Source organism: Vulpes lagopus, chromosome 10, assembly GCF_018345385.1.
Source record: "Vulpes lagopus strain Blue_001 chromosome 10, ASM1834538v1, whole genome shotgun sequence".
Taxonomy (NCBI): Eukaryota; Metazoa; Chordata; class Mammalia; order Carnivora; family Canidae; genus Vulpes; species Vulpes lagopus.
The window spans coordinates 82057368-82184228 of record NC_054833.1 but is presented as its reverse complement, the minus strand read 5'-3'; the positions used below and the strand labels follow the sequence as shown (position 1 = coordinate 82184228).

Below are 126861 nucleotides of genomic sequence, written 5' to 3'. Positions count from 1 at the left end.
GGTGCCCCCAGTAATTACATCTTAAACTAGCTGGCCTCCCAACTCAGGAGAACAGACTTTGCTAAATGAATCCATGCTGCTCCTGACCCTAAAGCAGCTCCCATATGGAGACTCCCATGTGAGGAGTGGGCTTTGGGAAGTCGGCAAGTTTTGTCCAGGTGGCTTTCTCTGTCCATAACCCCAGAACGAGTGTAGCACATCTCCAGATTCACAGCCATACCAGCCTCTCTGGAAATCATTTGCTTCTCATTGAGGTGCCCCCAGGACCCCCAAAGTGAGTTTTATGGATACCATGTAGCTTATGGTTTTTTTTAAAAGCTTTATTGAGCTATACTTCATATATTATACATTCCACTTATGTAAAATGTATCATTCAATCATTTTAGCGTATCCACAGTTGTGCAAGCATCATTACAATGAATTTTAGAACATTTTCATACACCAAATGAACTTTATACCCATTAGAGGTCACTCTCCATTTCCCTCAGCTCCTCCCCCACCCCCAAACACTAAAAACACCAGTCTACTTTTTGTTTCTATAGTAATTTTCCTACTCTGGACATTTCATATAAATGGAATTATATTACTGATGTAAGCCCTTTTGTAGTGGACTTGTTTCACTTAGCACAATGTTTGCAAGGTTTATCCATGTTCTAGTATATGTATCAGTACTTATTTTTTTTAATAGTGTTTCAGCATATGGATATATACCACATTTTATTTACTCATTCACCAGTTGATGGTCATTTGGGTTGCTCTACTTTTTGACTATTAATAATCCATTTGTGTATAAGTTTTTTTTTTTAAGATTTTTTAATTATTAGAGACAGAGAGAGAGGGGGAGACGCAGGCTCCACGCAGGGAGCCCGTCGCAGGACTCGATCCCAGGTCTCTAGGATCTCGCCCTTGGCTGAAGGTGGCGCTAAACTGCTACGCCACCGGGGCTGCCCTGTGTATAAGGTTTGTTTGTTTTTTTTAATCTTTTTTTTGGTTTGTTTTAAAGAATTTATTCATAGAGACACACAGAGAGAGGGGGGCAGAGGCACAGGCAGAGGGAGAATCAGGCTCCATGCAGGGAGCCCGACGCAGGACTCAATCCCAGGTCTCCAGGATCATACCCCGGGCTGCAGGCGGCGCTAAACCGCTGCGCCACTGGGGCTGCCCTGTGTATAAGTTTTCATGTGAAGATGCTTTCATGTCTTTTGTGTATAGACCGAGGAGTGGAATTGCTGAACCATGTCATTGCTCTGTTTAGTCACTTGAGGAACTGCTAGGGTGTTTTCGACAGTAGCTGCACGATTTTACATTTCCACCAGAAGAATATGAGGGTTCCAGTTTCTCCACATGCTCACCAACACTTCTCATCCATCTATCTTTTTTGCCATATAGCCATTCTGGTGAGTGTGAAGTGGTATCTCGTCGTGGTTTCTAATAGTTTATGTTTTAAGTTAGACCACATCAGACATGCTTTCCAAATCTAGTGATACCTCTCCAGTTATCTTCCTGTGACACAATGACAAAGAATGGGAGCCAGGACTTGAGGAGGTAGACATGAGACAGGTGGTGGATGGAGAAAGTGAGGGAGGTTTGGTGTTGCAGGGTCATCCCGTCCTCCATCCTTTTATTCCTAGCTTTGACTTGTGTTTTAGCCATTAAGAGGCGGGACACAGTGGGTTATTGCTGGAGATCACTGACTTGTTCCCTCCTGGCACCCATAGCTAGGGATAGCTACGAAGTTACCTTCCTATCAGGAGGTGGAGTCTATTCATTCCTGTCTTTCTGCCTCTAGCTGCCACTCGTTCTTTCCAGTTCATTCTCTCTCCTCACTGTAACCAGTAATTTTTCTCAAGTTTAAGCCTGATCATATCCCTGCTCAAAATTCTAAAATGGTTTTTCATTAGCTTGGGAAGAAGTCCATACCTCTCATTGTGACAGTTGAGTCCCTGATGGAGCTGACCCAGCTGATCTTTTCTTACAAGGCTTATACTTCCTCAGGGATCCCATGCTATGCTGTTGCCTCTGCTTGGGACACAATTCCCTCCCCGCCCTTTTGGCCATCTGCTGCTCAACTTTGAGGTTTCAACTAGATATCACTTCCTCCAGAAAGCCTTCCCTCAGCCCATCCTCTGAGACTGAGTGCCCCTCCTGAATAAGCCCAAAGTGTCCCGGCAGGCTAACCTTTCCCACAGCACTTTTCAGGGTCTGCAACTTTCTCCATTGTTAGACTGTGGGCAACAAGAGGGGGCCCCAGGGCTTGTTAAATATTTGGGAACTGATTATTCCTCTGAAGCCCTGTACTGTGATTGTTTATCTGGCCCAGCAAGCGTCTTGAGGGCTGAAGGCTACTGCATCCCCATGTTCAACACAGTGCCTGGCACATGAGCCATGTAATCCATGGAACAGCAAGATGATGACTGTTGCTGTAGTTAGAGGTTCTGGAGCTGAACAGAGAGAAGGAATAGTGCTTAAATAGAATGTAGTGAAGTGCCTTCCATATACTACAGTGCTAGGTGAGTAGGAAGAGTGGTAGCAACCTGGCAAGAGCCCAGGTCTTCCAGAGGAGCTAGCTCATTGAATTGATTGCAAATTCATGTTCCTCTCTAGTTATTGTTAAAACATTGTTATTAGGATATTTCAAAAGAAAAGTTTTTAGGGGCAGCCCGGGTGGCTCAGCAGTTTAGCGCCGCCTTCCACCCAGGGCCTGATCCTGGGGACCCGGGATCAAGTCCCACGTCAGGCTCGCTGCATGGAGCCTGCTTCTCCCTCTGCCTGTGTCTCAGCCTCTCTCTCTCTCTCTCTCTCTCTCTCTCTCTAATAAATAAAATCTTAAAAAGTTTTTAGTTTTCTCACTGATTATTAGCCTTTGACAGTTCAACCACTATGTTTGTCTGTAGTAGCAATTCTTAACTGAAGATCATAAAATTCCTTGGATTATCTAGCCCAGTAATTCCTGCCTGGATGCATCAAAACCGGAATTCTAATGTGATAAATCTGGTCTTGTGTGAGTCACATGTGAGGCCCAAGTCCTTATAATCTTTTCTTCTTGAATACTTTTAGGGATTGGGAGCTCATGATCTATGATGTATCACATTCTACTTCTGGATCAATATTAGGAAAGTCTCTCTTATATTGAGCTAAAAATCCATCTCCCTGAAACTCTACACTTGGTGCTAGTTTGCCCCTATGGAGTATAATGGTCTTTGCCCTTTCCCATGCAGGAATCCTTTGGCTCTGTAAATGCAGATCATATTGTGCCCCCCAACCACCACCCCAACACATCTTTCCTAGTGTTTTCTCCTGCATAAACCTCTCCTGTTCTCAGACTATACCGCACAGGAATGATCTCCAGGTTTAGTGAGTTTTGTTTGTAATTGCGTTAAAGTGCAGAGGACCAAATGGGGACAGTTCACCACAGCCCGGATTGACCAATCAGGGAGAGGAGAGGGCCTGCTCTCACCCTACCTCTTGCCACTATTTCTTTTGATCTAGCCTGTGATCACTTTTAATTCAGTCAGTTTGCAGTTGGCATAGGGTGATATTTTGTATTAATCCAAATTCTACAGGTCTTTCCTCCATGCAACTCAATCCCTATCTGCTATAAATCTAATAGGGTTTTTATAATCAATACCTGGCATTTGTGCTATCTTGTTAGATTGTATCTTTTGGTTCCAAACTGATTCTTTCTAAATAGGAAGCAGGCTCAGAACAGCCATACTTGTGAAATTAGGGCAGTTATTCACTGCTGCTTCCCAGTTTAGGGAGCAGCAACATGTAGGTAGTTGGTCATTAGAGAACAGCGGGACTGTATTTCTAACCAAGTCAGACCTGCTTCCCTTCCCTGCTGTACAGCACCCCCAACATTGTGCTGAACACGTTGCCTTCATTATCTTTAGTCCCTGCAGCAGCTCAGCTGTGAAATCAGGGTGTGGTCTGGATATATCCAGTTCATTTGAGAATGATTTTAAGTAAAAGAAAATCTCAGGTCTTATCCCAGAGATTCTAATTCAGTAGGAATGAATAACATATCTTTTTCAGAAGCTTTCCCAGGGATCCAATGCACCTGTTTGTTTGGGAGTGACTGTTTCAGTTAGCAGGTTATAGTTGCTTGACTCTTGAACAAGACAGCTTGGGTTTGATTGTCTTCCTCCCTCTAGAGCTTGCTGCAGCGGAAGCCTTCAGGGAAGATGGCTGAATGAAAGTTAAGATGCACATTAAGTGTCAGGAGAGTAAAGATGTCTGGTGTTGGGAGTCCTGAGCTTTCTGAAGGCTAGGCATGCAGCCTTTTCTGGAACTCTGATGACTAACCAGGGTGAGGGCTCAGCCCAGTGTGACATGACATACAGAGGAAGGAGGGCAGCATTGTGAGATGATCAGGCTTCCTGGACAGGCAAAGATCCTGGGCACCTCTGCCCTTCTGGGAAACAACAGAAATGACCATTGTACCTGAGGACACAGCTTTGTGTTCCCCAACCTTCATCTCATTATTCATCAAAAGTCAAGTGTTACAAACATGCCTGACTTAAAAAAAAAATGCTATTGGATAAAGATGGTACCTTTTAAACCATCTGTTCAGGAATAACGTAAGAGGATACTGAGGACCTCTGTGGAATGTCCAAACAAGACAGTAGGGAATTTAGGACTCAGGTGATTTCATCTTCCACTTGTGCCCATCTCCATCAGCTTTAATATACATCCACTGGCAGGAGACCAGTTCTGGAGTGTGGGGCAGGGAGCTAACTCTCCTGGTGAAAAGGGGCAGGCCTCAAACATGTTACCACCGTTTTGACTAATTTTTATCTAGTAACAATGTCAGAACTGAAAGTGCTCTTTAAGAGGGACAAAATGAGGTGCCACAGGGACAGACGGTACCTGCCCAGTGTTTATAGTGAGCCAGACACTGAGCCCTGGGTTCTTGTACTCCAACATGCTGCTGCACCAAAGCACTCAAGGTAACTAACCTTGGAATGGACTTTTGTATGCAGAATGAAACAGGGTTCCAATATCATTTAATGCATACATTTAAACAATTGCCCCAGCACCATTATTGGTGGGTTAAAAATATCCCTACTGTTCTGCAACAGCACCTGTCATAAACCAGTTTTCATACATATAGGGGTCTGTCTACTGTTCCTCTGGTCTGTTTGTCACAGTGCCAGTATGATGCTGGCTTAATTGCCATTGCTCTTTAATTACATCATGGCTTCTGGCAGAGGGAGTCTCCCACCTGTGTTGCATCACAGGTTTCAGAATCAACTTATGTTCTGTTAAAAAAAAAGTTGAGATTTTGACAAGAACTTTATAAATACATTTTTTAAAATTTTTATTTATTTATGATAGACTGAGAGAGAGAGAGAGAGAGAGAGGCAGAGACACAGGCAGAGGGAGAAGCAGGCTTATGCACTGGGAGCCCGATGTGGGATTCGATCCCGGGTCTCCAGGATCGCGCCCTGGGCCAAAGGCAGGCGCCAAACCGCTGCGCCACCCAGGGATCCCTATAAATACATTTGTTGAGGATCTTTATAATATCAAGTCTTCCTATCCACTGATAGGTAGTATAGGTCTCCATTTATTTAGGCTTTAACAACTTTCAGCAGTTTAATAATTTTGTCCACTAAGGTCATGAACATTTTTGATAGATTTAACTCCTGCTTACTTTTGGAGGTACTTTTTGTTGTTATAAATGGTACTTTTTCCTTGAATCACATTTTGCGTGTTGTCAGTGTACTGAAGTGCATTTGATTTCTGTATATTGATCTTAAATCCAACAGCTATTAATAATGCTTTTGTATTTTGTAAGTGGAAAATCATAATCTGTGAAAATGAGTTGTTTCTTCAATACTTTCCCCTTAACTTTTTGTTGTTGTCTTAGCACACTGGACAAGACCTCAAGCATAAGGAAGAGTAGCAGTGATCAACGGTATTCTCTGCTCACCCGTCCTCGAATGGAATACTTCACACATTTCATTTGCTCTACATTCTCTACAGATCTACTTTGTGATGTGAGAGTAGTTCCTTTCTATTCTTAGTCTCAGAGTTTCTATAGTTGGTTTTATTGTTGATTGGATACTAAATTTTACTGAACACTTATTCTGCATCTGCTGACATAATCTAATTTTCCTTTAATCTGTTAGTGATTATGTGGGTTCCTCTACCTCCTGAAAAATAAGAAAATAATCTAAAATATAAAGAAAACCTTGAGATCCTTTTATTATTTGTCTTTGTGAGCTTCACACACAGACTAAAACACAGAAAGGCTGCTTCTCAGGCTGCTTCCACTGATTTGCTTTCAGGCTGGGCAGCAGATTGGACCCTGTGGGTGACAGAACCTTATAGACCTGGTGACGGAGGGAGGGCCACAGCAGCTCTGCTAGGTCAGATGCAGAAAAGAACATGTGCAGGGGCCAGGAACACAGGGAGCATAGAGGGAACACGATGGAGATGCCAGACTGGAGGACAGACAAGGTAGGCATCTCTTTACCACCTGTGGACACAGCCAGCTTTACCTGAAATCTGAGGTAGTGCCCCTTCCTAGTCCCCGCCACAACCAGTGTGGAAGTGGGCAGATCATTTCCCAGTGGGCCTCCCAGAAAATTAAGGTAATAATTTTTACTTCCAAAGAATTCTGGCTCCAGCAGAACACTGGAATAGTAAGGTGTCTCACAAGTTTTCCAAAAGATGGGTTCACCAGTGTGAAGGCATGAGCATGCCCTCAGGATCTAATCGTATACCAAACAACTTTTTCCACTCTGCAGGGGACCCTCAGACCCAGGGAACCAGGCCCACAAGACACACAGAGCCATGACTCCTGTCTTCAGACGTCCACAGGGCTGTCCAGGGGTAGAACATGAAAGCATAACCACAAAGTGACCAAGCAGGACCAGCAGGAGGAACTCCAGGGAACACAAAGGCTGACTTAGCAGAAGAGCTTTCATATTGACTCCTCTGATGGGAAGAGGACTGCCCCTCTCAGCAAGTAGACAGACTTGATGATGGTCCAGCAGGAATTTCAGAGCAGATTCATACCAGGACTGGACTGCCAACTCTAAAGTCCCTGCTGGCCCTGGAATATGAAGTGACATCAGCTAAAAATGCCTGGGCTTACTTGGGAGAGACGGTGGTCAATGTAGTGTTTTGGCTTAGGACCATGGGGCTCATGGAATCATTCCACAGGCCCAACTGCCCTTAGCACCATTGGCCTGGACACCTTAGGTCCTTTGGATTGACCTACCCACTCCCCAAGGGCTGGAGCCCTATGCACTCCCGCATATTTTAAAAATTGGATCTTAAACTGTGGGAACGTGCCAGGAAGCAATCAGAGACTTCCAACATGAATTCTTATTTGTGGAGTAGTTGCTGTCCTTCTGCCTGACTCTGCCTTCATGCAGCAGTGCAGCACAAACAGGGGCTTTATTAGTGGGCTTGGGGGGCTGTGACAGAGCCCAGCATGCAGGCTGTGAGGGCCTGGACAGCTTCTGGGATACAAAGGACAAGGGGCCTAGCCTCAAGGGCTCTGCTGCTTGGGGCATGTTGTCCATTCTCAGTTCTTAGAGGCAAGAGTGCAGGAAGAAGGTTCAGCACTTCACAAACTGGTGGGTGACCTCGTAGATGCCCACAGATTCCTGAGCCTTTTCGTCATAGTCCGTCCAGTCCTGTGGGGGAAAAAAGGCGGTTGTCAGCCTCATGAGATGGCTTAGGACAGTGTGGACAAGGGCACTGTGGGACTTTAAAGGGCCAGTTCAGGCTCTTACTGAGATACTCATGAACATGTATGTCCCAGAACAGAGCTAGAGCGCATTGTGAGCAAGTCACTTCTCAGAGCCTCCGTTCTGTCTTCTATTTAAAGAAGGGACAGGGACACCTAGAGGCTCATTGGTGGAGCGTCTGCCCTTGGTGCAGGGTATGATCCTGGGTCTGAGAATCAAGTCCCCTGTCGGGCTCTCCACAGGGAACCTGCTTCTCCCTCTGCCTGTGCCTCTGTGTGTCTCAAATAAATAAAATCTTTTAAAAAATTAAAAAGGGGGATCCCTGGGTGGCTCAGCAGTTTAGCGCCGCCTTCAGTCCAGGGCCTGATCCTGGAGACCTGGGATTGAGTCCTGTGTCAGGCTCCCTGCATGGAGCCTGCTTCTCTCTCTGCCTGTGTCTCTGCCTCTCTCTCTCTCTCTCTCCCTCTGTGTGTGTGTGTGTGTGTGTGTGTGTATGTGTGTGTGTCTCATGAATAAATAAATAAAATCTTAAAAAAAAAAAGGGGGACAACAGACTTCATGTTGAATGTCAAAAGCAGCATATGAGGGAACCCATGTAAAAGTATTTAACATAGTGCCAAGCCATGTAAGAGTTCAGTAAATTCCACTTGTTGTCATTAGGTGCTATGCAAACTGAAGGAGGCTTCTGTCCTCCTTCTGAAGTCTCATCACAAGGCTTATGTAAGGCAGTAACCTGTCCAGTAATACAGATGATTTTCATTATTCATGGTAGTTATATGCTGCAAAATCACCACAAATACTGAATTAGGAATCAGTGAACCACTGCTTCCAGGGGAAATACAGGGTTAGGTAATCTTGGAAACCTCTGATGACATTTTCAACCAATCAATATATAATCCTATTTTGGGTAAGTTTCTGTTTAAAAACACCTTATAGGTAATTGATTCATTAATATTGAACTCCTAGCCAACAGCACTATAACTCATAGCTAAATAAAGCTTATCTAACATGCATGTTCTCCATTAGGCATATCCCAGACTTCTCGCTTGTGGGACACTAGATAGCACCTTTAGTACTACACTTAGGGCCATTTAAACACCAAAATCACCAACAAAAAAAAAACAAAAAAAATGTGGAGTCATCTTTGTTCACCAAAATGGTAATTCCCACCAGGTACCCAATAGTGTCCTGCAAGGCCCCCAAGTCCTGTACCTTCTCCTGCAGATTAATATCGCTGAAGACTGTCCCCGATTCCACACCCTCAGCAGCAAACCCCGCCTGTTGGGGACAGGAAGACAGCAGTTAGTCTGGGGGAAAGGAGGCACTGGTCCAGCATGTGAGGGCTGGCCAGGGAACAGGCTCTTCTCACACCACCTTTAAGATGGGAGGACAGAGGTGCAGTGCGAGCACCTGTTCTAGAGTAACTACTGCACTTCCCAGTCCTGGCAGCTCTCCCAGGACTGAAGTGGCTCCTTGAAACTACAGCCCTGGACCAGAAGCAGGAGGGGTAGACACCTTTCCGTTACCTCTGTGTTCCTGAAAGACTCTGGGCATGTCATTCCCCTCTCTGGACCTTAGTTTTCTTGTTTAGGAAACAGGGATGAGAATATGGACTTGTCTATCTGCTTCACAGATTTGTCATGAGGTGAAAATAAAGTGGGAGGAGCACTGGTTCTGGAGTCAGATAGACCTGGGTTCAAATGACAGTTCCAGTGCTTACTGTCACCTTGGGCAAGTGGCAAAAATCTCTGAACTTCTTTCCTTGTCTGAAAAATAGGATGAATAACTTCACAGGGTTACAAGAGGATTAAATGAATATGTAAACGTGACCAGCACAGTGCCCAACATATAGTAGACACTAATAAATAACAATTATTATCCTTACACAGAAGTCCTAGTCCATGGTCTCTGGATGAAGCAAAGTTATGCTGTTACTTCCTACATGCCCTCCCCAAAGACACAGGTACCCCAAGAAGACAGACACACCTGGGGCTGGAAATCAATTGGTTCAAGGCCTCGGCACTCAAACTCCACAATTGTCTTGAACTTCTCATTGTCTTCAGCCTAGAAAGGAAGTGTGTTAAGGGGGCAGGTCCAACTGGGCCCTTGGGAAGACCTCATTCCCCTATCCTTCCTGTAAGCCCAGAATGAGACTTGGGGGCAACTCCTCCCCTTCTGGAAGAAGACTGCATTGGGCACCTGCTCCTCATAAGACCTTCTTGGACACAGTTGCTACAGAAGAAAGACTGAGTTGTGGAGTCAGCCTGCCTGGATATGAGCTCAGACAGGCCTGCTTCTTTTCCCAACTGGGCCTAAGATTATCAGATTGGGCTGAGGGAAACCACTACAGGTTTGCTGTGAAAATCTGAACTATGTAAAGTGCCAGACACTGTGCCCAAATAGTAGATAAAAATTATCAAAATAAAAAATATGAGGGATCCCTGGGTGGCGCAGCGGTTTTGCGCCTGCCTTTGGCCCAGGGCGCAATCCTGGAGACCCGGGATCGAATCCCACGTCTGGCTCCCGGGGCATGGAGCCTGCTTCTCCCTCTGCCTGTGTCTCTGCCTCTCTCTCTCTGTGTGTGACTATCATAAAAAAAAAAAAAAAAAAAAAAAGAACAAGAATGTTAGGCTATAAAGTATCCAAATCTTCCCAACCTCTGCCATACTATGAGGCAGGAGGCTGAATTAAAAGCCTGTGAAATGGGGTTTTCATGTGGAAGAGGTGCCTCTTGAAGGGGCTAGTATAGTGAGGAAATTCATGCCTAAGTGACCCATGGGCTCAGAGATGCCATTCAGACTCATTCTGTCACTCCCTGTAAAATCATTTCTACACACCAACCATGTGCCTGGCACTGATGAGGCACTCTGTTGGCCCTTGTTTGCTTTTTGTTAACTGGTGTTTCATCCACTATATATCATTTACTTGAAAACACTCACAACTTCTCCCTTTAACTTCCAGACAAAACTGAAAATTTGGCATAAGTCAGACATGTTTCAACAATACTAAGTAATGGGGCATCTGGGTGACTCAGTTAAGTGTCTGATTTTAGCTCAGGTCCTGATCTTGGGGTCCTGGGGCTCAGCCCGTTCGGCTCTGTGTTCAGCAGGCAGCCTGCTTCTCCTTCTGCTCCTCCTTTTGCCCCTCCCCCTGCCCATGCTCTGTCCTATATAAATAAATTTTAAATTAACTAAGGAATAGGTGAATACAAGTAACTACCCTTTAAACAGAGAGACTCAAAGTACACCCTCCCTCTGTCGTCTTTGGACTAATTTGTTACACAGTAACATATAACTAGCTAATAACATCAACATCAAGGGTGCCAGAGATGGCTCCCCAATCCTCTGTGTAGACAAGCAAGTGCTTTCAGTGATGGAAACTGAGTGGCCAGGTTGGGCCAGAGGTTCCCTGAGCTCCCATAGCCCAGTGCTTATTAGAGAGGCACTGCAATAGCCTTATTTATGACTCTTCTGCCTATAAAGCCAGTACATGGTGAGTGACTGATAGAAGTGAGTGAACAAGTAAGAATATGAGTGCCCCATGGCACGTCACTCTAGTGCAGAAAAAACTCTGGAATCCAGGCTTCCCAGTTCCCAGCTTAGATTTAAACACACCGTACCTACCACCACAGCAGGAAACTTACATTGTAAGATTTGATGGTGCTGCTCAAAATCTCTGAAACATCAAAGAGAAGACAAAGTTGACTTGAGTCCCTACTTGCCCCCATCCTGGTGCCCAGATGTGGCTCTGGGAATGTCGGCTGCCATGGCCTGGGCACCTCAGGCCTAGGTCCACCCACAGTCACACGAGCCTGCTTTCGGTCCAATACCAGGAAGATGTAGCCCAGCTGGCAGAGCTCAGGATTTGTGGCCCGACCTACCGATAGAGTTTTCCCTCGCACATAGTTTGCACTTCTGGACCATGGAGGCGCTGCCACGACCTCCCTTCAGTGCCACAGTGTCCTGGCAAGGGTAAACAGAAGCTGTCACCACATACATTAGACAAGATCCCATCTACCACTTAGACAGTTGAAGAGACCAAGACTCTGACAGGGAGCGCCATCTGCCAGGATAAGAATCCTGGGGAGCTCCTTGAGACTGAAAAAAGGATTCCCCTTGATTTTAAACTCTGCCTCACATTCCAAAGAAGCCTGTTCCAGGGCTGCCCTTCCAAACCACAGAAAATACGGTCCGAAGACCTGAGAGATTAGGGTCACAAGTTCCCTCCCCAGATCCCTGCCTAGAGGCCTAAGTGTTTGTGTGTAGCTATCGTGGTAGGGGAAGCAGTTACCATCAGCCGAATATACTGCCACTTCTCTGAAATCTCACCACAGTTGCCACATTTCATCTTGAGGGAGGAAAAAGAGGGATTAGTAAAGTAGTTGGCTCAGGTGGGCAGACAAGGAAACGGCAAGGAAAGTGTGATGTACGCAGGGTCAAACTACCTTCTTATCCAGTTTCACCTCCTCTTTACTACCAGCCCCAAGAACACAACTGGATTTCTCTCTGGGCACAGAACAGGTCACGTGTTTCTCCTGCAGGCTTGCCCACCCTCCTCTAAGAAGTACCTGGTCTGGCTGGACATCGAAGGCTCAGGAAGGGCAGAAATGCTCTCAACAGCGCCCACCCCCACCCCTCGTTGGGCCTGGAGCTTCCCTTGTAAGGTTCCCAGTAGAAGTATTCATCACTGTTGTTACTCTACGTCTGTCTCCTTCGCTAGACTCTTTCTGAAGTGGAAGAACATGAATTCCTCAAATAAGCCCTGGGACTCGAGCTTCAAAGTATTTGGCAGTAAAGGTGTCCAGAAAGCTTCCTAAAAGGGACAGAGCTTTCGCTGGGGTTTAGACGAGGAGCGACACAGAGCAGAAGCTACGAGATCTGGGAGAGCTAAGGGCCTCAGCCTGCTCTGCACGAGGGGCCTCCATAGACCAGATTCGCTGGTACCGGGAGGGGAGAACAACATGAAAACGATTTCACGAGAAATAAAGCCCAATCAACAAGTGAAACACAAGGTGCAATTCCTCTCTTTACTAAAGAATCCCAAGACCCCTTCTTGTAAACCAAAGTACCCTTTCGTTTTAGTGTTTCCGTAACATGAAATATTTCACGGAGGAAAAATTACAATGGGAATTCCGAGACCTTGCCAATTAAGAATTAACCAAGACACTCAGAAAAATGAACAAATTCTAGTCGGGAAAACAACATTTAAGGGTAATACATCTCCAATCTTGCCAAGACACAGATTCCCTCGTAAGCCGACCAGGGCACGGGAAAGCTCTCCCGGCCCCACCCCCCTGGCGCCCCGCCCCTTCCGGAGTCGCTCCCCCACCCGGAACCTCGCGGCGCCGCGGCCTTCCAGGCCCCTCCCTTCTCCCGTCCAGGGCCCCGCCCCTTCCGGAGTCGCTCCCCCACTCGGAACCTCGCGGCGCTGCGGCTTCCCAGGCCCCTCCCTTCTCCCGCCCAGGGCCCCGCCCCTCCAGCCGCACCTTGAGGTACCACCGGAAGTCCTCGCCCAAGGGGCGGAGGTTGGTGACATTCTCCAGCGTGGCTTTGAGCTGCAGCGCAATTTTCTGTGGGGAGGGGGTGGCCGGAGAAAGGGCATCAACCGCGCCTGCGCAGCCTACCTAGCCCCAGCCCCGCCCCTCCCAGTACGAGCCCTGCTTCCCTGCTCCCTCCCAGCACAAGCCCGCTCCTCTCATTCCCTCCTGGCACGAACTCCCGCCGCCCAGGTCCTCGCCACCTCCCTGTCCCTGCCTCGGCGGCAGTCGGCCTCCGCCTCACCCCCATAGTGGCGTGGCTGGCTCGGCCCGACTCGGCCTGACGACAGCTGCGGCCGCTGCTTTCCGGCCTGTCGTAAACGGTAGGCGCCGCCGGCGTACCGTGCGGGTGCGGATCTCCGGCGTGCGTCGAGGGGGCGGGGCCTCCACCCGTGGCAGCTGCTTCCCGCGTGGGCCGGCGTTTTTTCCTTCCCTCCTCTGAGTGGACCGGCGGGGTCTCGTGAGTCCACGATTAGCCTGAGCTCAGACCCGCCGAACCTGCTTCCGGGTGTTTGCTGAACGCCGGTGTCCTGGCGGCACCATGCTAGTCTGAGGGATAGCGTAGCAAACACGACGTCCCTGCGCGGAGCCTCTGCCAGGGCTTTTCCTGCCCCTCAGTTCTGTCTGCTGGCCCTTCCCCTTGTCTTCTGCCCCCCGACAGCCGCGCGGCCCCTCAGACGGCGTGGGTTGCCCTGCCCGCGGCCAGCTTCGCAGGCTGGGGGATGGGCGCTCCTCTCTGAACTAACCGCCCTTTCCTTCGGGGGTGCCCGTGCCCGTGTCTCCGCCGCGGCCCCGTCGCCGGATGGTCCCTGGGCTCCTGGGGTATGCTGTGCACGAGCTGAACCTGGGCTCTGTGCCGCCGTCCAGGGCACTTCTGAGGCCGCGGAAGCCCGCAGCTCACGGGCGCCGCTCCGCCTTTGAGGTTCTCACGCTGGTCCTGTCCTCTTCACCTCTGCCTTGGCTGCCAACGCACTCTGTATAGAGGGGGCACCTGGACTTAGGAACCCTGAAGTCTCTGGTCCCAGATCTGGCCCCGAGTTCCACACCGTCGCCTTTGAAGGGCGCGGATGGTGTGTAGGGGCCGGGGCGGGGGGCGGCAGGACGCTGGCCTAGGAGTCAGGGCTGGGACGTGTCCCAAGCTGGCCTACCTAAGGGTAGGAGCTTACCCTGATCACCTCCCCTCAAGTCAGACTCACCAAGCCCAGCGCCTTCCTTTCAGTGCCCGCAATCTGGTCAAACAGCAGTTTGCCTAAGCAGTGCAATTTAGCAGCAAGAAGTTCCTGCAGATCTTCCTGCTGAACAAGTTCCCAGACTATCCATACCAGCTGGTCTCGGTTCCTAATGACTTCTGGTATTCGGATTTTAACATTTAGTTATTTGAGAGAGCGCGAGAGACAGAGTGTGTGCTTGTGAGCATGAGGAGGGCAGGGGCACAGGGAGACGGAGGAGACTCGAGCCCTCAGCTCCATCCCAGGACCCAGAGGTCATGACCAGAACTGAAGGCAGACCCTTCATCCACTGAGCCATGCAGCCACCCGGTATTCTGATTTTAAAATGATTAGAAACCTCTGAGACCAGGCATTTTAGCTCTTACATTATAATAAACCAAAATGTTTTCCTCCATACTGAAATACCTACAGATGTATCTTTAAAAGAGGATTAAAAAAAAAAAAAAAACACCCAACCTCAATTATCTCAACAAACGCGGAAGGAGAAATTCCATTTCACACCTAAAATTTTTGCAATACTTCATTAATGTAAAATATCCAGTGTTCAAATTTCCTTAATGATGGCGATCTTGTTTTCTGAATCATGAACCAAAATAGGGTCCAAATATGTACTGTCTCTTATTTTTTTAAAGATTTTTTATTTATTCATGAGAGACAGATAGAGAGGCAGAGACACAGGCAGAGGGAGAAACAGGCTCCATGCAGGGAGCCTGACACAGGACTCAATTCGGGGTCCCCAGGATCACCCCCTGGGTGGAAGGCGGCGCTAAACCGCTGAGCCATCCGGGCTGCCCCTGTACTGTCTCTTAAATCTCCTTTAATCTACTGGTTCCCACACAATCTCTATTTATTTTATGTTTGCAATTTGTGTATTGAAGAAGCCTGATCCTCTGCCCTGGAGTTTCCTTTGGAAATTGTTGATTAGATTTGTTGTATTTTCTAACCTTTCTGTTCTCTTATTTCTGTAAACTGGTAGTTATATCACAGAGTTCATTAGATTTTTGGCAGTACCTCACAAAGGATGTTAGTGTTTTAAAAAATAATTGAGAATTCACATGTTCAGGTCTTTATAAAATAACAAGAGTGCATTTTGTTATGTATTTATTAAAGACTAATTTATAGCTTATAAAAAAATATTGCCCTGATATACACAAAAATTTCCTGATAATGGTAATTAAAAACAGATACTTCCAACCCCCCTTGTGTCCACACCAATTATCAATCTAGATTGGCTTAATCTTGAAGTGTAATCCAATAAGACTGAAGACCAAGCACTTCAGGTCCTGGACAAGATAATAAAATACTCGTAAGCCTTCTGGATCCCTATAATGCAAGAGGAAAAATAGGTTTAAAAATCTGGAAAAAACGTAAAAAAAAAAAAACCCAAAAAATAAAACCTTTAGTAACCCAGAGTATTTACATAAAGCAATTTACAGAATTAAAACTTCAAAAACAACCAAGTGTCCATAAAGAAAGAAAAGGCTACATGCTATGTATCAAAATAGACTATTACGAGGTCATTTAAAATGTTTTTAATGGGGACCTACTTATATTAAATGAAAAAATCATTATTAAAGATAACATTTCTGATTTCAGTTATATTTTCTGGGTTTTTTTAAAAGTTTTTAACACACTAGAAATCTGGATACCAATGGTTGTCTAATTGATAAGTTTATGGGTGATTTTCCCCTTTTTACTTTTCTGCATTTTCTACAGAAAGCATGTATTACTTTCAGAATTAAGTAAACTTAAAAAAAAAAAAAAAAGTAGTATTAAGCAGGTCCAAGAGGCTGAAGATGACTATGGTACAACTGGCTAAGAACAGGAGACTGTCCAAAGGAAGACAAGCCCAGCGCATACTAGAAGTAAGCCACAGGGGTGCCTAGGTGGCTCAGTGGGTTAAGTGTTTACCCTTTGGCTCAGGTCATGATCCCAGGGTCCTGGGATCAAGCCCCATGTCGGGCTCCCTACTAACTGTGGAGCCTGCTTCTCCCTCTCCCCCCTCTCCTGCTCATGCTCCCTCTCTCTCAAATAAATAAAATCTTTAAAAAATAATTTAAAAAAATAAAAAGTGAGCCATATCTAATTCCAGATCCTCAAAACACAGGAGCTAGAGGTTACCAAAGTCTTTTTTTTTTTTTTTTTTAAGGTAGGCTCCATGCCCAGGAAAGAACCCAACTCGAGGCTTGAGCTCAAAACCTGAGCTGAGATCAAGAGTCAGATGCTTAATAAACTGAGCTATTCAGGAACCCCCAGAGGTTGCTAAATTCTAAAGACTCTTTGTAGCATACAGATTCATGCCTCAACTTTATAATTTGCCCTGCTGACAACATGAATTTCCAAATTTGTATTCTAAAAACTTTTCAAGTTTCACCATTGTCAGACTATCAGATGTGCTAGTCTGAATGGCCAACACTGAAGGTATTCAGATCAACCCAATGACTCCACAGTTATCTCAAGCACCTGTTTTGACATATTTCATTTTCTGTTCTGGCTAAATTCTTATTTTACTCCTACGACATTACCCTGTGTGTAACAATGACTGAAAAAAACATCAAAAGCATCAGACCAAGGCCTTGAGAATAATTTGGGAGTCTCTCTCTAATAATGAAAACAAAGCTAATGCCTTCTGTTTTGTTTTGTTTTGTTTTATTTTTTTTTAGAAAGGCAAGGAGTGTTGTTTTTTTGCTTGTTTGTTTGTTTTTCAAGGAGTGTTTTAATAGCATGTGCCAGAACTAAGTATTGTCCACTAGGCTCCATTAGACTATGAAAGTCAATGTTTTTTTTTTTTTTTTTTAAGATTTTATTTATTTATTCATGATAGTCATAGAAAGAGAGAGAGAGAGAGAGAGAGGCAAGAGACACAGGCCGAGGGAGAAGCAGGCTCCATGCACCGGGAGCCCGATGTGGGATTTGATCCTGGGTCTCCAGGATCGCGCCCTGGGCCAAAGGCAGGCACCAAACCGCTGCGCCACCCAGGGATCCCTGTTTTGTTTTAGATTTATTCATTTTAGAGAGCAAGTAGCAAGCAAGAGCGAGAGAAAGAGTGGGGAGAGGGGCAGAAGAAGAGAGTTTTAAGCAGACCCTGTGCTGAGTGCACAGCCTGACATGGGGCGTGATCTCATGACCCTGAGCCGAAACCAAGAGTCAGATGCTTAACCAACTGATACACCCAGACACCCTTTCTGACTTGTATTTGTACCAGATCTTAATGGTTCCAGTATGGTTCAGAATTTCATAGCAGTCTGCTTCAAAACAGACACATCTAGATATAAAGGTCATATACACTTACTTGGATTGATTGACATCAATAAGAGAACCAATTTTTGATGTTGTAAAAGAAATGTGTTCATCTCCAATGACAATTTCAAGCTCCTAGAAGCATTAAAAACAAACAAAAAAACTAAGTCAAGCCAAGTTGGATTTTTCATCAACCACACAGAGGATATATCATCTGTCAAATCATACAAACTTTATAACAGCCATATAAACAAAGACCAGTTCACTCTGAGCACTAAACTGTACTGGGTCTAGAAACAAAGAGATAAATACTGGTGTAGTCCTTGAGTAGCTTATACTCTTGGAGGAAGATGTGTTTTGTGAGACCCTACCATTTCTGGGATTTTGAAGAATTTACACATTTCATATAGGAGTTTTCATTGGTTTTTTTTTTTTTTTTTTTTTTTGGAGTTTTCATTGTTAAGCATGTGGAATAACATGTATAAATCTTGTGTTTTAAAAATACCAAGAATCTAACCTTTCTGGGCAAAATGGGACAAGGAAAGGAATTCTAGATCTTGGGTTTGATCCCAGCTTTGTCTCTATCAGCTGTATGCTCTTGGATCTCAATTTCTAAATAGTGACACAAGTACCGCCAATCTTCAAAAAATATCTATGAAGGTGCTCATTGTGTGCTGGCTATTATTTTTGGTACTTGGAACATATCAGTAAAACCAAAGGTCTCTGCCCTTGTGAAATTTACAATCTAGTGAGTCCTTTTTTTTCCTTTTTTTTTTTTTTAAGATTTTATTTATTCATTTATGAGACAGAGAGAGAGAGAGGCAGAGACACACACAGGAAGAGGGAGAAGCAGGCTCCATGCAGAAAGGCTGACATGGGACTCGATCCTGGGTCTCTAGAATCACACCCTGAGCCGAAGGCAGACATTCAACCAGTGAGCCACCCAGGCATCCCTCATAATTCTTTTTGATTTAAAGCTTTTAATTATGAAAAGAAATCTAATAGAATATATAGGAAACTAGGAGACCAATATTCTTAACAACCAAATATTAATAGCTTGTCATACCTCCCATTCCATTCTCCTTCCCGCAAGTTTTTTAGATTTGGTAATATGTTTTTAAGTTTTTATGTAAATGATCATACTATATGCATCCTTTCCTTTTTTTCATTCAACACTGTTTTTGTATGTGATCTAGTTCATTAATTTTAAATGTTTTAGAATATTCCATTCATATCCTTATTGAAGCATACTCAAGTTCCTAATTTATTTATTTTTTTAAAGATTTTATTTATTCATAGACACAGAGAGAGAGAGAGGCAGAGACACAGGCAGAGGGAGAAGCAGGCTCCACGCAGGGAACCCGACGTGGGACTCGATCCCAGGTCTCCAGGATCACACCCCAGGCTGCAGGTGGCGCCAAACCGCTGCGTCACCTATGAACAATGTGGTGAGAATATTCTTCCATGCATCTCCTTGTAGGCATGTGAAAATATCTCTAGGAAAATTCCTAGAAGTGAGGTATAAGTTTTTTCAATTTTGTCAGATACTACCAAATTATTTCCTAAAATGGTTGTACTGATGTTATTCCCACTAGTATATAAGATCCCCTTTCTTTTTTAAAACTTGTTGCCCCTGGGGCAGCCCCCGTGGCTCAGCGGTTTAGCACCGCCTTCAGCCCGAGGTGTGATCCTGGGGACCCGGGACCGAGTCCCATGTGGGGCTCCCGAGCCTGCTGGAGCCTGCTTCTCCCTCTGCCTGTGTCTCTACCTCTCTCTCTCTCTCTCCGTGCCTCTCATGAATAAATAAAATAAAATCTTTTTTTTTTTAAAAAAAAAAACTAAACTAAAAAACTTGTTGCCCCCCACCCTCACTTTTTGCTATTCTAGTAGGTTTGAAATGGTATCTCATTATTTTCCTGATTTTCATTTTTCAAAATGTAGAAATTTTCATGTATTTATTGGCTACTTGTTTTTCCAGTTCTATAAATTGTCTACTCATAACCTTTGTCATACATTTTGCCACTGACTTACTTTTTTATTATTCATTTGTAGTTCTTGAAATATTCTAGATATAAACCTTTTTGCCAGATATGTTTTGCATATCCTTCAGTCTGTGGTTTATCTTTCAACTTTATCATGATGTCTTTGGCTAAACAAAAGTTTTAACTTTAAAGAAATCAAATGTCTCAGTCTTTTCCCTTGAACAATTTAAAATATTCCTTCTCTACCTAGAAATAATAAAAAATAGTCTACATTTTATGTTTTAAAATCTTGTTTTATTTCTATAAATAGTCTAACTTTAAAATATAAACATACTGCCAATCGTACTGATAAAATTTGTTAAATAATCCATCCTTCTTCTATTAATTTGAAAGTTTACTTTTGTCTTATCCTGCTCTGACTTCCCATATATTCATGGGTTTGTTTCTGGGCTCTCTATTCTGCTCCACTGGTTTAGTGGTCAGTTCTGAGGGAATTCAATAATACAGATGATTGTTCTTGTTCAAGAAATCTTCAAAAGTATCTTGGTTACTCTTGTCCCTCTGATCCTCCCTTAATTTAATGCTCTCTTAGGCTTTAGGAAAAATCCTGTTGTGATTTTGATTTGAACTGGAATGAACTTCTAAATTATTTTAGTGAAATTAATATAAATATTGAGTTTTTCCACCCATAAAAATGATATATATTTTTATGTTCTTCTATATCAAGCCCTTTCCCATCTTATATATCTTATTAAACTTACTTCCAAGTTCTTTATAGTTTTTGCCGCTATGATGAATGGGATTTTTGTTGTAATACCCTATCTAGTAGGTCATTGCTAGTGTATAGGAGTATGCCCTGTCATCTTCACAGGACTCCTGTGATTGCTGAATGAGTTAATAGAGCTAAAAATTAATGGTAAAGCAAAATATGATTTTACTGAGATCCCACGGACATAAATTAAAAAGTTAACTTAAGAAAATACTGAGGATAGGATTTTCTTTTCACTTTCCTCAGGAGCTAGAGTAGGTATTTATCCAAAGGATACAAAATTAGTGATTCAAAGTGATTCACATCCACCCTAATGTTTACAACAGCAATGTCCACAATAGCTAAAATATGGAAAAAGCCCAGATGTCTGTCGACAGATAAATGGATAAAGAAGATGTGGTGTATATATATATATATAATGGAATACTACCCAGCTATCAAAAATAACGAAATCTTGACATTTACAGTGATGTGGATGGAGCTAGAAAGCCTTATGCTAAGCAAAGTAAGTCAGAGAAAGACCAATACCATCTGGTTTCACTAATATATGGAGTTTAAGAAATAAAACAGATGAACATATAGGGGAAGGGAAGGAAAAATAAGAGAAGATAAAAATAGAGGGAGACAATCCATAAGAGCTCTAAACTATAAGGAACAAACTGAGGGTTGCTGGAGGGGAAGTGAATGGGGGAATGGTGTAACTGGGTGATGGACATTAAGGAAGGCACTTGATGGAATGAGCACTGGGTGTTTATATGCAACTGAGGAATCATTAAATTCCACTCCTGAAACTAATAATACACTAAATGTTAACTAAATTGGATTTAGATTAAAAAAAAAAAAGTTGCCCTGCCATTTTGAGGTAAATTAGGAATTAACTTATATGAGTTTTTGTCTTTAATAAATGTAATTATTATTGAACTTTTACTATACACTGTACTATTTTAGTCACTACAGATATAGCAATGAGGAAAAATAGGTAAAATCCTTGTATTGAAGGAGCTTGCAGGGATATATGCCAATCTGTTACAGCAGGGGGAGGAAAAGGGATATAGCAAGTAAAGCAATTTCAGATAATAATAAATGCTACAAAGAAAACAAAACATCTTATTAAAAAAAAAAAACAATAGGGAGGGATATTTTAGGTTGGATGGATAGGCAAGACATCACTGAGGAAGAGATGTTTGAAACCTACACTAATAAAGACAATGTTGGATAGAACATTCCAGGCAGGATGCAGCAAATGCAAATGCCCTAATCTAAGAACAACCTAGGTGTGTCTGAGGAACAGAAATAAGTTCAGTGAAGTCTGAATGCGGCAAAAGACTATGAAAACGGTAGAAGATAAGGTGGGAGTTCAGATTTTATTTCAGATATAGTGGGAAGATAGAGAACTTAAAATGAGTGGAATACATTTATATTTTAAAAGATTAGTCTGGATAGAAAAATGGGCTATACAGGACAAAAGAAAAAAGGAAATCAATTATAAGTCTAAATTAGGAAGGTAGCAGTTGAAGTGGAGAGAAATAGCTTCCTTGTTAACACAAATATGACAGTGGCTTTTATTTTAATTACCATAAATGGTTTTCAGAATAAATATATAAGCCATGAATTAAAACACATATATCTAGCTGCATGATATTCCTTCATTAGACTGCTGAAATAACCATGTTCTGGTTCTCTTTGTATGTTCACAATGCTTTGTCCATAGTAGCTACTCAGTAAGTGAGGTGAGCAACAAAACCTCTGAGAAGGGCTGGCAGGGGGAAGAGTCACGAAGAAATCCAGGGCTAGGCTCTAGGTGGTCAGGAAGCACCACTGGCTTTCTGTTCCTTCTTGTGGGATTACTGCTTCCTTAGACAAAGGTGCTGGTAATGTACTTTGTGTAGGGCTCCATTAATACATACACAGATTCAATGTCATACGCACGGCAGTAAAACTCCTCTTAATTCTTAAAACTTCTGCACTATAGGACAGTTGCTAACACTCACCTGCCGGCCCACTCGATCCGGGGGAGGCCACAAGGCATCATCCTCTTTGGTAATTTCACTGTCATCAATTATTCTCTTCAGTTCCTCCATTACACTTTTATGTACATAAGCCTGAAAGCAAATTAAAAAAATGGAATTTAAGTTGCATCCCTAAGCAAGTGTTCTGACTCAGATAATGATTAAAGACTAAAAAGAAAAAAAAAAACCTGCTAATAAAAACTGGTCTCTGGCACCACTGTAAGGCAGATGGCATTCAGGTGTGACCTCAGCATGCTCAAGAGGGCAGGGCCAGAAGTGCCCAGTGACTATACATCATACCCCATCTACCGGTTTCTACTTCTTGGCACATCCTGTTCACTTGGAACTTCTCCTTGCTTACAGACTGAATTCACACCTGAACCCAGAACAAAAGATCTATGAGTGAACCCTGGTTATTCCTTTATTATTTTATTTTATTTTATTTTATTTTATTTTATTTTATTTTTTATTTATTTATTTTATTTATTTTATTTATTTATTTTATTTTATTTCATTTTTTTTTTTAAAGATTTTATTTATTTATTCATGAGAATACACAGAGAGGGGAGAGAGGCAGAGACACAGGCAGAGGGAGAGAAAGAAGCAGGCTCCATGCAGGGAACCCGATGCGGGACTGGATCCCGGGTCTCCAGGATCAGGCCCTGGGCTAAAGGCAGTGCTAAACCGCTGAGCCACCCGGGCTGCCCGAACCCTGGTTATTCCTACCGAGATGACATGCTTATGAAGACCAGAGACACATCTTTTAAAATATGTTTTGTATATCAGTCCACACATAGAATATATATGTATATAAGGAGGCTGAGACATGTGGGTAAACATAAAACTGAATGCTAGTTAAACATAACAGTATGAAGATATATTAACTGTTAAGACATTTTCAAATGTGACAAAGTGGTTAAAAGGAAAGAGAAGCTTTGATGAAGCCTCAATAGTGTGGCAGAAATTAAACAAAATAGAGCACAAGGACTTGACAGAGGCAGGCATAGCTTTGAATTCCACTCTATCTCTTGCTAGTCAGGATGAGGTGACTTTGAACAAGCCCCATAATTAACATCTGGGCCTTCATTGTAAAGGGTATATAATACCGCTAATCAAAAAGGCTTACAATCAGGGTGAAATAAAATCATATGTAAAACACCAAGTGCCAAGCCTGGCATCTAACCTGCATTCAATGATGTGAACGGCTTTCCCATGTTCCCTTTCCCCCATCCAAATGCAAATTAAAGAGCTCTTCTGAAAGCTATGCACCAGGAAATACACAAAACACTTTAGGTATAATGTATTTAATTCTGTGATAGCACTGGAGAGTGGGGGCGCAGGTTAATTATATCTGTTTCTGCAGACAAAGAAACTAAAACTTATCAAGCCAGGTTATTTGCCCAGGGGCACAGAGTAAATAGCAGATTCAGGGTTTAAACCAAGATTTGCAAGACTTTAAATGATTACAAAAGTGGTTTAGCATTGTAAAAGAAAACATAAACTAAAAGATGTGAGAAAAATTTTAGAGATGTCTATAGATATGTCTATACTTCTCTATTCTTTTTCAATACTACTTACTCCCAGAAAGAACAAAAACAAGACAAAAGGCTAAATTGTAGTGAAAGAAAGGCTCTCAGAAGGCTCATTACCTCTTTTCTGATCATGACGTCATTTTTGTAATTGCTGTTGTTGGCATATCTCAATTTCCCTGTGAGGAGCGAAAAAACAAATTCAGTGTATATTAAAAACATATGAATAAAGCTTTATTAGCTCACCAAGACTATCAGCTGTTGCTTAAAATGTATCCTAGCTTTCCCCTCAGTGTCTACCAGATTTACTATTCATACTTCTGATGTTCCCAACATTCTTTCAGTTCTTTATTTCGGCTATTAAGTAGCCTCAAAGCCAGAATATTGCTGACATTGAATTATAATTCTTGCAAAAGGCAGTTCAGGTGTGATAAAAGAACATAAGCAGAACATTGTGACTCTGGCAAATCATATCTCTGCAGGTTAATGTCCTCAGCTGAAAACAGGGATAGTGATGGTAACTTACTTGCACATAAGGCCTCCTGAGGCTCAGATGAATTGTGAAAGCAGTTTGAAAGTTGTAAAATGCTGTTTACATATTATTCATGTGACCACGCAACACTCTGATCTATTCCTATGGTGGAAAAGTTTTGGTTTTATTATTAAGCATATTTGGTATACAAGGCCTTTTGTGTGTATGTGCATCCAAAAGGCTATATGCTGGATATGAAGGAAAAGAGAAAAGGAAATAGATGAATTTTTACCTTTGGGATTGAAGGGACACATGTAAAAAGAGCCACATTAATTGATGCCTCACTGCACTATCTCTGCCTTGTCTCTCTTGGTTCAGTTCATTCTCCATACGGTAGACAAAGTGATGTAGTAACAGACCAATCTAATTAGGTTACTCTAATACTTTTTTTTTTTTTTTTGGTAAGATTTTATTAATTCATGACAGATGCAGAGAGAGAGAGACATAGGCAGAGGGAGAAGCAGGCTCTCCTGTAGGGAGCCCAATGCAGGTCTCGATCCCAGGACCCTAGGACCATGACCTGAGCCAAAGGCAGACGCTCAACTACTTAGCCACCCAGGTGCCCCAGGTTACTCTAACACTTTAATAATGACAATGGCTTCTCGCTGCCTTCTTGATAAAAATCCAAATTCTTCAACATGGCATAACTGACATGAGCCCCTGCCTGCCTTTCAGGCTCCCTCCTGCAATAGTCCACTCTTACACAGCTGGAGTTAACCACCTTACTTGGTTTCTGCTTGAAACATCCCAGCACTTTTTGGTTTTCAGCTTCTTTGATGTTGATGTCCAAATGCCTAACCAACTCCTACACATTACTAAAGACTATCACTAGTCTTCCCCCAAGTCATTTTATGCGGGAAGCTTTCTCCCATCCTCAGGCTACCTGAGGGTTAGGTTAGGTTGCCTTCTTTCTGCTCCAGAGTCCCTTCTGTTTCTTTGTACCACAGCATCAAACACACTATCCTATCATTGTTTGTTTACAACTGGGGCTTGTCAGATTCATCTTTGTGCCCCCATTTAGTGGGAGGTTTTTTTTTTTTTTTTTGTCATCTTTGATTCCTTTTCCTCCCCCACAGTGGTCCTTCCCCCAGATCTTATCAAACAGCAACATCCTATTGGTTCTGCCTCCAACAGTATCCTGAAACCTTCTATGTGCTTTTGATAGTACCCTAGTCCCAACCAGCATCCTTTTTACCTCGACAACTGTTCACTGTCTCCTAATAAGTTGCCCTGTCTCCACTCTTGCGATGATTAGATTACTTTTTCTAATCATTACTCTATTTCTAATCATACTCCATGATTAGAATACGTTTTCAGGAAGAGATCACATCTCTTCTCTCCTTAAAACTTTCCAGTTGCTTTCTGGTGCACTTAGAATAAAATCCAGACTCTCCACCATGGCCTGTAAAGACCTACATGGTGTACCCCTACTTATCTGACATTGTCTCCTACTATTCTCCTCGGAGCTCACTACTTCCTCAGCCATACTGGCCACTTGGAACATGCTCGTTCATGCCCCAAAGCCTCAACACTTGTTACTCCCTCTGTCCAAAATGCTCTTCTTCCCGAGCTTCACAAGGCTGGCTCTCCTTCTTGTCACTTAGGATTCAGTTCAAATATTACCTTTCCAGAGAGCACGCCAGTGGCCACCCTGCTTAAAAGCAGTCCGCTAGCAATTACTCCATCGTTTTGTTTCATGCTCTGACCACTCGTCATTATCTGAAATCTTTGTTTATATCTCTCCCAGCACCAGAATATACACGCTATGAGAGGAAACTTGTCCCAAATTGTTAAAGAGGGCCTGGCACAAAGTATGCAATCAGTGTCTGCTGAATGAAGCATTCTAGTTTAAACAACAAAAAGTCCGCGCACATGGGAAGAACCAGCGGAGCGGTCACAGGAGTGGCCCTTTCGGATCCGCGCCGCAGTCATCAGTCCCGTCCTCTCCTAGCTCCTCCTCGCACATTCCGGAGCCCGGGCCTCCCCGCTCGCCCGACCCCAGGCCCAGTCCTCGCTCGGCCGGGGCCAGAGGCCGCTCTTACCGTCGGGTCGGAACTCAAACTCCAGGAACTCATGGCCGAACTTGCCCTTGTGACCCACGTAGTAACGCAGATAAAAGTCACTCTCCATGGTTCATAAGGAGGCAACGGAGACGAAACTTTACCAGCAAACCTCGCCGCCGCGCTCTGCGCCCAACACTGACGTTTACCGGGGCGCGCGGATGTGACGTCAAGGCAAGGCTGCCGGTCGCGGCGAAGCGGCTCAGGCCGTCCGCGTTCCCGGAAGTGGGGGCAAGTCTGGCCCATCCCCCGGCGGAAACCAGAGCCCGGTCACACGGAGGCGGGGTCAGCGCAGCCCCGCCCCCTCGGCCGCCGGCGGGAGCGCGGCCACGGGTCGCCCCCGGGTTTCCCGAGGCTTGAGGCCGCGGGTCTGGGGACCCTGCTTCGCGACGTCCGGCTGAGCTCCGCGAGGGCTGCGCCCCCAGGCTCGACCTCCGTGAACGTGGACCCAACGTGGGCGAGCCCGAGACGGCTGTTCACCGTGGGTGATAAAGGAGCTGACCGCACAGGAACAAAGGTGGAGGGACCTGCCCCCGCGGACCGCCGCACGCGCTGGCCTGGGTCAGAGGTTGGCTCCGGCCGAACTTTGCTCACGGAAACGCTTCCCACAGACGCTTTTCCTGAATCCGTGGTGCCGGCTGCCGTTTCCCTGGAAGTGACCTCTCCCTTTTTATCCCTTTTACTTTTTTTTTTTTTTTTTTTTTTAATTCCTACCTTTCCCTTTCTACTTAACTGGTCTCTAAAGCAGGTGCTGCGAGTAGAGGTTAAACTGGATATTGAGTTTCCCCTTCTCGTTTTCTAGGCTCTGCTTACCCGGCAGGGATTCTCCGACCTGGCTGCACAACGGAGTCATTCGGGAGCATCTTAAAAATACTGATGCTTGGGCCCCACCCCAAACCAAATAATCAGGTTCCCTCGCCGCCGTGAACCTAGGCGTTGGTACTTTTTTGCAAAGCCCCGCCCCAGATGACAACGGGGGAGGACTGATGCCCAAGAGGCCCTTGTCCTTTGAGGCCAAATTGGTTGACCTCTGTGAAGTCTTTCCGGCTGTGGAAAATTTTCCTCCTTGAGTAGGCAAAGGACAGTCAAAATCCTAATGATTAGGAAACTGCATTAGCTCGTGGAAGTTCCAGCGAGAGCAGGGAATTGTGAAATCAGGTCTAGAGACCGTGCTAAGATGGCATCATTCTGGGGGCCTGACCACTGTGATTGTATACTGTTCTTCATTGAGGTCAGTGGCCTCTTGATTCTCATTCCCAGTCTTAGCATTACTCCTTTTCTTCCCCCCAAAAATAACTGGTGGAGAGTGGGTGTGAAGAGGGAAAATCACTGGAAGCTTGTGTTAAAATAATCCTTGTGCGATTTGATTCGCTATGATCGAAGGTGTGAACTAACCTTCCACACCGCAGTCATCAGTCCCTTCCTCTCCTAGGATCAGTGAATCTCGAGGTTCACTCAAGTTTATCTTTAAAATGAGGGACGCCTGGGTGGCTCAGTGGTTGAGTGTCTGCCTGCCTTTGGCTCAGGGCATGATCCCAGAGTCCCCAGATTGAGTCCCACATTGGGCTCCCTGCATGGAGCCTGCTTCTCCCTCTGCCTGTGTCTCTGCCTCTCTCTCTCTGTGTCTCTCATAAATAAAGTCTTTAAAAATAATAATAAAAAATAAAATGAGAAAAATAATGTTATACATCTGGCAGGACTGTTGTAAGAATAGAAAACAAAATCTTGGAAATTGGAAAAATACTTTGCCAACTGTAAATTGCTATAAAACTATAGGGTGTTTTATTTAAACACACACACACACACACACACACACACACACACTGGGGGACACCTGACTGGCTCAGTTGGTTGAGCATTAGACTCTTGATTTTGGCTCAGGTCATGATCTTGGGGTCCTGGGATCAAACCCTATGTTGGGCCCTCTCCCTCCTCCCAAGCAGGGAGTCCACTTGGGATTCCCTCTCTCTCCCTTTCCTGCTGCCCCTCCCCCTCTAATAAATGAATAAATCTTTAAAAAAAGAAAGCATGGGATATGGGTGGTAACAAGGGAATTGTATGAAAAAGAGAAGGGAACCATGAGGTATTAAGCACCTAATAAATGTGAATCCATTTACAAATGCTTATTCTTTGAATCCTCACAACAGTCTTGAGGTGGTAATTGCAATTAAGTATATAGATTCATCAGGTAATTACCACAAAGTTATTTTCCAAGAGTGAACTTATAAAAATTATACTGTAACTGTTGAATCTGGGCATCTGCAGATGTGGCAAATATCAAATGTTTTGAGAAAACTTAAAGGAACTGGACACCAGTCAGACTGGATCCAGGTTTGGGGGCATGAGACAACATGGTATAGCTGAAAGAACATGGTCTGTGCACTGATTGTTCTGTGCTGGGAATAATACAATGGTGAACAAGACAGACCTTTATAGAACTTGGAAAAAAAAAAAACTTGCAGAGGAAGCAGTTAAGGAGCATACAAGCAATTATAATGTAGAAGCAATGGTTACAAATAGAGGAAGCACAGACTACTATGGAAGCACATGGGATGGCTCCTAATCCAATCTAGGGGCCTAAGGGAAGTCTTCCTGAAGGAAACGTTCCAGATAGAGGGCCCTGAACTGTGTGGTTGGAATACAGAATGAAGTTGTGAATATAGTAATGAAGTTGGAGAAGGGACAGAAGCCAAATGGCTTACAAGCCATATTAAACTAGAATATGGGCCAAAACTCAAAGGTATTGGATTTTAACGCAAGGGAAACAGATGAAGAACTTTAAGCAGGACAATAGAAAGGCTGGTGGTGACGTGACCTCTTGCCTTCTAGAAAAAAAAATCACTCTAGCTGCAATATTGGTAGCAAGTTGCTAATAATGATGATCACACAAGATAATGGTAATGGAGATGATAAACATGGATGGATTTGTAAGGGGTGGGCAAAGGAGATTAAGATGTGGCCGGAGAGGTAAGGAAAAACCAGGAATATGGTGTCACGTGCGCCAAAATAAGAGTACTCTAAGGTGTGCCAATGGTGTTAGATACTGTTTCCAGGTCAAGGAAGAGAAAGACTGAAACTGTAAGATTTGTAATCAAGGGATACCTGGAGTGGCTCAGGGGTTTAGTGCCGCCTTCGGCCCAGGGCGTGATCCTGGAGACCCAGGATCGAGTCCTGCGTCAGTCTCCCTGCCTGGAGCCTGCTTCTCCCTCTGCTCGTGTCTCTGCCTCTCTCTCTGCATCTCTCTGTGTCTGTCATGGATAAAGAAAAAATAAAATCTTAAAAAAAAATTGTAATCAAGGAAGTCCCAAGGGACCTTGGTGAAAGTAGCCTCGGAGGCAGAGAAGTAGAGGTGAGGCAGAAGTACTGGTATGCAAATAGGCAGAATTTGTTATGGAAGCAGAAATTACCCAACCCTGCGGGTTAGGTCTAAGAGAATGGAGGATTTGTGGAGGAACAGTCCTACGCAATATCAAGGACAAGCAAAAAAAGACGGAGAGGCAGAGGACAAACTAGGCACAGAACACCCCATGTGCTACATGTACTTTGGGGTTACTAAATGTAACTGTGTGACTTGGGGTAGTTCCTTCACCCATTTCCTCATCTATAAAACGGCAATGATAATATCGATAGTATTTATCGATTGTTGAAGGCTAAAATAATTTAAGTTGAATACTGGGTATACACAGTAGGGACTCAACCAGTGATGGTCCACCCCCACCCACCCCCTTAAAGCATCACAATGAAACACTTTCAGATTTTAAAAAATGAATTTAATCTCTCTCTAGAAACAGTGCACTGATTTTACAAATGTTCACATTTGGTTTTTCGTTCACCAAGATGATGTCAGTACAGCTAGTGAGATGCAGCACACCACCCTTTGCTTCTGGAACAGAAACCAGACTGCACAGGGCACTGAGTACAGAAGCTAATGAAACTCGGAATGACAAGACAAAAAGAGCAGAAACTGTTAGTGTGACCCAACATTCTAACATGCCTGTTACATCAAATATGGTCCTTTGAGGGTGGGGAGTGGGGAAGACAAACAAGGAAAATTCATTTGGGTACAATGTGATGGAGTCTGCAAACCAGTACTTCACCCCCAAATTAACAACAGCTGTATAGAACAAAATGCTATTTTAAAACACATGGTTTTGTACAGGTATGTTTTCTCTTGTAGTTTTTGTAAAAAAGTATCAAAACCTTCATGTCTTTAAATATATATATACATATACAGGTGGCTTCTTTAAAATTACTTTTTATAGCACAAAGTGTTTGCAAATGCAGAGGGTTTCTGCTGATTCTTGACTATGCACATGGTGCATAGCCAGAATGAACAGTTCCTGATTTCTTATATTAACTGAAAATTTGAAGCTGTAATTCCTCCACCTCTAAGTTCTCTGTATCCTGAAAATCCCCAATACCCTAAAAATACACTGTGAGAAGACTCCGATACTTTATCTTCATGCATTGATGGGAAATGAAGTTATTTACTCTGAATGTTTAATTGCTAACTCATTTATATTCTGTTAAATAATGAGCATGGCTGGAGTCAGGGAGAGGAGTGAGGCTCACATTCCTGTGCTCTCTCCTGACTCCCACCGGCACCTGACTAGACAGTGCTTGGGGTTCCCTGTGCAGATTACACATCTCCCAAATTTCATTTTCTCAATGTTGAGAAAATCTCAGAGACTCTTGACAACATGGAGTACTTCTGTGAAAATTCCATTACCCTTATATTCAAAAAAGGGTCAACTCAAACATATGAAACGCAGTCACTATTTCCCTTTGGCCACTGGAAAGCTTGAGGCTAAAGACTGCCATGTCTGCAAAGTGCTGGCGACGCATCCTGATGAACTTTCCATGATGCACGTGGTGCCTCGTAAATGACTAAGGAACGTTTGCATAATTGAATCAGAAATTAAACATAAGTGTTCTATAAAGTGCTTACATTGAACCTGTCTTTCCATCCAGCCTCATTTCTTGCTAAGTCCCCCGTGAGCCTTTTGCTCATTACAATGAATTACATGCCGTTCCTGAAGGCCCCCATGCTGTTTCATGCATGTGTGTCTCCTCTGACACCCCTATTTAGTTTTTAAGACTTAGCATAAGGTCACTTCTACAATGCCTTCCTTGACCCCATTCCTCATCCCCTTATGTAGAAATGACCTCTCTCACTTGTGCCTTAATAATACTCTGAAAAGAATCTCTTCCTTTTTTGTTTCCACATGTCTTCCTCTATTGTTACTGTGAACTCCATAAGGACAGAAAACACTTGAGTGACTTGTAAATCTACAGCGCCTGGCACTTAGTTGGTACCTAGCAAATGGTTTCAGTGAATGAATATACTGCCATCATGGAGAAGATTAGAGGGATCACAGTACTTATTGCCATAAATTTAACTCTGATCTCATCTTGAGGGTAAAGGTTACCTCAACCTATTTTATAAGTAGTCATGTTATCAAGAGTAAATAAATAAAATTTTAGTTTTCTGTTTCTGGAAGGCTATTTCTACCAGTGTCTTCATAATTCCACTGGAAAGATAGGCCATAAGATAGGTAGCAGGTTTCATACAATGTTCAGACAGTCCGAAGTAGTCACCTGAAAAAGGAAAAGGAGGAAAAGGTCTGGGACCAGTCTCTTTCAGACGGAGGGGAAAAAAAAAAGTCTGATAAATCTTCTACCCTCCTGGCATTATCTGTAGGTTTCCTTCCAGCTCTACAGTCCAAGGACTCTATGATCTGTTATTGGCTATAGGTGCATGATAGCACAGGGGCAAAAGGCAACAGAAATGTAATAGTACCTCAAAATGAAGTTCAGAAGCCTCCAAGATTACAGAGGGAGGATGGACCTAACCACCTCAGATTTCATCTTATTGACTACCATCTGACATGTGGATACTCTGCAATTTGTCTTCTGCAGGTTGCTTTCATAGCCACCTCTTCCAAACTGCAGTTGTAACATATTCAGGAAACGTGGATGTCTTTGAGAAAGTTGTGTTTCATCATCATTTTGAGATCTCAGGCTGAACCATCCTGACTCCATTCATTCTTTTTTTTTTTTCTTTTTTTTTTTTTTCTGTGAAGGCCAGGATCTGACTGAAAGTTTAGAAACTACACATTAGTCACTGTTCTCATTTCCCCAGGAAATTCTATTTCTTTGGAGGTGGGTCATAGAAAAAGTTGCTTGTGTCACGTAAATCTCAAAATTTTTTTGTCATTTTTCTTCAGTCAAAAATAATTTTACTTTCCATTCTTGAAAGAATAGTAGCAAGTGATTAAGCTCCATAGGAGTTGGCCACCTGTTCTTAAAATCCTATTTGGTATTGGTCTCTAGGTCAGTTGCCTCTCAACGAATGTTTCGGGACAATCGACACATGCGTATCATGAGGAAAATTGCTTGTTTATGCAAAGCATAGGGCCGAGGCTCCAGAACACGTTGTTTTCTCAGAAGTTAGGAGACCATGAGTGACGTGGAGAAAGGTCCTAGGAGCAAGGTTACAGAACTCCCAAATGCCCGCCTGGAAATTTGAAGGGTATCAAGCTGGTGAGATATCCAAGCTTCATTGAGTTGGGGGGGCCCCAAAGGCAGAGGGGTGTCAGAGTTTGTTCACATGTCTTGTCCCTGGCTGTCTGGCGGGCGTGAAGTGGCACAACAGCAGAGTTAGGAAAAGATCAGGTCTTGGATGAGAGCCGCTGGGGACAGACTTCCTTCTGGGACTGTAGGATTACGTTTTCAATGGTAGACCCCACAGAGAGAAAAGAGCGCTTCTCCCACCTCTCCCAAGGCCCAGGAAAAACAAAGAAAAGTGTCCATAATGAAAAAAAAATCTATACATATACCCAGAGTTTTTCCTTTTATTTACAAAGTAGTAAACCAAATCCCTGTGTGAACACATGTACCCAGTATTCTATAGTGTTGTGTATACCATTTCCCCCTCGTAGGACATCAAGTTTGGCCACTTTTTCTGACCTAAGCCAAAAACCAGTCTCATCTATATGAACACACGATGGTAGCAAACCTATGTTGTTTCCCTCACTTACAGGAAATGGGAGAGAGTAAGGGAAAGGGAGAAACAGAGTTGTAACAGAACCTACTCCACTGTCCTTATCCTCACCCACAGCATATCTCAGAGGTTCAGTGCCTGAGCCAGTCTCTACAGGAAACCTGAGCTGTTCTAGAAATGTCTGCACTTAGCTCTCTACGAGTAAGGACGGCACCCTAGGAGGGCTTCAGAGAAGACGAAATGAATCCAACCCAAGCATCCTGAAGGAAACGGAAGTTACTTGAAATGCTGAACTTTAAAACAAGGAGCGGCCAAGGTTCAGGCATATTCTCACAGGAGCTCATGAGAACTTCTGGCACTGGTTCAAGTCTGTGCCCTGGCTTCAGCCACAGAAGAGAAAGCCCAAGTGGGAGCCACAGCAGCCATGGGGGAACTGAAAGGCTTTTCGTGACTGACGGGGGTCCTAGGAATTGCCAGAGGTGGGAAAGATCTGCCTCTTCCACTACATGTTTACACAAACCATGGCATCCGTTTTTTTTGAGCCAAATTGCCAAAGGCTTCTCTGAAAACTACAGATATCCCTCTGTGGACTGTTTTCCAATGCATTTATCTGTATGGATTTGAACAGCCACAGGTGCACCTCTTCTCTACAGACCTCTCTCTCTCTCATACATACACATATAAACGTAAATGCACACAGAGTCTGCATGGTGGGCCACTCATACCAAAAATAAATACTCTCATGTCTCTAAATTATTTATAGAACTAATCTTATTTTTGAAATATGTTAATAAATAATCTAAGTGGGAGGAGGGGGTTGAAGTGTTTTCTTCTTTTTTTCACTTATGTTGATGGATAGCCACAAAGCATAATCATTTTATATACCAAAAAAAAAAAAAAAAAATCAAATCCAAACTCCAAAACCTAAAAAGCCCCCCCAAAACAAAATACCCTCTTGTAAATATATTTTTAAAATGATGAGTAAGCTACTGTACCACCAGCCCCATTTGGTTATGTACATCATGTTAGTCACTTCGCAGTAGCCATTCCATGAAATCCTCATGGGTAGTGCAACCAGTTAAAAAGTGTATAAAACATTATACATATAAAAACTCTCACATCCTTTGGATGTTTGCAGTTCATCATAACTTTGTGGTTACCGTTCCGCAACATAAATTAAAAAGAAATTACACACATACACGCTCACTCACTCACACAGACCCACGTACAGAAACCCCTTCACCCAGGCATACACCATCCAGAGAGTGTAGTGCATGGGACTGAATTCCATGAGGCACGAAGGGAGTGGTCCCATCCTCAGGGCAGTCCATCATCTTCAAGGCTTAATGCCACTCGCTGGGGAGACAGAGCAAAGAGATCACCATTAGATCCACAGGAACTGAGTACCCACAAGGCAGCAAACATTCCATTACTTTACAGGCATTAGCTCACATCATCTTCATACTACCCCAAGAGACAGGTTTGTCTTACTTATTTTACAGATGAGGACACGGAGACTCGATGAGCTTTAACAGCATTTGTCCTGGATCACATAGCAAGTGGGTGAACTTAAATTTGAACCCAGGTCTGTGTGAATGCAGAGCTGTAGCTTTCTTCATCACTCCCTTCTGCCTTGATGTAAAGCAGTGCTTAGAGATCTCAACTTTCCGAGTCCTTTTCCTTATAGGATTTTAGGTTTGTTCAACATCAGTGGGTCAGCTCTGGCAAATGTTTCACCCAGGCCATTAGCTGCTTGCCTCCAGCTTGTGAATCACAATTAGGAAGGAAATCTGCCCCATTTCTCCTAACTGATTATACAGGAACAGAAGGCAATACAGGTCAATTAAATTCAATTTGTCTTTCCCTCAACCCTACTTTCCAGTCATTAGATGCTAGACTTCCTCTGACTGTTAGTGGGCTGAGCCCATTAACCCCTGAGCTGGTCTATTCCATTGGGACAGTGGATTTGACTTCTTTTTTACACCCACATGAAATCTGTTTAAGTATTCTGAGGTTCCCTGACCCTCGTAGACTCAGTGAGTTCTATACAGACAACCTGTGAAATCTGCAGACAGTGTCTGTGTTCCCTTCCTTTCCTTCTGAGTATTTTCTCCTCCAGGCTACACATCTAGCTTTCCCTAGCTGGGTCTGATGTAACCCTGTGTCCCACTCTTCCATTTCCTGAATACATTCCTTTGGGCAGACCCCAGTGTTTCAATATCTTTCTTGTAGCTAAGTGAATTTGGGCTCACCACTTCACGTCTCTGAGCCTTGGCTTTACCCTCTGTCAGATGGGAGTAGTAACAGGTCCTACCACATAGAATTGTTGAGAAACCAAATGAGATTATCTCTATAGAGTACTTAATACAGTAACACACATGGGGACCAGAGTATTCTAGATCAACCTGATAGTATAATAAAATAGAATCAGACTAACATTTCCCATCTGTGGAATTGTGCCTACAGACAATAAAAAGTGACCCCACTGCCTTTCAAGTCATCTTTGGGTTACTGGTGGTTTTGCATGAATGCCATGGCCTTGCTCTACTAGCATAGGCACTTGAGACTCTCTTCTTCCAGTCCAGTTACCCTCCCGCTCTCTCCAAGACAGATCTCTAGGCCAAAGGCAGGTCTCGGAAGTGATGCTGGCACTACCTGACAACAGGTTGCTGAGGACACCAGTTCTTGGAGCTCCCAGGCTATTCACCCCATGATGTAAGTGGAAAGAGCACAGACTTTTGTGTACAAACACACTAGAGTTTTTATCCTGCTTCTGCCACTTCTTAGCTGTGACCCCAGGCAAGTCATTCAAAGTCTCCAGTCTCAGTTTCCTCATCTGCAAAATGGGGCTAATCACATCAACTTTATAAAGCTGCTGTGAAGACCACACGAGGAAATATATGTAAAACACCAAGTACTGTCTGACACACAGGAGGTTCTCAGTAAATGTCGATTTCCTCCCTCTCCTGCTCTATTTCCCTGCAGCTGGCAGGAGCTGATTCCTCGGGCCTCAGATACATCAGAAATCGCTCCTCCAGAGTGGTAGTTTGCTCCCTGGGACACAATGCCACTTCACACGTACAGAGTGCTTTATGACTCACAAAGCTCTCGCACGTGTGCTGTCTCACCAGAACACTATGAATTTAGGAGGCAGATAGAATGGGGGTTATCATTCCCATTTTACAAATAGAAGTGAGCAGAGAGAAGTGACTAAGACCACAGCTATGGAGCAGTGAAAAGACCGGGAGCCACCTCCTCAGGCTAAGCTCAGCGCTTCTTCCACTGTGCCCCCACCTAGTCGAACACTTGGTCAAGCACCTGTTTGCGTGATCGGCCGAGGCTGAAGTCTCAAGGCCATCTGCCAGCCCTCCTCACTCGCTTGACGTCATTTCCCATGTCTCCCCTTCATGAATAACGTGCTTCAGCACCAATGCAGTCTGCTCTGCCCCATACTCGATCATTTCTTCCATGCGCCATTTGCTTAGTCTACAATGAACTGATCTTTCCTCTTTGCCCCAACACCCAGCTTACAGTTTGCAGCCTTCCAGGACCAGAAAGCCTTCTAGGATTGGCTGCACTTGCCTAGGCTCAAGCCCTCACTCGCCAGCCCCTCAGACTCAAAGTGGCACTGCCCTACCTTGCACTTGACGACAGGCAGCTCGGAAAGAGGGTTCTTCGGGAGTTGGTGCGGCTGTGACCTTGGGTCCCCCGGCAAGACAAAAAGCTCCTTGAGGGCAGGGGCTGGGTCTTCCAGTTCTCTGGTCTCCCCAAGACAGGGCTCTGCCCACAGTGGGTGATCAAAGCTGCTGATTGCCTGACAGGGGGATGGACTGGATGACCTATGAGGTCACACTCAGCCCCCTGACTCTGCTACACCACCATGACATCTGCTCCAGACACTTTGCGGTCCTTGCTCCCCCAAGAAGCCAAGTCCTACTGTACCCCTCAACCTTTGCACAGGTTTCTTTCTGGAATATGCCATTTTCCTCCTTCTCTTGCTGAAAAACTATTAACCTTTCAAGGATTACAGTTCATTTGTCACCACCTCTGTGAGGCATTCCCTGCCTGATTTCCCAGACAGAATTAACAAAACTCCCTTGTAGATGCTCCCATAGCATTTGTTTGGCAAATATGTACTGGGAGCCAGCTATGCTGTGCGAGGCACCAGGGAGACAGATTAATTGAACAATCCTGCCCTCAAGGAGCTGATGGTCTTGTGGGGAGACCAATGAGCAAAAAGACAAGTGGACTACATTGTGGCAGGAGCTGTGATGGAGACAGGCTGTGGAAGAACAAAGGAACCAGGGAAAGCTTCCTGGAAGAGACTCCTGAGCTCCACCAGGGCACTACGCACACAGCTATACATAGTAAGTGACTCCCTCTCACCCCCACCAGCTCCTTGGAAGCAAGTACACTCCTTCCTTCCTTGTGAACATGCATATCTGGTGCCGTGCTTGGCTTGCTGCCAGCACACAGAGTTTGCTGAAACCAAAATATTTGAATTATGTGGCCACGGTTTGCATGGCCACAGTGATTCTTCCAGGCCAAAGATTCTGAAAACTTACTCAGCAGAAAGAAAGACCTTTGGCTTCCTTAGCCTAGGAAGAGCCCCTAGCTACAAGGTGGTCCTGACACACTTTTGCCCCAACCACCTGCCCCAGCATCCCTGTGTCCCGAGGGCCTAGAATAGTGCCTGGCACATGGTAGGTTCTTAATAAATGTTGGAAGGCAGGAAGGGAGGAAGGGAGGAAGAGAGGGAGAAAGAAAAGGAGGGAACAACAGAGGAAGGAAGAGAGGGAGGGAGGGAGGGACAGAGGGAGGAGGAAGGCAAACTTCCAGCAAGGGGTACTTAAGGGGTACTTACCGCAGGATAGACATGGCCAATCTGCGCAGTCCTCCCTATGTGGAGCTCATCTTCATCCTCTTCTTCCGTTGTTTTCCTGTACACTGGGTTGTCAAAATTCATGCTTTTGGTGTTCTTCCGCTTCCAGTTTCTCCAAATCAGGTAGCCGCTCATGCACAGCAGGGCTATTACCGCTAGCGAAAGGGACACACACACTGAGCTTCCAGGAGGCTCCAGCCCATTGCTCAAATGTCGGTGCATTTCTTGCCACCTCTCTAACTTCCCTTGTTCTTCAGGCTGTTCTCCCCATTATTCTTCTGCTGCTTGGAAGCCCTTCTCCTATCTCTTCCTCTATCACCTACTCATCTTTGAGGATCCAGCTCAAATGTGAAGTCTCCTCAACTTCTCCAGCAACAAAGAGTCAGCTGCCCCTCCTGAGTGTCCCCAGCACATGGTACTGCACTGCATATACGGGTACCCTGGCCTGGACCGAGCTCTTTGTGGGCAGGGACTGTGTCTTCCTCATCTCTCTGCCTAGCTCAGCAACATGTACTGAGTGAATGAGTTAATTTCTTCACCACACCTTTGTCCTAATGCAGCTGCTTCCTTGGAATGGAGGGTGGATGGGGGTGTGGGGGCGTTTCTTTCCAAAGCTAGGGCTCTGCAAAGAGAGGAGCATCTCTAGAAGGAGACACAGGCTCTGAGTTGGAATAGACAAATGTATTAATGAGCAAAGGAGGAAGTTCTCAAACACAGCTGGGCAAAGATGGGGCAAAGCAGCTTCATGAGATAATAGGCAATCACCATGAGCATTCAAGTGGAGGCTGGTGACAACTATCCAGGCTGCTAGAGAGGGAGTTTTTACTTTGGTAAGATTGTAATGGTCGATACCCTTTAAAGATAGGAATAAGGCAAGGATACCCGTTAGCACTGCTGCAATTTATTGTTTCAGAGATCTAGCTCTGCAGTAAGACAAGAAAAAGAACTGAAGAGGACACACAGGGGAAAGCAAGAAACCAAAGTGTTATTATTATCAGTTTTGTACGTTTAGAAAAATCTTGGAAAATCAGATAAAAAACTTAGAAATCACTTTAGGTTCATCAAAAATTAACATAAAAAGTCAATAGCTTTCTTACTAATCGCAATAACCAATTAGAAAATAGAATGGAAAAAAAAAAGAAAATAGAATGGAATAAGAACATATTTGTAGTAGTGCAACAAAAACTACAAAATATCTGGAATAACCTAATAAGAAATGCACAAGTCCTATATGATCTATACAATTTTACAGAAGGACATAAAAGAAGGCTCAAATAAGTTGCGAGATGTGTCTTGTTACTGGATGCAAAGCTTCTATATTGTAAAAACATGAATTCTCTCCATATCAACTTATATATCCAAAACGTAAGATTTCATCATGATTTTTATAGAATTAAGAGGATTCTAAAGTTCAGCTAGAAGAGAAGTTGAAAAAAAATAGCTAAGTTGTTCTCCCAGTATTCTATTAAAAAATAGTGTGAAGTTCTTCTTCTAGCAAATAGGAACAGATAGATAATTGGTGAAGAATGAACAGCCCAGAAGCAGATCAATGTGTGGGTAGGCATGGAGTTTATAATAAAGATGATTCACATCAGAGGGATGGATGATTTAATAATGGTCTTGGAAAAACAAGACAAAGAGGTCTGTAGGAAAAAAAATAGTTAAATCTCTACCTCACAGCATACTCTAAAATAAATTCCAAATGGATTACTGTCTAAATATAAAATAATATGGGGCACCGGACTGGCTCAATCGGTTGAGTGTCTGCCTTCAGCTCAGGTCATGGTCTTGGGATCCTGGGATTGAGCCCCACATTGGGCTCTCTGCTCAGCAGGGAGCCTGCCTCTCCCTCTCCTTCTGCATCACCCCCCAGCTGGCTTTCTCTGTCTCTCTCTCAAATAAATAAATAAAACATTTAAAATAAATAAATAAATAAATAAATAAATAAATAAATAAATAAAGTTTAATAGAAAAATATGCGGGGATATATTTTAATAATTTACAGTGAGGCAGACCTTCCTAAGTAAAACACAAAACCCAGAAATTCTAACACAAAAAAATGAACATATCTGACACTTGAAATTTTTAAATTCATGCATAGCAAAAGATACCACAAACATATTTAAAAATCAAGTGGGAGTATGGGAGAGAATATCTGTAATGTAGATTACAAAGGTTTAATGTTTGTTATGCACAAGTATTTCTAGAAATAAAAATAAGATCAAAAGCCAATAGAAAAACAAGACAAGACGGTGAATAAGCAATTCATTAAGGATGAAATATAAATGGCCATTAAGCTTGTGAAAAGATACTCTACCCCATAAGGAAATGCCAGGAAAAGAATACTATTCTTTCACCCCTCAGATGAGCAGAAATTAAAAATATTAATTATATCAGAGTGGGTTATATCAGGGAAACTGCACATACCAGCCATTCTGTAGAGGAGAGGATGGCAGGAAAGAGCTTGACTTATCTTTCACTAAACAATGTTCAAAGTATTTCCCACTCTCTCTACTCAAAATCAGCCCAGAATGGTCTAGCCATCATCTTGACTGTCAAAGCCTTTCACGGCCAATTCAAAGGGCACCTTCTGTACAAGTACCATTCCCTCTCTTCTGCAGGGCATCACGCTTCTATTGCAGCACATGGTAATACGCATTAACACCTCTCTCGGATCACTTACTATGAACAAGTCTGATTAAAGACTGAAAGCTCTTAAAGTCTTTCATCTTTTTCTTCCCTGGATCCCTGGCATTTGGCACAGTTTGCATAGCGCAAAACTTCTGAAAACATTCCTTCACTTGCTCACCACCATACTGGGGATTTCTGGGATAAATGGGCAAAGTCCTCATCCTTGAGAGGCTCATGGGCAAGGAAGGGAGATTAACCTATGAATGGGCGCCATTCGAAGACCCCACCAAGAGATGAGATGAGACTGGTGCAAGAGACGGGACATTCAGAGTACTATGTAGACAGTGGGGTGGGAGAGAGTAAATCAGCCTCCAGGGTTTTCTGCGGGGTTTAAGCAAATTTTATATTTTGGCCATAGTGAACTTCTCGTTACACACACACACATACACACACACACACAAACACACACACACACACACACACCCCGTGGTATTTCCCATTCCTGTCCTTTGCTTCCTGCTGTTTTCACTGCTTGGGTTGCTCTGGATTCTTCTTCACTTGGCTGCCTCAGTGTGAGTAATTTCCTATCATTTCTAGTAGTAAACCTTCCCTGCCCTCTTCCCCTCTCTTCTGATGCCAAGTTATGTACTTCCTCAGCACTTCCTCTGGACCACATATGGCTTGACTTTAGATTTCCCATGTCGTGATCAGTTTGTCTGTTACACGTATCTCTCCAACAAGACTCAACGTTCGGAGGACAGGAACCGTGTCTCATTCATTTTTAATCACCTTCTCTCCACTTATCACAGAATCTGGTACATCACAGCGCCTTGATAAATGTTTGTTGAAGACCAAACAGAATGAAAGCAAAGCAGCAGGATTTGCTAAAGGGATGGCAAGCAGCTCTCCTAATTAACTCGACAAATATTCTATTTGTCCTACCAGACACTGCCAGGAGCTGGGGAGAGTAGCGAGCAACAGAGGCACCAGGCCTGTGCCCGTGGAGCCTATAGTTTGCCATCAGGTGGGTGGCATGCAGAGTGTGAAGGCCAGGGAATAGGGATGCCCTGGGACGGCTGCCTGGGGCCAGGTCCCAAAGGGCCTTACATGCCAAGCTAAGAAACCAAACTGCAGTACCAGGGAGTGGGCAGGAAGGCTGCCAGGGCAAAAAAATCTCTGAGCTAGTTTCCTCGATGAGACAGGTCAGGGTGCTCATTGCCCTGTCCCCAGGGTGCTTCTCCCCAGGGCTTGAGTGCACTTTCTCTCTTCTCCCCAGTGACTTGGGGCCACACTCACCCATGGGCACAATGATCCCAATGACAGCAGCAGTGACTGTTGAGCCCATCTTGCCACCTTCGTTCCCATCTGCAAAACACAAATGTGCAGAATGATGCTCCATCACTGTGAGCCCAAGTCCTTGCTGGCCTCAAGCTGAAAAAACTCCCCAACTGCTTCTTGTCCCCATTCCAGAGAGATGATCCTGGCTCATGCCTAACAATTCAGTCTTCCCAGATCCTATCAAAACTGCCCTGAGGTGAACAGGACAGATGTCATCTTCATTTCACACATAGGGAAGCAGAGTCTTCCTGGGTTCTGGGGACTCACAGAGAAGCAGCAGAGCTAAGACCCAAAGCCGGGATTTGTGCCCCATGTCGCTCACCCTTCTCATGGGATCACAGTGCTAGGAAGCTGCGGGGTGTACTTGGCCAAGTGAACATTGTGGTCTCCATGCTGCTGATGGATCGAGGCAACTGCCTTTTCCAGCCAGGAGCTAGTGCTTGTCTCTATTGTTTGGATAGTCCATCTGTCCATCTGGATTCTCAGCTTATTTTCAACAATTTCAATAACTAAAATGGGATGCAATATAATGTAGTGGAATCAACAGCACAGGCTCCTGGGGTCAGACACCCTAGGTTCAAATCCCTACTCTCCGCCTCACTACTTGCATGGGCAAGTTACCCACCTCCTGGGGACACTGCAAAGGTCAAGTGAGACAATCCACATAGAATGCTTACTTTAGCCCAGTGCCTGGCACAGCCTTGCCTGGCTCAAAGGGGGTTGTTTCAAGGCCTAAGAAAAGTATACAAAAGCACATTCTACACTGGAAAGTGCTCAGCAAATGTACCATATTTTCAAAGTGTGTTGCACCATCCTTCCCAGTCTTACAACCATCTTTACAATAACATCTGTATAGCACTTTTTAGTTTAAAAAGCAGTTTTCCTGGATGCTCATGACAGCCCCCTGAGGCATGAAGAGGAGCTGCCAGTGACATTCACTCCAGGAGGGCAGGTGACTGCTGTGGCAATGGCCTGGATGCCGTCCTCACGGCATACCTGTTTCTCTGCATTACTCTCGGGAAACCTAAGTGGTAGGGGGAGCAAAAGGGGACACTGTGGCAGGGCAGCACCCCATTGCTCACGAGCACGCACTGGACAGCGAGAGTCAGGCCCAGAGCAGCAGGGAACCAGCGGGGAGACTCCATGCTCGGAGGCTCTGCCCCAGATGAGAGGACCCAGAGCTCATCCACGTGCCACCTGCCTCTCCAGACTTCGAGGCAAGTGCTCAGCTCTGGAAAGCCAGCTTCTGCAGGCAAGATAGGCCCGATGAGAAAAGTGCTGCCAAGCTGCTTGGTTTCTGGGCCACATGTGGGAAAAAATTTAAAAGGTGGTTTATCTTCTTAGGGGAAGTCCCCTTGGCAGGTGACTCAATTAAAAAGGTATCTGCTGGCTAATGAGACAGAACATTCCTAGCAGTGACAATTATTGCTCCCGATGATTTAATAAGTGCTGAGCTTAATTATTTTCATGCTGGGGTTTGGAAAGAGGGTCTAGCAGACCACAGTGATGGATATTACTATCTGGGAACCTGCAGAGGGGGCTAAGAACCGACACCAGAGCTTCTGAGGTCCGCAGATTAGAGGGACACCCTGCGACACACCCATCAGCACTGCGTGAACCCCGGCACAGGCCCAGCAGCTGTGTATGTGAGCACTTCTGTTTACACTGCCTCCTCAGTCTCTCCAGGCAATCTTGTGAAGCAGGTGGGGGAAGGGTAATTACCATTCCCTCTTGTAGGTGAAGAAACTGAGGCTCAGAGATGGGAAGTAGCTTCCCACAAGACCCTCTACAGGTTAGGGGCACCCGAGACCCCTGAATTATAGGAGGGCACCTCTACCTGCTTCCTCAGGGATTCTGCTCTGGTATGATCTCTTCTTCCACAAATCCACCCACCCCAGCCCCATCCTGGCTTCCCAAAGGCCCCCTCCCATGCCTTGGAAGAATGTAGAACTCAGTTCCTTACAGTGCTGGGAGTGGTTGCTGGTCCCAGGGCTTGGGGTAGATGGCTTAATGCTGGGAGTCCTGGGGACACTAACTGAGCTCGGGACCACAGCTGCCAGGCTTGGCGTCTCTGTGCTGTGGTTCTGGTAGGTGAGGCTGTGGACGGTGGTCCCAGGGGCTCTCGTGGTATCGGCTAGTGTCCTCGCTGTGGTAGGAGCTAACGTCGTGGTTGAGGTAGATTGAGGTGCTGTAGAGGAAATGCCACAGAGGTCACTCAGACAGAGTATTCTACCGCTTTATGCCTAACTTATTGCCTCTATGAATTATACTTATAAACTCCTCCTCATGGCTCAGCTCAAACGCCACTTTTGGGAAGGCTTCCCTAAACCTCCTGAATGGGCTCTGACTTTTCCTTTAGCTGAATCCCAAGCACTTTGTGTTTATACTGCACAGTGACTTGATTAAGACAAGTCATTGAAACAAGGCTATAGAATCAGGTGTGGGCAAGACCACCGTAAAGACTGGGAGAAGGGGAAATCAGATAAATCTAGAAGGATTTTACATGCATATTGTTACACACTGCTAGATTTAAATTCTCACTCCACTTTAAGTGACTGAACCTGGAAATCACAACAATCTCAAACAAAAGGTCTTGACTTTTGATCAAGACTAGACAGTGAGTATAAACTTATACGGTTGAAGTATGAACTATTAGTCTCAATCATATCACAAAAAGGCTTCTGTGTACTATGTTAAAGTGCTACTTGAGGAATAGGTAAGCTCGAGGTCACCTGCACAGAAACAATAACCAAAGCCATAGGGATCAAGGGTTCTTAATTTTAGTTCTTCAAGGGCTCCAGAAACCCCCTGAAACTGAATTTAAAATGTTGTATGTATACATGTGTTTCTCTTGGAAGTGAGAAGAGAAAGCCTGGGAAGGGCTGAGGGACACCAGCATTCCAGGAAGGTAAAGAAGGCGATAAGCATCCAGAACAGACAGACAAAAACCGGGAGCCTATGTCACCCCAGAAGCCAAGAGAGTAGATTTTAGCAGGAAGGGGGCAGACCCCTGGTAGGTCTGCATACCTCGGTAGCACCTCTTCATGTCTGGGCCCAGCCACATCGTGTCAGGACAGGCACACGTGTACTTGGGAGACAGGCTGGAGATCTGAGGAGCAGGAAGGCACAGGTACTCACAGCCTCCATTGGGCTGAGCACTGAGCTCACAGGCATCTGCAGCTAATGGCAGAGAGAGAGAGAGAGAGAGTGAGTTGGAGCAAAGATGAGACACCAAGTTGTCCTTCTCCCAAGGAGGGAGGCTCTTCTCACTCTGCTGGCTCAGACGGCTTCCTCCACCACTGTTACTGGTATCTGATGTTTTACCTCCCCCCCACCACTTTCTTTCCTTCCCTTTCCCTTTCCCTTTCCTTTCCTTCCTTTCCCTCCCTCTCTCTCTCTCTCTCTCTAAGATTTTATTTATTTATTCATGAAAGACACACACACAGAGAGAGAGAGAGAGGCAGAGACACAGGCAGAGGGAGAAGCAGGCTCCATGCAGGGAGCCCAACGCGGGACTCAATCCCCGGTCTCTAGGATCAGGCCTGGGCCGAAGGCAGGCACTAAACCGCTGAGCCACCCAGGGATTCCCCCCACCCCCCACCGCTTTCATTCAATCTGACGGCAGCTCTGAGAGGCGGCTGTATGCCCCAGAATCTCAGACAAAACACCCTTAGGCTCAAAAACCACAGATTGATCAGAGTTATAACTCCATAAATTTTACAGATGGAATTTACCCTGAGGTCTGCTGGGCTCCAAAGTCTATGTTTCCCCCTATGCCACATGCCACATCTCTTTCTTATTTAAATTTCTATATCTAGAATCAGGCACCAAGCTCATCTCCTTGCTCCCCTGTGCTTTCCCACCGGCACCCTGGCAGCCACAGCTGAGTGACAGGTAGACTCAGCACTAGATCCTGGTGGGAGAGGATGGGGCACCTCAGTAGCAGGATTCCCAGCTTCTGGTCCCAACCCACGAGCTGGACTGCTACAAGGCCCCGGGGTACATTCGCTGATACTGCTGCAAAATGAGCACACATAATAAATGAGAGGCGACGTGCTCCCTCGGGGCAGAAGGAGCTCTTGGGATCAGACAGACCTGAGCCTGGGTTTTAGCTCTGTCTGTTTACCTCCCTGAGCCAACTTTCCTTTACTTTCTCAAGGAGAAAAGTAATAACCGCTCTTTGTAGGCACAAAGAGGAGTCTATATGGCTTCTATCTCCAGCCTTATTTCACCAAGAGCTGAAGGAAATGAGATAAAACGTGTGACAGCAAAGCACTGTACCAACGAGAGGGGGCTGCAGCTAGATCCCTCAGGTGCTGGGACATTGCGTCACACCAACGTGTGCACAGCCTGACTAGTGCAGGGAGAGGACGTGGGCAGGGGACCTGGGGCCACGGAAGGCTCACCTTTGGGCTGCTTCAGCTCATGGAAGATGACAATGTCATGTGGGTTATTGAGGTTCTCAGCTAAGACGGAGATTTCCAGGCCGTTGAGCCGATTTGCACTGAAAATAGCCTCATTCTCCAGGTCTGTCCAGAACACCTTGTCCTGTGGGGTACAGAGGCAGAGGATGGGAGGCCTAGAGCCCACACCCATGACCTCAATCCGAGGGCTCAGCCCCAAACCATAGTCAGAGGAACTGCCTCAACATCTCTCCTGATCTCCCCTCATCCACAGATTCACAGGAAGGGGGGGGGGGCTCTCAGCCTCGAATCTGTGGCACAGACCCCGGTTTCCTTCTGTCACAGATGGTTATCTGTGGATTCTGTACTTTGGCCTGAAGCCTGCTCATTAACCCTGAGCTAAGCCTGCTTCCCCGAGTCCAGCAGAAACCTAGGGTTGGATCTCGCCAGTTGTTACCATTACTAGGCCTGGGACCGAGACTGGAAGGGAGGTATGAACCACAGAGGACTGTTCTCTGTTGGGCCCTCCTACAGCCTCTGGGTATACACATGTCTGCATCTAGTCCATACAGGCCCACAGGTACATCCGCGGGCAAACTCACAACTACAGGTTTAATCATGCAGCTTCGTGCACAGGTCTGAACACACACCCATGTGTTCATACACACACAGAAAAGCATACTTGTACCGAAATGACACTTAACCAAGTACTGGTATACATATTTACATATTCACAAGCACCAGCACATACAGAAATGCACACTTTATGTATACACATGCACACATACTTTACACGTACATGCCACGTATAGGCACAAGCACACACACGTGTCTGAACACACCTGTCTGTCGAAGCAGGGGCTGCACTTGGAGGTGGGGCTTTGCCCACAATTTCAGAGCAGTGCTGAGTGTGTCACTCCAAGCTAATATTGCCAATGCCCACCACAGACCACTGTCCCCTTGCTTTCCCTCCCCTTGGGGGCAGAGTGAGTACAGGGGAAGAGATAGATATGTTAGACCTTGGTTGGTCCTGGCTTCCTCCTTCCCCAAAGAGAAAGGTTGTTAGGGTCAGAACACAGGCACGGGAGGGTCTGGCCTCTCCTCCCTCTGAGGAGCTCCGTGAGGACCGAGCTGATGTCCGATTCGCTTCTACGACCTCACGCTCCAGCCAAGGTTAGTGGGAGTATGCTGAACTGAATAGCGTCTCTCAGGCTACTTTCAACAGGAGATTCTAAGGAAATATATGTTTCTTCTTCCCTCCCTCCCTTTATTGGATTCCTCCTGTACAGGGGGTACAGTGCCAGGTGCTAAAGGTACAGAGAGGAACACACGCAGTCCAGCAACTTACCTGTGAGAAGTGCTCTGAAAGGGGTCTTGGGAAGGAAGCACAAGACAACAGGCTGCAAAGCCTCGGTTTGCAGACATACAAGTCACCTGGCTTCCCTGTCCCTTTGTCTCCATTTGGACAAATCTCAGAGAGCCACCCTCTTTGAATGAGCCTTTCCTAGGCTTTGGCTTCCTGATTGGGCAGTGTCCCCCCTCCTGGGGCTCACCTCAAACACAGCTATCCCAAAAGGGTGGCTCAGGAAGTCAGGGGAGGAAATTAGCATCTTCCTGTTGCCTCCGCTGAGGTCGATGCTGGAGAGCTGGTGAAGCTTGGAGTCTACCCAGTACAAGCGCTGGTTCAGCAAATCTTGGGGAGGAACACAGGAATAGGGCATCAGGTCTTGAGTTCAGGACCTCAACCAGGATCTCTGCTCCCCTGTGCCCACTTCCCTACCCACATATCCAGGCCAGGCCTCACATAGAGGCCAGCCTGAGCAACCATCCACAAATACAGGCACCGGCACTGTAAGGGGATCTAAAACAGGAGCCATGGAGCTCCAGATGATAGTCAGGACCAGGTCGCGGAACAGGCCCCCAACCTAGGGAAGGCAGGGCTCACCCAGGGTGATTCCATTGGGCCATTCAATGTTGTCTGATACCAGTGTTTGCCGGTCCACACCGTTGAGCCCAGACTTCTCGATCTTGGCTTGATACCCCCAGTCAGACCAATACATGAACCTAATAAAAGAAGAACTCAATTGGGCTTTTTGTCCGCACCCAGGGTGTGGGTGGTCTGGGTCACAGGGCTCAATGACCCGTTGAATGTTGAATATTATACTCAGTAGGGACTGGGAGGGCCTCTGAAATCCATTGGAACCATCAAATCTAAGAGTTAGCAGGTGCGTTAGCTTCCCCTCATCTGAGAGCCTGGGGAAGCCGGGACCCCAAGAGTCCCCCCAGCCTCAGCTGAATAGCCTCTGAGCCCCTCTCTCCCACTCTGGCAGCTTTAATCAGAGCCCTAGAGGCCAGAGCAGGAAAGGCCCCCGTCAACCCTCTTTTACTCTCCTGGTCTACAGAGGAGAAAGTGGCCTGCTTACCCAGGATCATACAGCAAGAACTCAGCCCAGGGTTTCTCTCTCGTCTTTCTTAAATATTTATTGAGTACCTACTATGTGCCAGGCACTGAGCTAAAAGGTTTCACCTCATGTACTGAGAATGTAGCATCCCTGGTCCATTAATCCCATTCCCTATAGAGCAGGCAAATGAACTCTCAGAAACCGAAATAAGTAGTCACTCTCTAGTGTTTAAACTTCATGGTGGCTTCTCCTATTGCCCTTAAAATAAAATTACAAATCGTTCCCATGGCTGACAAAGCTCTGCCTGCCCAGGCCTCTGGTGGCCCCTTTGGTTGTCTCTCCTGCACCACTCTACCCTTCCAAACCCCACGCGTGCCCCAGGGGGCTCCAGGGCACCAAGCCTTTGTCAGACAGAGCTTTGTCTTCACAGAGCCTCAGGTCACCACCATCCCAGGGCAACCTCCCAGTGTGAATGTCTCTGCAGTACAGGATCCTACTCTGTAAGTAGGTGTGCCCTGTTACTGGCCCTTGCCTTCCTAGCATTCATACAATCAGTTATTTATATGTGCATTTGTAGAGTTTGGTGTATTTTACCATCTATTTTCCCCACTAGTCTAAGCTCCACCGGGGGCAGGCTCATCTGTCTTGTTCCCCATTGTATACCTGGCAAGTAGCTCATGTGTGACACAGAGATGCTGATTTAATATTAATTGGACAATGTATGTTCTCATTCGAGCCTTACAATAGCCCCAGGACAGTGTAATTATTAGCCCCATTTTATAGATGAGTAAATTGTGGCTCAAGGAGTTGACTTTCCTCAGATCTCACTGTTACTACGTAGTGAAGCAGCCAGCCTTCAAATTTAAATACAAAGTCAAGCTGAGGGGGATGCCTGGGTGGCTCAGCGGTTGGGGGCCTGCCTTCGGCCCAGGGCAAGATCCTGGGATCCAGGATTAAGTCCTGCATCAGGCTCCATGTGGGGAGCCTGCTTCTCCTTCTGCCTGTATCTCTGCCTCTCTGTCTCTCTCATGAATAAATAAATCTTTAAAATAAGAAAAAAAAAAAACCCAAAGTCAAGCTGAATGGTGGGCTTAACTCTCCCCAAAACTGCCTCTGCTGAAACCTAGTGTCAAGCCAAGGCTGACTTGGAGCTGGGGAGCTGAGTAGTTGCATTGGCTACCCTCTGTTAGCCACTTTGGAGCCACTCTCGACCCATTCTGTTCCGCACACCAAAACACTGACCCTGGCCAGCTGCGTTCAGCAAATGTTTGAGCAGGAGGGAGAGGCTGAGGTCAGGATGTTGGTTCCAGGCTCCTCTCTACAAAGCTGCCTCTGGCTGGCTGCTACTCTGAAGATGACCACCTTTCCTTCCTGACCCGGGTACGCCTACACTGTTAGGGACAGAGCATTAGACCTCACCCACTCCTCTGTAACTAGTCCCTTCGTCAGACCCTCCTCAAATGATCTTTTTTTTTTTAAAAAAAAAAAAGATTTTATTTATTTATTCATAGAGACAGAGAGAGAGAGGCAGAGGGAGAAGCAGGCATCACAGAGATGACGTGGGACTCCATCCAGGGTCCCCAGGATCATGCCCTGGGCTGCAGGCGGTGCTAAACCGCTGCACCACCGGGCCTGCCCTCCTCAAATGATCTTAACTTGGGTGTGCGGTGGGTTTCCCGCTCGGACTAGGACTTCAGATGGCCTGGGTATAACCATGTGTAGGGGGACACAGGGAGCAGGGCGGAAGTGGGGGTTAAGTGAGCCAACTCAGCACCATTGGGGGCCTGGCCCTGGGCTGGATGTACCTAGGCATGATCATTAAAGCACAGCTGTCACAGTCACCACCCAAGGCCTCACACATTCAGGGGCCACCCTGCCCCCAGCAGCCCTCACTGGAAGAAGAGGGGTTTCCTATCCCTATTTCACAACTAAAGAAACAATAATAGGAAGAAGCTGGTGATCCTGACACACTTAATATGACTTTCTGGGATATCCCTGCTGAGGAAGGGAGGGAGGAGGCCTGCTCTGTTCAGAGTCCCTACCCCCAAAATGGAGGTGTGGCCAGAGCAGGGCAGCCTGGATGGTGAGAGGCCCAGAGACTGTGGGCACAGGGGTGGGGAGCCTGCAGCACAGCAGACCTAGTGATCTTGGTCCTCAGGTCTTACTGGTGTCTTGCAGGGCAACATGCTTGATGTGACTCCAGAGGCCAACGGAGACAGTCAAAGTTAGGCAGATTTGGGAATATGAGGGAAAAAAAATAATCCTAAACATTCTCTATGGGCAGAACTACATTGAAATGAAACGGCCCCTATAAGAAGTAATGAGCTCCGTGTTTCTGGGAGTGTGGGAGCAGCCACCAGATGCCCACCTGCAGCAGACGGCGGCCCAAGGAAAGGTTTCCTGCCCCAGGTGCTTCCACTAGGAATCTCTAGAGCCCGACTCTGCTCTTAGATGCACTGATCCTATAACATGATGAATGAGCAGCAGAGTCCAGGAGAACCCTGGTGACTATACCCAAAGAAGGGTTAACAATCTGGGGGGGCCCACACGGTCTGTCTTGGGCTACCTCAGTGGCCCGGGGCCTTCCGAAGTCCTCAGATAGCTCTGATGACAGACACCTGGGGCCTGAGTGCCTACAGTGAGAATGTGAAGTTTGGGTCAGACACTCACCCTCTCAGGGGGTCGACCGCGATGGCCCGGGGCTCACTGAGGTCACGGCTGAAGAGAGTGCATCGGCGAGAGCCATCCATCGTGGCCACGGAGATGGTCTTGTTGCCCGAGTCCGTCCAGTAGATGTGCTTATGGACCCAGTCCACCGCCAGGCCCTCTGGAGAGTGCAGCTGCTCATCCACGAGGACCTCCTGCTCTGCTGGGTCGCTGGCCTTGTCCATGTAGGCACTAAGAGCAACCAGAGCTGGCCATGGGTCCATCTGGAGCTGCCTGGGAACCCTTTCCCCCTCTCTCCTCTCTAGGATATGGCCGCGGATTTTGGAGGAACTTGACTAGTTTCTATCCCACACATTCCCTGGGCAACCCGGGGTTGGCCTGAATCAGCCACGGCCTCTAGCCTGGAGGAGCCCATTTTAGTGGGGACAGAAATTACTAGCCAGGTAATCACAGCACAATGTGGTTACAGAAAGCATCAGATACTACAGCAGCCGAGAAGGGAAAACCCCAGTATCCTGGAAGACTGGAGAAGGCTCCGTAATGAGTCCTGAAAGACTGGTCATGAGGAGCACAAGGGACAGAAAGCAGAAGGGACAGCACATGCAAGTGCCCAGAAGTATATATTCTGGAATCCTGAGGTACTGGGCAGGGGCAAGTGCAGGCAGGGGCCGCACCCTGGCAGGCTCTGCAGGATGTGCTAAGCAGCCAGATTTTACTCTGGAGGGAGTAACCGGACAGGTAAGAGGACATGGTCGGACAGGTATGTGGGATCATGGGCACTGATATGCTAGAGGGGAGGGAGTGAAGACAGGGAGATGGACCAGGGGCCATGACAGCATCCGGGTGAGAGATGAAGGGAGTCTGTGCCAGCAAGAACAGAAGAAGGGGCTGAGAACACAGCAGGCACTAGCTGCTTCTACGAGTGAGTGTAAACTGAGTATGTCTGTGCGTTCAGGGTGTGCCATGCGTCTAGTTGTCAGTGAGTACCACCCTATAGATCTGCCTCCATCCTTCCATCCCTCCCTCCCTCCGTCCCTCCATCCATCCCATTGTTCTTTCAACAGTCTACACTGTGCTTGGTCATTGGCAGTCCTGCCAGGTGGATTTCAGGACACAGAAAGGATGTAACATCAAAACAGGTGCCTGGACATGCAGGGAGGCAGGCTTGTGGCATTTGAGAAAAACCTATGAGAGGACCTCCTCGTGTGTGTGAGGGGCCTGTGGAGAGCCAAAGTCCACCGACTATGGCATCAGACAAAGTAAGGGCTGGACTGGAGGTAGTGCCATCCAGAAAGAGTTCCCTGACACCCCAGATTGGGTAAGAGGCCCCCTCTGTCCTTTACCCTCAGGATCAACATAATGAACATCACTATGTCAGGAGTGCAATCCTCCAGGCAGGACCACATTCAAGTCATCTTGGACTGAGTCATCCTGAGTCATCCCCAGGATCCCATACACAGCTATGTGAGCTGCTCTAGAAGTCCTTTCTGGCCGGTGGAACATTTCCTGTCCTGCACTGCCCCACTGGGTCACCAGGGGCCAGTCAGAGCCCAGGTGTCAGAGCCCAAGCTGCTCTCCCAACAGGGCTCTCAGCCGAGGCCAGCCCAGGGGCAGGAGGAGGTCTGGCAGTTCCATCCACTGTGATCCTGCGTCCTTTCCCAAGTCCCCGTCTGTCCTGGGGGACTCTGGAGGCAGAGAGGGGACAGAGGCCACCCTTCCTCTTCTCCTCTCAGGCCCCTCCCTGCCCAGGCCTGGCTGCAGGACACCTGCCCCTGCTCACCTATAGATCTTGCGGTAGGAGAGGTCACACCAGTAGATGCGATTGGTGGCAACTTCAACATCCAGCGCCACGACGTTCTTGAGCATGGGGATGAGGCGCGAGTAGTCTCGCTTCACCAGGTCTATCCTCCGCACTTCATGCCGGTTGGTGAAGATCAGGGAGGGGCTTTTGCCAGCTGTCATGCAGGATGGTTGAGAGAAAGGGTCAGTGCAAAAGGCGGGGCTCTACCCCTGGCTAGCTTGGGTGAGGATGCCTCATTTCCCTATAATATAGGAGTGACAATTCCTAACTCACAGCTTAAAAGAGCAGATGAAAAATGGGTATAAAAAGTAAGGTGCAAAGTACCACGCATAACAGAAGGATTTTTATTCTTTTTATTAGACACAAACATCCCCCACATCCTTTATGACTCCCCGTTTCCTCTTTAGGCTTACACTGAAGGCCTTCTGTGGTGTGACCCCAAGCTCCTGGTCTGGCCTCGTCACTCACCCCTAACACACCTTGACTCCAGCCACCAGACCACCTATTATGACCCAGCCGCAGCAGAGCTTGGCTGCCTCGCGCCTCTGCTCAAGGGGTCCCCTCGCCCTAGAATGCAATGCTCCCTAACGCCCCTGCTTAGGGTCCCACTGCGACAGTTCAAGGAGGAGAAACATGAGCATTAAGTGTTTTAGAAAGGGCCTGAGGCTATAGTGTGAGGACAAACATCAGAACTAGGGTGATTTAAAAGAGGAGACTCAGTCTCAGACTCTTCTCCCTGAAGCCGGAGTCTGTAGTCTATGCGGAATGTGTCTGGGGAAACGGCAAGGGATGAAGCTGCAGAGGCTGGCAGGGGCCAGATCGGGAAGGGTCTTGTGAGCTGGGCGTAGAGTTTGCCCTTGAATCTGAAACAGCAGCAGGGACGGGACAGTGGAGACAAATACACAGCTGCCCACGCACACACAAAACCCACTTTTAGGAAGATCACTAGTGACCCTGACATTCCTGGCTCCTCAAGGGTCACTATCCCAGAGGCTGATGAGGGACTAGCACTTAACTCCGGCTGCCACTCCCACAGCCTGTTTTTAGATTATCGGGCCACTCTCAAGTACCGACACCCGTACCTGGTGCTGCCTGGGCCTTCTCCCTCTGTGTTGCACCTGGTCCCTGTCACTATGCATCTGTGCCAGGCTAATGAGTTCCCTGGGGGCCAGGAAGGACCAGCGCAGAGCCCTGTGGGCCTGGGCCTGTGACCTGTGTGTGGTGATGAGGAGGACGTGGTACCAGCAGAGAGTCCAAAAAAACAGAGTTCTGGGTGTAGAAGGGGAAAGAAGGAAAGCCGACCTCAAAGCCCTGCTATTCTTGTCACCCCCAAACGAGAGCAGTGGCACCATCCTTCAGAAGGCAGGAGCTGGTTTACGGGGTATCTTGGGGAGACCTCCACTGAAAGCCGTCTGTGACAGGAACCCAGCATGTGGATGACTGGGGTTTTTGTGTGACTGCACTTTGGATGCTCATCTGCAGGGGCTTGGATTACATGGCAGGTGTGTGCTGTCTCCACTGCATGTATATAATCCGTGTTGTAGGTTACATGCATCCCACACAGGGAGGGCTGAGGGGGGGAGAACAAGCCGCATGTGACACATGATGTGCTCATGTCCATGTTGCCTCTTGTGCAGTTGGGGCAGCACGGTTTTGGGTTTGCTGAGTGCACGTCCATTACCGTGGCTGCTGTCCTGGTATAGTCTGCACACCGGGCATTGTATTCGGACATCTGAACTCCAGACTCGTACGTCCAACTGCCTCCTCACGACCTCCACTCGGGTGGAGGTCTAGACAGCTTTCTCAGACTTACCATGCCCAAATCAACCTACTATTCCCCCAAACCTGCTCCTCTCACCATCTTTCCAGCTCCATAAATAGCAATCCTGTTTTCCCAAAAACCTTGCAGTAATCTTTGGCTCTTTTTTTTTTTTTCTCTCTCACATCCTTGCATTCAATGGATATGTGAATCCTGTGCCTTCAAAAGAAGTCCTGACGTTCAAAGTTATGTCGAGTCTGTCTGCTTCTCACGATTTGCACTGCGACACCTTGGTCCAAGCCACCCTCACTCCTTCTGGGTTATAGCAAAAACTTCTTACATGGTTTCCTGCTTCCTACCCTGACCCCTCAGAGTCTCCTCCCAGCACAGCAGCCAGAAGGAGCCTATGGAAATGTAAGGCACACCACGTCCCTCCTCCACTCAAAACCTTCCAAGGCTCCCCACTGACTGGGAGTGAAATGGAGAGTCAGCACTTAGGATAGTCCAGAAGACCTCTGTGATGTGCCCGAAGTCACCTCTCTGACTTCATCTCCTATGCTCCTCGCTCTAGCTAGGCCATTATCTGAACTCACCACGCATGCTCCTGCCTCAGGGCCTTTGCACTTTCTGCTCCTTTGGCCTGAAATGTGGTTCCTGCAGATAAACGCATGGCTCCTTCCTTTACCTCCTTCATGTCTTGACTCAAACATTACCTTCTCAAGAAGGCGAGGCTTCCCTGACCACTCTAAAACTGTAGCCCTGTCTGCCCTCCTGCACTGCCCTCTCCCCTTCCCCACTTTCTACTCCTCCTTAGCCATTATCACCATCTGCCAGGCTCTGTTTTTTTGTGTTTTTGTTTTTGGTTTTTTTGTTTTGTTTTGTTTTGTTTTTTTGTTTTTGTTTTTGTTTTTGTTTTTTTAAGATTTTATTATTTAGGGACTCCTGGGTGGCTCAGCAGTTAAACGTCTGCCTTCAACTCGGGGCATGATCTTGGGGTCCCAGGATGGAGTCCCACATCAGGCTCCTTGCATGAAGCCTGCTTCTTCCTCTGCCTATATCTCTGCCTCTCTCTCTGTGTGTCTCTCATGAATAAAATACAATCTTTTAAAAAATAAATACAAATAAAAAAACTTTAAAAAGACTTTATTATTTATTTGAGATAGAATGAGAGAGAGCATGAGAGTATGAGCTGGGGGCAGAGGGAGAAGCAGACACCCCCCCTGAGCGGGGAGCCCAACACGGGGCTCAATCCCAGGACCCTGGGATCATGACCTGAGTCGAAGGCAGACGCTTCACTGACTGAGCCACCGGGGTACCCTGTATTTTATTTATCAAATTTTTTGTCTGTCCTCCAGCAGGATGTGAGTCGCACAAGGGCACACGGGGACCTGTGTCTGCTTTGCTTACTGCTAAATCCCCAGCGCCTATGACAGTGTCAGGTGTTCAGCATAAAGAATGGAATAGAGTGTATTCAGGCGGCTGAACTGGTCAACGTGCAGGTCTGCGCATGTCATGCCCTCTATGGGGATGACCTGTTCCATGTGCTGTCTGCATGGTCCAGTTTGTGTCCGTACAATGTGTGCGGTGCAGGTGCACCCTCTATGCTATCCTGAGTGGCTCTATGCAGGGTCCACGCAAGTGTCAGTGTGTGATGTGTTGTGTGCGTGACGTACACTTACAGTCCAAGCATGTGTGCAACCTGCCTTGTGTGTGTATGCATGTGCATGCACAGGTGTGCCCATCTGCTCCTTACAGACATGGTGACATGTTGCTTTCTGTACCCCTTCGGAGCTGCCCCGTTCCCCCCACCTCGGGGCGCCCATACCGACAGCCTTGCAGTTCTTGGTCAGCGTATCCATCTCATAGCCAGGGTGGCACTCGCACTTAAAGTAGCCCTTGTAGTTGACACAGATCTGGCTACAGGCATCGGGGTCCTCACACTCATCAATGTCTGTGAGGAGGAGCACAGGTCAGAACTGGCAGGGGGCTCGGCCTCTGCTTGGGGGTGGGCAGGGGCAGGAGAGGGGAGGGTCTCACCGCCACAGGTCTTCTGGTCCAAGAGCTGGTAGCCTGCTGGGCACGTGCACTCAAAGCCGATCTTGAGGTCCGTACATATGTGGGAGCAGCCCCCATTGTTGTGCAGACACTCATTCAGTCCTGGGGAGGGACACAGGCTCCTGAGGATCCCAGAGCCCAGGCTAGGGTGGGGGCAGGACAAAGAGCAGGGCTGGGAGCTGAGGTAGAGACTCGGGATGACAGGACCCCCGCAGAGCCCGGATGCTCTCCATCCACACTGAGCCGCAGCCTCATTAACCAGGTGACTGGTCAAGAGGAGGCTCAGAGAGGGGCAGGTCCTTGCTCAAGGCCAGACAGAGGCAGGGACAGAGTGGGACTCAGGCCCTATGTCTCCCAGGACAGGACTCTGTCTCCTGGGACGCTCGAGGCAGTGAGGGCCATCTGAGGCCTTTCCTTCACAAGCACTCGCCTCACAGCTCCTCCTTCCTTGTGACCTCATGGTGCATGGACCACACCGAACCCTCAGGATGCTTCAAGAACCCCTTCTGAAATGCCCTTGCTTAAACATCTCCAGCCTCAAGGAGCCCCCTTCCCCCTAAGGCAGCTGGCCCCGTCTGGAATAGCTCATTATGAAGCTCTTCCTCATTGGACTGGCCTTCCTGAAGCTTCTGCTCCCACTCCAGCTCTGCCAGGTACGGTTGGCCAGACAGAGTCTGACGGCTCCCTCAGAAGCTCCTTAAAGGGCTGATTTCTGGTGCCCTGACATTCAAGTGTCTTCCTCTGGACACATCCCATCTGTCCACATCCCTCCCTGGACAGGGCCCAGAACTTGTCTGCCGCCGCCAGTCTGAACAACAAAGGCTGTCCCCACTGAGCTTGTGGTTATGTAGGACCCCAGGCTTTATCTACACAGAGCTGCTGCTTGACCACTTCTCTCCTACCATGAAATATGATGTACTGTTATTTCCACCTTCTCCCCTCTCAGCACCTGTCCCTCTTCCTATACTTAGTCACAGGCCTGGTCCCGGAATACCAACTGCCCCAAGGGCTGAAGGGATGCCAGGAGCTCATCTGCTTTCCCCATCCTCCACTCCCTCATCCCCTCTGGCAGAGTCCTAAGGGAGGTCAGAGAGGCCAGGACCGAGGCTCACCATGTTCTCACAGCATCTTCTGAACTTTGGAATCACAGGTTAACTCTGCAAGCCAAGAGAAGGTGCCATGCCACCCTTCTACCCACCAGGTTCATGCAATCACCACTCCAGCCAAGCCAAGCAGAGCTGAGATGAGCCAGCCATGGCCATGCACACAGCTGGTCTGAGCTGCCCACCCAAGGCCATGCACAGCTGTGAGTGCCCCACCTTCAGCCTAAGCCATGCTTAGGGATTATTCCCCATTACCCCTGGGCCTCCTCCTGTTTGCCTGGGATGTTGGTGGAACTGAAAGAACAAGATCACAGCAATCCCATGACTGGAAGGTTTGGGGTGACTGAGATGGGCCCAGCCCTGGGAAGGCCCAGCCCCTTGGGGGACGCTGAGCCAGGACAATTTTGAGGTGGTCTCTGCGGGACACCACCGCAACACCAGGAATCTTCCATCACTCCACGCCTTCCCTGACCTGTATTATTCCCTCAGGGCTATCCATCCATCTGCTCACTGCTCACTCACTATCTCATTCATGCACCCACTCACTGCCCCCCTCCCCCCTTGACAGACTAGCATGTGTAGAATGGCTCTGAAAAGGGAAAAGGGTTCAGATTTCTCTGAAAGAAGAAAAGCACAGAGTCCTCTAGGGCTGAGGTGCATTGGAGCAAAAGAATGAGCAGTGGGTCTGGACCTTGTTGACCTTGCTCTGGAAGGCCATGGCTGCCAAGGCAGAGAGGCTGAAGGGGATTTCCTGGGCCTTCCCGGTTCTATCTAGCCTGGAAGCGATTCCATTGGATGCCTGCAGGGGATGGAGGGGTGGTGGTCCAGAGGCACCAGGGAAGGAAGGGGAAGGGTCACTTTCCCCAGCACATGCACATACTTGCATGCTCACACACGCCAGTTTACGTGCAGAGGCACCAACAGGCCCGTGGGCTCCAAAGACACATTCATACAGACACGAGGACACACAGAGACACGAGATGTGGTTCCCTTGCCTTACTAAGAGCTATGGACACAGAGACTGGCCTCTCACCAGCACAGAGACACAAATACATGCATACCTACTTCTCTCAGGTGTGTCATGCAAAAGACCAGAAAGAAGAGATTTAGTAGGTTGGCAGTCCTTGGCTAACTCCAAATCAGGGTGGAGTGGGCGGCCAGACTCAGGTGCTCCCACTTCCTTATCCTCTTTTGTCTAGGCTCCTTCTTCTGGGGCTTTTCTTGGCAGGGCCTCTGTAGGAGCAAGAGGGCCCAAGAGGAGCGCCTATCCTGCAAATTCAGGTGGAGGCTGGGTGACCTTCACCCAACTACTCTTCCTTCCAAAATCAATTTTTAAATCTCCCCCAGGGGTGGCAACATGCTGCTCCTGGGGAGTTCTAGACAATGAGGATCCCTGGAGTGCCCAGGAGGGGAGGTGCTGAGTGAAAACGGGTCTGCCAGGAAGGTAGGGCTTGATCTAGGCTCTTTGCTCCCAGGAATTTTCTGTCCAAACCCCTGAGCTCAGAAATGAACCTTCCTGGAGCCCACACTGGGTTTCCGGCATGTTCTATCAGATGCCCACTTCACCTACAGCCCAGACTCTCCTGTTCTTTTTAACCTGGAACCCACCTTGACAGCTCTAGCCATTAGGACAGCTCCCTCATTCCACCCCTTACTCATGCCCAGCCTGTAAGTCTTGTCTCCCAGAAAGTCCAAGCTCCTTGGGGCTCAGGATAGTGCCACCTTCTGCTGCTGGGTCTGCCTTACTCTCACTCAGGCCTGGCCTGAGCTGGGCGGCCTTAGATGTACCACAGTTGGCTACCTCCTGCTGTCCCATCTCTCCCCCTTTGCCAGGATTCCTACAGGGCCTGGAAGGCCTCAGAGGCAGGGCACTGGCTAGGTCAGCAGGGTAGAATCACTGAGGAAGAAAGTTTCAGAGTGAGCACACACTCAGAGGTCTGAATGAGGAAGGAGGGAGGAGAGGCCAAATCTGTGAGAGGAAGCATAATTGAACACCTGGGTTGGAAAGGAGAGGCAGTTCGATTTGGAGAGATACAGAAAGAGGCCCCAAAGGCAGAGAGTCCCACCTGAGGCCACAGGACAGCGCAGGAGTCCAGAGAGAGGGTCAGAGCAGACTGTGTGCAGAGGGGCAAGGCATGGGCCTGGGCCCGGATGCCAGGAGGGGGTGCGGTGGGTGGGGGGGTTAGTCCAGCAGCCAGAAGTGGACAGGTACTGTACCACACTCTTTCAGAGGCTCATCCGACCAGTCCCGGCAGTCTCTTTGAGCATCACACACTTTCCCGCCGTCCACGCACTCGCCACTCTTACACTGAAATCTGCGGGGACCCTCACATGTTGACTCTGTCGGGCCGGACAAGAGAGTGGACAGGACCTATGAGACCTTGGGCAGGAGGGCTGGTCTAGGTCCATGGGAGGCAAGCAGAGTTTTAGCCCCAGCCCCAGTCCTACTGGTCTCTAGAGGGCCCAGGACAGACAGTTGAACACAGGGCTGGCGGGAGCTCAGCTCTCAGAAATGCAGGACCCCAGGGATAATCAGGATGCCCAAGCATCATCTAGCTGGGTAAGGCCGGGGCGAGGTGGGGGTGTGTGCCTATCTGGCAGTCCTGGGCCCGGAGACAGAAAAGCAGGAGCCCTACAGAGATCCTGGGGGCTGCACTGACCATCTGAGATGGACCTGTTCCCTGGAGGCCCTGCACAGAGGAGGTCACCTCACTGCTCAACCCTTCATCCATTACCCCAGATGACCCCTGATCAGGACCCTGGCTCCTGCAGGCGGGGAGTGATAACCAAACAGTCATCTGAGAATTAAGGGGGCTCTGTGGGGACTGAACCTCCACTCCTGGGAAGGAAGCCACTTGGAGGCCCGGATGTGGACAAATTGGAGGCTGGACATCCTACAGTGACTTTTCACGTACCCCTAGTCCTCTCAGCTTTTGCAAAGCCCTTTAAAATCCTGTTCTGGGGCCAATAGGACCCCAGGAAGTAAATCTAGGTAATTTAGGGGCAAGTGATGCTCTGGGGGAAGACACATCTCAGGGACCGAGGGGAAACCTCTCTGAACTCTGCTCTCTCTGGAGCCCAGAGAGCTCAGGGCTCTTCTTCAGGGAGAGTGTCACTCCTATGGCCCAACCCCACATACCCTGTAGACAGCCAGCCTCGTCACTCCCATCTGGACAGTCCTGTTCCTGGTTGCAGCGTTTGAGTGTTGGGACACAAGTCCCATCCCCACACTGGAACTCATCCCCACGACACGTCCCCAGAGCTGCCAAGAGAGGGCAAAGAGAGTGGATCAGGCCCAAGGTGGTGTTAGGACCTCTCTCCTCCCCCAGCCCCCAACGCCCAGACCATATCCACCCTCAGCAAGAACAGAACCAGTGGCTGAGCTTGGGAGTCCTCAAAGGACACCTGGCCAAGGCACTTGCAGTGTAGAAATGGGGAGACTGAAGCTCAGAGAGGGCGAAGGCCTCACCCAGGATCACATAGCACTCTGGCTGGCAGAGCCAGGACTAAAACTCAGGTCCCGTTTTCCCATCCACCACCTCTCCCCAGAGCCACTTGTCCCCAGTGGACCCGTGGCCCTCTTTTGAGTGTTGGTGCTCATTACTTAACAACTTCATCCCTTCAGCAAATCCTTCCTGAGCACCTACTGCATGCCGGGCACTATGTGGGATGTCGGGAACCCAGAGACTACTGGGGGGCTCCCCACCTTCTTGGAGCTCAAGGTACTACTGGAAGGGGAGCTGAGGAACAAACAGACGACATCACAGCAGAGCTGTGCTGAAGGAGATGGTGGTTCAGGGGAGGTGGGGAGTACCGGGTAGGGAAGCCCAGCTGGGAGGGTTGAAGCCCAGCAGGTGGAGGGGGGGCAGCTCCTGAGTGTACCAAGGTCCCGGTCACTGCAGCCAGGAGGCAAATGCTCCAAAGGGCAGGGCCGGAGAAGACCCTCGGCCTCTGGGGTCAGACCCGGGCTGCTCCAAGCAAGGACTCCACCTGCCTCAAGCCCGGGCCGCCGTAACCCAGGTAACCAGGGCCTGCAGTGAGGGGGCAGGCGCGCCCATGGAAGGGAGCGGGGGCTTACGGCAGTCGGCCTCGTCCGACTTGTCCTTGCAGTCGCGGTCGCCGTCGCAGCGCCAGCCCAGGTGCACACACTCGCCGCTGCGGCAGGCGAACTGGGCGGCAGCGGCGCAGGCGGCGGGCGCGGCGGTGGCCCCGGGGCACAGGTCGGCCGCCTCGTCCGAGCGGTCCTCACAGTCGAACTGCCGGTCGCAGACCCAGCGCTCGGGGATGCAGGTGCCGCCGCCGCCGCCGCAGCGGAACTCGCGGGGCCCGCAGGCCGGGTCGGCGCAGCCACGCTCATCGCTGCCGTCGCCACAGTCGTCGTCGCCGTCGCACACGAACACGGCGGCCAGGCAGGAGCGGTTGCTGCACTGGAACTCGTGCGGGGCGCACACTGCGCGGGACAGAGAGCCGGTCGGCCCGCGCGGGCGGGCGGGGACACGACGACACCCTGACCCTTGCCCACGGGCCACAGGTGGGGGCCTGACTGGGGACCGGAGGGCACTGGGGCTTCTGATCCCAGCAGGGGCCTCACAGGGGACCTTGGGCAACACCCTGCCCTCCCTGACCTCGCGGCCTCCTTGCAGGGATGATTCCCCTCGGGCAACAGCACGGAGGTGGGGCTGGGAGCACCTGGGCGGCAGGCCCCGGCGGCCTTGAAAGGCCAGGTGATGATCCTGGACACGACACCCAACGTGATGCTGACCCTTCCCCAAGGAATCAGGTCTGGAGCTGTCTCCTGATGGCAGGGCTGAGGCCTCTTCCCACAGCTATGTGCCCGCAGCATCCGGGTCAGTCCCCTGGCCTGGCATCCAGGCCGCTGGGCATGGAGCCGCTGCTCTACCCCAACACCTCAGTCAGCCATACTAGACCCTTGGTCCACCTGCTCACCTCGAGGCCTTCGCCCAAGCTGTTCCCTCTGCTGGGCGCTCACCTCCTGCCCACCACAGCCTCTGTATTTCAGTGACATGTACTCATCCTTCAGGGGCCCCACATCCACCTTTTATAACACCCTTTGTACTCTCCTACTTGGGAAGCCTCCCTCCACCCCTGCTCTCCTTCTGTGTGCCCTTCACAGCATGCTCATGTGTCTGGGTCTCACGTCCTTCTGTCTCCCTCACAACTACTGCGTGGGGATGGGCTCTGAGACTGACCCAGCTTCATCCTGAGAACCTGGCACAGAGCTCCCTGCAGGGGGCAGCTGTGCAGTGGATGGATGGGTGTGGGCAGTAACTAAGGGATGTGCAGTAGTCAAAGGCACAGGTCACTGGCCCTGCCTGGGGCCCTGGGCTTCCTCTGTCTAGTGAACTGCTCACCTCAGAGGCTGGGAGGGCTTTGGAGACCACCAGCTCAACTGCTAGTTTACAGATGGGGAAACTGAGGCCCAGAAGGAGCAACTTGCCCAGGGTCACACAGAACCAGAACTCAGGTTTGGGGCTCTTCTCTCCTACTCTGACCCCTCTCAGTTCCCTTGTTTTCTCTTCTTTTCCTGGAATGGAAGCCGTTTTCAGAGCAGCGACCTCCTCACCTCCTCCCTGCTTCATTCCTTACACAGAGGCCACGGCTAGGTCTGGGGGCTGTAGCCTTGGGTAACCTGATGGTGGTGGCAGCACCAGATCTCTCCACGTGGGGGCACCAAGAGTCTGCTTCTATTTTCTGACAGAAAAATGTCATTTTTCATTGTTATTGAACATAAATAGAATGATGTCTTAGGTTTCACAATGTAGGCAGCTCGTCATGTGTGTCTGACAGCTCTATCAAGTTTCTGACAGTTGCGTTTCTCCCCCTTCTGGGATTTTCGGATGTTGGGGCACTGGTGGGAAAACCACATGCTACCTTATGGTGCCTGCCCCCCAAGATTACACCGATGCCTAGAGAAGCTCCCCTCTTTCCTGCCAGACTCAGCTTGCATGTGTCTGGGGGTGGGTAAGGACTCACTAAGTTCAGAGTTCTGGGAGGAAGTCCTTCCTTATTCTGAGTTCTCCCTAAGGTTTTAAAGTTGACAACGACTTCAAGAGCCATATTCTCACACCTGCCTCCAGAGACCCCACTCCCAGGCACTCACAAATGGAAGCAGCTCTGGGGGAGGAGAGAAGGAATAATTTTTGCTCCTCTGCCCAGCTGGTCCAGAGCTGTAGCAGAGCCATCCAGTAGGACCTTCTAGCCACCTTCCCGTCTCCCATAATTAATGAAGAACATGCCTGCCACACAATTTGCCCTAGTTAGAGATACTCCCACCCTGTGCAATCGTGGCTCCCACCCTTAGAGCTGAGGAAACATCTGATGGTGGTGGGAGGTGGGTGCGGAGTAAGAAGAGAAGAGGATTCATATTGGCCAGTGAAGGCCTGCAAAATTATCACAGCTCAGGAATCAAGCCAGTGCCATCACCACGGACGGCTCTGAAACTGCTGGTCCCAGCCAGCATCTCCTCCCCACACCCAGATGCTTCCTGCTTCAGACACATCAGAACTCCAGACTTGGAATCTAGAGTGCTGTGACTCAGACACCTCCAGAAAGAGATGGCATTTCCCTTGGGCCAGGGAGGATGGATGGGATGTAAATATAGAGGCTGGTGGATAAGTGCCTGGCAAAAGTCCTCATAATACCCCAAACCACCTATATTTCAGTCCAGCCTTGCAGCCTAGTTATCGACAGCCAGTCTGTCTCCCCTATTAATCATGAGCTCCCGGAGGAAGGTGGCACGTAGGATTCACCTCATCATCCCTTCCAGAGCCTGGCTCTGGGCCTGGCACACAGTAGGTGTCCATCCAATTGAAACAAGCATAAGCCCCACTGGCCCAGGACCTGCTGGCCTGCTCCCTGGGCAGGAGATAATCCTGTGTTTGAAGCTCAGTGATGTGGAACTGCCCCAATGACCGCTTCCATCTGTTCCTGCCGAGGCTGCTGGGTCTGTCTTCCCGCCCTGTGACATTCCTGCTGGAGTCTGAGATTTCAGCATCAGGCGTCCTTCACACTTCAGGAGTCTGCCCCTCCCCCACCCCAGCACCACCAGTGCCCTGGCCCAGGCCGCCACCATGACTCCCTATGGCCCAACCTGGCCCCCTGCCCTTGCTCGGAACTCAGTGGAGACGGATGGAATGGATGAATAGATGTCAGATATGGTAAAAAGACTCCTGGGCTCGGCTGTCCAGAGCCAGATCTGAATCTCAGTTCTATCACTCGACATTGGAAGCTATTCCTCGCTTGTCTGAGCCTCAGTTTCCTCACCCATAAAATGGGGATGACAATGGCTGCTTGTGCAGTGGTTGTGAGGATGAAAGCCGGAAATGTCTCTCCAGAGCGCCTGGCCATTACTAGTGTCCTCATGGTTACCCTTTGCTCTCCCCCCACCGAGCCCCTCCAGAAAGCCCCTCCAGAAACGGCTGCTGCTCCCTGAGGCTGCCTGACTCCCCAGCAGACCCTGGGACCTAACCCAACTCACAGGTGGCACAGCCGGCCTCGTCTGCACCGCTCTCGCAGTCCTTCTCCCCGTCGCAGCGCCACGAGGCGGGCACACACTTGTGGCTGGCGGGTCCACAGCTCAGCTTCTCTGCAGGACACACCTGCTTGGCTGTGGAGACAGACACACACGCATGGCTTAGCCAAGGCGGACATGGGGCATGGTGCCAACCGGTCCTCCTGCCTGACCCCAGACACCTGGCCCAAGGCCTTGGGAATCTATCAGGGCGTCCCTGCCCCGGGTCTCAGTTTCTTCATCTGAGAAGCAGCGTTGTCCACCCCAAAGACCCTCTGAATCCTACATCTGATCCCTCCACTCCCTGCTAATGCCCTCTCGTGGGCCCCTGGGCCCTGGCACTCAGGCCCGTCCTGGATCCAGCCACCCGTTTGCCTCACCAGCCCTACCTCCCACCCTTCAAAACCTCCCCTTGAGCTCCAGCAACACAAAACTGCCCTGCCCTTCATGCTTCTCTGCCATTTCCCTACTGTGTGCCAGGGCTGAAATATGCCCCGACTGGGCCTTGGTTTGGCTTCCAGATCAGCAGCTCCGTGATCTGAACCTGTGGGTTAGGAGGGCTCACCAAGGCCCGAGCAGCTCCCTGGGTACGCCACCCCCCTCCCGCCCCCTCCCCTGGTGATGGTGCTGAGCCCGCATCAGAGCAGTGCCGCGCTGCAGGGCCCAGCGGGACCACACAGCTATAATTACTGCAGCAGCAATCAGAGGCTGACTCAATCAGGGGCCTGGAGCCCCAGGGTTGATTCTCAATTTGGAAGAAAGAATGAGAACCCTGATCAGGGCTGGGCACAGCTCTCATCCCGAGCATCCCAGGACGACCCACGTGACAGAGCCAGCTGTGGCAGACGCATTTCAGACCTCTGCGGCCGGCTCCCTGCTACCCTCCATGGTATAAACCCTGTCGTCTCCAGGATGTGCCAGGCACAGAGCTAGGCACTCACTTAATCCTCACAATAGCCCGGCAGGGTGAGGATTATGTCAAGCTCTCCAGCTTGGAGGTCACGGGCAGGGGCTCTGGAACCTGGCTTCCTGGGCATGAATTCGGTCATTCACTGGCCATGTGAGCTTGGCCCACAGTCCTCACCTCCGTGCCAAGACAGTGGGGCTGATACTATTCCCTAGTAGGTAGGATTGTTAACATCTGTCAGGCACGTAGAAGAAAGCCCAGCCCAGTGCTCACTGACGATTATCCGCTAGTATTCTCCAAACGGACAGATAAGGACTTGTACATTCACTCAATGAGTATGTCCTGAGGGCTACTGTGTACCAGAGGGCCGTAAGCACTAGGTTCTAGTCACACAGCTGCTAAGAACTGCGTGACGACTCCAAGTCAGCTGGGGCTGACCCCAGAGGCTTGGCACAGTCTGTTGCACCTGCCGGCATAGGGTCACTCATACCTCACTCAATTTCGCCCCCTCATCTCAGACCAGTTTCATAGCTGGGATGGTAGGGCAAGAGAGATGGAGAAAAGGGATAGGATGGGGCGAAGGGCAGGTGTTTGAGGCAGGGCCCCCAGATGCTGCTATGCCAAGGGAGAGGAATACCTTGGACTCCAGAGTTATCCCTAGGAATACATTTCATGAAATATGAGGCAACCCATTGGGAATACAGGATCTATGGGATTCATTTTCTAGAAATTCCCCTTCACAAGTAACTGTAGCGTAGAGCCCTAGAGAGCGCTGACCCTCCAAGATCTTTTACAAAGGCTTCCTTGGGGCTGTACTGCAGGGTGGTGAAGGAGGTATGGCAGCTGGGAGGTGGGGCCCTTCCAGAACACCTCTCTATGGCCCCCACACTGCAGGACCCCTGTAAGCACAGGAAGGAGCTGAAGCTGACCAGGGTTTCCCAGAGTCCTGACTGCAGGGTGGGGTGGGAGGAGCTGCTAGAAGTGCAGGTTCCTGGGCCTGGCTCATATCAGACCAAATCCAGACTTTGAGGGCAGAGCCCAGGAACATGCATTTCAGCAAGTCCCCCGCCCCCTGCCCCAGTGATTCCCATGCACCCCATCTGAGAGTCATTGGGTTAACATTCTGCAAGTCTAAAAGACATAGAATATTTTATCTCCTTGAAACTCCTTCCCATAAGGGTGACAGAGGCATTCTGTATGCTTGCAAGCTCCCGAGAGAACAGTGACACAGAGGGACCATGTATCCTGAGCCAGGCCTCCGGAAACAGAACTTGAGCAGGGAGCTGGAAGGAAGTCCTATTTACTGAGCACCCACAGGGCATCAGGCTACTCCATTTCCCACATCACCCTCCACCTCCCAGGTTAGCACACCCTGCAGGCTCTAAGTGCCCACTCCAGGGTGCCATTCACAAAGGTCATCCTAGCAGCACCCCCAGAGGAGAGCAGGGCAGCAGTACTTAAGATAGGCACTCCGTTTTAGAGATGAGGAAACAGGCTCAGAGAGAACAAGGAACTGATCCAAAGATGCACAGCAGGTGAGAGGCAGAGTCCTGGTTCCTCTGACTGAACCAGCCCTTTCCATCAAGCCCTGCAGGCTCCTGTGGGTAGAGAAGTAGTCCAAACCAGCCCCAGACTCTACACCTCAAAGCCCAGGTGAGTGAAATGGCCCTTCACCATCTTTCCTCACCTCTTGAGGCCTGGTTCTGCATACCCCAGTGCAGCAGGCAGCCGCTTGAACTTTTAATGAATATTTATATAGTTAATTGCATAACCTTTCAGCAAGGACAATGATTAAACAATCCGTCTGCTTTCTTTCTTTATAATTAATAAGACATTTGCTGTGTCCTTAAATAGACAGCTCTAATTACAGGCTCTGGAGGATTCAGCAATGCCTGACACCAGCCCTCCTACCTTCAAAGTGCCAAGGCACTGTCCTGGAATGCTAGGACATGAGAGGTCACCTGGAGGAGCACCCATTACAGTAATAGGAGACAGTGGCCCAAAGAGGGGAAGGGACCATCTAGGAGACTAGATACCAGGTGTTTCAACCACCTCTCTCTCTGAGAACCTCACCATCGCTGTTGTTAATACAGCTTCTCCCCAAGGCTAGGAGGCGCACCTCACTTTCTAGGCTCCCGGCTCAGGCCTCCTCACTGCCTAGCCCTGGGAAGCTGGTCTGGGTAAGTGCTGACATGCAGTATCTCCTTATGAGGGAGGGGAGTGCTATTACTACCTCCTGTTTACAGATAAGGCAAGCAGAGCCCAGAGAGGGTAAGGTGTTTGCTCAAAGTCTAATGGAGAGAGCAGAGCTGGACTTCCAGCCCAGGTCTCTTACCTCCACTGTTTAACCACGGCCCATGAGGAAAGCAGGCCCCGTTGGTGCCCCCAATCCCTCTGGGCTGGAGACAGGGTCACCAGAGGAAGGAGGCTCACCGGGCCTTTACTCAGGCAGCATGGCCACCTCATGTCCACATTCAGGACAGCCAGCAAGTCACTTAACCTCTCTGTGCCAAGGCTCCATCTGAAAATGTAGAGAGCTACATGCTCTCTTAGAATTGGTTGATGGCTTAAATGAGGAAACATGAAAATCTAGACACTCAGAGCCTGGAACAAACTCAGAAACCAGTTGCCCGTTTCCTCTCATGAAATGCAAATGCAAGGGGCTGGGCGGGCCCTGCTCTCATCCCTGGGGTATTCATTACCAAAGTCCACAGGGCCTTCCGCAGAGGAAGACGCCCTGAGGAATGCCCTGGCCTGTCAAGTGTCCTCGAGGTCCTGAGAGGCAGGTGTGAAGAGCCCCACCATCTCTAAGATACCAGGCATCCTCTAAAGTCAGCAAGGGCCTGGAACTGCACGCCAGAGTGGCTGGAGGCATTATCAAGTCCCAGAGAATCCTGCCCCAGAAATCTAATCCACTGGCATTCTCTAACGTTATGAGTTCACAAATTGATGAAAAGAGAAGTGTCTGTCGAATAAAAGAATGAAAGCGTATGATGGCTGCTTAGTGAGCAAGCACATCTGCAGCATCAGGACATGTGAGGCTTAAGGGCAGGCAACCTCCAGATAGGAACTGGGGACTGCCAGCTCCGGGGGTGGGGGGCCAGGGACTCAGGCAGTAGGGCTCCCAGGGTCCAGCTGCTGCCCAGGAAGCCCGGGAAGGGGGGGTGGGAGCAGTCAGATCTGCCTCCTTCCCATGGGCTCAGGCAAAGGACGCCTAGCTGGTCAGCCTCTAGCCTGCCTCTGGGCCTCTCAGACTGATCGATAATAGGAAGGGGCACTGGGTTCATCTGTAAGGTCCCTCTTCCACTGGAAAGGTTCTAAGACGATGAATAAAATCCCATTTTCAACAAGCAGTACCCAAAGTTGCAACTCACTCACCTTGAATCAACCTCCCCATCCCCACCCCGTAACCCTCCCATCAGACGCCTGAAGGTGGGTCAGAAGCGTCCCCAATCAAGTGAGCTATAATTAGAGCCGAAATGCCACTTTCATTAGGCAAATGTCCCAGGCTTTCCTACTGTGACTCCTGGCCGTACTTGATAGACACAAATCCCAGAACCAGAGGAAAGAAAGCCTGGAGAAACCCCAGCTAGCTGGGGGTGGATGACATAGTAGGGGAGCACGAAAATGGGGACCTGCTCCCAAATTCCTTTCCTTCTCTATCCAAACCCCCTTACTTACTCTAAAATTTTAAACTAGGGATCCCTGGGTGGCTCAGCGGTTTAGCAACTGCCTTTGGCCCAGGGCGCGACCCTGGGGTCCCAGGATCCAGTCCCACATCGGGCTCCCGGCGTGGAGCCTGCTTCTCCCTCTGCCTGTGTCTCTGCCTCTCTCTTGCTCTCTCTCTCTCTCTCTCTCTGTGTCTATCATGTTATTCATAAAATAACATGTTATTCAAAAAATAAATAAAATCTTTAAAAAATAAAAATAAAATAAAATTTTAAACTGGTATATGTGGGAGAGAGGGTCTGGAATCAAAACACAATCTATAAGAGTAACACTGCCATTTACTCCAGCACCAACACTTTGATGTATCTTTTGCATTTCATCTTCGTAAGCCCCGTAAGTCATCATTCCATTTTACAGATGAGTAAACTGAGGCTCAAGGAGACTGGGCAACCTGCCTGAAGTCTCACAAGACCTAGACCCAAATATATCACACACCAAACCCACTACACTTTACTCCTGTCTATAATCTTTTTTTTTTTAATTTTTTTTTTTAATAAAGATTTTATTTATCCATGAGAGACAGATTGAGAGGCAGAGACACAGGCAGAGGGAGAAGCAGGCTCCCTGCAGGGAGCCTGATGTAGGACTTGATCTCAGGACCCCGGGATCACAACCTGAGCCAAAGGCAGGTGCTCACCCGCTGAGCCATCCAGGCGCCCTTGCCTATAATCTTTCTTTGAGTTGCCATTGATAGTCCCTAGGAACCCGGTAGGCTAAAGAGGTGAACCTGGTAGACTGCGGAGGTTGCTATGGCAACACCAGTTAAATGGGCAGTGGGTTGGCTACCAGGTTTCCATTCTGAAGGGAAACAGTGAGCAAGCCTGCTGCCAGGTCCTGCTGTCCCAAATTCTGCTAACCCCTGAGGTCCTACTCTGGCCCACCTCCTCTGGGCAGCGCCCCCCAACCCACCCACAGGCCTTGCCCACCTCTGATCAATGTAACTGCACAATAGGTGGGATCCTGGGCCTTACGCCTCAGCTGGGAGAGAGGGTCCTAAGAGTCCAGGAATCTTAGATCATGGTCTTTGGGATTCTGAGATGTTAGAAACTAGAGCCCAGAGAGGGATGGGAAGGTGTGCAGGATCTCATAGCAAATTCACTAGGAGAACCCAGAGGAGGGCTGGGCCTCCTGACTCCCAGGGTTCATCCTGGACTCCTGTTCCCACAGGTGCTCTGTCAAACCTGAGAGGCTGATGAGCCCATCTCATCAAAGAAGGCCACAGGGCAGCCACAAACCTGTGTGTCTTGGAAGCAAGGCCCTCGACTTCTCCAGTTATTCAACTGTCAAATTATAGTGCCTTACAGTGGGCACAAGGCAGGCCTAGGAGGCAGGAGAGGTGAGGCTGGAGAGCCCCTGCGCAGCCAGGGGATGGAAAGGCAGCAACTGCTAGGATAGGTGAGAGGGAGAAAGACAGGGAACCACGGGGCACAGAGGAGAGGGATGGCAAGAGAGAGGCTAGGTAGGGGGCAGGTAGAGGGAGAGATGGTCCAAGGGAGTAGGGTGGGCAGGGCCCTGGAGGGGGAGCAGGAACGAGAACAAGGAACATCAACACAAAGAGACAAAGACACAGGGAGAAGGGGAAGCACAGCTCTCAGGCTGGAGGACAGACCCTGGAAACAGTGTGCTGAGGCTCCCCTCCCTCCCCTGCTGCGCCCACAGTGTCCAGGGTGGCTGCTGGAGCAGGGCCTGGCTGGATGCTGGAGCGAGGCCGGCCGGCTACAGTGCCCCCTGCACAGTCCCCTGTGGCCACCACCCCCTCCCACACACACAGTCCTGGCCCCTCCTTAGCCGGGCAGCCAAGGGCAAGTGGCCAAACACATCCTAGCCTCAGTTTCCTTCTCTCTAAACAGGGATCCAAGCTTGCCCTGAGGATAAGAATCCCCATGGGCATGGCTGGGCTTCATGCCTTCTGTGGCTCAGGACAAAGCTCAGGACCAGCCCCAGGACAGGCTGGCTGCCGGGGATAAGAAAAAGCACAGGGTAGATGGTCTAGCGGGGAGTTGGCGGGGGCAGAGGCAGCTGTGTGAGACCCAGGGTTGCTCCTGCTCTCCCTTTCTCTTTCTCTCTCTCTCTCTCTCTCTCTCTCTCTCTCTCACAGGGAGAGACTGGTAGTAGATCTGTTGCTAGGAGACGAAGAAACCCAGTTATCACCAGCCACAGCCCTGGATGGGCAGCAGGCCTCAATGTCCCTGCCTCTGCCTCTGGGGCAAATGTGACCCCTAACAAGCATGGGACTGGGACTCAGAGGTCCTCCCTGGCCCAATCATCCTCCACATGCTCCCCGCCAACCTTTTGTCTCTGTCTTACTCTGCTGAGGCTCTGCCTGGGACTGCTGGGGACTTCCCCGCCCCCTCCTCATCTTTTTAATTTAACAAATGTCAGAGAATGACCTGCCGGGTGTAAGTTTGCTTTGAGGATTAGGGCCTGGAAAAGAAATCAAGGCGAGACAAAGGCCTGAGCGTGGGAGGCAGGCCTGGGGCTCCGGCTCTGGCCCTCAGCTCACCCCGGCTGCCTCTATTGCCCTCCCAGCCTGCCATGGACGCCAGGGCACCTGGGCTCAGCTGGCTCAGAGGATAGAGCCAGGGCCTCAAAGTCCTGGCTGGATGGTCTTGGGCATGACATTCAACCTCTCTGAGTCTCAAAAATTCAAAATTCAGAAAGTGATGGTCCCCCGCCTCATAAGGCTGCTGTGGGAAGAAGATGAATTAGTGCACACGAAGAGCCTAGCACTGTGTCTGGCACACAGTCAACACTTAATAGGCACCTGCTGTTACCAGTACTGTTAGAATTATGATCAGAGTCCTCCAGAAAAATAGTGGGGGAGGCTGCAGGGAGACCTGGAGGATACGCTCTGGCTGCTTCTAGGTCTGGGCGCTCCAGGAGCAGGACCCAAGCTGCAAGACACCAGCAGAAACTAGCACTGGGTACGCCTGGCCATTCACTGGGAGCCCCGGACAGTGCGGCCCGAGGAGGGTCTGGAGCGGTGGCTGACAGGTCACCTCAACTGAGCCTCCCAACCTCCTGACAAGGAGGATCTGATGAGGAAGCTGAGCAGCACTCCCACCCCCACCCTAGGGCCAGGACTCACTGCAGGTGGCCTCAGACTCATCAGAGCCGTCGGGACACTCCTCCTCGCCGTCACACTTCCACCGCTCTGGGATGCAGTGGCCGTTGCCACAGGTGAAGTCACTGTCTGCACAGGTCTTCTTGGCTGTGGGACAAGGAGAAGAGCATGAGGGGCTTAGTGGGCACAGGGTACAGTCCAGTGGCCCTGGGGGGACCAGGACATGCTCCGTCTGAAAGCAGGACCATGTGACCTCCCACCACCCCACAGGCCACAGAGAGCCTCGCTAACCAAGGGAGGACAGGAGAGCAGCTCTGATTTATTCCTCAGGCATCTGCTGCACATCTGGTAGAGACAGGTGACAGCTGTCCCTGCCTCCAAGCTTAGGACCTCAGGGTCAGCAAGGGCACCTGGATCCATCCTCCAAAGGACTGCCTGTTCTCTTGTCTTACTCCTCACTCCTCCTCCCCTCAATGTCCAATTTCACTGCCACCACCCCCAGGAAGCCTTCCCTGATCACCTATGGCAATGACTTTAGCCCCTTCAGCCAGCTTTCAGCCCCTTCACTGGCCTGTCCTGCTACCCCTACCAGGCTCCTCTGGAAGCACCAGGGAGCTATTGCTAATGAATCCTAAAAGCAAATGATTACTCTGAGACAAGATTAATGAGGTATGTTCTGTTGGGGGTGATGAAAAAAGCATCTACTGGGTGAGACACCCACTCCATCTCCCGAGAGTAAGTGCTCTCGAGGCACTCACAGCCTCAGGAGGGAGGCTCTGCACAGGCATCTGAATCCCAGCTCTGCCTCTGTCTGCGTGACCTTGGGGGTGTTACTGAACTACCGAGCCTCTGTTTTCTTATCTATACAACGGGAAGAAGCAAACAAGGGCTCTGCGGAGGAGCAGCAAGTTACAATGTCTGAAGAATATGGAAAGAGGTCCTGGCACAGAAGATGCAGTCCGCAACAGCTACTCTGGTTTTTGATTTGTTTTGGTTTTTTGGGTTTTTAAGATTTATTCATGAGAAACACAGAGCGAGAGAGGCAAAGACACAGGCAGAGAGAGAAGCAGCCTCCATGCAGGGACCCTTGACCCCAGGGCCCTGGGATCACGCCCTAAGCCAACCACTGAGCCACCCAGGTGCCCCTGCTATTCCCGTTTTTTATGGATTGAGCCTTAGAAGCAAAGGAAACAGGTGTTTTGTACCCTCACAGGGGCCATTATGTAGAGACTAAATTCTCATAGCTGGTAACAAAAATTGGGATAATAAGGTAGGGGCCACCAGAGTCCGCCTTGGTCCCTGTCCCTGTATTGGCCTGATATTCCTCCAGGGCAGGGACTCTGTCGGATTCAGAACAGGACCCAAGTCAGGACAGATGTCACTGGGGACACTGACCAAACGGGGGCTTGGCTGCCCAGCCTCTGCTCCCACACTTCTCCCAGGGAAGCTTCATCCCAGTGGCCAGTCCTGGATGATGTAAACCCTCCCCCAGGCCCTGGGGCTGCTTCTGGGGCCATGTGACTGCTCCCCTGGCCTGAACAGCCTGGATTTGGGGACCGACACTGGGTCTCCTGAATCCATTATATTTCTGCCTTTCAATGGAATCCTTCCAATACATCTACATTCTAAGATGAGCTTTCCTCACACTTTCTTTAGGAGAGTACCTCTCTGTGCAGAGCTAGAAGAAATGAGAGGAACCTGCATACCTACAGATTTGCGGGGAAGGGGGCTTTAAGGCCCAGAGAAGGAAAGGGGCTGGCCCAAGGAAACACAGCAAAGCAGGGATCACAACCACTTCTCGAGCCTCCCAGCCCAAGCCCCCAAGCAGCCCTCCCTGAGCTCCGCACCGAGGAGCTGGTGCTGGTAACAGGTGCCAATATGGTCTTTTAAAATCACAGCCTACAATCATCTGAAAGTAAATACGGCTATGAACCACAGCACCCGGTGCATTGTCCCTCACGAGGACCAGCGCACCCCTTGAACAAGAAGCTCGGCGTCCGCAGAAAAGAAATGTATATCCTAGTGTTTTCTTTATCCTGTTGTAACATTCTCCAAGTGCCGTCTGTGTGCCCATCTCTGTGCAGATGCTTTACCAGGAAACCTCACGACATAGGGCCACTTAGGTCCCCACTTGACCCCATGGAGACATCTTGGCCCAGAGACGTTAAGTACATGGCCAAGGTCACACGTGGGTGAGAGCAGGGCCACAGTTTGACTTCACAGTCAGGTCCCTCGCTTCCCCATTGTGGCTCTTCAAACAAAACACTCAGCGGCATCAGGTGTGGAAGACAAGCCTCAAATGAGGGGGGAAATCCCGCAGAAGCTCCGGCTCAGCGTTCAGTGAGCTTGCATCCGTGCTCACTGCATCCCAGGCTCCACACTGAGCACACAGAAGAAAAACCAGCCCAACCTATCCCCCAGGAACTCCGTGTGAGGAAAAACAGGCAGAACCCAAAAAAGCAAGGTGAACTTGATGAAGAAGGGGACAGAGGGGCTGGCCCGGTCACAGGTCTGGGCCAGCTGACACTATCAAAATCAGTCCCTTTCCTCCCTGGCATTCTGGGAGGCTGGGAGTGAGCTTGGCCCCACCGTGTGCCGAGCCCTGGAGGTGCCAGGCTGGGAGGCCAGGGCAGTCCTGGAGGGCAGCCCAGCAGCCTTGAGGCCAATCAGGTTCAGAAGCGGCAGTCTCAGGGATGGATGTCCCATGTCAGTGTGCAGAGAAGGGATTTGTCCACTGTCAGGACCAGTTTGCACATTTTCCACCCTGGCTCTGGCCTGGCACCTTTCACCCAACACCCCAGGGACTCTGCACGTCTATCCTGGTGGTGCTGTGGAGCCCGTCTGACAGAAGAGGAACCTGATGCCGGCAGGCAGCAGAAGTGGGATTTTAATTCCACGTGGCAGTTGCTGAAGCTTGGGCTCTTTCCACGAAGGCCGTCAGCCACCTCCGTGTTATCACATGGCTCAGGGGACCCCATAAAGTATTCCCGTGGAATGTGCCAGAATAGACATGCACCTGTGACCCGTCTCTGCTAATGGACCACTCTGGGGAAACTGAGGCAGCATGGCTGCTCTCAGGTTGTGGACCAGAACTAAATCACCTCAGTAGGCCACATCTGAAAGTGTAACCAGATGGAAAGATTTGGAGCAGGGGGTGAGACCGGATCCTGGCACAGCCACCTCCTCTCTGGGTGACCCTGGGCCAGTTCCCTCCCTCTCCGGGCACTCGGAGATTGTGGCTTTCCCAGGCAGCACCTGTACAAGGACAAAAGGCAACAGGGCTGTCCCGGGAGACCCCAGTGAGCATCCCGGTGTTGGGTCGGTCAGCGCAAGGAGCCCGCAGGGGTGTGAGGCTACACAGCCCTGCACAGCAGGAGGGCTCAGCGGCCTTTCAAGGCCATAGGAGCAGGCCATGCCAGACCCCATTCCTGGCCTTGGCTCCAGCTCCCAGAGGGACGCCCTCACTGGGCTGGAGGCCGTGGCCCCTGTTTCCAGGGATTTATTTCCTTCCATGCCAGTCTGCCCCTTGGACAACGCCCACCTCTGTGAGCCCCTGTGCCCCACATCCAGGAGCTGTGCATAGACATCCAGGGTCTGCGACATCATAATCTGCTACCATGGTAACAGATGGGCTGCCACAGAGGATTTGGGATTCCAGAGGGCAGTGGGGAGGAGCCGACCCCAGGGCAGAGTCCGGGGAGAATGGGAAATCCGGGACAAAGGAGGTAGGCGTTGCCACTTGTAACAAGAACACAGGCAGAGCAAAGCATCAGACACGCCGTGGTCAGTCGAACTCCACTCTGCTACACATGGGCTGTGTGACCTTTTGCAAGTTACACAACTTCTCTGAGCCTCACTTTCCTCACCTACATTCAGAAATAATAACCCTGCTTCGCCAAACACACAAGGTTGTGGGAAGCAAACGGGCTAAGGATGGTGTTGGGGCTTCATAAACGGAGAAGCTTAAAGGTGCAAGTTTGAGTGAGGCATGTGAAGTCAGCAGCCTCGGCTGCTGTGTGCGTGACGTCAGTCATATAGGGCGACCGCCTCAGTTGGAGATGGAGGTATGACGCCGACTGAATCTTAGATCCCTCAACACCCAGAGTCTATGATCTTGTGAAATTATCATGATCGCTCAGCCCCTCCCAGCTTCCTCCACCTCCAGGCCTCCTTCCAGGGGACAGTACACATCCCTCACACTGCTGTTCCCCACACCCCACTGGCAGCCCCAGGGCACACAGGGGATTTCAAAGCAAAGATGGGTCAGAGCTGCCAGGTGGAGCTGCTTGGTGTGACTCCACTCAGCAATCAGTGCTCTGTCCTGTCAGAGCCACAAGCCCCCACACAGCTCTCCCATTCTGCAGGCCAGAGAGCCAGGGGCCAGGAAGCTGACCCAGCCCAGGAATCAAGGAAGGAATCCTGAAGGAGGGGACCAAGTCCAAATAAGAGGAGTCAACCACCCCGTGGGAGTGACGAGAGGGACAAGGAGCATTCCAGAAGAGGGACAACAGGGCCTGGGGTGTGGAGGGGCCAGCAGACGGCCATGTGGGGTTGGAGAGGAAGCAAGGGGCCTGGGAGCTCCCCTATGCTGGAGACCAACTGGCCTTGCCTGGCCCCACGTTGCCCCTCAGAGGCCCCTACCCCTGAACTCACGCAGCATCCACTAAGGACAGGGGCTGCTGCTTAGCAGCCAACAAATACCCATGTCTCTAAGCTGCCTGGGCTTGGCTGAGGATCTGGTGAGACTGTGAGAGACGATGACTGGCCCCTAGCAGAGGGAAAGAGAGAAGGGAGGAGTAGCCATGCACCCAGATGTTTCAGATAAGACTTGCTATCTTCCTCCTCTGTAGAGCCATGATGTCCACTGGCTTACTGAAGGTCCTGAGAAGGCCTGCAGATATCAGATTGACTTTGTTTCTCCCAGCACTTCCCAAACCTGTTTAGCCAAGGATCCTCCTTTTTAGATGCCACGTCTATTAATTTCCCAGGAAACAAGTGCATCAATGAAGCACATCTGAGGAAATACTACTGCAGGGCAAGTCCCTCATCCTGCAGATAAGATGAAGCCCACGGAGGCGCAAAGGCCTATGGTCACACAGCGGAAGCCGGTACCTAGTTTTCTGTCTCTGGGCCAGCTCCACCAAACCATGAAAAACAGGAGAAGGTATTCACAGGGCACGTGGCCCAGAGTGAGGCTAAAGGGGATCCCAGTTGTCAGAACAGGGACCTGTGCAGAGAAGAGCAGGGGCAAGGAGACGGGTATTGGGCGACATGGCACAGGCGAATAGGAGACACGTCAGGAATGCAAGCCCTCAGGCTTCTGCAGACAGGCTGTGTGGGCCCCCGGGGAATATTCTCTGAGGGCAGAGCAAAGACCCATAGCCAAGGTAGAGTCCAGCTTGACATGGCTGTTGAAAAGTAGCTCCCTTCCCCTCCTAGGGCACAGAGGGACCAGTCTGCTCCCACTTCCTCTCCTAAGCCCGGACCTGGCTCTGGCTCCCACAGCCTGGCCCTAAGGCAGCTGGGCCACTTGTACCCAGGTCGGGAGATGAAAGGGCCGCCCCCACCCCTGCCAGTTACCCTACTGCAGAGCTCGCCAGGCCCTGGCATTGCCAAGACAACCGCTGCCAGCAGAATGAAGATCCGGGTGGGGGCAGGGGGCGTGCCAGCCCGCCCCGGCCTACTAACCTGGCAGGCAGATTTAAATGACAGCCCAGGAAGCTACTATTAAACTGTCACCCCAGTCAACGGGACGACAGACCCCAAGTGTTCTCTGGCTGCAGCAACAACACAGCAGGGGTGAGAGGAGGAGGAGACTGTGGTCCAGAGCAACCTGCACCCCCTCCGGGGAGGCCCCTGGCTGCCTGCTCCGTCACCCGTGGGCCGCAGCCACCCTCCCTGGCTGTGGCAGGTCCTGGCACAGAGCTGCAGCACCGCGCAGGGCCTGGAAAACTTGTTTTTTTTTTTTATTTTTTAAGCAGGGGAACTCTTTTTCCAAGTAAAACCTCGACATATGAAACAGGCAAAAACGGAGCTGCACTACTTACTAGAAACGGGGTGAGGGGAGAACACATTACCCATTTCCCCATCATCCCCTGAACAATTCTGAAACAGGCCCCGGGCAGGGGCATGAAACCCTGGGTTCAAGGCTCATCCCTAGCAGCACCAGGTTCAAGCCCCAACTCCCACCCCCGCAAAGCCCTTCCTGGATTTGTGATGTTCCTACGATTCTTCTGGTAAAGGATTCTCGTGGGTCTAAGTGGTGGGTGGTCTCAGTCTAAGTAGAGCACATGATTCTCAGTCTCGGGGTTATAAGTTCAAGGCCCATGTTGGGTGTGGAGATTACTTAAAAATGAAATCTTAAAAAAAAAAAAAAAAAGATCCCATGGATCTAATCTAACATTTAGAACAGCTTCTGAGGATTTAAGATTCTAACTCTCTAAGGAGCCAAGGTTCTAAGCAGGCTGTGATCTGCTCACCCTCAGCCCCATGACGGGCAGTCCCAGCTCAGGACCGTCATTGCATAAGGCACACATGGCCACCAGCTGCGCATGGCCTCCAACTCCATCCTTGCAAGGCACCACATCTCTGAATCTGAGTGTCCCCACATGCTGACAAGCACACTCAAGGCTCTTGGCGGTGCTGGAAAGGCAAATGGTTCCCACCGTGTCCTAACACCCACCAAGTGTGGTGGGCGGGGCTTGGCTCCCAGCTTTGTGAGGCCCAGCAGGCTCTGGGGCCTCGGGCCACCACCATCCATCAGCAGGTGACATCTGAGTGTGCTTTGTCCCCCACCCTCTCATCCCACCTGGGGAGAAAGAGGAAATGAAGCAGCAGCAGGTGCTGGGAATGGGCGGTGGGGGGCAGAGGGTTTGAGGCTGTGGCTGGTGAGGGCCGCCCCACAGGGGGACATGAGAAGGGTTGAAGGAGAAGAAGAACAAAGCAGTGGGCCTGGGAGGACCACTCTTTGGTGAGGGCATCTTTGCTTTCTAAATTTGGCAGTTTCCCTCAAAATTTTCCAGGTTTTCTCCTCCTCTTCCAAACTATTACACTAAGAGGCTACACATTTTATAACCTGTCCAGATGATAAAACAAAACAAAAAGGTGTGGATATGAAGTCTGGAAGGTCAGAGGGGAGACTGGATGGGAGGCTGCCACAGAGAGGTCTTCCTGGGGGAGGTGGCACTTGGGTAGGGCCAGATTCCCCAGCTGGAGGAGGGGCAGCGGAGGGATGGTAGGGTCCGCACGGCATCCCATGGTCGGCTGTGGTGGAGGACACAAATGTTGCTCACAAACTGCCCACACTACGTTGTTCTTAAATGAGGAGATGGGGTCTCCATACTGCCCTCAGCTCGGGGTCCTTCAAGAGATATGCCATCCTCATAGGTGAGGATACAGAGAGGGCTCCAGACCAGGGGCGGAGGGGGGCTAAGCAAGTCTTCCTGGGGAGACTTGAACTCTAGTCACGTCTCTCCTGGCCCAGGGCTCTTTCCTGAATGTCCTTAGCCTGGATGTTCACCTGGTTGCACAGCAGTGCTTCACCATCATTCCCATCATTTCCTTCATCCCAGTGTCCCCCTCACATGGGGTCTGACGCCAAGTGGGTGCTCAGAGAATACCTATGGCTCTGACCTCTTCCCATTCTGTGCCTCAGTTTCCCCAGGCGAACAGGTCTTTAAGGACGCCCTTCTGAAATCCCAGGTGTGTGGCTCTATGACACAGATGTTGCTGTCCCTCCAAAAGGGTCACCTGGGGCTTCTGAAGCCCAGACCCTGCTCTGGGCCCCAGCACATCATAGCTGCTCTCAGACACTGCCGGCCCCCAGTCCCACCGTCACCAAGGGAGGTTCAAGCCCTTGCTGGGGTATGTGGGACTCCCTGTCGCCACGGGGAAGATGAGCGTCTCCGAGGGACTGACGACAAAGGGGTCTAACTGTCACAGTGATTTGTGGACACAGGAGGTATTGAGCCAGCGACAGCTGTAGGGGTGGGGGAAGGTGGGTATGGGGAGAGGTGAATGGGATCCGCAGGCCTAGCTGGTGCCTACAAAAGTACCAAACATCACAAGAAGGGTGCTGCTTAGATGATAAGGTGGCACACAGCTCAGGCTGCTCCCACCCTGGATCTGGGCCATCCACTTGGCACTGAGATGTTAGAGCCCCAGAAACAGCTAGAGGGAGACTCATGGTGCCCTCAGAGTAGAGCCTCCAGGGAGGGGGCGCGGCTGGAAAACTGCATGACCTCCAGCCACAGTCCAGCCGGGCTCCCGGCTTCCTGCTGCCCATCTACTCGGTGCAGAGCAGCCGGCTGGCCCCAGAGGGGACTCAGCCTCCTCCCACCCAGGGACCTTCTGGTCTAGCCCTAGCCAGGCCACCCGAGCTGGGGTTTCATGGCTCCCCCTTCCTCAGGCCGACAGCAGAGACTGCCAAGGTCTCCACCTCCCGGCCCTGCTCTCCTACCACCAGCCCCTGATCAAAGAAGGGGCAGCTCTACCTCTTCCTCTGCAGAAAAGACTCCAGATCCCACTGCAACCAGGCTCTGGCACCCACAGGCTGGGTGACACCCACCAGACCGCTCAGGTTTCAAGAGCTCCCTGGGCAGACTCTGCAGCCAGGAGCCAAGCCACGGGAGTCCAAGGACACAGACCGGGCAGGCGCTGCCTGGGGCGACAGCCCGGGTTGGGCCTGCTGGTGGTCAGGGAGTGAACGATGGAGTTATGACCCCGGCTTCTCTGGGAGGGGGGCGGTCCTCCTCCCACCCCACAGGCAGTCAGGGACTGAGCCCCTGTGGTCATGTTGAGGCAGCAGCCTCCACCTGCCAGGCAGTGGCTGACCACACGGGGAAGTGGCCCTGGCTAAGGGGAAACTGCAAACATTTTCACCAATTGGGCAGCTGGGAGAAGTGCACTTCCCAAGAGGTGCCTCACTGGGCCATCCTGGTGACAAACCGGCAGCAAATCTCCCGTGTCTGGCCTGGGAGGCTCGGCTCTATTAGGTGACCTTGCATAAGTCCTGCCTACTGGGTGCTTTGTCTCTTCCTCCACGGCATGGCTGGATTGGACAAGAGGCTCTCTAGTGCCTTTCCTTCGGAGGTGTAGTATTACCCACCACGAGGTCCAGAGCGAGAATGAAAGACCGTGGGAACTGTGGCTCTGTCCCTAGGCCCTGTAAGGCCACTCTGCGCAGAGGCTGCAGGTGGGAGCCATAAAACCAGAGCCAGTTGCCGTTGCTCCGCTGGAATCCTCTCCATAATCAGAAAACCATCCTTCCTGGTCCTGCCAGGTTCCCACCTCCCCAGGAAGATGACCAGTGTCCCAGCACAATCCTCATGGACACCTCAAGCTACACTGCTAATTGCTCTGGCTCCATCCCTGGCTCCCATGGCTTCCACATCCACACAAGGGTCATGGACAAACCGTGGGCTTTCCCACCAGCTACCTTGACTGACACAGCTCTGCCAGGCAGGAGGTGCTGCATCCCTCTCTCCTCCCTCCTCAAGACCAGCTCAAGAACCTTTTTTTTCTTTTTAAAGATTTATTTATTTATTTATTTATTTGAGAGACAGAGCACGAGCAGGGGGAGGGGCAGAGGGAGAGAATCTCAAGTAGTCTCTGAGCAGAGCATGGTGCTTGACTCAGGGCTTGATCCCACGACCCTGAGATCATGACCTAAGCCAAAATCTAGAGTCGGATCCTCAACGGACTGAGCCCCCCAAGCATCTACTACTGACGGTGTCTGACCATGCCCTCTACAGCCAACAAGGCAGAGAGGTGTGGAGACCCAGCCTGGGGCCCACAGGGCCCGAGCACTCAGGGAAAGCATTTACAAACTCCATTCCCATGGCTGTTTATTTGGCTGCCATATTTCTGGCAGGTCAGATGTGGGCAGTGCCCGTAGCAAGCCCTTCCAGACTACACCCACCCTGGCGGCCGGCAGCGAGGTGAAGATCTGCAGCCCTGCAGAACAGCATTCATCTCCCTGTCAACGGCCTGGGGAGGCCTCCCCTCCACTAGACCGGAGCACAGTGAGAGCTCAGTAAGTCATCCCAGTGATGCGGTCAGCCAGCCGTATGTGGCCCAGCTACCCACCATGACGCCAGCCTCAGGCAGAAGCAAACCCTCCCTGTCTCATCTTAGCGGGGCCCTTGGCTACAGGAAAGCCCTTCACAGGGCTTCCCTGGGGGAGGCCTTCCACAAACCCAGGCTTGGGCTGGGGAAGAGGAGTTCCGAGTGGCCGGGGCCTCGGAGCTTCCCCTGCAGGCTTTCCCTGACTTCTGTGGTGGCCTTGGACCAATCTCTTACCCTCCCTGTGCCTCAGTCTCCACATCTAGACGTGGGAGGAGAAAGGAGTCAGGTTTGTCATGTGTGTCCTTCATGGGCCTGCCTTGGGCCCTCACCAGGTCAAGAACGGGAGGAACAAATGAAGGAAGGGCTCTCCAGGCCTGCAGGCAGGGCTGAGCACAGTCAGCACCTGCTTCCAGGAGGGGCAGAAGGGTGCAGCTGGCTGACAGGGACAGCAGAGGAGGTAACTGGTTCTGGGTGGCTGTTCCATGGGGAGAGGGGAAGGGCCCTGGAAGTCGGGGCCACAGAGGAGCAGCAGACCTGGGAGGGGGATATGGGGGGCTGCTGTGAGGATGGAGACTGTCTGGTTGGAAACTTGGCAGAGTCCAGCAGGAATGTGCAGAACTAAGATCCCAAATGGAGGTGGTGCTGATGGCATATGGGACCCCAGCTCCCTGCCCCTAGCTCTCTCCTGGGCCCTGCTCTTCACAGCAGTTCTATGAGGGGGCACACGGGGTACAGGGCATCACTCCCTTTGAGAGATGAGACAGCAAAGCCCTAGAAAAGTAATGGATTGTCCCAAGGTGACAGGGCTCAAGCAGAACCAGACTAGGCATTTTTATCCATAATACTCTCTAAGGAAATTGAGGGGGGTGAGGTTGCCGTGTGGCCTCAGCCATGCCCCCCATTTGAGGAGTCTCAGTGCCCTGGTTGAAGACAAGGGCACTGAACTTGGGGGTGTTGGCCCTCCCAGCACCTCCCGTCTCTGCAAGTGGAGACAGCTGGCAGGGTGGAGGGCAGGGCTGGGAGCCCAGGCTGGACCTCGGGGAAGGGGTGCTTTTGGTTGACAGCAGTGGGGACTGGGGACTCTGGTTTGATCCAGAAGTCAAAGTTTGATTCTAAAAGCAGACGGAGAAGGTGGTTTCTTTTTTTCTTTCTTTCTTTTTTTTTTTTTTTTTTGGTGTCTTGGTCCTTCTGGAATGCAGTGGGGTCCACTCTCCGAAGCCCCTCAACATCCTGGGGAGGGGGCTAGGAATGGAAATGTGAAAACCCATTCCCATTGGATGTGGGAATGTAGGACATGGGAATGTGGGAACCCTGCCCAGCAGGTTCCTGGGGGAGCTGGCCCCTGGGCCTCCAGCTCCCACATCACGCTGAGCACCTCGGGCTGCTGATGTTTTGTCCAGTGGGCAGGCGGCCTACACTGTCAGCAGGGCACTCGATGTCCTGGAACCACGGTGTGACTACAGGGAAGCTACTTAACCTCCCAGAGTCTCGGCTCCCTCACCTATTAAATGGGGTTAACCCTAACTACACCCCTTGGAGGGCACAGATCACGGGAGATTGCAGGTGTTGAAATTATCTGGTGAACTGTACAGCCCACCAAGGCAATGCAGCTCTTGTCCATGACTGTGTGGTTTCTTACCATCACCTCCACTGACCTTCCTGCTGGGACTTCGGAGGAGAACTTCGTTGCCTCCCTGCTGGAAGGGGAGAGGCCAAGGGCAAGTACACAAGGGGCTCGGTTCAGATAGGAGAATGCTCTGGGTCCCCCGAGGTGCCGGGAGGTGGCCAGTGCAGACGGGGCCATGGGGGGCGGGACGGTAGATTACAAGCAGAACATACCTAGAGTCAGGCCCCGGAGGCCATCTGGTCCAACTCTTACATTTTGGGGAAACGGAGGCCAGAGAGGGCCTAGCCTACCCAGAGGTCACACTCCCAAGGCAGCCTCAGCAAAGCAATTACATTCCTTCCCAAGACCCAGTCGTGGAGCAGAACTAACTGCAGCCTGAGAGACTCGCAGTCATAAAACAGACTCTTAGAATCACTGAACAGACATTTCAATTCTAGGAAAGGCCCTTGGAATCTTAACACACATGGTCTAAAACGCACTTGCACCCAAATGGCCCAGGGTTAGCACCGTGGATGCGGAGAAGCTGTCCAACTCTGAAATCATGGAGAGAATCTTAAACCCGCGGACAGAAGACAGAGCCCCAGAAGGTTCTCATCCAGGCGCCAGGACTGGCAAAGGCCTGCCCCTTCCCCCACCCAGTGCAGGAATCCTCTGTTCCCACTGCTGACATATGGCCATCCTGCCCTCTTGAATGCTCTCAGCGACAGGGGACTCAGTCAGCTGTGCCGGCTGGAGGCTGGACGCGTTCCTTCCTCTTGAACAGAGAGGGAAATAAGTTCTCAACAGGAGATCCCCACTTTGTACAAATGGGTTTTTCACCCCTCCTTGTTCTTTGGCTCTGGTCAGAAAGATTCCTAGGGAAGTGGAAAGGAGCCAAGAGCTGCCACAAAATGACTTTAACCACCAGACAGGCTGGTAATAGGTTTCGGTGGGAAAAAAGGAAGGAGAGGAGCGATTAATTCCAACTTGCTACGCGATAAAGGAAATTAAAGCATAATACCGAGAAGGCAGCAATTCTATTAACCTGTATGGAATACCAATTACTTCAGTCTTCTCAAAATTGCTAGAAATAAAGAGAAAACCCCAAAAGAGAATGTGATTGTGGCCCAGGGCTCATCTGGATTAGGCTGTTTGTTTGCCCTGGCACCCTAATGATGGGAATGAGAAAAAATTCCCCGTTTCCTGGGAGACGGCCGTGCTGGAGTTGGGGAGGAAAGGCAGGCCCACGCACGCGTTGCCACTGGACTGCTTGGCAAAGAGCTCAGGGCAGAGGGGTCCCCAGGCGCCCTTCAGGGAGAGCTTGGTGCAAGGGTCCCCAGGGCCTCCCCGTGTTCCACACCCTCAGTCCTGTGCTTGAGTAGGGGGTCCAATGACCCCCTACTCTAACTGGAAAGTCTTAGATCTCCATTGCTGGAAGCCAGAAGACTCAAGCCAGGGGCCTACTGTATACCAGGTGCCCTGCTAGCTGCCGGCAAGCCCTGAAGTCTGGAAAGACCTTCAGAGCTGGCCACATCTCAGGGTGCTCCAGAGCTGGGGCTCAGGGCTCTGGCTGAGACCACCCACCTACCTGGGCAGAGTTAATGGCATGGATACCACTCACTGCCTCCAGCCAGGGGCCCAGCAGGACAGGTATGAGGCCTGGCCTCTGGGCCACATCTAGGCAGGAAACAGTGGAGAAGGGGGTGGGCAGGTGCCCGCAGATCCTCACATCCTGCCCAGGCCTTGGCCATCTCTGCCGCTGCTCACCCCTTACCCTGAGGTTCTGAGCCAGCATGGTAACTCCAACAAGACAGGTCCCAACACAGCATGAGTGAATGGGAAGCCACTTCTGAAATAGCCTGCTCTGTGAACATGCCCATTGCTCAGGGACTTCCAGCCGCTTCCACCTTGTCTTCAAGTAGACACTGTTTCCTAGCACTGAGGTTTGGCCATACTGGTCTGCTGCCCACTACAGCCCCCCTCCCACCAGGAGCAGGTTAAGGAACCAGGGCTAACATCCTAGATCCCCTCCCCTTAGCAGCTACGTGACCACCAGCAGGTGACTTGACCTCTCAGAGCCTGGGTTTTCCTCATCTAAAATTGTGATGGTGAATCCTGACTTGCAGGGTACTTGGTTGTGAGATTCGTCTATCGGCTGACATACGGCTGGCACTCAGAAGATATCTAGGATATTCTAACATTTCAGAAAATAGAAATATTAGAAAATGTTCAGTGATGGAAAGTACAACTTTTCTCAGTGGCTCTCCCTTTCCCTGACTCTGTACATAGTAGTAGGTCCTTGAGATGTTCCCATTATGGTTACTAAAGGGCATCGGGAGGCCTAACCTCTGTCATCCACGGGCCTCCAGGTTCTTCCTAAGGTAGTTTTTCCATGTCTAAGTAGGAAGGCGGTTCCCTGCAGAGCCGCATCAGGGCGGGCAAGGTGGAAGGTGCTCCACGGCCCATTTCTGGGTAAATGATGAGCCTGTCCAAGGTCAAGCTCATGGGAGGCTGGGGGGGTCAGGGGGTCACACAGGCTCATACATCTTCCTCATTCTCTGGACGCTCCCCCTCTACTATGAAGTCTTCCATGTCCCCATGTGGGACCCAAGGCCTCTTTTGGTCATGGACTCATCACCCTGGATCATTGTCACTCAACTATCTTTCCCCACCAGCCTAGCAACTCACCAGAGGTAGGATAGGTCTACACGGTGGGCAGTGAAGGGACACTTAGGGAATGTGTATGGGACAAACGAATGAGTCAATGAACACAAGCAATCTTGAGGCCTGGGTCTTTTCTATCTATACAGAATTTACAAACCATATTCAGCACACTGCATTCTGCATACACAGTAAAAACAATCATTGTTAATCCACTGCTTTAAAAGTCCTCCATTTATGCATAATGACCCGGGCTTCAGGGGATCCCACGTTCTCTCCAGTTGGTTGGTTGGCACTCCCACATCCTCCCCCCAGCAACAAGAAACTCCTTATGTCCCCTTTCTTCCTTTCTAAAGACACAGCCATAGTACCAAGGAGAATAGAGCTAGGAGCCAAGAGGCCTGGGTTCTGGTACCAACCATAGGGCTGTGTGGCCTTGAGCATGTTACTCACCCTCTCTGGGCCTTAGTATCACACCTGTTGGATAAAGGGTGAGTCCCACTGCTTTATGGGTCCCGTTCTTGCTCTACTTCATTATTATATGGGAGGCTGGAGCTGCGGGACAGTGCTAGCACCCAGGTTGATGGTTCTGGGGAAAGGTTCACGATCTGCAAAGCTAGGGAGGGCACCAGCCTCCTTTTAGGGTGCCACCTCCTAGCCATCTCCTTAGAGAACTCTGGGGACATGTGGCCCTGATTATGGTCCAGACCCTCATCTATCCACTGCACCTCAGGGTTTACAAGGCTTTTTGTATACACCTCTCTTCATTGAGTTCTTATAACCACCCTGTGAGGCTCAGAGAGACAAGACAGGCCTAGTCCCTGCAGCTTTATATCTGCCCAGTGTCCTGACCTGATGCCACCTCCTTGCCAGCACAGTGGCCTGGCTGCCTCCTTCCCCAAATGGAAAGGACGTGGGGTCTGCAGTGCAAGTCCTGACCTTGCCCCCTGAGCAGCCCTGAGAAATGGGGGTGGTACTGTCTCAAGAACATCTCCAAGTCACCATGAAAATTCAACAGCATAAAAGATGCCAAAGGCAAGAGACACTGGCCAGCAGAGCAGAATGAGCATGGCACAGCCAGTTCCAGAGCCTGAGTGCCAGTCCTGGCCCCTCCACACCTTGGTTCTCTGCTTGGGCAGGCCTGGGCTTCCCCATCTGTCAAAAGGGGAACAAGACCCTCCGCGCCTGCCCCCTGCAGGCCACGTGTGTACTTGCCAAAGCCACCCGGCTCTCCCCTGTGCGAGGCCACTCTGTGATCTCCACCTCAGCCAGGAGGGTTGAGGTCTGCCCCCTCTCTGCACACAGCCCAGCATGACCGCCCCCAAAAGTGAGACCTGAAGTGTGCTCAGACAGGCGTGCAGACCCTCAGGCACATGCACATGGCATGTGTACTCTCGTATGAGCACACGCACATACAGAAAGGCACACCTTGCACACTGAGATGTGCCCCACACACCAAACATACCCAGACACACACGCCACACCGTGCACACACGCCACAGCACACGGACTGCACACCCACACATGCACAGGTGGCTTCACATGACATTCACACACTATAGACAAATATGCATAGATTTTCCTGCTTCTCACACGACAGCCAGATGGTGGGATTCTCCCAGAGGGCTACCATTTAATGCTCTAATTAATTAAAAAAAATTCTAGGTACGCAGAGCCTGGGTTTGTTCCAAACGTCTCAGGCATGGCACAGCTCAAAGCCAAGGAGAGAAGCAGGTCCGAGGGGAGGACTGTGGGGCCAGGGACTCAGGAGACGCTATATCCCGCCCTGGAGGGTTGATACCTAGCCTAGGAAGGGGGGCTGGGCTCCAGGGCCATCTGCCAAGACATGAGCCTGGTCCTGGTTCTAAGACTGCCCCACAACCCGGGACAGGGACAGACTCCTTCACAGCATCCCTGGCAGGGCTGTCCGGCCTCGGCAGACCAGGGGCTCGGTCCCTGAGGAGGCCACTAAACTCCTGTCAAACTGCACGGCAGTTCTGGAGCTCGAGTCCAGATCCAAATTCCCTCTTTAGGGACCCTACTGTGTGAGGCAGTCTGGGAGGAAACAAAGCACAGAGCTCCATCGTCTGCAGCATGAGATGGATGAGGGTAAAGATAATGGGCAGGTCCGGAGGGACTTGCGATACCCTGTCCTCCCACTTACATGCCTCCAGGGAGGGGGAGCTCACTACATGCCCCAGCAGCCTGCTCTGACTGGCCCGGAGTCCATCCTCTCCCGGTCTCCCGCTGAGCCCCGGCTGCTCTCTGGGCCACAGGGCCCAGGCGTGTCAGGCTGGCAGGAACCACGCCGCACGCACCCCAGCCTTCCCTCTGACTTTCCCGGGGGCACGTGCTTTGCTGCTGAGTGTTTGGGAAAACGCAGCAATAAATTTACCGCCTCACTTATGAGTAATTTGCTGTCAGGAGCTCTGCGTAAGCAGAGGACTGAATTAACGAGGCTTAATTAACATTAATGTTGTGACAGATCTCAACCCTAGCTGGAAATCCCCCCTCCTCGCAGCCCCGGCCCTCGCCTGCCGTTTCGGGGCTCCTGTGGGAGGTGACAGGCCCAGGGAGGGCTCTGGGAGCGGTTGATGGACGTGATGTGGGAGGAGGGGGTGCTGCCTCCTTCCTAGGATTAGGAGGGATTTGGGATCTGGGGGCTGGAAGCCTGCAAGAGCTCAGCCAGGAGCTTCTGCAATTCTAATTCCAAAGGAGCTTTCAGGTTAAGTCCTTCATCCTCGCCTGGTGCGGTGGCAAATATGTAGACCTCAGAGGCTGAGCCGCCAGGGCTCGAACTCGCCACTCACACACTGCGTCTCCCTACCCCTGTGCCTCGCCACCCCCCCAGCAGAGGGCTGGGGGTGTCAGGGGATTCACGAGGCCACCCACAGAGGGTGTTCTGGGATCTTCATCTCAGCCACTCCCTCCTGAGTGATTACTGTGCCCTGTGGTCATCACCTCATCTAATCCTCCGACAGGCCTTTGAGGAGAGGATTGCTAGTACCCCACTGTACAGACGACAGACTCGAGGCACTGAGAGGGCAGTGATAGTCCAAGGGGGTGAGCAAGCAGAGCAACCCAGTACACTCACTGGAGAGCCAGTGGGTAACTAAAGAGCCAAGGTGAGGGGTGAACTCAGTCGGTGGGGCCATGTGGGGTGGGCACAGGGCCTGGCAGTAATGTTTGTGGAATCAGTCTATGAATGACGGAAAAAGCAGAGAGTTGCATCCCACCAAAGGGGGGCCCAGGAACCTGTTTCTCCACCACTAAGACTTACTAAGCTGCCACCCCCGCCCCCCCGAGTGCCCAGCCAGTGACAGGCTCTGGAGAAGAGATAAATGTGGTGGAAAGTGCATGCTCTGCTCTCAGGATTGGTACCACTGTCTTCTCCTGGCATTCCCCCAGGGCACCCAGCTGAGGTCTGGCACGAGGTGGACACACTATAATTTATCATTAATGACTGCCATTATTAATATTAATGGGGAGGATAATTCCGGCCAGGACCAATATCAAGGAGCAGCAGAAGACCCAGCTCCCCCCCACCTACCTGACAGCTTGGCCCAGCCACGGTAAGATCCCTGGGTGCCACCCTGCTCTCAAGGCGAGGACAGGCTCTGAGCTTCAGGTCCCAGGTGTCTCCCGAAGGACTGCCTGGTTGAAACCCTAGTGTCAAAGATCTGCCCAGGAGTAGTGTGGGGAGGAAGGTAGGGGCAGATCCACCTCCAGAGCATGGCCCCTCTTCAGCCCTGCCAAGCCCCACATATTCCCAAACTCTGCCACAGAACCTGCCCACCCAGCCGCCCCTCACCTCCTGACTTAGACATCAGCCACATGACCTCAAGCCACCTGCTACCTTCTACCTCATTCCTCTCCTCTGTAAGACGGGGGATAAAACAGTACCTATCGAACAGGGCTGATGGGAGATCAGATGAGCTACTCTCAGGCATGGAGTAAAGGTCGATAAATGACAGCTGTGATTACTGATAACCTACAGATCAGTCGTGGTGGAGACCCAGCCCTGTCCGATGCCACCAAAGAGCCAGATGAGCTGGGGGATGTCTCTGGTCCGCAAGGCTGCTCTAAGGCAGCATGGTCAGCAAGGGGCTCTGTGTGGCCCCTGTGACAGGTCTGGGACCCATGAGGCCTTTCAAGGACAGAATCAGAAAGAACACTGTTTCTGGAAATAGAGCTGCCATATGAGGAAGTGAGGTCTCCACCTCAGAAGGTGTGCAAGCAAGGATCCATCCATTCACTGAACAAGCATCCACTGAACCCCCCCTGTGTGTGAGGCCCTGTGTTGGGCACGGGGTGCTGGAAAAGATGGCAGTGACCTAACTCTGCCTGGGGAAACCCACACTCTATAAAGGGATGCTGAAGGTGCCAGTCTCCCTGGAACAGGCCTGTCCACTCCTCCTTGAAGCCTAGAGAAAAATCAAGAGGCCTTTGGAAACCCCCAGGCTAAGTTCTGGCCCTGCAGACATGAGGCCAGGCCCCACCTGCTCTGAGCCCCCCATGGCCCCAAGGGCCTCCTGGTGCCCATGCTCTCCTGTCCTGGTCCACCCTGACCACAGCTCAGCCCCAGCCCCCGGAGCACCGGTCCAGCCCAACACTCAGTGTCCCCTGGGGTAGGGCCTCACTGACACAGGATATGGAAAGAGAGGAGTGGCCGTCTGCGTTTGGGCAGGGGCAAGGCCATGGCCATTCCCAGGCAGGTGATAGGCTCACCCCTTGCCCATTTTCCTGCCCAGCAGCTTCCATGCCCCTTGGCCACCGCAGTTCCTAGGGAGCTGGCTTCAAGGAAGCCCAGCAGCCAGACCACCAGCTGCTGCCCCCTCCCCATGCAAACCCTGGCCACAAAGCACCCTCCCCCCAGTTCTGCCCGCCTGCGGTGACAGCCTCTTGGCACCAGCTCTCCCCTTCCCTCCATCTGTCAGGAGTTGGTGCAGACAGACTGTGAGAACCACAAGAGGAAGTAGCTGCTCTGTTTGGCCCCTCCCCCTCCCCCTGCCTCCCCAGCACTCTCCCCCTCCCCCCCCACCCCACATCCATCCTCCCGTCTCCCGTTCCCCCCTCCTCCCCGTGTCTTCCTTTCCCTTCCATCTGTCTCCATCTTCTCCTACCAATGAAGACACTGATGAAGGGGGAGTGGGGAGAGAAGAAGGACCATCCAGCCAGTGACCCCCACTTACTTGTAACCACCACACACCACGGCAGAGACTCAGCACCCATTTGTTTTCACACCTGCACCCCGTGGGCCTATGGGCCTATGGGTCTCCATCCGTCCAAGTGGTGCAGTAGATCCTGCCAGGCCCACCTCCCATGGGTACCAGGAGCCCAGAGGCAACACATGGGAAGGGCCTAATGAACTGTAGAGCCTTGTGCAAGTTCTTGGTGTCCTCAGTTTCTTCCCATTTAACACAGGAAATACTCCTCTTGGGAGTGGTGAGGCCGGAATGGGACATGAACAAACAGAAACACGGCTTGAAGATTATAAATGGCAGCAGGAAGGTGAGGCTGGGTCACCAAGATGATCCTCACCATATTACTATGAGGTGAGCAGGGCCATGCTGGGGAGACCGAGGCCCAGACACAGCAGTCACAAAGCTGTATCAGATGCAGGATCAGAACAATGGCCAAGTGCCCTGGCCCTGTCCACACCAGCACCCTGACCAGGATACTCTGAGCTCCTCCGGGCCTTCCAAGGGGCTCTACATCTCCTTGAATTCTCCCAAATTGCGGAAGGGTCAGCTTTTTCTTTCTTCTCAAGTGAGCCCTGCCCAACCGGGGCAGCAGAACCCACAAGTAATGGGGCAGCCCTGCTGCAGATGTAGAGGGAGTTTGTAGGACACAGGTAGACTGGCACTTTCCGCTGTCAAACCAGGACAGCTGTGAGCCAGCCAGGATGAGTTAGTCACACTGGATGGGGTAGGCCCTGGGCCACACCATGCTGCTGGGCAAATGCAGCCGTGGGCATTTCCCCTGAAACAGAGCAAAACCTGTGCTCACTCCTACCCAGGGAAGCTTAGCCCAAGGCCCCAGAGACCAGATGGAAAGGAAGTTTTCTGATCTAGCTGCAGTTTCAGGGCCATGTCTGACCACAGCACAGATGTACCCAAGGCAAAGGGGAAGTGTCTTGGGCCCTCTACCCCTTTCAGAGCCAAGGTAACTTGAGGTTGCAAGAAGGGAAGCCGATTACTCGAGGTCACACATTGAGTTAGGCGGCCAACGTTCAGAAGACAGGGCCTACTTTCCATCTACAGATCCTCCCCTCTGGCACACGGAACAGGCCTTCAGAGAATGCAGGAGCTCAGACTCAAAAGTTTCACACCAGGCACTTCCCCAGGACTCATAGAGACACCCCTACCTGGCATGTGCCATGTAAGGAACGGAAAGAGGTCGGGAGGGGCACTGGGCACTATGCCTGTGGACCCAGACATAGCTCCATCCTGTCTTCCTCTTCCTCGGGCCCTGGCTGGATCCCCCTGCCCTAATTCCCAAGGCCTGTGGTCTGGTGTGAACCAGACTCATCATCAGACCATCCCAATGCAGAGTGGTAAGGACAGAGAGAAACACAGGGATGGACAGCCCAGAGGACGCCCAGGCCCACCTGGGGCTGGATGGAAAAACTCCCTGGAAATGGTGACTCTTGAGGTCAAGAGCTATTGGACAAGCAGAGAAGAACCTTCCAGGCAGAGGAAACCACATGTGAGAGTATGATGCCCCTGTTGACATTACTCATTTTGGGTAATGCTAGAGAATAAAGTCTTGGCATTTGGGAGGCAAGTAGATGGTGAGGTCTGGGGCTGGAGAGATGCTAGGTACAGGTTAGGTCCTGAAAGGCTCTGAATGTCAGTCAAGCAAACTCGATCCTACAAGTAGTAGATGTCACTGTAGGATGCTGAGCAAGGATAGGACATGCTGGACAGCATTTGACGGCAGAGCAGAGAATGGATTGGAAGGAAGAAAAGAGATTGGGTTGGCAGTGCTAGAGAGGCCCAGGAAGGCCACAGCAGGATGGGGCAAGGACTGGATTTGGCAGGTGGCAGGGGAGGAATCTAAGGACTTAGTGACCCTTAGAAGTGAGAAAGACAGGGGTAGTAACAACTCTTCAGGTTCCTAACCAAGGCCAGAGTGGTGCCCATGCTGCCAATTGGTCTCAGGGCCAGAAGAGGCCCATCTACAGCCCCGAGTGCTTATGTGCTAGGCTGCAGGTCATTGTGGGCTCCGGGAACTGCTGCCTTACTAACCAGGAGACCAAGATGCCTGGAGAGGCATCACTTCACCTGTAGGCAGGGCACCTCTGTCTTCACTCTCACTTCCCTGGGAAGCAGGTCACAGTTACAGGAGGTGAATACGCAGCCTGCCAGGCAGCAGCAGCCCAAGAGGGCAATGGGCCTGACCTGAGGCCTCACAGTATGTCAGTGCCATAGCTGGGAAGGGATGCTAAGCAGGCTTGGGGGTGAAAATAGGCCTCTCTCAGCAGAGGCCCCAGAAACAGAGCTGGTCATAGGATGTAGGCCTGGTCTTACTGGAAAGAAAGAGATTTTCTAACAGAAAGAGCCATCCAGGAACAGAAGAAGTGATGTGGTCAATTAGTGAGCTCCCTGTCCCTGGAGGTATTCAAGCAGAAGTTGGCCATCACCTTCTCCAACTTCCAAGGCTGCTGAGTGGATTTCTGTGTTGGGATCGGGTGGGAAGCCTCCTCTGGCCAAGCTCCTCCGGCCAAATGAGGCTGCCAGTGCAGCTCCAGGAGCCCAGCTCGCTCCCTCACTCACTGAGCACATAACCACCAAGGCCTGCTCTGTGCCAGGCCAAGGACTACAGGCACCAGGAGTGAGGGGGGGTGGTGAAGCTGGAGCCCAGCAGGGGACAGAGGATAGAGGCCGTGGCTGCCCACCGTCTACACCACAGGTCTGCGCCCTCCCCCTAATGGACCGAGCACCCGTATCTTCCTGGGCACACCCGGAGCGCAGACCCCAGGCTGGGCAGGGTCACACACAACGCAGCCTCCTCCCGTGCCCCGCCCTCCCAGAGGTCCCCGAGGCTCTGGACTCATTTCCTCATGAAGTCCCTGGAAGAACTCTTCCTAATGAAACTAGGACAGTAAGTTCTGGCCTGGGGCCACAGGGAAGAAGCAGGGACAAAGAAGCCTTTTTAGGGGCTCCCTGACTCCTCCCATCCCACCTGGCAGTGCAGCAGCTCGGCACAGGAGGGGACGCCTGCAGGACTGGTGAGACATGGAGGCTCAGGGAAGGAGATGAGCAGAAACCTAGCAAACCTTGAGTTGTGCGCTGACCATGGCCAGGCACTGTTCTTCATGCTCTACCCACGTGAACTCACACAGTCCTCCAACCACCTTGCCCAGGTAGGCACTGAGGCCCCCCGTTGTGCAGTTGAGACAAAGGCTCGGAGAGGTGAAGTAACTTGCCCAAGGTGACCCCGCTGGAAAGAGGTGAAGTGTGGACCCGCCCCCCAGCCATCTGGCTCAAGGCCCTGCTGTCAAGTGTCAGAGTGGAGGCTCTCACGGATGGTGCAACACTCGCAGGAGCGGTCAGAGGTAGGAGGACCTGGGAGGGGTCTTCCCGGCTGTGACCCCCACCGGTCTACCCGGCCAGCAAAGGTCTGTAGTCGGGCCCAGACCACGCCAGGGACTCTGAATGGCAAACACTGTCCAAAGGGACTAAAACTCCAGATCCAACTCTCCCTCCCTCCCTCCCAGTACAGATGGGGAGAATGAGGCCCAGGGGAGGGGGGGGAATGAGGCCCAGGGGAGGGCAGAGACTCACCTATCACTCAGCAAGTCAGTGACAAGGAGAGGCTGCCTAGGTCCCGGTGCAAGGGCACTGAGAGCCGGGGTGGACTGGCTCTCTGTAGGGTTCAGTGACCGCACAGAGCCCTCCACTCCCAGCACAGAATCTGCAAGTGTGGACGAACATAAGGCCAGGGAGCGGGAGGGCGCGGGGCAGAGCACAGGGGCTGCGACCACACAGGCCGGCAGGCATCTGTGTCCAGGGCGGCCCAGTTCCTGGCTCTGTTTCACTGTGCACAGGCTGGGAAGTACTAATTACTCACTGTACAGAAGCCTGAGGTTCAGGTTTGAGGGAGTTGGCCCAGGGCCTCCAACTAGGATGTGAAAGAACTACAGGTGAGACCCAGGTCTGGGGGGGGAGGGCGCTGGGGGGCCACGGTCCTTCCTGCACCAAAAGGAGCAGTCAGGGGGAGGGGAAAGGACATGATCGCCCATGGCCCTGATACGAAGTCCATACTGACTAGCTCACGGGCATTAAAGAATTGGCCCAGGCTCAGCAAGAGAATAAACCCCCAAGAGGATGCAGGGTGTGCTGATACATGGTCAGGCCTGGCTTTGTGTGTATATATGGCTTAGGCCACGTGCCCTGTGGGACAGGTTGGCTTTAACAGCCGCTGCTCTGGAACTCCTGGCCTCAGGGACCAGGGGGCAGTTCCTCGTGGCCATGCACTTTGGGTCTGGCCATAGCAGACTCCAGCTCCTGCCAACACCCTGGCTCTCAGGGGAAAACAGAAGATTCCCAGAGAACGGGGTCTGAGAGGGATGCCCTCCTCCCAATGAGCAGAGACCCTAAGAGAAGCAGGGACCTGCCAATGTGACTCGGCAAGACGGGAGCTGGAGGGGCAGAGGTGGGCCTCTCATCCGGGCCATGGGGCGATATCAACCTCAGCCCCCTGGGTGGGGGCAGGTGAGGGCCGCAGAAAGGCTGGGGTTAGTGGGAGAGGCTGCCGCGGTGTGGCAGGGGACAGGCTGGGAACAGAGGCCGCTGGCGCCTCTCCAGCTACAAAGAATTCCCTGCCACAAACACCCAGTGGGGGGCTATGGCTTTGGCTCTGCTCCGTGGCCTTGGCGGGCGTGGGAGGAAGAACGTCACCTTGACCCTGCAGCTTTGTGTGTCCAAACTGTCACCTGCCTCCCGATGCACCGGGTCTGGGAGCGCACTCACCCTACCTGCACACGTGTGCTGGTGCACACGGCTCAGAGAGGGCTCTGAGGTGACAGGGGCGGCAGATGGTAGCTTGGGGTCCAGGAAGTAGAAGAGGGAGGGGCGAGCGCCGGTCTGACTGTCCCTGGATTCGGGCCACCAGGAAAGCCCACCCTTGGCCACCAGCTATTCACCCAACCCCGATGGGGCCTTCCTGCCTCTCATCAGCTGCCAACTCTCTGATGTTAACCTGGACCCGGTGAACTAAGGCCCTTTCTGGACAACTAACAGTGCCAGGCCTGTAGTGAACCAGTTCTCCTTGGCCTCATCTGCTCAGCCAGCTACCCCAGGCCACCCGGGAAGCAGTCACCCTGGGGTCCCCCAAGCTGACAGGAGCAGAAATGAGAGGATTCCTAGAACTTCCCAGTCTGAGAAGCTACTGTTCTCCCCAGCGGCTGATTCTCCCGCCTGGCCAGCTGACCTACATCTTTCCTGCTGCCATTTGAGCAGCTTCGCCTCGTGTCTTTGGCAGAGGAGGAGGGAAGCTGCTGACCGTCCCTTGTGCTGGGCCGTTCCCTGCACAGGGATCATAGGCTCGGGAAGGGGAACAGGGATGCTCATTTTCAGGGCCAGGTGCTGAACCCTGGCCTGCACACCTCTGAGAGGGGGGGCTTATTATCCCTGATTCACGGACCAAGGATCAAAGGCTCAGAATGTAAGACCCACACTAGGAACCCCAGCTACCCATGGGGCTGGGGGGCCTGGCTATTTCACTCCATTACTGCAATGCCTCCAACCCAATCGATCTTGGGCATGAGAAGCAGGCAAAAGGGAAAGTGGCCCAAAGAACCTGGGCCTCAGGGCTGAGTTCTAGAAGTAGATCCTAAAAAGCAGGTGCCCTCCATCTGCTTGTCTGGAATCCACCCACTGAACCAGCTCTGCTGCCACGAACGCCCCTCACCAGGCAGTAAGGAGCTCGAGGCCCATAGCCTCCCCTGCCACCCAGGCCAGGACTGGCCCTGAGCCAGTTCCAGGGAGGAGTCGCTCAGAGTGCTGGGTGCAGTGGAGGTGGAGCAAGAACTAATGGGGAAAGGGAAAGGGAAAATAAAATTCAGACAGGAAGAGACACTTGCCTAGGGTCACTCATCAAGTTACAGGCAGAGACAGCTACAACTATTACAATGCTGCAGGGATGGATTTCTAGAAATATCTGGAGAAGAATGAAGACTGGTTTTGTTCCCTTTTGTTTTCTTTGGCGGGGGTGAGGAGTCCTTGGGGCCAGAACACGGTTGTCTTTTCTCCTGGCCTGGCTTTTGGTGCTCTCAATCTGGCTACTTTGTCTGCCCTGTGAGGCCAACATGAGAGCGCCCTGTGCTCAAGAAAGAGGAAGCTCCTGCCGGCTGCCTGCCTGGCGATACTGCCATGCTTGACAGTATCCTTCCTCGGAATCCATCCAAAGGACGAATGCGCAAAGGTATATACAGTGCGAGGGCGCATATCCCAGCACCACGTCACAGGGTGGGATGAAGCAACTGAACACGTGTCATTCGATAGGAAACTCTGTCGCTAAGTTATGGACAATTCCTGCAGTGCACTACTCTCTACGCCTTGGAGCGAGGAGAAGAAGCTCCGTAATTGACAAGGAAAGCCACATTTGGCGTGGGGAGAAGACCGTTAGCATTAACACATCCTCATTTTTGTTAAATGAAAAAAATACACATGTTCACACACTCCAGCTCACATGCAGAGAAACACCTGGGAGGTGATGCTGCTTCCATAATCGTACAGCCAAGGGGGGCGGTCACCTTCCTCTTTCTGCTGGTGTGTTTCGTAAAATTCTAAGTAGAAGATTACTTTTGCATAATCAAAATAGTTTCTTTTTTATTTTTAAAAGATTTTATTTGAGAGAGAGAGACAGAGAGAGCACGAGCAGGGGGAGGAGCAGAGGGAGAGGGAGAGGCAGACTCCCCACTGAGCAGGGAGCCAGACACAGGGCTCAATCCCAGGACCCTGAGATCATGACCTGAGCCGAAGGCAGATGCTTAACTGACTGAGCCACGAGGGGCCCTCTTAATCAAAATTATTTCCATTGGAAAAATAAATAAAATCAACTGAGGCGGGCTTCAGCTTCAGCACTGCCGGCAACTAGCTTTGTGGCCCTGGGGATGCCTGGTGCCTTCCCTAAGACTCAGTTTCTACATCAGGAAAATGGGGATGATAATTAACTCCTACATCACCCTCTTCCAAGGATGGCCATGAGGCACAAACCCACAAAGGCCATATTGCGTGGTTCTCACAGGCTGAGAGGGCTGGCACTGAAATCATCTCCAAGGCAGCAGGGGATGATCTTGGCCTCATGACCACTCCTGTGGACCTAGACTGGTAGTCCCCAGAGAGGCTTTGGGTGTCTGTCCTGCTGTGTTCCAAGCCACAGGTGTATGGAGGGTGGGAGGCGTCGTGGGAACCGGAGCCTCCTGGCTCTGCCTCTCTGGGTGAGTCTCCCAGTCACCAGAGCACATTCTGAGGGACCTGACGCTATGCTGAGTTCTGCACCCCTAAGGCAGCCAATCTGTGGGCCTCTGGGCTGGGCCCTGCCAGGGACACTGAGGTTACAGCAGGTGCAGCAGGTGGGGAGCTCACAGCCAGAGCCCCTTCCTGAGCCACTCAAGCTAAGGGGCAGTCCCTGGGGTCTGTGCCATAAGGCAGCCTGTGAGGAGTCGGACAAGCACGGCTGGGGGTTAACAGGAGCCCCAGCTCCTGCCCGAGAGCACCCAGAGGCCAGAGCCACACAGGAGGGAGCCAGTACACCCACTGGCAGCAGGGGCCAGCAAGAAGGGTGCGTGGGGCACCTGGAAAGGCCGCACTGTCGCTGTTGTGACTGGGATGTGAGAATGTCTAGACTTCCTTTCCCTTGTGACAGCCTGGAGCCAGACAGCTGAGGCTCAGTCCTGCCACTGCCCGGCCGGGCTGCCCTGAGCAAGGGACCTCACTCCTTTCCTTTGTGAAGTGCTGCCATGACCCCTCCCCATCCCGGCTGAGAAGGTCTTGCCCGAGAAAGCCCTCAGCGGCAGGCACGCTCCTTAACTCCTGTTACAACAAACACCAGTATTTTAGAGCAGCTCCCAGCAATCCAGGAGCAGGCCCTAGCCCCTTCTCGCACAGGAGCCTGTGCCCAGCCCTGGTCCTGAAACACCTTCTTCCCTGACCCAGCAGGGCACGGAGAGGGCAGGGGCAGCAGAGAGGGGAGCGTACAGTCTCCACCCAGTCCAGCCCAGGGAACTGAAGACATCTGCTTTTGGGAATGGGCCCCTGATGACAGCTAGGGCCGATCTCTGGACACCGGGGTCCTGGCTGCAGCTTCTGGAGCCTGAGGCTGGGAAAGCTCCCAAGTTTGCAGGGTGAGCACTGCAAAGCCGGTGTGCACGTGCAAGGGAAGGAAGCAACCCTGTGTAACTGCCAATAAAGCCAGGAGCCTGAATGAGGTCCCTGTGGGATACCCAGCTCCCTTCTTGGGCCTCAAGGGCCCCCCAGCTGACCAATATCAGCTTCTCACCCTCAAAAGTAGGTGACATTTTCTCAGTCATGTTTATGCCTTCGCATGCCATTCCCCAAAAGCCTCCTCTGTGCCAGGCCTTGTGCTTATTTCAAACTGCTCAGACTCTCCCAAACAGCCTGGGGTTCCTACGAGGAGTAACTGGACACAGAAAAGGTTATTAGAAAGCTGGGGAAGGCTCCGTGGAGGTGGCAGTGAGCTAGGATTTGAAGGATGGGTAGTAATCAGTAAGTGCAAAGACCCAGAACCAGGAACATGCATGGGAGGTTCAGAGAAATGAAGACCACACCTTGATGGTCTCGATGGATGCTCTTGATGACTCAGGCTCTTGAACTTTCCTGGAGGAAGCACCCTTCCACTCCTAGAGCGACTCACCTGTATTGGTGACAATCTGCTGAGTCCTCAGTTTCCCTATCTGTACAGGCAAAACAGTAATCTCCACCTCAAAAGCAATAGTCAGGACAGGCCTTAGAAATTGTAGAGGGTCATACCCACAGGAGGCTGCACCCGGGGCCACCATATGTAGAGGCTTCATGGGGTCTCCAGAGGGGAGAGGCCCCCCCCCAGTCCAGAAACCTGTAGCCCAGGGAGGCATTGATGGACATCGCCGCCACTTACCCACTTTCTCTACATCCTCCGAGTCCCAGGCCTTCTGACCCCACTAGAGTAGACAAGCACTCAGAAAGGAAGAAGTCTGAGGAAGAGTCTAGGCTCCAGAGCAGATGTGAATCTAATCCTGACTCCACTATTTATGCCTCGTGACACTACCAAGTCACATCTCTCTGAGCCTCAGTTTTGTCATCTTTAAAATGGGAATAATAAGAAAAAACGGTCTCTCCGGGTTGTGAGCTAATGACTGCAAACTGCCCAACGTGGTGCCAGGCATGGGTTAAGAAGTCGGGATCTGTTATGAGTAATTCCCTCTAGGGAGCTACTTCTTTTAGAATCCCTAGTGCCCAGCACAAGGTTGGCAGAGCAGACCATGTGGAAAAGAATCTGAGACAGAGGGAAGCACAAGGACATGCTGTGGGAGCTCAGGGACCAGGAAGCTGGAGGACCAGGGGTCAGGGAAGGCAATCTGGGGGAGGTGGCATGCCCACCAGGCCTCCAAAGATGGGGTGATCTGGATATGCAAGATCTGTGGGGCCCCAGGTCTGGCTTCCTGGGGGTGGAGCTAGCCCAGGCCTCTGACTACCAGCCCTGGGGCCAGGAGAGCTTCTACTTGGTTACATCCCTGAGGTGGACCAGCCAGGTCCACACACCGTCCTGCTCCCCACAGGGCATCTGCTTCACCTGCTGTTATTTCTCCAAGGAGGGAAAAGCTATCAAGCCAACTACCAGCCTGATACCTAGGGAGGACAAAGCCAACCTACTCCAGGTCTGTGGCACCTGGGATCCCTGCAGCCTGAGAAAGCCAAGGCACTCATGGAGCAGAACTCTTTTGTCCCAGGAGGGCCTGTGGGAAAACCCATGGGAGACTCAACCAGACATGGGGGCACAGTTCTGGATCTAGAAGACAGGGAAGCTTGGGGCCTGCTGGGCAGAGCCCTGGGGGGCTGTAGGTCTTCCTCCCCTTCCCAGGCACAGCCAGGAGGAAAGGAACACTGGCCAGACAGGACTGAAACCTGCTTCCGGACCAACAAAGGGCCAGAGGGACGCCATCCTCTGCCTCTCCCAGGGCCCCACACCACCCATCCACTGGGACCAATCAGGCTTTTTGATTCATTTCTTCCCTCAGCCCCTCCCAGGGCACCTTCCAGCCCTTTCCAGGTCCATCTCAGTGGCCTTGGGACCACATCTGCCATAGCTGGGCAATCAGCTGCAGGAACCTTCAGATATCAGGCTAAGCAAATGGGGGCAGGGGAAGCAGGGGGGATCTTGGGTAGCCTACAGAGCAGCACTACCCCCCCCCCCCCCCCCGGCCAAGTTAGGTACCTAGAGACCTCAGTGAAGCTCCTCCCTCTGAGAATGATCATACCTATTACCATTCATTGAACACCTGCTGCTCACCAGACACATTATCTCATTTAACCCTCACAATGTCTTTGGAAGGGAGAGACTATCATCACCCCTATCAACCAAAGGTCAAAGCTAGGATACACACACCTTGTGTGATCTTATGTGTCTGATTTAGGGCCCCATTGAGTATTTCTACATGGCTCCCTAAGTCCCTTCTCTCTCTCAACTCCTAATCTTGACCTTGAGAATAGAGGGTAGCAGGGAGGGTTTCCTGGAGGAGATAATACCTGCACTGAATCTTCTAAGATGGCAATAAGAAGGTAGCCAGCTGAGGTTGCAGAAAGACTGTCCCAGGCAGATGGAAAGACATGTGCGAAAAGGCCTGGAGGTGAGAAGCAGTAGGAAGGCAGGAGTGAGATGGAAACTACCGTTCAGGGTTGCAGGCTTCTAGGAAGAGGCTGGGGGAGAGCGGCAACAGGGGCCAGTCAGAGGACCCAATGCATAGGTGTCTAGGTTGACTTTCCCCTATGGGTGTGTGGAGGGCTCAGGAAGACTGTGGATGGTGGAAAAGCCTGGTTGATAGGACTTCACAGGCAGAAATAAGCCATACGGTCCATCCAACAGGACATGAAGCGGGCGTGGGGTCAGGAGAGTGAGAACGGGGCCAAGCCCAGGCAGCACGCTGAAGGCAGATACCACTGCAAGCTCCAGCTGGGAGCTGTGGCTGAGCTTTCATTATTTCCAGGGCCTTCCCAGCAAGCCTCGGCGCTTCTGCAGCCCAGCCTTGCCCACTAATGAACCCCCAGCCATGGGAGGCTCAGTGTGCCCACTCTATTAAACCTGGGGTGGAGGGCTGAACAGGTGAAAGAATCTGACCGAAACAAAACTGGTCCACCTGTATCCCCCACCCAGCCCCAAAAAGCAGCACAGAGTTCTTCCCAGAGCTGGGCCAGGGGGTGGGGGTGGCTCAATATCATCTCAAGAAGGGGAAATGGAGATCACAAGGACTTGCCTGAGGTCATCAGTTCATGCTTGAGACAGCACAGGTGGCATAGTTAGGCGCCTGCGTGCACACCCCAGCAATTTCACTTAAAAATCCTATAACCCTCGGGCCAGTTACTTAACCACTCTGTCCTTTTGTGAAATGGTGCTAAGGCAGGTACTTTGGAGACTTGCCCCATTTTACAGAGCCGAGGAGCATGAGGCGGCGCATAGAGAACCTCGGCACAACGCCTGCTCCAATGCAAGTGCTCAGCCAGCGTTCACTGTGGTGGTGGTTGTTACTCTGGGAGAAAAGGGCTGGCCAGAGACCAGAACCCCTGCCTCTGCCCCCAGACACTAAGGAGCAACAGGAAACTGAGGCCAAGGAGCCAAATGGCGTACGTGACCAGGTCCACACCCATGGGTTCCACCCCACTTTGATGGGCTGGGCTGCCCCTGGGCTTCCTTGAACCCAGCCCTCCGGCTTCCAGCCCTTTCCTCCACTTTGAAGGTCTTTTGAGCCTGGAACCGAAGTCCTACTAGCATTTTATTTCCCCATCCTCCTAGTTCTAAGGACATCTCCACTAAGTGCCAAGTCCCACCCACCATGGATGAAGATCAGGACTTTAGCAGGCCTTCGTTTGAGTTCCTGCTCCAACTCTGAGAAGCTGTGTGACTTTGAGGGGGGAGTCATTTCACCTCTGTGAACCCGTTTCCTTCTCCATAATATGGGGACCGTACCACTCATTTTGAAAAGGTAAGCCTGGCGGGAATGGTATTAGGTATCATCTTTTAAGACCTGGATTAGCTATCTCCTCCTCCAGGAAGTCTACCTTGGCTTCCTCCACATAAAAGCTTCCTCCCTCCAGACTCCATCAGCTTTTGGTATTCTTGGGTGGCATTCTGGCCCCTTTGGGAGCTTGTTCTCATGTACCTCACGTAGACTTCACTTACAAATTGCAATGCAGGCCCAGAGAGGTACGGGTGGGGGGCGGTGTCAGGCTCTCTCATGGGGTGGAAGGGTTGGAGCGCCAAAGGAAGGGGTAAGATATAAGACAGAGAGGCTGCTCAGGGAGGAGCCAACAGACTTGAGGAGAGGGTAGTTCAAGGAAATGCAGTTTGGGCAGGCAGCCCAGAACGGGGGTGGGGGCAGGTGGGAAACTCCCCACATGGGGAAGGAGAGGATTATGAAAGACCACTTTCAAACACGTAGCCCGACACAGCCACCCAAAGCCTTCCCACGGGTCCTGTTCTAAGGAGGTATGAACTCATCCCTTCCCTTTGCCGATCATGTCTGAAGACCTTCCACACACAAAACCTACAATGGAGGACAAGCTGCCCCATTGGGCACATGAGGAAACAAGCTCGGAACAACTAGGCCACGTAGGACTGGTAGGAGCCAGAGCCCACCCTCTCACACCAAGCCCTCAAACTCATCTGCTTTTGTTCAAGAACTCTGCACAGGGACTCTCCCCCATCCACTGCAGAAGCAAAGCAGGAGCCCAGATTGGCCATGAGAGCTCCCCTGGTCCCACTGGGGTCATCCAGACACCTTATGCCTTCATTCCTCCATCTGACCCTGAGCCTCACATGGAGATGAAAAGCAACAGGCCCAACATGTGGAGCACAGCTTTCCAGCCCCCGGATCACGCTCTTGGGTCCTCCTGCGCCATACTCCCCACTGCAGAAGACAGTACCCCTGAGCTAGGAGACACATGGATGTCTTAACCAAGTTCTGTCGCTCTCAGCTGTGTGACCTTGGGCAAATCACTCAACGTCTCTGAGATAGCATCCCTATCTACAAAGATGACAAGGACAAACGTCACAGAACAACTGTTACAGAGCCAGGAAGATAAGGTAAAACCAACCCAGAACTGCCATTTCCATTTCCCTGCCTCATCTGTGCCACTCCCCCTGTAAAGGGCCAACACAACTCCAAGGGATGAGACTCACTATAATATTTTACCCCAGCAACGCCATTTTCATCATTTCAACAGCAGCAGGGAAGAAATGGGAAGGGTTATGACTAGGCCTCTTTAAGAACTAAATTCAGGCTCCTACTTAGCAGCTCACTAACTGTGGAGCAAGTAACTTAATCTCTCAATGCCTCGGGATCCCTGGGTGGCTCAGCACTTTGGTGCCTGCCTTTGGCCCAGGGCGCCATCCTGGAGTCCTGGGATCGAGTCCCACGTCAGGCTCCTGGCATGGAGCCTGCTTCTCCCTCTGCTTGTGTCTCTGCCTCTCTCTCTCTCTCTCTCTCTCTGTCTATCATGAATAAATAAATAAATCTTTAAAAAAAAAATCTCTGTGCCTCGGTTTCTTTCTTTTTTAAAAAAAATATTTTATTGGGGATCCCTGGGTGGCTCAGCGGTTTGGCGCCTGCCTTTGGCCTAGGGCGTGATCCTGGAGTCCCGGAATCGAGTCCCGCATCATCAGGCTCCCTGCATGGAGCCTGCTTTTCCCTCTTCCTGTATCTCTGCCTCTTTCTCTGTATCTCTCATGAATAAATAAATAAAATCTTTTTTTTTAAGATTTATTTATTCATGATAGACAGAGAGAGAGAGAGAGAGAGAGAGGTAGAGACACAGGCAGAGGGAGACGCAGGCTCCATGCAGGGAGCCTGATGCGGGACTCAATCCCAGGACCCCAGGATGGTGACCTTAGCTAAAGGCAGACACTCAACCACTGAGCCACCCAGGCACGCCGTCAGCACCTCAGTTTCTTTAGCCTGTGAAAGAGGCCTGTTGAGAGGAGTAGAAGAGTTTATGCAAGATAAGCACTGACCCCAGGGCTGACACACAGGGAACAGTCAGCATATGTTAGTCACATTACTTCCAATTACATTACTAGAACTAGTGCTCAAAAACAGGCCGAGAATCATTAGCCCAAGTGGTCAGGTGAGGAAGTGAAGCCAGGAGGGGAAGATAGGCACAGAGCCAACTCCGGATTGCATCTGGGAAGGCATCCTGAGGCTGACCGGCAAACCCACAAAAAAAGCCTCAAGGACTCAGCAGACCACAGCTGTCCAGGTGGCCCTCTAGCCCTCCTGCCCCTGTGCGGTGCTGTGGATTTGTCCACCTGTTGCCTTCCTGCAGACCCTGCAGGGCTCCCTGACCTGGAAGGTGGGCCTGTTCTCCAAAGCGCCCCAGGGCTGGCCCGGAGCAGAGGCACTCAGTAGCCATGAATATAGGACCACCTGCGTCTATTTCTAGAGTCCCGTTTTTCTGTTCCGGGGGCCACTCTCTGCCAGGGCACTGCCTGCTCACTCACTTCTGCCTGGCAGATATCCGAGACCACGAGAACCCCAAGAGGAAACCTGCAAAGCTGTAGAGCCCCAGGGTACAAGCAGCATGCTGGGCCCAGGCGGCGGCCCGGCGCGCACCACCACCAGCGGAGGGTTCCGAGCAGCCCGGGGATCCTCGGGCCTCTTCTGGAAGCGGAACTCCTTCTCCTGGCTCCCTCCTTCCTGGTCCGCCCGTCGCCTCCCGCCCAGGCCGGGCAGGCAGGCTCCCCAGGGGGCAGAGCAAACTACACCGTGACTAGGCAGAAAGGCGGCGGGAGCCAACCAGCGGCCCGGCCTCACCCGCACTTAGCGCCCCGGGGGGCGCGCGGGGGTGTGACCGGGGCGGGGCCAGGGTAGGGCCCAAGCACCCCGGCGCCCGAAAACTGCACACCCGCCCGCTCCACGATTGGCCGCTCCGGCCACGGGGGCCTATGGGGTGGTCCTCGCCCAGCCAATCAGGGGCCCCGGGGAGCCCATTCATTCACAAAAAAAAAAAAAAAAAAAAAAAAAACGAGCAGGAAAAGGAGCAAGGCGAGGCCCGGAATTGCCGAGAACTTTGAAACACCGGCGCGTTCCGTGGGGCGGACGCCGGAGTCCGGGGGGCCGGCGGCGGAGGCCTGACACTCGTAGGGGCTGTCGCGTCCCGGGCCACAGTCCAGGCCGGCGAGCGGGCGTGGCGGGGGCGAGCCCTCTTCCTGGCCGCTCCGCCCCGGGCTCCGCCCCGAACCCCATTAGGACGCGGCGGCCGCCCGGCTTACTGGGTCACGCCAAGGGCCACCCCACCCCGGACGGCCACACCTGGGCAGCTTCCGGCAGCGAGGCCCACGCGGGCGGCCCCGCGGCTGCAGCCACGTGCGCGCTGGGCAAGCCGCCCCCGCCCCGCCCCCGCAGGTCCCCGCAGGTCCCCGCAGGTCCCCGCAGGCCACTCACGGCAATCGTCCTCGTCGCTGTTGTCGGAGCAGTCGTCGTCCTCGTCGCATCTCCACACGGAGGGGATGCAGCGCTCGTTCCGGCACCGGAACTGGTCCTCTTCGCACACTTTGGCCGGCCCTGCGCGACGGAGAGGGGGCGTGAGCCGGGTCTGCGGACACAGCCCGGCGGCGGGGAGGGTCCCGGGGTGGGGGCGATGTCGCAGCCAACGCCCGCCGCGGCCTCGGGCACCCTCGTGCGGTGCAGGAGGCCGGAAAGGTAACGGGATGGCGGGCTGCTCCGAGGCACCCCAAGGCCAGGCGCACACAATCGGGGCCACACGACTTGGCCAGACCCCCCCCCCCGAACGCTCACCCGCGCTCAACGGCACAGCCCACAGGCAGCCCCAGCGCGCAGCCCTCTCCGCGCCGCGCAGGGGCCGCCGGAAACGCATTGTCGCGGGGAGGTCGCCCGGCTCGGCTCGGCTCGGCGCCGCCGCGGAGCGCGCGTGCCGGGGAGATCCCGCTGCCGGAATCACGCGGCGCCGCGCAAGCCCCCTGGCCGCACGCGCACACACGGACGCACAAAGTTCCCGGCCCGTGGCCCCCACTGGGCCCATCCCCCAGGAGCAGGTGCCAGAAGGCAGGGCCGACGCCACCAGGAGGCGTGGGGGCGGGGGGCCGGGGGCGGGGGCACCCTAAGGACCGCTGGGTCCCGAGAAGCCAGCCCACCAGGCCCGGGCTCGGGGCCCCGCGCACCGCAGCCCGGTGGCCGGCGGGCCGCGCTTTGTTGGCGGCTCCGGCGGCGCGGAGCCGGGCCAGGGACCAGCCTCACGCACCTTGGCCGCCGCGCTGTGCATCCGCCGCCGCCGCGAGATGCTGGAGCCGCAGCGGCAGCAGCAGCAGCAGCAGCACCGGCAGCGCCAGCGGCCGGAGCGCGCCCCGCTCGGGGCGGCCCATGGCGGGCCCCGGGCTCCGGCCGCCGCGCCCCGCGCACCCCGTGCGGCCGCCGCCGCCGCGCCTCAGCCCGCCGAGTCCTTGCCGCGGCGCCGGGGATGCCGCTGCCCCCGCCGCCGCCGCCGCCGCTGCCGCCCGCCCCGGCTCCTCGGCTGCATTTCAAGCAGGTTCGGTGACGCTCGGCGGCGGGGCGGGCTCAGGCTGGGCGCGCGGCCCCGGCCCTGGGCGGCCGCCGCCGGCGCGCGCGCCCCCTCCCGCCGCCTCCTCCGCGCCACGCTCCTCCCGCTGCTGCCGCCGCCGCCTCCTCCCTCCTGTCCTTAGTGCAGTCCCCCCTAGCCTGGCGCGGGTGACCCAGCTGGGGAGCTGGGAGCTGCAGATGCTGGGAAGAGCCAGGCGAGGTCCCCGCCCCAGAGGTAGCACACCGGCCGGGGAAGCAGCGCTGGCTGCCTGGAGGAGGTGACAGGCTAGTAGAAGGCTGGAGGGTGCATAGGAGTAAACCTGGGTGGGAGGGGAGATGACGTTCCCTGGTGCACAGGCCTGGGCAATGTGCGCACGGAGCAGAGGGCACTGGGGGTGGTGAATAAGAGTCAGCATTCCAGGACGCCGGAGATCAGGGAGACGCTGGGGAGCTGGGCCGGACCTCTGCACCCCTGAGCTGCTACCACCCAGATACAGTGCACAGGTGTAGCCAGTTAATGTCCCCATGTGCCTCTGTTCATGTTACATGCTCATGTGGCCATGGCTGAGGACATGAGGCAGGTGGCTTGAGCCTGGCACACGGACTTTCTGCATTTATCCTATTCAGCACTCTCCATGGGGTCAGGCAAAGGGGCAATCAGGGGCCCTGCAGGGACAACACCTAGGCTTCGCTGTGATGGAGAAGGGCGGGGACTGTGGGGCTCCATCAAAAGGATGTGTTATCCCTGCTTATGGGGAACACACACCCAGGGCCTCGGTCCACCCTTTGTGTAAAGGAGAAGTCCCCTTCTCTGGCAGGTCACAGCCCCACCTTGCCTGTGCCAGGGTGCAGAGAGCTAACTGGGGACAAGATTTTCCCTGCCTGCTGGTAAGTGAGGCTGACCTGGCACAACCGTCTTTGGAGAATGAAGTTTGAGGGCATTGGCCACTAAAGAGTCAGACTTGCCAGTGTCTGGGCCCAGTGAGGCCCTCTCCCATCTCCTCCTGGCCCTTCACATCCATGGCAGAAGGACAGAAGAAGGAGCTTCAGGAGCTGTTAGTCCCAGGCCTGGGAGCCACTGTCTCATCAGTAGCCCTGTTACTGAGCCTATTCCTTTCCACAAAGGACAGCCCCCTTGGCAGTGGCTGTGGCCACCTCATAGAAGAGGGACACAGACCCCAGAGAGCCCAGCCGGTGTTCTTGCCATTAGCCCTTCTAGCCTTTGTTCATCCAGACATTGAACAAGTATATCCCAGCCTTGCTCTGTGCCAATCCTTTCCTGGGCCTAGCGGGGTACCAAGGTGAGTCAGACATGGTAGCAATCCTGGTGAAGTCCCTGGCTGACGGGGAGACACACTAGCAGCACACAGACAATGAAATGCATGCACACTCTCAACAGAAACTGATAGAACACCCACTTTGTGCAGAGCATTATCTGAGGCCCAGGAATACAGTGTACAAGTGGAAGAGGTCCTCTTATGTCTTACTTGGGAGAGACAGACACAAAAGCAAGAAAACAAAAAAGATTTCAGATCATTATAACTGCTGTGAAAAAAAAATAATAAAACAGGGTGATGTGACAGTGATGAGAAATAACTTAACAAGTGATCAGGGAAGACCTCCCTGAGGAGGTGACATTTCCCTGAATGACAAGAAGGAGCCTGCTATGGATTGAATGTTTGTGTCCTTCCCAAATTCATATGGTGAAACCTAATCCCCAATGTAAAGGTATTTGAAGGTGGGTCCTTTGAGAGGCAGTTAGGACATGAATGGAATAAAAGTAGCCCCAGAGAGATCTCTGGCCCCTTCTGCCATGTGAGGACACTGCCAGAAGATGGCCATCTATGAACTACAGAGTGGGCTCTCATCAGATACCAAATCTGCTGGTGTCTTGATCTTGGAAATTCAGCCTCCAGAACTGTGGGAATTGAATTTCTGATGTTTATAAGCCACCCAGGCTATGATATTTTGTTATGGCAGCCCAAATGGACTCAGAGCCCAACCACGTGAAGATCGTGTGGAAAGGCATTCCTGGCAGTGGGAACAGCATGGTGGAGGTCTTGAGGTGGCCTGGAACCTGATGATGAGGAGAAGGGTGCATCAGTTGAGGTCAGAGGGAGTCAAAGAGGCTCTGATCACATGAGGGCTTTGTGGGTCACAGCAAGGACTTTGGGTTCCATTCCAAACACAGTGATGCCCACCATGACAGCAGGATGCCTGAGACGATGGAGCCCCTCCAGCAGCCCAGACTGACCTCTCTGGATGAGCCCCTCCTCCTCCACGCCAAGGTCTTAAGAAAACCAGTCCCCATCTCTGAGTCTCAGTTTCTCATCTGAGAAATGGGGAAGACAGGGAATTTCCAAGATTGATTCTAGTTTTAAGATTCTTGTGTGGATGGCAGTTCAGAGGCAGCAAGGTAGAGAGGTTAAGGGTATGAGCTCTGGGTTAGACAGCCTGGGTTTAGCTCTGTTCTTTCTCTTCCCAGCTACATGATGTCGGGTAGCTCACTTAACCTCTGTGGCTCAGTTTCTTTAGCTAAAATGAGGATGGTGGAGGTACCTGGGTGGCTCAGTGGTTGAATGTCTGCCTTCGGCTTGGGTCATGATCCTGGGGTCCTGGGATCGAGTCCTGCATCGGGCTCCCTGCAGGGAGCCTGCTTCTCCCTCTGCCTGTGTCTCTGCCTCTCTGTCTCTCATGAATAAATAAATAAATTAATTAATTAATTAATAAAAATGGGGATGATGACAGAACTCATCTCAGGGATATGAGGGTTATGTTAGATGAGATTACGTATGTGCGGCGTGAAAGGTACAGTTTGTGCATAATAACTATTAGTTATGTTACTATTAGTCAAACAGAATTCCCTGTTCAGAAACCCCTGGTGACTCCCCAGCACTCACAGAATGAAGACTGAGCCCAGGTGTTCCTCGACCTTCCCTCCAAAGGGGGACCTTTGTTTGTATGGTCCCCCAGATCCCCTTGCCAAGATGGGCAGCTCCTCATTTCTCAACAGCCCCTCCTCAGAGGTTCTCCAGGCTCCCTTCGATCTCCAGCCAATTTGGACCACTTCCTTCTCTCCCTCATCAGCCCGGGACTTCCCTGAGGACAGTCTTGCATTTCTGGGTCTCTGGCATGGGGCACGTTTGACCAATATTTGTTTCTGCCTTCCTGAGGGTTTCTGTACCCTGGGAGGACTTACTCATCCTTATTTTCAGAGGATAAGTACAAGGCCTGGCACGTAACACACATTAAATAAATGACGTCTACGTGTTTGAAAAAGTTAAAAGGTAAATCATATCAAGTAATTATAATAGCTAATTCTTACTGCACGTTTGCTGGGGGTCAGGCACCATCTAAGTGCTTTCAATGCTTTAACCCGTTTAGTCCTTATAACATCCCCAGGAGGCAGGTCGTGTATTTCTCCCATTTTACAGATGAACACACAAAGGAATGGGGAAGTCACACAGTTAGTAAATGGTAGAGCCAGCAGTTGAACCCAGGCGGCAGAATATTTCAGGGCGCATAAGTTGGTGAATTCCAGGAAGGGGCAAATGGAGAAATCCCGGCCATTGACGGACACCAGACAGCACATGGACACTGAGACATAGCTTCTGCTGCCCAGGTGACTTGTCCCCACCTGTTTGCTCTCTCCACACTAGGCCAACTCAAGCATACAGGGCCTACTTCTGGGTTTCCAAGGAAAATCCTCAAACCCAGCTCCTCATGAGGCAGAAACAGGTGACATTCCACCTGCTGTCTGCATAGCATAGCACGGTGCCCCTCCTAAGTCTCCACATCCTGCCTCCAGAACTGCCAGGGGCCCAGCCCATGCACACTCCACTCCCTCACCCTGGCCCCCCAAGAACAGGAGCTTCAAGCTTATGCCAGTCTGTACCCTCTGCCTAGAACACTCATGCACTGCCTGACTTCTGTTTCATCCTCAGCTTAAGTGCCTCCTTCTCTGGGAAGCCTTCCAGCCTCCTCCAGAGAGGTTGCAGCTAAGGCCTTCTAGAAGAACTTCTGCATACATCTCCCTAGACTCCCTTGACTGGCCTTGTGCTAGGTGAGGAGCACAGATAAGCAAGACTACGCCCTTGCCTTGGAGGGCATACAGTGACAGTGCTGGGTAATAAGAACCCCAGATGGGGCTGCTCGGGGGTGTCAGATTCCTACCACCACGTACCCAAGGCTGTGTCACCCACCAGCCAGGGTAACAGACCAGTGACCTGAGCTAATCACAGCTGAGCTATAAGGGCAGCAGAGCTCTCCCACTGTCCATGACCTTCACTTTACAGAAGTCTAGCCCAAGTCCTTCATGCTGCACTGGGAGCCAATTATCAATTTCCCTTTGCCATAATCTCTCTGTATTGCTTTCTTTCTCTCTCAGACTAGACAGTATCTTCATTCCTATAAAAGAAAGGGATTCTAATTCATTACATGAGCTTTATATAGATCAGACCACTAGGGTTTAAATCACTTGCTAACTATGTGATCTGATCTGAGTCAAGTTATTTGAACCCTCTGTGCCTCAATGTCCTATCTGTAAAATGGGGATGACAATGTTACCTAATAGTATTATCTATTACTACGTAACAAAATACACCAAAAATTACCAACTTAAAACAACAATAAGTATTTATTATCTCTCACAGTGTCTGTGGGTCAGGAATTTGGGAGCAGCTTCGTCGGGTCACCGTGTTAGTGAGGCTGTGGTCTTCTGAAGGTCTAAGTGGAGTTGGAGGGTCTGGGTTGTCTCGCTCACGTGGCTGGCAAGTTCGTGTTGACTGTTGGCAGGACCACTCAGTTTTCCATCACCCAGATTTCTCCATCAGGGCTGCTTGAGTGTTCTCACTACATGGCGGCCCACTGCCCTGACAGTTCCTGATTCGGGAGAGAGAGACGGAGAAAGCAAGGAGGAAGTCACAATGTCTTTTTATGATCTAACTATGGAAGCCACACTGAGTCATTTCTGCAATATCCTACTGGTTACCCAGGTCAGCTCTCACCCGTGTGGGAATACATATGGGAGCATGACAGCCAGAAGACAAAAATCACCATGGGCGCCTTGGAGATGGGTTGCCGCACTATTTCACGAGTTAGTGGGAATGAACTAAATATATATAAAGTGCTCAGAAGGGTTTTCGGTACACAGCACGCCCTATACAAGTGTTTGCTATTATTGTTTCTGTGAGTAATACGAGTACAGAGTACACACTGCATAACGATTATCTACAATTACCGGGATCATCATTGCTGTTAGCTCCAGAACCCCTCATTACATAGATGAAGATACCCAGGAATTGAGAGGATGGAGGCATTTCAGGGTTTCGCAACAGACCACAGGCAGAGCAGGACCAGCCCAGCCTTGGTTTCTGGCCTCCTGGCCGTGTGTTCTCGGGAGAACTGGCGTCGCATCTCCCTCCTTCACTGCCTTGCTGCTGGACACTGGGCAGGTACCTTACCCTCTCTGGGCTCTGCGTCCCCTCACATGAGGCGTTGGACTTGGTCAGTATTTTCCATGATCCGTCCTTCTCACCAAGTCCCCAGATGACTTCCTCCCTTTCCACCTATTTCCTCTCTCGTCAGCCTAGATTTTCCTTTAAATCCTTTCACTTAATAAACTTAACTTCATTCTAAGTAATAATCTCCATGAAGTCACAGATTTGAGATGCTAAATATATTTTTCCAATACACATTAAAGAACTCATGGCTATTCCAATAAACAATGATCCTCTGTCCATCCTTCCAGATGGATCTTGCTTCTCTCAGAGGCCCCAGCTCTGTATCCCTCGTTTATTTATTTATTCATTTATTTTTTAAAGAGTTTATTTATTTATTCGTGAGAGACACAGAGAGAGAGGCAGAGACACAGGCAGAAGGAAAGCAGGCTCCCTGCAGGGAGCCCGATGCAGGACTCGATTCCCAGGACCCCAGAATCATGACCTGAGCCAAAGGCAGATGCTCAACTGCTGAACCACCCTGGTGTCCCTGTTTCCCTCATTTAATGTGGGGAAAAGGATGGAGGGCAGGAACCTTGACCGCTCTGCTTGTGACAGTGAGTTCCTCAAGGTGACCTGGTGACCGCCCAGTTCCTGAGTGCCCACTGCCTGAGTCCCAGGGCTTTCTAGCAGAAGCTCAGCAATTTTCCATGTGCTTTTGTTTTGGTTTTGTTTTTATTTTATTTTTTCTCATCAAAGTTTTACTTCCCATTGTTTCCAGAATCAAATAGTTTTGTAAGACTTGTTATGAAAAGTCTTGTGTCCTTCACTTTCTCCTTCCTTTTCCTTCTCCCCAGAGGCAAACACTTTCAGTTCTTCCAGTTGATTCTTTTGCTATTTACCTCCTATCATTAAATAACACATTCATTTCTATGTTTTGATCTTTCAGTTTTAGGCACTCTCTTTGACTTCCCACTGTGAAGATGAGGATTTGGCTCTCACACATACCCAGCACCCGTAAACACATAGCCGTACAGACACCCATGCGTTCATTGTCTGAGTCAACCCCTGCCCATTCTTCCATTATCATTGTGGTATGTGATTTTAAAACTTTTTTTTCATATTTTACCTATTTATTCATGAGAGACACAGAGAGAGAAAGGCAGAGACACAGGCAGAGGGAGAAGCAGGCTCCATGCAGGGAGCCTGATGGGGGGCTTGATCCCGGGACTCCAGGATCAGGCCCTGAGCGGAAGGCAGATGCTCAACCCCAGAGCCACCCAGGCATCCCTAAAATTTTTTTTTATTATTATTTGTAAATCACTTTTAATTGTGGTAAAAAACACGACACAAAATGTACAATATTAACTGTTTTTAAGTGTACAGTTCATTAAGTGGCATTAAGTATACGCACACTGCTATGCCCCATCACCACTGTCTACCCAGAGCTCTTTTTGTCTTGAAAAACCAAAGTTCTGTACCCGTGACACAGTAACTCTCCATTCTCCTTTGCCCCAGCCCCTGACAACCACATTCTACTTTCTATCTCTATGAATGTGACAACCCTAGGTACCTCATGTAAATGGAATCACACAGTGTTTGCTTTTTTTAAAAAGTTTATTATTATTTCTTTTTAGTAATCTCTACATCCAACATGGGATTCAAACTCATAACCCTCAGATCAAGAGTCTCCTGCTCTACCCAGGGAGCCAGCCAGGTGCCCCTACTCTTTGCTCTTTTATGATTGGCTTATCTCACTTGACTTAATATATTCAGGCTTCATCCAGTTGCAGTGTATTGCAGAATTTCCTTCCTTTATAAGACTAAATAATATTCCATTGTATGCATGGTCTACATTTTGTTTATTTATCCTTGATGGACACTTGGGTGGCTTCCATCTCTTGGCTGTTGTGAATAATTCTGCTCTGAGTATGGGTGTGCAGGTGTCTCTTCCAGTCCCCATTTTCAATTAATTTGGATATACATCCAGGAATGGAATTGCTGGATCATATGATGATCCTAAATTAAATACTTTTAATTTTTTTTAGAAACAGCCATATTGTTTTCCACAGTGACTGCATCATTTTATATTCTCACCAACAGTGCATGAGGGTTCCAATTTCTCCACATCCTCCCCAACACTTGCTATTTTCTGCTTTTGTTTTTACTTTCTTTGATACCCATTCTAATGAGTATGTGGTAGTATCTCATTGGAGTTCTAATTTGTATTCCTTTGATGATTAGTGATAACATCATTTCATGTGCTTATTAGCTATTTGTATAGTTTCTTAGGAAAAATGTCTATTCAAAGTCCTTTGCCCATTTTTAAATCAAGTTGTTTGGGGTTTAGGGTTGTTGAGTTTTAGGAATTCTTTATATATTCTGGATATTAGCCACTTATTGTATATGTGATTTGTGAATATTTTCTCCCATTCCAAGGGTAGCTTATTTGCTCTGTTGAGTTTTTATTTTTGATACACCCCAATTTATCTATGTTTTCTTTGTTGCCTGTGCTTCTGGTGGCATATCTTGGAAGGATTTTTATGTGATCATAATGGAACATGCTATAACTAGTGTGTCATGATGAATTTTTTTCCTGCACAACTTTGTGTCTTTTCTAGAATTAATAATTGATATTTCAGCTTCTATTGTTTCATTCTTTGCTTCACTTTCTATGTATTCATCCCTTATTTGTCCCAAACTCTCCTTAATTTTTGTAAATCTCTAAATACACTCACTCACATTAAGTATTTACTTATGTGGAAGAAATCCCTGCAGATCTCCAACTGTTCCACCCAGAAAGATGGATGGGAAGGCTAGCTGCTCAGCTCTCAGCTCTCATCCTGGACTGTCTCTTCCCCATTACCTGGAGTTCTGAAAGGTCTCTCCACTTTCATATTGAATTTCTTCCTTCCCAGATCCCACGTTTTCCTCTTTCTATACTCACTGCTAGACTTGAAGGAACACCTATCCATAGCTTTCTAGAAGAAAGTATTTGAGGTATATTTTTGGAGACCTTGCATTTCAAAAAAGTGCCTCACATATAATTGATAGTTTGACTAGGTATAGAATTCTAAGTTGGAAATAATTTTCCTTCTGAATTTTGAAGGCTTGAACCATTGTCTTCTAGTTTCTGTTGAAAAGATCAATGTCATTCTATTTCCTAACCTTTTTAGGAAACCTGTTCTTTCTCTTGAAGCTTTTAGTCTCCTGTATCCTCATTATGTCTTGGAATAAATCCATTTCCATCAGATTGTATTGGGCATGCAGTGGGCCTTCTCATTCGAGAAACTCATCTTCAGTTTGGATAAAATTTTTTAAAATTACCTTTATAATGATTTCCTCAGCTTCATTTTCTCTGTTGTTATAGTTAGTTTCTCTTCTCTTTCTGACTTTCCTAAATTATTTCAACATTGACCCTCTTGGACTGGTCTTCTATATTCTTTTTTAATTTTTTTATTTTCTATTTTTTAAGTGATCTCTACACCCAATGCAGGACTTGAACTTGAACTTGAACACAGGCTCTGCTGACTGAGCCAGTCAGATGCCCCTCTACATTCCTTATATATATTTTTTCCACCTCTCTTTTTTCTCCATTCTGAAAAATTTCTTCAACTCCCTACAGAGTTGTTTTTTTTTTTTCTTATCATATTTCCCAAAGCTCCTTATTTGTTCTCTGACCACATCTTCTTTATAGCATTTTATTGGGGGTGGGGTTTTTTTTGGATGCAATATTTTTTTTCTTATTTATTTGAAGATGTTAATATTAACAATAGTGGTTGTTGTTGTTTTGGTTAAGGTGTTTATCACCATGCATAGTCTCTGCTTCCTCCAAGTTAACTTTTTTCTAACCATTGAAAAGACTAGTTAGAAATTGGGAGGATATATGGCAGCACACATAGCAAACAAAGCATTACTACTTAGATTACATAAAGAATTCTAATAATTTAATAAAAGAAGACAACTCAAGTTTTTAAAAAGATATTATTTATTTATTCATGGGAGACACAGAGAGAGAGGCAGAGACATAGGCAGAGAGAGAAGCAGGCTCCCTATGATCCCAGGACCCTGGATCACAACCTCAGCCAAAGGCTCAACCACTGAGCTACCCAGGCACCACTCAATTTTTTTTTTAAGAAAAAGACACAAAGAAGTATTTCACAACAGGAAATATGAATGGAACATAAATGTGAAGGAAAGATGCTCAACATTATAATAATCAGGAAAATGCAAATTAATACCACAATGAGATTTTCTATAGAAGAGTAAGTAGTGACAGTGACAAGTTTCAGTGAAGATGTGAAGCAACAAGGATTCTTCTATACTCCTAATGCAGTGAAAACTGCAACCATTTTGTAACTTGGGATTTCATTACCATATAAACCCTAAAGAAACTCATGCATACAAGCACCAGGAGAACTGTACAGGGGCGTTTGTGGTAGTGCTGCTTATAATGGCAAAAACGCAGAAACCAAGCTAACATCCTTAGCAGGAAAATGAAGTACTAAATTGTGCCACGTCCATATAATGAAATACTATACAGCCATGGAAATAAATAAAACACAGCCGCAGCCAACTATGTGAAGGAAGCTTAGAAACATAACATTGAGGGGCAGCCCCAGTGGCGCAGTGGTTTAGCGCCGCCTGTAGTCCGGGGTGCCGGGATCGAGTCCCACGTCCGGCTCCCTGCATGGAGCCTGCTTCTCCCTCTGCCTGTGTCTCTGCCTCTCTCTCTATCTGAATGAATGAATGAATGAATGAATGAATGAATGAATAAATAAATCTTTAAAAAGAAAAAAAGAAACATAATACTGAGTAGAAAAGCTTGTTGCAGAAGACTGCATACAGCACAATCCAACATTTGTAAGACCCCAAAACAAGCAAAAAGAAAGTATAGTGTTTAAGTTTTCATACACATGTGATCTGTAATACAAGTTTGTTGTTTTTTTTCGTCCTCTCATAGCTTCATTGGGTTCAAAGGTTTCCATTATTAAGCTTCATATCCAGGGTGGTCATACATCTGGTATTCCCAGGACAGTCTTGATTTATACCTGTTGTTCCAACAGGTTCCATTTATACCATTATGTTCCAACATAATGAATCATTGCAACCTCTTTCTAAGAGAGGTCCTGATTTGGATAATAAATTGTATGACTAGCCTATTTTTTCCTTTTTAAAAATTATTTATTTATTTATTTATTTATTTATTTATTTGAGAGCGAGCACACATGTGTGTATGCACACATGCATGGGGGTAGGGACCGATGGAAAGGGAGAGGACAAGCAGATCTCACCACCGAACAGGGAGCCTAACATGGAGCTCGATCCCAGGACCTGAGATCATCACCTGAGCTGAAGTCAGACACTTAACCAGCCGTGCCACCCAGGCATCCTTAGCCTATTTACTTCTTATAAAAATGCAATATATGAAAAAATAAAAAATAAATAAATAAATAAAAATAAATAAAAATGCAATATATGTCTGTTTTGTATTTATCCATTATTACATAATATATACATTTTTATTTTTTTATATATATTTTTTTAATATATACAATTTTAATGCCAAGGCCATGGTCTGACCACAGTCTAACAGGGTATTTGTGGAATGGCCTGGGCATTCTTCTGAATCAGTCTGGGTATCTGTCCTTGAGATCTCAGATGAACCCTTCTGGTCAATCTGACATCCATGCCCCTTGGTACTCACACCCCACCCTACCCCAGGTCCCATGCTGCCTTCTTCTCCACCTGTCACTCAATGTGGGGTCATCCTCTAGGGGGTCCTAGAAATTTCACTCACAGTGCAGGCTCATCCAGGATCACTGACATCCCCCTCTGTGCCCAACCCTATGCTGGGCAATGGTGAGGACCCAGTCTGGGCCCTGCCCTTGAAAAGCTGTCCAGGTTCAGGTGGAGATGAAGACTGTGACAAGCCAGCATATCATGGCAGTGACACAGCCTGGGGTGTGGCCCTGCAAGGGGGAGAACATAGCCCAACCTGGGGACTCAGGGAAGCCTGCTGGGAGCTGGGTGGGACAAGTGAGGAAGAATGGTCTTGGTACAGGAGACAACATGTAGGGAGCAGTGGGTGGGCAAGAGCCAGCTGGACTCAGAAAGAGCTGTTCACAAAGGCCAGTCTAAGTGAAGCACAGAGCACAGGGTGACACAGGGGTGGAAGCAAGACTGCAGAGGGCACTTCTTGGGAGCCTTGAATGCCAAGCCTAAGGACCTGGGCTCTATGCTGAGGGCAGTGAGAAAACACTGAAAAAATCAGGGAGGCACAAAGGACTATAAAGTCAGGGACAATTGTATCAAATGAGCTTAAGAAGAAAACTAGGGAGAGTCAGGGAGACAAAAGGAGACAAAGTAATAGAGAAATTTTACTATTGTGCTGGGGTTTGGACACTACCCCGGATTGGCCTCCCCTCCCCCATCCCTCATGGCCGCCCAAGCATCTGTGTATCTGTGCATCCATGCATCCGTACACATGCATGCTCAGGGGTCCTGTGTGTGAGCCCTGGTGCAGGGCTCTCTGGGTTCACGTACCACCCTTGCCACAGGTCCTACCCATGTCACCCTGGGCAAGTGACTCAGGATCTCTGTAACCCCACATTCCTACTATAAAATGAGGATGAGGAATGTATCTACCTACCTCATGGAAGCTCAGTAGAATCATAAAGGGGGAGGATCCCTGGGTGGCTCAGCGGTTTAGCGCCTGCCTTGGGCCTAGGGTGTGATCTTGGAGTCCCAGGATAGAGTCCCACGTCAGGCTCTCTCCGTGGGGCCTGCTTCTCCCTCTGCCTGTGTCTCTGTCTCTCTCTCTGTGTGTGTCTCTCATGAATAAATAAATAAAATCTTTAAAAAAAAAAAAAGAATCATAAAGGCCTGGAACATAGTAACCTCTCAAAGAGCATGAGCCATCCTTGTTAATGGAGTGGAGACAATTCAACTGCAGAGACTAGACGTGTGGCCCAGGACCCAGCACAGGGCGGGATGTGTCCCAACCAGTATACACATCCAGAGGCAAAGACTTTGCTGTGTTGTAGCTGTACCCCTACAACTAAAACAGTGACTCATTCAATGACTAGATGAATGAGATTACAGGACTCCCAGGTACCCCACTTAGAAATAAAGCCTCGAAGTCTCTCTCTATGTCTTTGCCTGGAGTGGGGTGTGTGTGTGTGTAGGGGGTGGAATGTGCATAATGATGTAGAAAACGTTCCCTGAAGCACAATCTACCCCCCTACAGTTAACAGCTCTTTTTTTTTTTTTTTTAATTTATTTGAGAGAGAGAGAGCAAGCATGAGACGGAGGAGGGGCAGAGGGAAAAGCAGGGAGCTCAAAGTGGGACTTGATTCCAGGACCCCGGGATCATGACCTGAGCTAAAGGCAGACACTTAACTGACTAAGCCTCCCAGGTGCCCCTACAGTTCCTTTTGGATCCTCACCGCACCCTTGTAGGTGCAGTATCACTGCCTGTACTTCACAGATGAGGATCCTGAGGCTCTGAAAAATACACCAGCCCACGGCCACACAGGATATATGACCAAGCTCAAGACTCCTGGCTCCCACTGCCCCACAGCTGTCTGGATATAGACCCTCAAAAGGTCAGAGTTGGGGGACCTTGAGAGAGGCCATCTTGGATGTGGGCTTTTAGTTACAGAGTTCTTTCTTCAATAAAAATCTGGGGGTACCTGTCTGGCTCAATGGGTGGAGCATGCCACTCCTGATCTTGGACTGGTAACTTTGAGCCCCACATTGGGCATAGAGCCTACTTAAGAAAATAAAATTAAAATTAAAAAATTAAAACCTGTGTGAATCCTCAAGATGTGAGATCTGTCCAAGAGGAATATATTCATCACGCTAGTCTGGGCTCTGCTAAGGTAACAGACCCTGAAATCTCAAAGGGGTAACACAATAAAGGTTTATTTCTTGCTCACACAAACACAATGTGGGTCAGTGGCTCTCCTGAGCACCCTTTTTCCATATGTGATGACTCAGGGACCCAAGTTCCTTCCATCTTATGATGCCACAGCATACAATGTGAGTCCACTACACTGCCACTATGGGAAGCAAGGGAAAGAGCAGAGTGTCACACAGGAGCTTTAAAGCTGGGCCTGGGAACAGTGCACCCTACTTCTGCCAACACCCCTTCCAAACACCCCAGTCACCGGCTTTTGTCTCCTTGGCAAATTAGGCAAGAAATTCAGTCTTTCTGTGTGCCCAGGAAGAAGAAATAAGGCTGGCCAGCCTGTGGTGGCACCACGTGCTTCTGTGGCAGGGCAAAGAGCAATCCTAGGGCCCTGGAGCCAGTATTGTCCATCCAAGCCCCCCCACAACATTTGAAAATCTCCACTTGTGTCCAGCAGAAGCTGGGGAGGCTGAGGCCTAGACACAGCCTGGATTCATCCAACCTCACTCTGAGAGTCCCAGAAGTGTTCCCTGGGGTCCCAGGCAAGGGGAGGGGACACCCCAAGGGCCTAGGCTGGGGTGACGCCTGGAGCAGTTTCACGTTTCTTCTAAACCTCTGTTCTGGCAGCACTTGGCTGCTGGGATGAATTCTTAGAGACAATCAGCCTGGCGTGGAGGCTTCTTAGTTTTTAAAATTCTTTCTGCTGTAATCTCTTAAACCCTTGGCGCCAACACCAGCAGTTGTCTCACAGGAACTAGGGTAGCCTGAGATGCTTGATTCCTTCTGATCAGGGGTTTTAGGAGTCTGGGGTTCCAGGAACCTGTCAGGGACACTGCCTCCACCTGGAAACCGGGCCACAGCCTGTTAGGGCCTGGAAGTGGGGTGGAGAGAATAAGTAGCAGGAGCTGGAGCTGCTCCACTGGTGTCTCCCTTTCAGACCTGGAGCCCCTACCCTGATGTGACAAAGATATGGCTTCCCAGAGCCAGAAAGGCCAGGCTGCTCCCCAGCAAAATCGACCCTGCTGCTTCCCCAGACCCAAAGAAAGACTCCACCCCACCCAAAGTTTCCCTGCTCCTGCTGCTTCTCTGGGTGGCAGGTGAGGCCTGAGGGGACCCCGCACCACCCCGGGGTCCAGGGACCGGGAGCTCCTTAGGGAAAGCTGGTCCATCTCTGCCCCATCATCCGCGAGCGGTGTCCCTTTGGACAAATCCCTTCACCTCTCTGAGTCTCCATTTCCACACCTTTAAAATAATTCTATGAATCCGTGGTGTCAGGAGAATCCCAGGAGATGGTGTCAGTGCTGTTGGGCCAGGACCAGGGCTGAGGCCTGGGAGGCCCCTGGGGTGGAGTTCTCCCCATTTGGCCTTGTGCTCAGCAGACGCTGGTAAATGCTTGTTCTGATTATTTAAGGACAAGACTGCCAAGGGTGCCTAGAGCAACGGCAGGGCCTGGCCTGAGGGGACAGGTGGTCTGAAAGCACAGCTGCAAGAAGAAAGTGGGAGCCAGGAATCAGCCCAAGAGGACTCCTCTCTTCCAGGACCCTCCACCCAGGAGCCCAATAGACATATCATTTATCTTCCCCTCCAGGCCCACTTTCCCAGGCCCTGCCAGGAGCCCTCAGCCTGTCTCCGAGGAGATGTCCTCCCAGCCTGAGCCAGGAGCCAGCCAGCCACCCCAGGCACCCACACCAGCATGTGTGTGCTTCAGCTCATCTGTGCTGGGTGGTGGTGCGTGTTTCTGCACTTCTGTATACTGGTGTGTGTATTTGGGTGTAGAGGCGATTTCTGCAAGCATGTGATCCTGTGTGCTTGGGCATACACTGTGAGTGCATGAGTGTGTGTAAGTTCACAGATGTTGCCTTGTTGCTTGCTTGAATCTAAGTGTGTACATGGGTGCCTTGGTTAGGGGGTCATGCATGCCTTTGGTAATTGGGGTGTAGGTACCTGGGTGGACCCTATGAGAAGAGAGCTGCGATGCACGTCTGTGTGGCTGTGTGTTTTTTAGTGTGTTTCTGTGTTAGGAGGGGATTGTGTGCTTGTATAAAACTCATACTCAGAGACGCCTGGGTGGCTCCGTTGGTTAAGCGTCCGACTCTTAGTTTCGGCTCCAGTCATGATCTCAGGATTCTGGGATCGGGCCCCATATGAGGCTGTGCATTGAGCGGGGAGCCCGCTTGGGACTCCTCTTCCTCTGCCCATCCCCCCTGCTCTCTCGCTAAAATAGATAAATAAATCTTTTAAAATAAAACAAAAAACTGGGATCCCTGGGTGGCGCAGCGGTTTAGTGCCTGCCTTTGGCCCAGGGCACGATCCTGGAGACCCGGGATCGAATCCCACGTCGGGCTCCCGGTGCATGGAGCCTGCTTCTCCCTCTGCCTATGTCTCTGCCTCTCTCTCTCTCTCTCTGTGTGACTATCATAAATAAAATAAAATAAATAAAATAAAATAAAATAAAATAAAATAAAATAAAATAAAATAAAACCAAAAACTGCTAGGTACACAGACCAGGGTTTGAGAGAGGCAGACACACAGTTGTGATGGTGTGTGATGGGGGGCATGACAGAGGTCCTTAGGGCCATGGAATTTTGGAGGAAGGTGGGACAAACTTTGCTCACAGGGAAGAGAAAGTCTTTCCAGAGGGAGACCCTTCAGGCAGAGGGAATAGTTGGAGCAAAAGCTTAAGGTTGGAAAGGGCACATTGGAACAATGTTGTAAAAGAGGTCCTGGAGGGGTGAGATAAGGGACCCAAGAAGGGTCACAGAGCTAGGCTTAAGAAACAGAGCGAGGGGGGTCCCTGGGTGAGGATGGAGACTAGGAGGGAAATGCCTCCCTCCCGTATTGGCTGGGCCAGCCCTGCCCCAGGTTTCTAGGGAGATGGATGGCATGCCTCCCGCACTGATCTCAGCTTGTTAATTCTTTGTCCTGGTGGTGATGGCCTGTGTACCCAGCCAGATCCTAGAGTAGGGCTACAGTGATGGAAGTTGCAACCATCTGGGATGGAAATTCCAGGGGCCTGCATCTTCCTTGCTGAGAAGAGCCCATGTGAGTTTAGAGGCCATCACGTGCTGTCATGCATGGTGCTCTATATTCATAGGGTAGTAGGTAAAAGCAAGGACTCTGGTGTCCAAAGGCTTGGGTTCAAATCCTGACTCTACCACTCAGTAGTTTGTGACTTTGGGCATGCTACCTGGCCTCCATGCCTCAGTTTCCCGACCTACAACAGGGAGATGACCATAGTAGCATTGGTGTCTCCTGATAGTATTGAGGCATGGGTTAAATGTCTAAATATATGTGATTTACTTAGAACAGTACCTGGCTTGGCCATTAAAGGCTAGGAAAGTCTTAACTACTATTGTATGTTTTATTATCTCCCATGTTCTCACAAGGATGAGGTGCACATTATTTTCTCCATTTCAAGAGCACAGGCTTTGGATTCACTCAGAACCCAGACCTGAGTCTGAATCCTGACTCTGAATCCACCCCCAGCTGTGTGACCTGGGGAAAGACTCAGCCTCGATCTCCTCATCCATGAAATGGGGC

General features: G+C 50.5%; 3 protein-coding genes across 12 annotated transcripts; all 3 read right to left on the bottom strand.

The window, feature by feature from the left end:
* Positions 1-6183: 6183 nt before the first annotated feature.
* CZIB (CXXC motif containing zinc binding protein) lies at positions 6184-14126 on the bottom strand. 2 transcript variants are annotated; one of them, XM_041770235.1, is made up of 8 exons: positions 13484-14126; positions 13189-13272; positions 11994-12050; positions 11584-11665; positions 11347-11378; positions 9690-9767; positions 8916-8981; positions 6184-7649 (listed from the first exon to the last, which is right to left on the bottom strand). In XM_041770235.1, the coding sequence occupies exons 1-8, from the start codon at positions 13487-13489 to the stop codon at positions 7572-7574; spliced, it is 483 nt and encodes a 160-aa protein (XP_041626169.1). In that variant the 5' UTR covers positions 13490-14126; the 3' UTR covers positions 6184-7571. The 2 variants fall into 2 exon arrangements, with proteins under 2 accessions (XP_041626169.1, XP_041626170.1); XM_041770236.1 differs by having other exon boundaries at positions 13457-13704.
* Positions 14127-15526: 1400 nt separating this feature from the next.
* MAGOH (mago homolog, exon junction complex subunit) lies at positions 15527-26797 on the bottom strand. The gene is made up of 5 exons (XM_041770237.1): positions 26572-26797; positions 24118-24176; positions 22451-22561; positions 17761-17843; positions 15527-15791 (listed from the first exon to the last, which is right to left on the bottom strand). The coding sequence occupies exons 1-5, from the start codon at positions 26657-26659 to the stop codon at positions 15692-15694; spliced, it is 441 nt and encodes a 146-aa protein (XP_041626171.1). The 5' UTR covers positions 26660-26797; the 3' UTR covers positions 15527-15691.
* Positions 26798-30341: 3544 nt separating this feature from the next.
* Positions 30342-109807, bottom strand: LRP8 (LDL receptor related protein 8). 9 transcript variants are annotated; one of them, XM_041772400.1, is made up of 20 exons: positions 109676-109807; positions 108859-108978; positions 73889-74011; positions 66132-66260; positions 62712-63083; positions 61773-61895; positions 60851-60973; positions 57513-57632; positions 57301-57426; positions 53696-53870; positions 51919-52146; positions 48792-48910; positions 48400-48539; positions 46850-46991; positions 45471-45623; positions 44407-44631; positions 42402-42470; positions 38457-38629; positions 37230-37406; positions 30342-34948 (listed from the first exon to the last, which is right to left on the bottom strand). In XM_041772400.1, exons 1-20 carry the CDS (start codon positions 109794-109796, stop codon positions 34910-34912), a joined length of 2997 nt encoding a protein of 998 aa, XP_041628334.1. In that variant the 5' UTR covers positions 109797-109807; the 3' UTR covers positions 30342-34909. The 9 variants fall into 9 exon arrangements, with proteins under 9 accessions (XP_041628334.1, XP_041628337.1, XP_041628335.1 ...); XM_041772403.1 differs by having other exon boundaries at positions 37230-37290; XM_041772401.1 differs by lacking the exon at positions 60851-60973 and adding an exon at positions 58889-58927.
* Positions 109808-126861: the final 17054 nt, after the last annotated feature.

What these genes read in the sequence shown, in the direction of transcription:
- MAGOH (XM_041770237.1), bottom strand. Translation starts at nt 26,659, where the DNA reads ATGGAGAGTGACTTTTATCTGCGTTACTACGTGGGTCACAAGGGCAAG. An exon ending in ACGTCATGATCAGAAAAGAG is followed by an intron (nt 22,562 to 24,117) that starts GTAATGAGCCTT and finishes ATTTGCTTTCAG; the next exon opens with GCTTATGTACATAAAAGTGT. An exon ending in CGGATCGAGTGGGCCGGCAG is followed by an intron (nt 17,844 to 22,450) that starts GTGAGTGTTAGC and finishes TAATGCTTCTAG; the next exon opens with GAGCTTGAAATTGTCATTGG.
- LRP8 (XM_041772400.1), bottom strand. Translation starts at nt 109,796, where the DNA reads ATGGGCCGCCCCGAGCGGGGCGCGCTCCGGCCGCTGGCGCTGCCGGTG. An exon ending in TGAGTCTGAGGCCACCTGCA is followed by an intron (nt 66,261 to 73,888) that starts GTGAGTCCTGGC and finishes CTGTCTCCACAG; the next exon opens with CCAAGCAGGTGTGTCCTGCA. An exon ending in TGAGCCTCTGAAAGAGTGTG is followed by an intron (nt 57,633 to 60,850) that starts GTACAGTACCTG and finishes GTCCCTCCCCAG; the next exon opens with GACTGAATGAGTGTCTGCAC.
- CZIB (XM_041770236.1), bottom strand. Translation starts at nt 13,489, where the DNA reads ATGGGGGTGAGGCGGAGGCCGACTGCCGCCGAG. An exon ending in TGCGAGGGAAAACTCTATCG is followed by an intron (nt 11,379 to 11,583) that starts GTAGGTCGGGCC and finishes TTGATGTTTCAG; the next exon opens with AGATTTTGAGCAGCACCATC. An exon ending in GCACCATCAAATCTTACAAT is followed by an intron (nt 9,768 to 11,346) that starts GTAAGTTTCCTG and finishes CTTCCTTTCTAG; the next exon opens with GCTGAAGACAATGAGAAGTT.